Source organism: Oryzias latipes, chromosome 6 (assembly GCF_053564925.1).
Source record: "Oryzias latipes strain Hd-rR chromosome 6, Olatipes_Hd-rR_3.1".
NCBI lineage: Eukaryota > Metazoa > Chordata > Actinopteri > Beloniformes > Adrianichthyidae > Oryzias > Oryzias latipes.
This window is the reverse complement of record NC_136242.1, coordinates 5494129-5600327: the sequence shown is the minus strand read 5'-3', so window position 1 is coordinate 5600327 and position 106199 is coordinate 5494129. Positions and strand designations below refer to the sequence as shown.

Below are 106199 nucleotides of genomic sequence, written 5' to 3'. Positions count from 1 at the left end.
TTTGATCATATCAGCTTGGAAAAAATGTCAGCCCAAAGCTCAAGTAACTTTGAAAGAATTCGGTCTCTCTGGTCTCCTGTGGTTGACTCCATGACTTAGGGGGTGGGGGGCTTGGTCGTCGCTGCTCCTTGCCCCTCTGCTGTGGTTTGGGGTGGGGGTCGGGGCTTCCGGTGCCTGGCGGGGGGGGTGGGGGGCTCCGTTGGTCAGGGGGTCGGGTCCGGTGCCTGGGTGGGGCGGGCTGGGGCGCTGCGTGGTCCTCTGGGCTTGGGTGTGGGGGTGCGTGGTGGGGGGGTGGTCTGGCTTGGCTTGGGGGAGTGGTCCCTTTGCCTGTGCTGGGGGGGGTTGGCGGGGGGCCCTGCTCGGGGGGGGGGGGTGCAGATGGGCTGCCCATCTGCACCTGGGGCTGGGATCGGCCCTTCCCTGGCTCTGGGACGGGACGGGACAACCCTCTCGGGGCCCCCGGTCGCTCTGGGTGTCACCCGCTTCGGCTGCGGGGTCTGGGGTGGGGTGGGGGGCTTGTCGGCCCTGTCCTGTGGGGGGGCGTTCTGGGGGGGAGAGGGGTCCCATTATTGGTACGGGTCGGGGGGGCTAACGGGTCGAGGTCTCCGCTGAGGCAATCGGTGGTTGCCTCGGCCGGTTGGCCTCCTCGGTCCCGTCGAGGCCTGACCAGAGCTCCTCTAGGGCCAGCGTCAGGGGGTGGGGGCCTGGGCTTGCTCCGGGGGGGGGGGGGGGGGGGGGGGGGGGGGGGGGGGGGTGACGCTTTCTGGCTCCTCTCTCTCTGTGTGGGGTGGGTGGTGCCGGGCCTGGGGTGTCGGCGCCTCCGGGGGTGGGGCCCCTGGGCTGGGTGGCCCTGGCCCCTTTGCTGGGGGGGGGGGCTGGGGGACGGCTGTTTGACCACCACGGGACAGTCTACCAGCTGTCCCCAACTTACCCCCTTCCTCATATAACCTCATATTAGGCCCCCCCTCTTTCGGTTTTATTTGCACCTTAGACATGTAGGGTCCTTGGTAAGGGGGGTGCTTGGACATCACTGCAAGCAAGCAGCAGATGTCCTCCTGGCACCCTACCCGCCAATTTTAACCGCACCTTAGACATTTAGGGCCCCTTGGTGCGGAGGGTGAGGGGACATCACTGTGAGTAATCAGGATATGTCCCCTTAGTGCCCTACTCGCCAATTTTAACTGCACCCCCCTTAGTACACACACCCCTCCCCCTTCAATATATACACTCAAACATAAACACACACACATGCACACAAACACCCTCTCAAACACCCATACACGCACACACATTTTACAAGGAAGGTGGGACCTGGGTCCATCTGTCCCCTACCCCTTCCCTGGTGGGGGGTGGGGGCCCCTTGGCGATGGCGGCCGTGTCCCTTGGGTGCCGGCTCCCTGGGCCCGGCGGTGCTCTCTCGGCACGGTGGGGGGGTTCATATTACACCTGAGCCGGGGGTGTTCGTGTCCCTGGGGGGTGGGTCCTGGTCCTTGCCCCTGGGCGCTGGGCCCCGCCAAACTTCCAACATGGCCGAGCCTGGTCGGGCCATATTTATAACACCCCTTGTGGGCCACCCTTTTTTCCCCGGGGTTCCCCCCTCCTGGGCGGGGGCGGCGGGCCCCTGCCTTGCTCCTACCTGGACCAACCGTGGGCCGGGTGGGTGGCTGCCTGGGGTGCGGAGCGGGTCTCCCTTGGGGGGTCCTGGCTCGTACCTGGGGTCGGGGCGGGGGGATGCCCGGAACTCCTGGGTGGTGGTGGGGTGCTCGTCTGGGGCTGTGGGCGTCCCTCTCCGGTGGGGCCCTGCGCTGGGCTCTTCCGGCGCGGCGGGGGGGCTGCTTTCCTGGCTGGGCTGGGGCGGCGCTCTCTTTCCCTCCGCGCCTCCCTGCTCTCTGGCTCTGGGGGCCTCGCGGCGGTCCTGCTGGCCCTGGCCTGGGTGGCGGTCTTGGTCGCCGGGGGGCGGTTGTTCCCTGCCTGTTCCCGTGTGGCGTTGGGGGAATTCCGGCTGCCGCTGCTGCTGCGGCGGGGGTCTGGGTGTGGGGGTGGCTGGGCGCTCCTCCTCCTTCTTTTCACATTCCACCATCCATTTTAGAAGAACATAAACACTCACTTGAGCACAGGTGTTAGCTCACCTTTGCACTAATAGTTTGCATGATTGAATGAATGAAAGATCTCACACTAGTTGGTTTTAAGGCATAGGTATGCGTTCGTGAACACTATCTGTTTTGTGTGCATGTTGACATGTGGACATTTTTGCAGCTAGCAGGTGTGTTGATAATATTTGAGTGTGTGTGAACAGGCCCCGCCCTTTTTGTACTACATTTGAACCGTACCGTAATGATAAACAACCAGTAAACCTGTCTGCTCTATGCTGCTTCATGGTCTTACCCCCCTTCCCCTCCTATTATCACCCTCTTACCCCCCCCCCTCTCTCTAACGTCCCTCTCTCTTTCTCCCCTCTTTCCTTTTCCGTCCGGTCCAACACCAAAGATTTTCAAACATGATTGAAATTAATAAAGTTTGGCCTCAATTACAAAAGGGGTTTATTCAGACATACCTTTGGTTTGTCTGAAGATTAATAACCCCTCTTGTTAAAATAAAATATGTCCAACACAAGAGGCCCTCAGCTCTCATCTGTTTGCCTAGCTGTTGGACAGGACAAGTTTAAAAGAAAAAAAAATATATATATATATATAAGTAATATACTAAAAGAATAATAAAGAATTTGTGTAACTGAGAAAAATACATATGTACAGTACATAGCTACATAACTTTCTGGGTCTGAAACTATATTGCACATGGGAACTGTTTATATTGCACATTGACTTCAAATATTTAATGAGTTACAGATTTTTGTGGGATTCACATTTGTTTAGGAGGTTGACTCCTCTGGGGAAAAAACTGTGTTTAGTCTATTTGTGCGAGCCTTGTGGGATCTGTACCGCCGGCCTGATGGTAGCAGTTGGAACAGGTGGTGGTTGGGATGATGGGAGTCCTTGATGATTTGTTTGGCTCTGCTCGTTTATCGTAGCAATGTCCTCTAGGCTGGGCAGGGGGGAGCTGTTGATTTTCTGTGCAGAGTTGATCAACCTCTGCAGTGCTTTCCTGTCTGCCGAGCATCCTGCATACCAGGCTGTGATGCAGTACGTCAGGATGCTCTCTATGGTGACTCTGTAGAAGGTCAGCAGCAGCTTCTTCTCCAGGTTATTCCTCCTGAGTATTCTCAGAAAGCGGAGACGCTGCTGGGCCTTCCCTACTGCCGCAGTGGTGTTTGCAGTCCAGGAGAGGTCCTCAGCGCATCCAGGTAGCAGATAGAGTGGACCCTGTCCACGCTGACCCCATTTATATACAGTGGGGGCGGGTCCACTCTCCTCTTTCTGAAGTCCAGGATTATTTCTTTGGTTTTGGTGGTGTTCAGGTGGAGGTTGTTTCCTAAACACCACTTTTCCAATCTGCTGACCTCCTCCCTGTAGTGGCACTCATCTTGCCCTGAGATGAGCCCGACCACGGCGGTGTCATCAGCAAATTTGATGATGGTGTTACAGGGGTGGGTCGGCATGCAGTCCGATGTGTAGAGCGTGAAGAGGAGTGGGCTCAGTACACATCCTTGTGGTGATACGGTGTATGTTGCAGCACCTCATCTACACCACAAAGCATAAAGCATAAAGCTTGTAAAAAGAACTTTATAACATCAAAACAGACTAAACCTACACAAATATTTCTATAAAAGACTGGTCGGTCGGTAGCGTGTTAGCTTTAGCATGGCTCCTGGTTAACTTCGGTCCTCAAAAATTACTGGCTTGTGTAACTTTCCAGTGGACTTGGAAGCAATGCAACAGTGGTTGAATGCAGTTGGCATTGAATGCAGAGAATTGTCTCCTGATGATGGGATTTGCTATGAATGTTTCACTCAGGATAGATGCTAATACTTTATCCTTATTAGCTATGATGCTAGAGTCATCCAACACTGTTCCATATGTTTTTTGTTTTTAAATTTGTCTGAATTAAATTTTATTTCTTTTGCAGAAAGAGTTTTGTATGTTTAGTCTGTTTTAATGTTATAAAGTTCTTTTTACAAGCTTTGTGGTTGTTTGTGGTAAAAACCTTCCTCACTTCAGATGAGATGCTGCAAAACAATGAATAAACTGTTAACAAAGTTTATTAATACATTTGTTAAGCTTATAAGCAGTTTAGTAATATGGATTTTGAAGACAATGGTCTGACTTTAAATGTTAATGAATCTTATTAACACTTTCAGTTTCTATTAGAATGCTTATTAATGTGTTAAAAAAGCTTTTTAATATAAAGTGTTACCTGAAAATATAGACCAAATACTGGAAATAGGTATGCATCTGCTATTTTGTTTTTGAAGTTGGATAACATCCTTTTTGGAAAAAGTGGGTTCTGTTGCACATTTGTGCCAAAGTTAGTGCTTGTATCACCAAGTGAAATATTGTTTCAGCAAACTGGCCCACTGCATGCATTGTTTCAGGAAGACAGAAGGTTTACAACATCAGTTCAGTCCACACCAGAATTCCATCCCACTTATGATTGTTTTGTAGACTTCATTTATTAGGAAGGTCCCGAGAAAGAAGTTTTAACATTCATAAATAATAATTAATTAATTAATATGAATTTCTTTTTGGTCTTTCAAACATTGAGGTTTGCCCTTCCTGATCAAAGAGAGACAAGAGTTAGACAGGAAATAAAAATTGCCTGGGGGATATTATCTGCTTTATTGATATCAGAACATGTTCATACTGAGTTGATACAAATGACATTAGGTCTGCTTTTACTTGGTAGTGATTTAATAAAGTAATCCACAGAGAGATGCCTATTGCTGCTTCTCTATCCTATTGCTCAGATCTTGTCATTGCAGATGCACATCACTCACTTTGGGCTCAGCAATTCCTGTGATCAAGTTACCATTGGGAAGAAAGAAATACGTGGGAGAAAGAATCTAACATGTCAAACTCTTACTTTCTCCTGGAAAGAGGAATAATGCCTGACTGGGACACTGGCAAGCATCAATGAGCATTAATAGATGCTCTTTGAACTCCATCACGCTATTATGAATTGCACACTTATTATCTGAGCAGTTGAGCACCCCCCCCCATCCCCCCTCATGAAATTCACATCTGGCCCATAGCACAGTAAATGGAATCACAGACAAAACTAAGGAATTTCCTGTTTTTTGCAGCAGTGCTGACTTTTGAGCTCCTGTTTTTAAAAGTAGGTGAGTGAAAAGTTATTGGCAAAGCAGAGAAGAATCACATAATCAAGAGGAGGAGTACAGACTCCTGGAAGGCCCTCCTCTTTCACAGTCTCTCTGCCTCCCCATCACACATCAGGACAACAAAACCACCACCCTGCAGGGACTCTCCGTTGCAGCATCTTCATCATTGTCTTCATGGCTTGTCACCACCTTCTCCTGCTGTGGACCTGCAGCCTGCTGCCAGGTGAGTACTGAGCACCACAGCAGGTCCCAGTGTGGACACCAAACCCCTGCAAAGGAGACAACCTGCAGTCAGATAGTGGAAGGACAACAATGCGGATCTGCTGCAGACCTTCAGATGCAAATCCCACGTGCCAATTTGCCATTATTTCATGTTTTCTGATATTGGGTTATGCTTCTTCCGGCCGTTTTCTTTTTCAGAACAACATATGGTTTTATTTAAACTCCAGAGAAAAAAATTCAAACTGGAATCATAATTCAGATCAGATAGTTCTTTTCAAGAATATCCTGGCAGCAGAATAGATCAAAGTGCACACCTAGGCAGTTGACAAAGAATCAAAGACTGCTTTTATTTTAGATCCTGTTGGCTGACCTCCTTTGATTGAGTTTCTCTTGGTTCTTCAATTTTAAAACTCTTTTTTTCTTTGCTATGTTGATTACCTTCCAGATGTACCTGTATAAGGATTCTGGTTCTATAGAAGTATTTTTTGCTGTTCTCCAGCTCAGCTCATGCATGTCAATCAGTATGTTTTATGGAAGACTTACCTGCAGCGCAGCTGGTTTGTTAGGTTCTGTTCCATGAAAAGCGTGTTTTCTTGCTGGGAAGGCATTGGGGCCCCTGGGACTTCCTCAGTTCGATAAAACACTGAGTGTCTCTCAAACTGTTTTTATGACGCATTGATCACTTTTCAGTCCCTGAATGGTTCATCTGACTTCAGGAGTTGACTCACATTCTTTTTGTTGAGCTTCAAGTCTGTAATAACTTTTTGTCCTCCTAGGGGGGGGGGCAGGAGATGGTCTTAATTATTTCCCATTAATCTATACATTAATGTACACTCATCAGGATATTTATTGTGCGATAGCAGATTTGAGGCTCTCACTTTGAGTTGAAGGAATGTAGGTGTCAGGAAACTGATCTGACAAGACACAATTAAAACTAGACATTTAAAGAAACTAAGAATAACGGACTTAAATAGAGACAACTGGCTCCTGAACCTCAGCAGGAGTAAAGGAACTTGAAGCACTGAAGGACTTTTCCTTAACAGTTTAATCAAAAGGATTTGCCACTTAGATCCAACTGTCAGCATCCCTTTGAGCCAAAAGGAAGAATTCACGTGTTTCCAGTCAGCACTGTACTGGTTCTGAGCCAGAGGATCCAAGTGTCAGCCTGCTGGAGGACGTAACGCTCCTTACCTCATGAACGTTCCTCATTTAATCATTTCCATCTTTGACTTGGAGAAACTTCACTGAGTCGTCTGAAAAGCGAGAGCTCCTAAAAAAAACCCTAACTCTGTTTGTTTTAATCGAGTCAAGCGACTGCTTGTTATTCATCACACAGCAAATTCTTATGTGGAATAGACATCTAAGGCACACAACACCTCAGAGGAGGAACGTCTGGCTAATCTGAACTCTGTAGAGCTTGTCAAAACTGTGATTCCTTGAAGGACTGCGAGGATCTGGAGGTTCAAGGCTTCGTCTGTTTTTGCCAACTCTTCAGCTGAATCATGACTGCTGAACTCAAACAGAAGCCAATCCTCATAGAGGGAATCAGACATGCACCTCTAATGGCTGGGACATTTCTGCTCCTTTCCAACGTGGCTGCTGAGCTTTCCAGAAACACATTGTTGGAAGAGACAGCAGACGATAAACTCCAGATCATCACTCAGAGCTCCAGCGAGATCCTGGAGCGGTCCAAAAATCACAGCTTTGGAGAAAATTAGAACCTGCTTTAAGAAACATGTGGGGGTCATTAAAGCTGCCTTAGTGTTTATGACTTCAGTGCTGGTCTAAAATCAGAAGAGCTGACTTTTGTTGATGGAGGATACAGTTCAGAGGCATCGTGCAGACGAAATGAAGAGCTTACATCATGTTGCTGGAGGAGAAGTGAGATGAAATTCACATTTGAGTTTCCTAAAGTTCAGCCCACTGTTGTTTTTCCACATCCAAAAAATCCAAAGGGAACATTCTTAGAACATTCTAGACACTGGATGATCACATTACTTTGCTCAATTCAACGGAAAAAGCTGAAAGGAAAAGAAGAAGACTCGATTTGTTTAACAACTTGCCTCACACAGATCAGCCTGGTTGGGACTAGTAATCAATTGTCGACACACTTAACACAAGCACAACAATGATATGTTGCATTATCATGACATCCCTTAAAGGTGGCTGTACGAGTCTCAAGGGAACTGCAGGACACACTTGTGCCCCTCTTAAGATGTGGCCACACCTTTCTACGTACGGGTCAACCCCCGTACGGATACATGTGATGAGAGCATTGTCAAAGCCTGATATTAGCAATCAGTAGCCACGGTTCCATGTGCAAAGTATCTTGATTGGATCAAAGATCGGATTAGAATTCAACCGTCTACATGGGCCCAGAAAAGCTTTTTCCGATTATGAAAAATGTTTACATTTGCCCACACTTTAGGTCAGAACCCTCTAAAATACCAGAAGAGTAAAAGAGTTCCACTGTAAACAAGCCGAGCTGCCACATACATAAATATGTGGCAGCTTGGTAATATAGGAGAGGATCTTCTAAAAGTGCTTTTATTATTGTTCTGGTTATTATGAAGCGCCTGTTCACTCATCATTTTATTTTTAATCCGTGTGTTCAGTGCTTTTTTTTCCGGAAGAACGGAGCTTGAAGAAGCGTTAGGAGAAGGCTAACATGCGCTAACAACATTTAGCCTTTGATGAACATAAATCCATGCTGGAAATGCCACAATCTGCATCTTGGCTGAACCTAAATATGTGAAATAACATCAGCCTTTATTTTGTCAGGACACGACTGGAAACACAAATCCACGTTGATTGTTTGGTGTTTCTAAGGACTGAGCATTACTTTTTGCTTTGAAAAGCTAACACACTGCCCCAAAGCCGGTGTGTGAGTTGGCGGTCCGAGCTCTGCTCAGAGACACGGATCTAGTGGGAGACACGGTTCTACCGGGAGATACGGTTCTACTGGGAGACGCGGTTTTACTGGGTCTCAGATAAACGCATCTAGACATTAAAGAAAAACACAATTAGAAACAACAGACCACAACAAGAATGAAGTTTATTATGCACAATGGAGAAAAGCAAAGCACACTGGGAGACACAGTTCTACCGGAAGACACGGTTCTACCGGGAGACAGAGTTATACCGGGAGACGTGGTTCTACTGGGAGACACGGTTCTACCGGGAGACAGAGTTCAAATGGGAGACATGGTTCTACCGGGAGACACGGTTCTACCGGGAGACACGGTTCTACCGGGAGACGCGGTTCTACTGGGAGACACGGTTCTACCGGGAGACAGAGTTCTAATGGGAGACATGGTTCTACCGGGAGACACGGTTCTACCGGGAGACACGGTTCTACTGGGAGACACGGTTCTACCGGGAGACACGGTTCTACCGGGAGACAGAGTTCTACTGGGAGACATGGTTCTACCGGGAGACACGGTTCTACCGGGAGACACGGTTCTACTGGGAGACGCGGTTCTAATGGGAGACACGGTTCTACTGGGAGACACGGTGAAGCAGCAGAGACTTCCGGGTTAGCATGACGCTGTGACGCGGACCTGCTCGAGACCTGGTAGAAAATAAGATGATTTAATCCTGGGAAACTAAAACAACAAACAAGCCAGCGGAATATTTTTTTTTTCTTTTTCTTCTTTTTTGGGATAAATACACCGTCCCAGTGTCATTCCCCCCCCAAATTTTTTCCAAAGTAAACTCCGAACGTCCTGGAGAGCTGCAGGAGCGAAGAGGATCTGGACAGCCCGACAAGCTACATAAACGAGCAATACGAGCGTCTCGTCATGGGAAAAACCCCTCAGTCCGCCAAGCCAGCCGCCCCCACCAAGCGGAGCCGACCCGAAGAATCACCGGGGGCTTCTCCACCGAAGACGGAGTTTGAATCTAACGCGTGGGATATGCTTCTTAGCATTGATGCAAAACTATCCAGCTTCGACAGCCGTCTTTCCCTCCTGGAAGTTCTTCACCGGGAATTTCAAGAGATCAAGGATGCTCTAGAATTTTCCCAAAAACAAGTGGAAACCCTGACCGCGGAGAACTCAGCGCTGAGGGAGTCGGTAAAGTCCATCACTGATGGAATGAGCCAACTCTCTGAAGAAAATAAGAAGATCAAGGAGTCCATTCTGGATCTTCAATCAAGATCCATGAGAGATAACCTGGTGGTCATGGGAATACCAGAAACGCCAGAAGAAAACGCCAAGGAAAAAAATAAAAACTTTATTCAAACCCAGCTAAAGCTTCCAGAGGAAAAAGTTAAAACCATAAACTTTCACCGTGTACATCGCATGGGAGCAGCGAGACCTGGGAACTGCAGGCCTAGACCCATCGTGGCCAAGTTTGTCCTTCACAAGGAGAAGGAAGAGGTGAGGCGGCGTGGCAGGGAGCTCCGGGGAACCGACTTCAGGATGGATGACCAGTTCCCCAAAGAAATCTTGGAGCGTCAAAGGATCCTGTTCCTCATCAGGAAGAAATTTCTGAATGAAGGGGCCCGCGCTGTCATCTCTGTGGACAGACTCTATGTGAATGGACAGCTCCACCGCGACCCAAACGTCACTCCCTGGCTCTTCTAAACCAGATATGTATCCACACCCTTTACACTCTCTGCACAGGTGTTAGTTTATGCTTATATGTGACACACTGGGCATAACACACGGGGCATAAAGGTTTCCACTTTAGGTAAAATCACCACCAGTCTCCTCAGCAGCTTCAAGCCTGTTCATGATAGGTTTGTTCTGTTTCTACCCTTCCTGTTTCCTTATTTATCCCCCCCTCTGCACTCCTTTCCCTTTTTTCTTTTTTCACACACTATTCCCTCCCCCTCACCTAAGCTGCCACATAACTCAGCCACTCTACAATAGTACTGATCTGCACAACACACTCAGACACTCAGCATGTCCAGCATTACATCACATGCACTGTACATTACACATAAAGCCTCATAGCAACATCAAGCACACAATTATGTGTACATATATACTCATTTTTGCCTCCATCAATAACATACAGTTTCTAACATTCACCTCAACAGCAGCATGTCCACCCTAAGGTTAGTTACTTGGAATGTGCACGGAGCTGGAACCAGAGAGAAGAGACTGAAAATAATGAGCAAATTAAAAGATCTCAAAACTGATTTTGCGTTTCTTCAAGAAACTCATATGTCTAATTCCTCAGTGAATATTCTCGCCACAGCAGATTTTCCCAACGTATATTCAGCCTGTTATAATTCTAGACAGAGAGGAGTAACAATTATGATAAATAGGGAAATTAAATTCACAGAAACTAGTACAGTCATAGACCCAGAAGGATGATTTATAATAGTCACTCTTTCCACTCAAAATATGCAGCTGTGTTTAACTAATGTGTACGCCCCCAACGTAGATGACCCTAAATTCTTTCATTCCTTCTTCTCTGCGCTATCTGAACATACAGACAAATCGCTAATTATTGTGGGTGACCTCAACATGTGTTTAGATCCAGAGATGGATAGGCTAAATAACACAGGAAATCTTAGAATCTGGCAATCCACAAATACTGCTAAACAGTACATGGAGGATTTTGGTCTTGGTGATGTTTGGCGTTCATTCCACCCCACGAAAAGAGCTTATACCTTTTTTTCCACAGTTCATCAATCATACTCCAGGCTAGATTATTTCTTGGTTAACAGCTCCTTGTTGAGCATAGCTACGGAAGCACAGATCCACCCCATTACTATCAGCGACCACGCACCAGTTTCCCTGACTCTTAAAAACAAAACATCACCACCTTCATTAAGGAGCTGGAGGTTCAATACATTGTTGCTCAGAGACCCTAACTTTATAGATTTCTTTGCTAAAGAATGGTCCTCATATCTTCAAAATAATGACCACCCAGGTATTTCCTCGTGCCTTTTATGGGAGGCCGGGAAAGCAGTCATGAGAGGAAAAATAATCGCCTTCTCATCCCACAAAAAAAGAAAAGAAAACTCTAAACTAGTGGATTTAGAGCAAAAAATCAGACTGTTAGAGGAAACCTACAGCAACTCCCCGGATGATCAAACTCTACAACAAATAAGGAAAGTAAGAATTGAATTAAATGAAATAACTAATCAAAGAACACAGTTTTTATTACAGTAATAAATCTGGGAAATATTTGGCAAATCAACTCAAAATAAACAAAGAGAAGACAACTATTTCATCAGTCATAGACCTAACAGGAAATGCAACACATGATCCAGCTGCAATAAATTCAGTTTTTAAAAACTTTGATCAATCTCTCTACTCATCCCAAATTAATCCTTCTGACAATGATGGCAACAGTTTTCTCAATTGCATAGTTTTCGAAAGAGCCATACAATAATGTAGTGTCCCTTTCCCACACTGAGTCACGTAGACTTAACCTATTTTAAGGTTCTTTATTCTGGTTACTGTAGACCGCAACAAACGCTGTACAATTAATTCAGCTACTCCTAAGTCTCTCCCGCTGAGACGAGACAAGAGCGTTTCTACCAACTTTATATTCACCTGCTACCGCTCCAGCCCTCCCATTTCCCTCATTCGGCCCATAGCTGAACCCCATTGGTCCAAACTACCTAACAACAGGCTGAGCGACAAAACTGAGGGCCAATCAGATCTCTGCTTGATGCGTTTAATGAACTCCAGAACTTTTAACGCGACACAACAGCCACCCAGTCCAAGACATGCCGCAACAATTTGTTTAAAACTAAATATACAAATGAATGTGTGCATTTGATTTAATTTCAACATTTTTAAAGTACAATAAGTCTGTGGATTCTTTTTAATAACATTGTTATGCTGTTACTAATAAATGATGAGTATTTCTCGTGGTAGTTTTGCTGATGGTCTAGTCTGGTTGATACGTGGTGAGTTTCTGCTTCATGCAGGCGTTGAGACTTTAAACGTGATCTTAGGTTGCTCTGAATGTTCTTTAGATGTGAGACAGACTGATCACATGCAGACGGGGAGCCAAACACACACTCACACACTGCAGTGAGAGACGGGCAGCGGGTTTTACGTTTTTACAATCCCTGCACGATTCACCTGCTGCCTGTCCCCCCCCCTGCTTTCTTCCTCACACATCCCGTCCCCGCAACTGCGCGCTCTTTCTCAGAGACAGGAGCGCGCAGTTTTAGGCACGTCAATTCACAGGTTTCCGGCTGGTACAAACTCTGTGAAATAATAGATAATAGTAAACTGACCTCTGGCATCGCATCGCGCCCGAGAAGGACTGGTCTAATGAAAAAAAAGTATAATTAAAGATTTGTCTGCGAGCCACATGTGACCATCAAAAGAGCCATATATGGCTCGCGAGCCATAGGTTCCCGACCCCTGCTCTAGCTGCTGCTATTAGGCAAAGTCGATACATTGAAGGCATTCAAACCAAAAATTTAGAACACAAAATAAGTCTTTATGCAGATGATGTTTTACTATTTACTCCAAATTCACAATCTTCAATCTGCCAAATAATCTCCCTAATCAATAGATTTTCCTCAGTTTCAGAATACTCCATAAACTGGTCTAAAAGCACAATTCTACCAATTAATTGCAATTATCTAAATCCGTCATCTATTAAAATACAAACAGACAACATAAAGTACTTAGGTATAAATATCTCCTCTAGGCTTTCTGATCTACTCATGCTAAACCACACCCAACTACTTAAAACAACCGAGGCTGATCTCACTAGATGGAAAACTCTACCCATTTCTCTAATCGGGAGAGTTGCAACCATAAAAATGACGATTCTCCCAAAGATTAACTACCTGTTTTCAATTATTCCTTCCAAACCTCCAACTACTTGGTTCAAATCATTAGACTCATTCATTTCCCAATACCTCTGGGAAGGTAAACCCCCACGGATCAGTTTGAAAACTATTCAAAAACCTAAAGATAGAGGAGGACTAGGCCTTCCAGACTTCCAGGACTATTACTCTGCAAACAGATTGTTTAATGTACAAAAATGGCTGAATCCTGGTGTGCTAGATGAATCCTGGCTAGACATAGAACAAAATCTCTGTGATAACCTAGATATTTCTAATTTACCTTTCTTCAGTTCTAAAATTAAACAACACAAATGCTTCAGAAGTTTAAACATCGGCTCATCCTTAACAGCCTGGTGGGATTTTCTTAAAAAAAACAACCTCACATTATTTCCATGTAAACTTACCCCCATTTGGAATAACCCTGACATTTTGATTAACAAAAACATGATTAATTTTGCTTCATGGAAGAACAAAGGAATCCAGCAGTTCCAGCATATAATTCAGAATAGAAAATTTATGTCCTTCTCAACGTTATCCTCAACCTATGGAATTAATATAAACAGATTTCTAGAATATCAGCAGCTTAAATCAGCTATAAGCACTAAATACTGCCTGACCCAAATAGACCTAGACCCTCCCCTTACAGTAACACATTTCATGGACCTTAAAAATCCCAAACTCACCTCCAAAATGTATAAGATGTTATCAGACATAGATGAAACAATTTACTTACCCATGACAAAATGGGAGTCTGAGCTATCATTGAATTCTAGTGATCAATTTTGGCTACAGATCTGTTTGAATGCCTTTAATATGACCAAAAGCCCTAATCTGCAACTTATTCAATACAAGGTTCTCCACAGAACTCACTACACCGGACAGAGGTTATTTAAAATGGGTCTCAATCAGTCTGCTATATGCACACAGTGCATAGGTAACAACATAGATGACTATTTGCATGCCCTGTGGGTCTGTCCACCTGTCCAATCATTCTGGCGTAAGGTTTGTGAGGATTTATCAATCTGGTTTAATCATAAGATTCCTGCTTGCCCCAAATTCTGCTTATTAGGTGACCTGAATAACATCCACATGGAATCTAACAAGGCTTATATGGTTCTCACCGCTGTATGTATCGCAAAGAAAACGATCCTCCTAAACTGGAAATCTAAAAATAATCTTAGCATCAACCACTACAGAAACCTCATGTCAGAGCATATTAGTTCAGAGATAATGTCCTCCACAAAAAACCTGTCGGCTTCAGACTCTCCCTGGCTCCGGCTGGTTAGTCACATTACCTAGTAGGGGTGGGATGGTGATAGGTTGAACCGGGTCCTGGCTGGTTAGGTGAGCCGGGGTGGGTTTGGGGGGGTGGGCTCTGCCGGGCCTGTCGTTCTCCCGGCTCGGGGCTCTGGTTGCCTGGGTGGGGTGGTGGTGGGGGCGCACACTCTGCCGGCAACTTGGCAGGGGTTCCTGGGCGGGTGCCTTCTGGGCGCAGGGTAGGCAGTGCGGCTGACCGGGAACGGCGGCCAGGTGCCGTGCTGGGTGGCTGGTCGCCGTGGCGGGGGCTGGGGGGGGGGGGCTTGGGGCTCTGGGGCCTGGGGTCGTCTGCCCATGGCCGGTGTTTCGCCCGTGGCCGGTAGTTGGCGCGTGGCCTGGCCCCCCGGGGGTCGACGCCGCAGTCACAGCAGGGGTTAAGGGGTTCACTTGGGTGGGTTTGTTTCATTATTATTATTATTATTATTATTATTATTATTTATTTATTTATTTTATTATTATTATTATTATTATTATTATTTAATTTTTTATTTATTTTTTGGGGAGGGGGCCTGGGGGGGCGGTGTGCTAGTCCTTGGGGAGGCCAGGGTATGAATGGTGGGGCTGGACCCCCTGCCCCTCCGTTCTGGCACCGGGACCCTTCCTTGCTGGCTGTCTCTCGGCGCTACGAGGCTCTGGCCTCCAACTGTGGCTGGCTTGCCGTTTCTGGCTGCCTGGCCGCTCTGGGAGGGGGGGCGCCTACCGCGGCCGGCTGGGGGGCTGGTCGCTCGGGGGAGCCTTCTCCCCCGGTTGTGCCCATCCGCCTGCTCCTCCCCGCTCTCAACCAAACAAATATTGCTCACAGGCACATAGGGCTCCGGGAACTGGATGGGAGGGGTATGCTGGCGGGGCTCACTGGGGATGCCCCTCTCTGGGTTCTCATTGGCACCCGCCCTCCTCCCCGCTTTTTACTTGCATATTAGACACTCTGATTCAACTAGGGCCTTGTAAAGAGGGTCTGGTGGAGGGGGGCACGGTGAAACATCCGTGCTCACCTTTCGCTGGCCCCCCCCACAATTTTAACTTCCTCTGTAGACACACACACTGCATGCTAGCAGCACACACACAGCAGGGGGTAGGGAGGGTAACCAGATGGTTGTGAGTATGTGTGCGTGAGTGCATGGGTAGGACGGACCTGGGGGCTGGCTCACTGGGACCCTCTGGGGCTTTCCCTCCCCATCACAGAGAGGGGAGGGCACTAAGAGGGTTGGGGAGGGGGGCTCAGATATTATGGCGGGGGGGAGGGGTTGTAGTGTGTAGGGTTATAGCAGGGGTCGGGAACCTATGGCTCGCGAGCCATATATGGCTCTTTTGATGGTCACATGTGGCTCGCAGACAAATCTTTAATTATACTTTTTTTTCATTAGACCAGTCCTTCTCGGGCGCGATGCGATGCCAGAGGCGCGCAGTAGTAGCGGTGCTTGGAGAAAAAAATCTGCGCCAGCACTATCAGTTTACTATTATCTATTATTTCACAGAGTTTGTACCAGCCGGAAACCTGTGAATTGCCGTGCCTAAAACTGCGCGCTCCCGTCTCTGAGAAAGAGCGCGCAGATGCGGGGACGGGATGTGTGAGGGAGAAAGCAGAGGGTGGGGGTGAGGGGGACCAGCAGCAGGTGAATCGCGCAGGGATTGTAAAAACGTAAAACCCGCTATCCGTCACTCACTGCGGCGTGTGAGTGTGTGTTTGACTCCCCGTCTGCATGTGATCAGTCTGTCTCACATCTACAGAACATTCAGACCTACGATCACGTTTAAAGTCTCAACGCCTGCATGAAGCAGAAACTCACCACGTATCAACCAGACTAGACCATCAGCAAAACTACCACGAGAAATACTCATCATTTATTAGCAACAGCATAACGATGTTATTAAAAAGAATCCACAGACTTATTGTACTTTAAAAATGTTGAAATTAGATCAAATGCACACATTCACTTGTATATTTAGTTTTAACCATATTGTTGCGGACTGAGTTTAACTTGGCTGTTGGGCCGCCTTATCAGTTCTGGAGTTCATTGAACGCATCGATCAAGCAGAGATTTGATTGGCTCTCAGTTCTGTCGCTCAGCCTGTTGTAAGATAATTTGGACCAATGGGGTTCAGCTATGGGCCGAATGAGGGAAATGGGAGGGCTGGAGCGCGAGCAGGGGAATATAAAGTTGGGAGAAGCGCTCTCGTCTCAGCGGGAGAGACTTAGGAGTTGCTGAATTAATTGTACGGCTTTTGTTACAGCCTGCAGTAACCAGAATAAAGAACCTTAAAAGAGGTTAAGTCTCCGTGCCTCAGTGTGGTAAAGGGAAACTACATTACTGTATGGCTCTTTCGAAATTACATTTAAAAATATGTGGCGTTTATGGCTCTCTCGGCAAAAAAGGTTCCCGACCCCTGGGTTATAGGGTTATGGGGAGTGGCTGTGGGTGCGTGGCGATCCCTGGGTTGCTTAGGTCGCGTGCCTGGGCTGGCTTGCGGAGACGGGGCGCCGGTCGGGTAGTGGCCGGCTCATGGGTTCCAGGGGCCCTGGCTTCGTCCCTGGCCTTTGTCTCGGTGTCCGGCGCCCGGTGGCCCCCATGGCTGCTGCTTGGTACGGCTAAGCGCTCCTGTCTTGTGGCCTGGGGGCCGGACACTGGGGTCGCTTGTGCCTCTGGGCATTGGGGGGGCCCCTGTAGGGGGGCCCTCTCTGTGCCTGGCTGGTGGGGTGGGCGGTCCCCTCCTCCCGGGCTGCCTGGGTCCGGATGCTGGGGGGGGCTTCTGGCCTGGGGGGCTCTCCTCCCCTCTCCTGGTCTGGCTGGTCTGGCTGGGTAGGATCTGGCTCCCCTTATGAACACAAGGTTCACGTCGGCAGCATGCATGTATCTCCACCCCCACGTGCACGTGCACACTGCCACACTGCTCCCTGTCTGCTTCATCCCTCCTCTTTACCCACAGTGTATTGATGGACAGATTTTTTTCGCTCATCTTAGTGTCAGATTTTCACCTTTGATGTAACATTCGTCTTTCCAGCAGATCTGGTATAATTGTCACAGCTTAAAATAATAACTTATTCAAATCAGTGCTTGTATCCCCCACCTTTTCACCTTTCTTCCTTTTACTCTCTTCCACCCTCCCCTCACATTCTTCCCCTCTCCCTCCCCACACACATTAAATGTAACAAATAAATAAAAAATAATACGACAAAAAGGGGTTTATACAAATCTACACTCTAGTTTCTCGAAGCTATATAACCTCTTTTTGTGATAGTAAAACCTGTCCAACACAAAAAGCCTTCAGCTGTAATCTGTTTGCTCAGCTGTTGGACAGAACAAGTTTAAAAAAAAAAAAAAAAAAAAGACACGGTTTTACCAGGAGACACAGTTCTACTGGGAGACACGATTCTTCTATGAGACACAGTTATATTGGAAGACGCGGTTCTACTGGGAGACACGGTTCTGCTGGGAGACACAGTTCTACTGGGAGACACAGTTCTACCAGGAGACATGGTTTTACCGGAAGACACGGTTCTACTGGGAGACGCCATTCTACTGGGAGACGCAGTTCTAATAGGAGACACGGTTGTACTGGGAGACACAGTTCTACTATGAGAAACGGTTCTACTATGAGCACGGTGCTACCGGGAGACACAGTTCTACCGGGAGACACATTTCTATCGGGAGACACGGATCTACTGGGAGACGCTGTTCTACCGGGAGAAAGGGTTATACTGGGAGACACGGTTCTACTGGGTGACACAATTCCACCGGAAAACACGGTTCTACTGGGAGACACGGTTCTACTGGGAGACACAGTTCTACCAGGAGAGACAGTTCTACGGGAAGACACGGTTCTACCGGGAGACACAGTTCTACCAGGAGACACAGTTCTATCGGGAGACACGGTTCTACTGGGAGACGCTGTTCTACCAGGAGACAGGGTTATACTGGGAGACGCTGTTCTACTGGGAAACGCGGTTCTACTGGGAGACACGATTCTACTGGGAGTCACGGTTCTACTGGGAGACACAATTCTACCGGAAAACACGGTTCTATTGGGAGACACGGTTCTACTGGGAGACACAGTTCTACCAGGAGAGACAGTTCTACGGGAAGACACGGTTCTACCGGGAGACACAGTTCTACCAGGAGACACAGTTCTACTATGAGACACGGTTCTACTGGGAGACATGGTTCTACTGGGCGACACAGTTCTACCAGGAGACACGGTTTTACTGGGAGACGGGGTTCTACTGGGAGACGGGGTTCTACTGGGAGACGGGGTTCTACTGGGAGACGCGGTTATACTGGGAGACACGGTTCTACTGGGAGACACAGTTCTACCGGGAGACACGGTTCTACCAGGAGCTAGGACCACATTCAAAGCAGAGACTCTAGCCCAGGCGTCCCCATACATTCACATATGGTGGCGTAACTCGCGCTCCCTCTCAGTCTTCGTAAAAGTGTGTTCACCATCTGTCATCCATCACTCTCCGTTGCAGCTCGCAACTCAGAGTGATCACCCCTGTGTTAGTTTCACTTTACTGGCTCCCAGTTGATTCTAGAATCATGTTCAAATCCTCCTGCTAACCTATAAGGCCTTACATGCTATGGCCCCATCCTATATCAAAGACCTCATAGTCCCTTACCATCCAAACAGAACACTTCACTCTCAAAATGCAGGACTGCTTGTGGTTCCTAGAATTATTCAAAGTACAGTTGGAGGTAGAGTGTTTAGCCACCAAGCCCCTGTTTTATGGAGTAAGCTCCCTACATTCTACATTCAAAGTTAGACTGAAAACATTCCTCATTGGACAGGCTTGCTATCAGGCTAGCTAGTTATCAGAAATTATTTAACTTATTGCTCCCCCTACCTCATCCACTGTAATAAAGTCAGGGGGAATAATTACATTTCCATTACATCCATTATACATATTTCTCCACAGAGGGAAGACGGTTTTCTGAACCGGGCCAGGAGGGCCTATTCCCCCTGCTTAGATTAATACCATATTGCATTGATATTGAAAGCCTAAAAATATAGGTTTTCTATTATAAATACATAAGTACCACCTGCTATAAGTACCATAGTGCATGCCACTTACCATTAACATGTTTGAATTAAATGTAATAACAATAACAATTATTTGTCAATAGGCTGTTAGAAGTTTGAAGCTGGGGAAAGTATAGTGCATCCCGGTTCTGTCCTCTATTCTCGTTATTCCTCTATTCGTGCATTGTCCCCCTTTCCCACCCCCCTCCGGGGGAGTGTGAGTGATTCCTAATTCCAGTTGGCTCATCTGTGCTCCTGTACTGGGACGTGGACCTCATCCCTGGCTAGTCTCTGCTCCTGCTCCTACACCTGGTTGTGGATCCTGTCTCTGGCTCGTCCCCAGCTCGTCCCCAGCCGTCCCCCAGCCGTCCCCCAGCCGTCCCCCAACTCCATCTGGATGAAGCTCATCTGCTGGACTTTAAATATGTAGTTGTAGATTTAGATAAGCTAATTATTCTCTAAGAGTTCTGGTGCATCGCCTGTCCGTCCTGGGGGAGGATCCCTCCTTCATGTGGGTACCCCTGAGGTTTCTTCGTTTTTTCCCGCCAGAATTTTAGGAGTTTTTACTTACGGAGACGGAGGGTCTAAGGGCAGGGACTCCCAGTTTAGTTTAGTCTGTTTAGTGTAGTTTAGTTATTACCAATTACCAATTGTATTTTATGACTGATTTTATCTTTTTATACAATTACTGGTATGAAACCCATTGAGACAACTATTGTTTTAATATTGGGCTGTATAAAAAAATAAAACTGAATTGAATTGGCAACTTTGCATTCAGCCTGGTCAGATGGTCACCCAGATAAACAGTGGATCCCTTGAGCTTTTTCCTTCATTAAAGGAAGTTTGTGTTTTTGATTGTCAAACATGATGATGGTCGCTGGTTTTTCCGTCTCCTTTCTTGTGGGGAGCGAATGGCACATCAGGGGATCCATCCAGGGAAATCCCTTTAGACCTGAGAAAAACTTCAACCTGTTGCTCCACAGAGATGCTGTCCTTGTCATCAGAAGTGTTGTGACAATTAGCATTGTTAGCTTTAGCTCTGTTAGCCTTTGGCCGAATTTTGATCCAGAAAACTCAAGTTGTTCCTCTTGGAGTGTTGTTCCAAGCTGTCCACTCGTTTCTCCAGTATATCGATCCTGTTGTCTCCATGTTCTTTCTGGGCTCAAAGTCTCCTGATCTCTTTAGCTAGCTCCAGTAGCGGCGTTTAGCTCGTTCTGTATGGCTGTAATGCTCTCAGTCTAGTCTTCAATGGATTTTTTGATGTCTTCATGGTCACTTGTCACTTGATTGTTTTTTACGGGGCCATGGTCAGCTCTCTTTTTTGCAGTAATTTTGCATTAACTTTGTTTTCAAGACGTCTTTAAGGCCTATATACCATGCAAAATCAGTCTGTTGAGCTTTTAAGTGTATTATAATGTTAAATCCTCACAAAAAGCGGTATTTTGATCCTTTTACGCATTTCTGAGTATTCCTCTAAAAACCTGATCACCAGCCCCTCCCACTCCACTTTCTTACATTGTAACGTAGACCAGTAAGAACAGCCCCTTCCAGGAAGAGTCTGCTCTGCCAGCACCGACCCCCGGGCTAACAGACACACACTTTCTCTTTGGAGCTAGTTGGACGTTGTTTGTTTTGGTGGGAGAGATGCAGACACGCTGTCAGGATCCCGTTGCGGACACAAACGCAGGATGCAGGAATGCAGAATCAAAGTCTTTCATTCAGCACTGAACTGAATGAAAACCAAGGCTAGGTTTCTCATGAGACTCGAGAGGCAACACAAAAATCTTGTAATGAGTGGAGGAAACACACAGACCATATACACAGGTGAACTGATGACATTTGTGAACACAGGTGAAGCCAATAAGATGCCAGGTGGGAGAGAAAAGTAACTGTAATGAAAAAACCCAGGAGACAATGAGCTGGAAACAGAGGATAACAAACTGAAACATAATTACACACCCCACCCTAAATACCCCACACACGCTGCTGAAGCCGGCTTCAGGTTGATGTCATGAAATGGGCGGCACCCACAAGGAGAGGAAGGCGGAGCCTCAAAGATCGAGTTGTCTTACCTCCAGGTTGGAAAAGAACTCAGAAAAATAACTCCTATTTAATAAAAAAAAATTCTTTTGTGAGCCAAAAGTAATATGGAAATAGTTTCTTATAAAAGTCTTAAGAATAGCATGGTATAGGCCAGGGGTCGGGAACCTTTTTGGCCAAGAGAGCCATAAACGCCACATATTTTTAAATGTAATTTCGAAAGAGCCATACAATAATGTTGTGTCTCTTTCCCACACTGAGGCACGGAGACTTAACCTCTTTTAAGGTTCTTTATTCTGGTTACTGTAGACCACAACAAACGCCGTACAATTAATTCAGCAACTCCTGAATCTCTCCTGTCGACACGAGACGAGAGAGAGCGCTTCTCCCAACTTTATATTCACCTGCTCCCGCTCCAGTCCTCCCATTTCCCTTATTCGGCCCATAGCTGAACCCCATTGGTCCAAACTACCTAACAACAGGCTGAGCGACAGAACTGAGAGCCAATCAGATCTCTGCTTGACGCGTTCAATGAACTCCAGAACTTTTAACGCGGCCCAACAGCCATCCAACTCAGTCCGCGACAATTTGTTTAAAACTAAATATACAAATGAATGTGTGCATTTGACTTAATTTCAACATTTTTAAAGTACAATAAGTCTGTGGATTCTTTTTAATAACATTGTTATGCTGTTGCTAATAAATGATGAGTATTTCTCGTGGTAGTTTTGCTGATGGTCTAGTCTGGTTGATACGTGGTGAGTTTCTGCTTCATGCAGGCGTTGAGACTTTAAACGTGATCGTAGGTCTGAATGTTCTGTAGATGTGAGACAGACTGCTCACATGCAGACGGGGAGCCAAACACACACTCACACGCTGCAGTGAGTGACGGGCAGCGGGTTTTACGTTTTTACAATCCCTGCGCGATTCACCTGCTGCCGGTCCCCACAACACCTCAGCCCCCCCCACCCCACCCTCTGCTTTCTCCCTCACACATCCCGTCCCCGCATCTGCGCGCTCTTTCTCAGAGATGGGAGCGCACACTTTTAGGCACGGCAATTCACAGGTTTCCAGGTGGTACAAACTCTGTGAAATAATAGATAATAGTAACTGATAGCGCTGGCGCAGATCCTTCTCTCCAAGCACCGCTACTACTGCGCGCCTCTGGCATCGCATCGCGCCCGAGAAGGACTGGACTAATGATAAAAAAAAAGTATAATTAAAGATTTGTCTGCGAGCCACATGTGACCATCAAAAGAGCCATATATGGCTCGCGAGCCATAGGTTCCCGACCCCTGGTATAGGCCCTTAAAAACAATGGTAACTGCAGAGCGCGATGGCGTGCATCTGTTGTCGATGATCAGGATGTTTTGATTGGACTAATATTTAGTCTTCTGCCTGTTAACTGAATTCTCTCTTGAGTTATTTGGTTTCAGAAACATCTACAGATGTTGGACGCTTCATCACTGTTGTTTCCTGGAGTCACTCAAGGTTTCAGGTCTTCAGAGTCTGTAAAACAGTCTAAAACCTGAGCTGCTGTAACATTTGTCTCATTGTGAGATATCTCCTAACACACTCATCTGTTTCAGATCTTCAGCGCTGCTTCAACTTTAATGTGAAGAACTTTAAGATCTTCTCTGGTTCTAAAGAGGCTCAGTTTGGATATACAGTGCAGCAGCACGAGGCAGGAGGACGTGCATGGTAGGAGTTCAACACCCCATTAACGTTACATTCAAACACCTGTGTCTGCTGGTTTAAACAGCTTCAGCTGAACATGCAGGCTCCACAGTAGGCTCTGAATAGTGAGACACGTCTGATTGCGCCTTCAGGTTGCTGGTTGGAGCTCCTTTGGAATTCACTGAGGGGCAGCAGACTGGTGATGTTTATAGATGCCCCCTGGACCAACGAAATTCTGCCGACTGCAGCAGACTCAAACTAGGTGAGCAGAGGCCAACGTAAAAGAGGGCAGAGTTTCAGCCCCATCTGTTACTTTCCTCCAAAGATGTCTGGATAGGACGGACAGATGGAGTGCTGGGAAAAAAACAACCATACATCTGCATTCGGCACACATGGAACAGAATGTAAAGTGAAGGGAAAAAGAACCTCAGTATTACCAATAACATAGAAGTACAATAAAAAACAGTTGGGGGAAAATGCTCACTTTACATCTCTGTCTCCTGAGCTACAGTGGAAAAAGTGTTTGATCCCTTGATGATTTTATAGGCTGGGCCACTTAAAAAAAAATTGACAGACTGACATCCTAATGGTAGATTCATTTGAACAATGACAGAAAATAACAAAGAAAATGCAATTAAAAGATTAAAAGCCACATGGGCCGAGTCATAGACATGACCTGTTTAGTTCATGTGCTCGTCACCATACATCCTGACTTTATCCACAAACATCACAGAGTAAAACAGTGGATGTAGCTCTACTGACCAGCATGAACTGTTTATTTTGTCTGTGGTGATGCAGAAGAAAACAAGTTCCAGCCCCCGCTTGGTCAAAGTTCAACAGTTTGACGTTCAAGCAGTTGAAAGTTCAGCTGGTGGAACTTTCAGCATGCATTCAATGAACACCTGCTGTACGTAGAGCCCAAAAACAGACTTAAAAACAAACTAATAATTAGTCATTTTGAATTTTAACCAGGAAAGGTTTCTTTGGACAACGTGTCTGAGAGGAAAGAGCAGATGAGACTGGGACTGACACTGATCTCCAACCCAAAAGACGACAGCTTTGTGGTAAGTCAAAAAAACATAGAGTGGGTTAGCTTCCCTTAAAAAGTAATAAGAACACTCCAAACCTTAAAGTCACACTCCAATCATCTTTTGATAAAATGTCTTAAAGTCTTCTCAGTGGTCTTTTAGATATAATAATGCTGGTTTTAGCCACACACAAGAAAAAGACATAGTTTCTGCAGAGCAGCAGTAGTTCAATAGAAATTCCCCTCTGAGTTGCCAGTGGCTCTCTGTTCACGCAATTCTGCTAACTTACAGCCCCTCACTTCCTCAAACTAACATTAGCAGTGCAACCAGAATGGCAGCAACATCCAATCTATCCAGCTGTACAGTTCTGGTCCAGATTCCAGCTCAGACCAGGAAAACAAAGACGTCCATGGATCTGTGTGTCTGCCTGTGGATGATCAGAATGGAGCAGAGCAGGAAGCTGTCACCAGTGACACCTAAAGAACACACACTCTTAGATCGCCGTAACACTTTGACCATTTACACGTTCAGCGTGAATCAACTGATTGTGATGCAGACAAAAGCAACTTATTATGTAGGCTTTGCACTGATATACACTAGTTAAGTCGGTAAACACTTACATCAGTAAAGTGTTGCATTAAAGCGGAAAGCCACTTTTCTCTGCATCAGAATCAGCTGATTTACGCTGATTACATAAACACTTCACTACTTTACATGTAGCGCATCAGCTGATGGCTTCTTTTTTCCATTTCACCACTTGCTGGAATTACATTACTTGCATAAATGGTTGAAGAGTTACGCTTGTCGAAAGAGTAATTAGTGAAGCAATATAGTTTAAGAAGTATTTTTATGTTTGAATCATGCAGTGTAAAAACAAATGGAGATGTCCATCTGGTTTTGAAACTAACCTTTAAATGGTCTGCATAAAAATATTAAATAAGTTAATACTGCTAAAAAATGTAGGTTTCTTATAAAATTTCAAATAATTGGTCGATAGTAGTGAAATTTAATTTGGTATTAGTAAATATGTATATTTGCACGAGTTTATATATAAATGTGCACGTGGGTTTGAGTAGGTGTGCGCGCGCATGTGTGTATATGTACAGATAGTATGTATTTGGCTAAGTATTTTGATTCTATGTTTGTAGCATATTTGTCAACTTGATGTAAAGTTTTGTTTCTGTAAAAATCGAATCTTAGGTAGGCTTTGAAAGGCACAATGCCTAGTCCCTTATGTTAAATGTTGATGATTGTGTAAAAGTATTAAAAACTGTTATATTTGAAGAAGCAAATAAACTTGAAACTTCAATGTTAACACTAGGGCTACAGCTCAGGGGTTTAAAGGGTTGACAATAGAAGAACAGAACAATGATGCCTCAAAGGGATTTACAAGTTCTTTCATACTTAGAGCTTTGTGTCAATTTATCCTCAGACCTGTGGTCCTCTCTGGTCTCATGAATGTGGAAGTTCTCTCTACAGCACCGGATTGTGCACCAGAGCCAACCGCAATTTCAAAGCCACCCATACCTTCGCACCTGCCCTCCAAAGTACTCATCCATCTATTCATTCATCCACTCTTTCATCCATCCATCCATCCATATATCCATCCTCATTTGTTTAGTTATAACTTTGTCTGTCTTTCCCACAGGATGTGAAACATTCATGGACATTGTCATTGTTTTGGATGGTTCAAACTCCATCTACCCGTGGTACGAAGTCCAGGACTTTATCACAAACGTCTTGCACAAGTTTCACATCGGCCCAGATCAGACACAGGTCTGTCTTTCTTTATGTTAAAGCTACCTATCTCTCCTTAAAAGCTTTGGTGACCTTGAGCCTTTAAGTCACCTGAGTAAAAATGTTGTCCCCTGCAGTTTTGTAGAGTTTTGTTGTTGCAACAAAATGCACATTGACAAGAGGCACAGTTTTTCATCAGTAAATTGTTTGGGCTTTGTCTTTTGCTGAATTTCCTTTGGCATGGCCATTTAGAAAAAGAAAGTGTCTATTTGACAGATGGAGCTTGTTTTATCAGTGAAAACTGTCTGAGCCTGAGAGAGAAAACCAGCCTTCCAGGGCTACTCTCCCACAGTTGTTGCAGAGGTGCTGTGAAAAAGGGGATTGGATTGGAATTTTTTTTTTTTTTATTCTGATTTGGATTGCACTGTTTCGGTTCCAGGTTGGGGTTGTTCAGTATGGCTCCACAGTGGTCCACGAGTTCAGTTTGGGTGAATACCAGACAGTAGACACTGTAGTGGAGGCTGTCAGGAACATTGACCAGCGTGGAGGATATGAGACAAGGACTGCGCTAGCTATCAACGTGGCTCGGTACGTCATGAACACAATGTGGTCAACTCTGGAACTCTGTAAAAGACAGTTTTCGGGATCAGCCAAAAATCTGCCTACATGATTGCTCTGCCCTTGGACTGGGCTGTTGAGCCAACACTGGCCATGAAACGTTTCACTGAGAATAGAAACATAGTTTTTGGAAACATGTCATTTTGACCTTTTAGGTGATCTCTTAGTAACAGCACAATTTGTAAGAAATGATCAGTGGTAAACTACAATTGACTGTATTTGTGTAAATGACTAAGAGATGTGATTGCGATTTTCCTTTTGATTGACAAAACCGCCCCGATCCACATGATCAACAGAGAGTACAGCTAGGATAACCAGAAAACAAGCAGATCAGCTGCTCCTGATTTCTAGCTTTGCTGCAGTTTTAAATGTTTTAAAATGTTTATATCTGCTGTGGTCTGAGCGATCCAGGATTAGTAGAGCTCTGAACAGAAGTCAAACGAAGTTGTGGGACCACAACAGAGGGATTTGACACAAAGCAAACATCTGAATCACAGAGCGTCTTGTGTTTTCTCATGCAGGTCAGAAGCATTCCAGCGAGGCGGCAGGCCGGGAGCACAGAAGGTGATGATTGTGATAACAGATGGTGAATCCCACGACAGTATAGAACTTGTTGATGCTGTCAATAACAGCAAAAACGATAACATCACCATGTATGCCATCGCTGTGAGTAGTACCTTATTTTTAAACTCCAAATGGAGTGTGACCTGTGCCACATTCGCAAGCTGTGACTCTCACCTTGTTCTCCATGTGGCATTTTCAGGTACTTGGCTACTACAACCGCAGAGGAATTGACCCTAAAGCATTTCTGGAGGAAATCAAGTTTATTGCCAGTGACCCTGATGAGAAACACCTCTTTAAGGTCACTGAGGAGTCTGCACTAAAGGAGATTGTGGATGCCCTGGGAGAAAGGATCTTCTCTCTTGAAGGTGTACCTTGATAACATTTTTATGCATTAGTGGTTAAAGAATCTCAGCAGGTAGCATGATAGTAAAAGAAAAAAGGGTGTTAACAACATGCAGCAAGGCAGGAAAAAGATTATACAAAGAAGGAGCTTATTAACTACTTTGGGAATCAAAAGTTTGACCGTTTTATTTTTGTGTTTAAAGAAGCCAAAGAAAGCTGGAATGTTTTAAAAAGGCAACAGATTACAGATAAAACATTCTTGTAATATGTAAAAAAAAAGGCTTTATTTCCATCATTTACCATTTCAAAATAACAGAAATTAAAATAAAAGGGTGTGTAAAAGTTTGGGCTACCTGCAGATTTAGTACCTGGTACTGCCCCCCTTTGGGAAGTACTGCAGCTTGTAAAGGCTTTTAGTAGCCAGCTAAGAGTCAATTCTTGTTTGAGGTATCTTCATCCCTTCTTCTTTCCAAAAGTCTTCCAGTTCTTTGGGCTTCTGGAACGTCTGTTACACACTGCTCTTTTCAGGTCTATCCATAGATTTTCAATCACGTTGAGGTCGTGTGATTGGGAAGGCCATGGCAAAACCTTCCGTTTCTGCATCTTAATGTGTGCCAGCGTGGATTTGAGGAGTGTTCAGGATCATTAGTCATTTCTAGAAGCCATTTTCTCTTCATCTTCAGCTTTTTCACAGATGCCATCAAGTTAACATCCAAACTTTGCTGAAATGTTGTTGAACCCATTCTTCTTCCTACTTACCTGTGCCGCAGGCTCCAATCCAACCCCAAAGCATGATTGCTCCTACCCCATGCTTAGCAGTTGGACAGAGGTTCTTATTTTGAAACTCTGAGCCCTTTCTTCTCCAAATTCCATTTTTGCTCAGAAAGTTCCATTTTAACTCTGTCTGTCCACAGAACTTGTTTCCAAAATGCATCAGGCTTGTTTCTATGTTCATTTGTGAACTTCAAACATTGCATTTTGTGGTGAGGACGTAGAAGAGGTTTTCTTTTGATGACTTCTCCATGAAGACCATACAAGGACATCGTCACAGTAGAACACTGATCCAGAGTCTACCAGGTCTTTCTGGAGGGATCCTGCACTCAAACGTGGCTTTGAATTTTTTTTTCACTATCCTGTGAGCTGCTCTGAGATTTTTCTTGCTCTTCCAGATCTTGCTTTAACTTCCACTGTTCCTGTTCCCTGTCGTTTCTTAATTACATTCCAAACAGAGGTTACTGGCATCAGAAAGACTTTGCTATCTTCTTACATCCTTCTCCTGCTTGGTGAGCATCAACTATTTCCAGTTTGAGGGTTCTTTGGATCCTCTCAGTAAATCCCTGAGAAGACCACATAAACAATGACATGGAATGGAAATAAAAACTGAAGTGACCGATGAATTAAAAACACTAATAAACTAGCTAAGCGCTAATACCATGATGTGCCAATATTTTCAAACATGTGCTGGTTATTATCAGCCACAACTCTAACAGTATGTCAAGACAGAAAAGTTCCTTTAAAGAATTTCTTGGAACCAAATTAGTTTAGACCAAAAAGAATGACAAAAAAGAAACCTTTCATCATTGAGTAAAATTAACCAAAAGAAGACTTAAACCATGCTATTCCTAAGCCTTGTATAGTAAACAATATCCATGTATATAATAATATACTACCTGTGGCAAACTAAAGAAGAACATTTTTTATTAAATATGAGTTATTTTAATGGGCTTGTTTCCAACCCAGAAGTAAGACGACTGGATCTCTGAGGCTCCGCCTTTCTCTCCTTGTGGGCGTCACCTATTTCATAACGTCAATCTAGAGTCAGCCTCAGCAGCGTGTCTGTGTTTCACTAACGAAGTCAAACAACATCTCAACAAAGATGGATCCGCAGAGTTTAGCCGAATACCGTTAGCTCCTTGGAGAAAGTGTGTGTCTGTTAGCCTGGGGGCGGGGCTGACAGCATAGACACTTCCTGGAAGGGGCGGGCCCCTCACTGGTCTACGTCAGTGTTTTTCAACTGGTGTGCCGCGGCGCACACTAGTGTGCCGTGAGAAATGTCCCATTCACTGATCTAAAAACATTCATCATCTCCAGGATATCAGCTCTGTGTTCATCCAAACAGGCCCTGATAAAACACTGAGTAGTTAGAAATATGAAAGATCATAAAATACTTTTTTCTTTGTTTATTTGATTCTATTAAAGACATTTTGATAAGAATGACGTTACTGCGATTTAGCTACAGCTAGAACTGTTTTCTGAAAAGTCCCGCCCCTTTAACTGTCTCCACCAATCATTCTTGGAGGCTTAATCACACGTCATCAGTCTGACCAATCAGAAGTGGTTAAAGTCTTCACTTCCTTGTTCTGATTGACACAGGTTTTTTTTTATTCATAAATGCCAAAGAGATTTAGTGTACTAAAAAATGTACTAAAGCTGGTTTCTGCTTGATTTCAGGGACCAGCACTAAAGGTCAAGGGTTTGGTCTGCAGATGGCTCAAGCTGGTTTCTCCTCACATTTAGTCAAAGTAAGTGGGATAGAATGACAAAGTTTTCAATTCATTTTACTCACAGAGTCCCAGTTCATGTGGTAATACACAAAAAAACAACGAACAAAAAACGAAACTTTTCATTGCTATAATCCAGTGGTCCCCAACCTTTTTAACACCGCAGACCGATTTGACGTCAGATCCCGTTTTTACACAACGGTCTTTCTGATGTGGCGGACGATTATTGTAGCAACGCTACGCTGAAGGAGGAACAGAGATGTGATAAGATGAACTCTGAGCTTTTATTTTGACGTGCATGTCATGGTACATGGCACAGATGTCATCCTCCTCTCCCTTCCTACACCCATGGAGCAAAAATGAAGTACTGTCTATTAAATGTAGCTTTATTTTTTGGGAAGTCAAAGGCTCCTCTTCTGTTTCCTGGAGGGGCGTTTTCCTCTTGGCAAAGAAACTTTCCAAAGAAGGTTTGTTTTTTACTCATTTTGCTAGCTCCTGGGATTTATTTAGCGCTAACATAATCACGTGACCGAGAAGAGCGCCATAGACATAGATGGATGCAACAGAGAATCTGGCAATTTTTCAAAATAAAACATCTTTCAGATTCCAAAATAAAATGGAAGTCGTGTCCGTTTTTTATTCTGTCTGTGCGGCCTGGTACCAAATGACCCACGGACCGGTACCAGCCGTGGCTTGGGGGTTGGGGACCACTGCTATAATCCATTTGATTCCAGATCATTGTAATCCAATTCAGTCTAGTCAATTTCAGTGAGGCCAATTTGTCTCAATTGTATTTTAATAGAAGACAAACGGATGACATCAATTGATTTTTGGTGTTATTCTGCTACTGAGGGGTCCGTGAGAAAACTTCCATGGAGACAAAAATGAGAAGAGCATCTTCAGCAGAACCAGACTTGGCATGGGTGGCCATCTCCTGTTACCAGTTGGTGTCTGAAAGGACAGCGAAGACAAACACAAAGAAAACTGAAACCTCTGTCATAAGATGAACCGGTAGTTAGGAAGTGTTGAAACCATTCAGCTTGAATTTGTCATTCTGGCCTGAATTTAGTCAGAATGTCCTGTAATGAGCCCAAGGCAAGCTGCAGGATGCCCTGGGGAGCACACCTTGGGGAGGAGTGGTGAATGATACACACCGATGTTTTCATTTTTCTTACTGAATGACTTTTTACATTGGTTTTACTCTTTCCAATTCACAAAGTGGCTCACCTGTAGGTGGACTCACCTATCACCGTGTTTTACTGCACAGTAAATAGACTTTATTGCTATTTTCTCTAAAAGTAGCTTTTTGAATGTTAGTTAGTGTTCATCATGTTATGGGTCTTGTAAAATGGCCCAACCGTGTACACAAAGGTGGGTAGAGTATTCAGACATTTCAATCAAGTAAAGGTAGTGTTACTTTAGCATGATGGTACTCAAGTAAGTAGGCATCTAATTAATTACTTGATTAAAAGTAATATACCTTTTGGATTGAAATCTACTCAAATGTTGAAAAGTGACCTCCCCTTTCTGTCATTACATAAGAATCAACACATTCAGAAACAAGGAAATAATATAACTTTTCATAAAGCTGGAAATAAATTCATCTTTGCAAAACAAAACAATAAATCGTTTGTAATTCCCCTTCTATTTTATTACAAAATATTGTTCATCCACACCAGAGGGGGCGTGTCTGTAAACTATTATGGGATGGAAAGTTCTTCTAAAAAAACAATGAGAAGTGAATCAAAGCCTCATCATGCAGAACCTCTTCAGGCCGACTGTCCACCAGTGGTTGTGTTTTTGGGAGCAGGTCAGAACCAGGAGCGGGTTCTGACCCACTCCCTGGAGTGGGTCAGAACCAGGTGAGCTGCTGATCCCTGGAGCGGGTCTGGAACCAGCCGAGCTGCTGGTCATGAAGCGGGTCAGAACCAGCCGAGCTGCTGATCCCTGGAGCGGGTCTGGAACCAGGCGAGCTGCTGGTCCCTGGAGCGGGTCAGAACCAGGCGAGCTGCTGGTCATGAAGCGGGTCAGAACCAGGCGAGCTGCTGGTCATGGAGCGGGTCAGAACCAAGCGAGCTGCTGGTCATGAAGCGGGTCAGAACCAGCCGAGCTGCTGATCCCTGGAGCGGGTCTGGAACCAGGCGAGCTGCTGGTCCCTGGAGCGGGTCAGAACCAGGCGAGCTGCTGGTCATAAAGCGGGTCAGAACCAGGCGAGCTGCTGGTCATGAAGCGGGTCAGAACCAGGCGAGCTGCTGGTCATGGAGCGGGTCAGAACCAGGCGAGCTGCTGGTCATGGAGCGGCTCCCCTCTGCTGACGACTACAGTCAGCAGTAAACAGTGTAACACTCTACAGTTCATTTAGAGTCTTAAGATTATTGTCGTGGATTGACTATGGAACACAAATGAACAAATGAACTGTATTCATCATCATAATTTCATTGAACCCAGTCACACTCCATGAATCGCGCTCCCGATTACATTATAGGTCCGTGCACGCGTTTACGATGATTCCCTATTGTCCGTCTAGCGACTCCCACCTGTGTGCGTGTAAATTCCTCCCAAAGTCAAAAGAAACAGAAAAAATGGAATGATCTCAACCCCGTCCTTCGGGTTAACGTCAGGGAGTCTCATTTTTCTCTTGGTCACTTTCCAGCCACGTCCTTCCCCAAAAGAAATTAATAATAATCCCCGTGGCAGAATTTGGAAAGGTCCGCGTCAGATGGTAAATGGTAAATGGCGTATACTTATATAGCGCCTTTCTTCCTACAAGGACAAAGCGCTTTACAGTCACAGACCCATTCACCCAGTCACACGCCCATTCACACACACATTCACACACTGGTGGCGGCTCCGCTGCCAAACACAGGCGCCCGCCTACCCCCAGAGGCAAGGTGGGGTTCAGTGTCTTGCCCAAGGACACTTCGACTCATGGGCGTGCAAGGCGGGAATCGAACCTGCAATCTTACGATCATGGGTCGACCGCCCTACCGCTGCACCACGGCCGCCTCCTCTGTGACTCCCGATGGTCGGTTTCCGGGGTATTCCGTGCGTGCTTGCTGTTGGAAGGGCCCTCTTAATCTCCCTTTCCGTCTTGTCAGAGTTTGAACTCTCCTTAGGCTTCCAGCCCACCTTGTCTGTTCCTTTTTAACCCGGAAACCATTCCGTGTGTTAACGCACCCCAGCTGATCGCATCAGCTGTGAGGAGTGACGTCAGCGGCATCCCCGGTACACAAAAACCCAAAATACACACATTCACTAAAATAAAAGGAAAACATAGGACCTCTTCACCTCATGGGGTGTAAAATACAGAAAACATGATACATTTATGTGGCTTTGTCACAACAGGAAAGATTCATATCAATAATTTGAATAAACAGATTAAAACCTAACGGGCTGAGAATTAAGATTAAATCAAATCTAAATGTAGACATTTTCTAAGTAAAGTTCTGTGTGATCATCGACCTGCCTCACCGCCACGACTCCAGCCGGCGTGTAATCCCAACAATGTTCTGACCCAGGTAGGACTAGGATGGAGAACTTTAAGAAAATGGACGTTCCTGAAGAAAACAGTACATTTAATGACACCTGAACAGATTTGTTTGCTTTCAACGACTTTACCAGAAGGATTCATATGTAACCAGGAATTAACAAACAACAAAGTCTCAAATGTGGCGAGACATCCCAGAATAAACACGCCGTTTTTCCAAAAACCTCCTGATCCAGATGAGAAAAACAGTTGAAGCTGATTAACTGCTGGTTCATTACAACATAATTGCTGGTTTTGTGGCCTCTAATGAAATAGTTCTCATCTGAACCCAATAAATGACAGAGGATCAAAAAAAAGACCATCTACTCTAGAACTTTAAAAACCAGTGATGCCGTTGACAAAGACTGTTGCTGCTCCGTCTTTTCATTTCTGTGGGAAACTGATCCAAATGGCTCTTTGAGAGGGAAAGGCTGCAGACCCCTGGTCTATACCAAGACATTCTTGTTAAAGGGCAACACAACAGGACAGTTGTGTTATATAATTAATATATTATTATTATTATTATTATTATTATTATATAATTTTTATATATGTTATATATAGAATCAATATTTATATAATTATATAATTCTTATATATAAACCTTTTTTTTTTTTAAATCATGGCTGCCTAAGGTTTGCTTATCAAAGGTCGTAGACCACCTCAGCGTCTCTCATACATTTTCTCCAGCTCTATCAGCTGTTCTTTCAAGGTGGCGTTTTGTTTCTGCAGAGGCTGGAACAAATCAGATTCTTCCCTGTATTTCTGATCCAGCTCATCTGCAGAAACACCAAAGTTTTGGCGGATGTGTGCCCTTTCCTTGTGTAGCTTGACTTTTACAGTTGATAACTCAGAGGTGAGGACTCTGTTTTGTTCGGAGACAGTTTGCTGTTCAGCATTTGTTGCAGCAAATATTTCCTTCAAATCTTTGATATTTTTGAGGTTCTCCTGTCTTTAATTTCTTTGGTGAAATATCCATTTTGTTGTTCCACAGTGTGAGTGTGACATTTGGCTTGATGGTATTCTTGTTCCAGTTGGTAGAGTTGTTTTTCAGTTGACTGTCCAATTTCTTCAGGAGTTCAGCATTGTTGTGTCTCAGTCCTTAAGATTGGTGGTAATGTCCTGGTACTGTTGAACCCAAGGTTTCATCGTCTGGTACTGCACAGTCAGTTTGAGAATTTCAGAGTCAAGGCTGGAGTTCTCGTCCTCCAGAGACTTGGTTTGTGTGAGGATGGAGGCATGTTGTTGTTCTGCTGCTGCCTCCTCTCCTCACAATGTCTTTGGAGGTCTATTAGCTGGTTCTGGAGGACGGTGTTTCTATCACACAGGGTTTGAAGGCGATCCTTCTCGTCTTTGAGCTGAAGTTCCAGATGTTCAAGGGCCACGATGGTGGTTTGGACCCTGTCAACCTCTTTCTGTAGATCAGTGTTCTCCTGATTGAGAGCTATGGCCATGAGCTTGACTTTGATGAACTCGATAGATAACTCTTCAGGATCCCGAACTCTCATCTGGAGTTCCTGAAGAGTGTCCTTGAGGGTGGTGTTGGTCTCTGTCAGGAGATGGACTTTTTGCTGTTGGTTCTCGCAGCGGTCCTCCAGAGGTTTTTGTTCTTGGATTTTCTTGCTGACACGTTACAAGTCCTTTCCCAGCTTCTTGGTGAGTTTGGTGGCAGATTTCTTTGTCTGGGAGAGTCCAGCGAAGGTTTCTCTCAGATTCTTCTTGCCTTCCAGCTCAGCGGCGAGGGTTTGTAGCTGGCTGGTCAGCGAGACGTTTTCCTGGACTCTCTTCTGGAGTCTGGAAATATTCTGTGTGAAGCAGTGTGCGGTGAGGTTGATGACTGGTGAGGCACCGACTCCTCTGGAGTCAGATTTACAATGAAAGAACTAAATATTTCACCATTCATCCAACAGCAGCTAACAGCATACATGATACACAAGAAAATATTTGTCCTACAGAGAATATTTATTTTATAGACATGGATAGAACACTCTTCTTGTGTATAAATTAAAGTATACAGATGTGTTCAGCACACATTTGACCCTCAGTAACTATTTCTGGTATTTTTCCAACTTCTAATTCTGGAGCTTTAATCAGTTATCATATGTTGTCTGTGAAAATGATCATAAAAATAAAAGAAATGATTTTACTCACATTTTTTTCCACTTACTCCCATGTTATTTTCAAAAAATGAACATTGAAAACATGTTTGGCCTTACTTTTTGAGTCATTGCGCCGATATTTTCCTTTAGTTTATATGAGTTTCTCCCTCTCAATGGAGAAAGACGTCTTTAGTCTGTTCTGTTTCTACGGCAGCAGTGTAGCTACAAAACAGCTGTCAGCTCACGTCTGCCCCCTGCTGGTGAGGCATGCCTCACCTGAAGCCTTTCCTGCGGGTCTATAGCAGGCCTTCCACCGCACGTCTCTGTTAACATTGAGTCCTGCAGTCAGACATAAGGCACATCGCTTCAGAGCCTCACCTGGAGTTTTAGCTCCGTCTGTGATCACAACACTCAAATTCTGTGATTTTAACCTCAGAAACTGTGGAAAACTTGTTGAGTTGACTGAAAATGTATATTTAACACAAATCAGTGGAAAATAATATTTACTTGATTTACCTTTTTCTATTCTATCACGATTATGACAGGAGAGGCTGTGCCTCACTTGCCTCACCTGACCGCACGTCACTGCTGTGAGGTAGCTCTCTTCAACCCCAGAATCTCCGAAATGGTGGAAGAAGGCTGACTCCACTCCCAACCTAGATTTAAAAACTGCAAATAAAGGGGTGGGGCTGGGGAGACGGGCTCAGCGAGGGAAATGTGGTCTTGATCTGTGATTGACAGTGACAGTGAGGTTAGCTTGAGGTAGCTAGATGAATTTTTTATTATTGTCTCGATGAAAATCTGAATATTTCTATTTGGATCCCAGTTTTAATGAAAAACACCTATACCAGTCAATGCTCCTGGAGCTTCCATTTACTATATGCTGTTGTATCAGAATTTCTTCAGTCCAAGCTTACTCAGAATGTCTTTTTAGGATGGTGTTCTGCTTGGTGCTGTTGGTGCCTACGACTGGAATGGTGCTGTGTTGAAGGAAACCAAACTCGGTAAAGTTATTCCACCTAAATCTTCCTACCAAGAAGAGTTTCCAGAGGCTCTGAAAAACCATGCAGCCTACCTGGGTAAGTGCAAGATGTTATTTTATCCGTCTTCCTTTGTACTTTACTACACAAAGACAGTTTTTCTATTGTTTTTGAACTTTTTTTTTCATAAATCTGAGTGAGACAATGTAATAGTAACCTCTTTAAGATTTTCAATTCAATTCAAATTTATTTATATAGCCTAAAATCACAACAACAGTCGTCTCAATGGGCTTCGTAGCGCTAATTGTAAAGTGAACATAAAATCAAAAGGATCATGAATACTTAGAATTCAATAGGAAAATACTAAATAGAACCAACTAAACAGACTAAGCCAAACTGGCATCCCTGCCCTTAGACCAGGGGTCGGGAACCTTTTTGGCCGAGAGAGCCATAAACGCCACATATTTTTAAAAGTAATTTCGAAAGAGCCATACAATATTGAAGCGTACCTTTCCCACACTGAAGCACGGAGACTTAACTTATTTTAAGGTTCTTCATTCTGGTTACTGCAGACCGCAACAAACGCCGTACAATTAATTCAGCAACTCCTCAATCTCTCCCGCCGAGACGAGAGAGAGCGCTTCTCCCAACTTTATATTCCCCCTCTCCCGCTCCCATTTCCCTTATTTGGCCCATAGCTGAACCCCATTGGTCCAAATTACCTAACAACAGGCTGAGCGACAGAACTGAGAGCCAATCAGATCTCTGCTTGATGCGTTCATTGAACTGCAGAATCTTTAACACGGCCCAACAGCCACCCAGTCCAAGTCAGTAAGCAACGATATGTTTAAAACTAAACATACAAGTGAATGTGTGCATTTGATGTAATTTCAACATTTTTAAAGTACAATAAGTCTGTGGATTCTTTTTTAATAACATTGTTATGCTGTTGCCAATAAATGGTGAGTATTTCTCGTGGTAGTTTTGCTGATGATTTAGTAGTCAAGTTGATCCGTGGTGAGTTTCTGCTTCATGCAGGCGTTGAGACTTTAAACGTGATCGTTGGTTGGGATGAATGTTCTGTAGATGTGAGAAAGACGGGGAGCCAAACACACACTCACACGCTGCAGTGAGAGACGGACAGCGGGTTTTACGTTTTTACAATCCCTCCGCGATTCACCTGCGGCCTGTCCCCACAACACCTCAGCCCCACCCTCTGCTTTCTCCCTCACACATCCCGTCCCCGCAACTGCGCGCTCTTTCTCAGAGACGGGAGCGCGCAGTTTTAGGCACGGCAATTCACAGGTTTCCGGCTGGTACAAACTCTGTGAAATAATAGATAATAGTAAACTGATAGTGCCTGCGCAGATTTTTTTCTCCAAGCACCGCTACTACTGCGCGCCTCTGGCATCGCATCGCGCCCGAGAAGGACTGGACTAATGAAAAAAAAATTATAATTAAAGATTTGTCTGCGAGCCACATGCGACCATCAAAAGAGCCATATATGGCTCGCGAGCCATAGGTTCCCGACCCCTGCCTTAGACCCTCCTTCCTGGTAAGGAAAAACTAAAAAAAAAACGGAATTCGGAAAAAATGAAGAAACCTCAGGGGTGTCCACATGAAGGAGGGATCCTCCCCCAGGACCGACAGGCGATTTACCAGAACTCATAGAGAAGAATTAACTTATCTAACTACAACTACATGTTTAAATAGTCCAGTAGATGAGCTTCATCCAGATGGAGTGGGGGCTGGCTGGGGGCGCCAGACGAGCCAGAGACAGGATCCACAGCCAGGTGTAGAAGCAGTAGTAGAGGCGAGCCAGAGACAAGGTACAAGAGCAGAGATGAGCCAACTGGAATCTGGAAGCACTCCCCCTACCCCAGAGTGGAGAGGGAAAGAGGGACAATACATGAATCGCACTGCACCAAACAGAGGCATGGAGAACTAAATGATGAATAATGATCAAGAATAAATGAGGGTAGAAGTAGATGAGAAAAGAGGACAGAACCCCAGTGCATCAAAGTTACTCCAGCTTCAACTTCTAGCAGCCTACTGACAACTAATTGTAATTAAATGTAATTTAAACATATTGACAGTAAGTTAAATATTCTCTGAATACTAGCTGGTCTGGCAGTAAGCCTGTCCAAAAAGGAATAATTTAAGTCTAACTTTGAATGTAGAAACTGAGTCGGCCTCTCTTATATGAGCTGGGAGTTTATTCCATAAGACAGGGGCTTGGTGGCTAAACGCTCTACCTCCAACCGTACTTTTACTAATTCTAGGAACCACAAGCAGTCCTGCATTTTCTAAGCGAAGTGTTCTGTTTGGGTGGTAAGGGACTATGAGGTCTTTGATAAAGGATGGGGGCATACCGTGTACGGCCTTATAGGTTAACAGGAGGATCTTGAACTCAATTGTAGAATTCTAGGTTTGACAGGATTCACCATCAATGCAGCTGTGAAAACATGACCTACTCCATGTTACAAGCACGCTCACAGTGATGCAACAATTTCTAACATGGAAATGTCTTTAAAACCTGTAGACCACTTTGGGTGGAGAGAGAAGGGACAACTGTATCTGCAAATAATGAATGACCTCTCCCCTCCTTCAATTATTATTATTATTTTTTTGGTTTCAGGTTACTCTGTGAGTTCACTGGTTTCCTCCCGTGGCTCTCAGTTCTATGTAGCTGGAGCTCCAAGGTTCAACCACACCGGCAAGGTGATCATCTTCACCTTGAAGAACAGTGGAAACCTGACCATTCTCCGAGCACTGCTGGGGGAGCAGGTCTGACATCACAATAAATGTGTTCACTGTTTATTCTGAGTGCTGGCTCTGACCATTTCTCAACACAGGCTAAAACTTTGCCCTAAACTTTTACAAACATATTTTTAAAATTCATGTTTGCTTTTGGTTGCATAAAGTCACACTGATGTAGAACTCATCTTAAATTGGCAGCAGTCTGAGAGCAGACAGAGATTACTGTGGGAATCAACCCTTCCAGTGGGCTTTTAGGGGTGAGATCCACCTCCAACTGCATCACCCCAGATTTCTTCCTGGGAAATGACCAAGGTTCAGTTTTACTTGTGTTAGCAATTTTTCAAATCACAGAGCAGATAAACATTTCCAACCCGGATCAGTGGAAAGATTTGATTCTTGTTTTATTTCCCTTTATCAAAATGTTTAATAAAAATGTTGCACTTTTGTTAAAAAAAAAACAGCTCTTGAACATCTGTTGAGACAGATGAGACCTACGAGACTGAAGGAGTTAGTGATTATGAATGAGACTGAAGAAATTGTTATGCCTCAGCAATTCATAACATGGGGGACCTTTAGACTCGGTACCCTGGTCTTTGACTCTGTCTTTTGCTGGACTTACTAGCTTTCTGATGACCTCCCTGAGGTTTTGTGGGGGTACCATATTTGTGGGCCCGGTTTGTCTCTAGGTTCAGTGGTAGGTGATGCTCAAAAGTCCCAAGAGGGCTGGTGGGCCTTTTGGGTAGGTGGTTTGCCCTGGTCCCCGGCCATGATTGGGGACTTAGTATGGTGTTTCAACTCTGCCATAAAGTGAAAGGGCGTAAAGACAACTGAGCGGGCGTATTTAGAAACTGAGTGAGGAACCTTACAACATCGCAGACGCAATTCTAACCGAGCGACCCCGCATTTTACAACTGCACGGCTGCATTTCTAACTGAGCCGTGATCCAGCGCGGTCAGTACCTCTTTGCGTCCTCACCAGGATTTACGCTCAGTGTTAAGGGGGCGTTTTTTTCACTTGGGGGCGGTAACCTTTCTGGTTGATCTGATTGGCTGAAATTTGCATGTCAAGTCCGGCAAAGCAGCGGGGCGAAACTTTCATTTTTCAGAGCAGGGGGGGCTAACAAGCGGCTCTTGAGCTGCTTGCAGCTCTCTGCCTTTTAGCGTAGTTTCTGAAAACAGTACTTTCACAACCATAAGGTGAAAGTCTTACATTTTCTCCAAAATGTACAGAGCTGCCCTAATGTGTTGTGTGACTTTGGTAAAGAGGACCTAGGAAAGAACAGCATGAGAACGGTACAGAGAGAGGTGAGGACGTGAAAGAAGACACCCCCCCCCCCCCCCCACCAGTACAGAGGTGCGAATATGTGCATAATGCAAAACAAAATTGTTTTGGAAACCATGGAAATGCAAAGAGACACGATTATGAAGCACAGTTTAAACTGCAAGCTATCAGCTACGCGGAGGAACACGGGAATAGAGCAGCTGCAGTTCGGTTAAATTAGGTCTTCACAGATTCGGATTTCATGCTTCAATAACTCTTCTGATAAACGTTCAAATGTGTCAACAAGTATCTCAATCCTTTTGTATTAACACAGAGAGTGAACTATAAAAGCATTTTTAAAGAAAAAATATCGTTTTTATTGCCTTTTAATCAGAATTGTTCGCTCTAAGCAGTGAATGCAGACATGCAGCGAGGCGACTGCCAAGGGACCGTCAACAAAGTGCGTACCCTGTGAAACACCATTCTGTAAAAATCAGTTAATTTTAAAAAGTGAATACATGTCTATATTTATATGAACTGGTAATGAAGACTCGTGAGCATAGTCATGCTAAATCATTATTATTATTATGCTAAATTTAGTGAGAAAGTCAATCTCTATTGTATTTTATTGCATATAGTTTTTGAAATTGAATAGAGATATGAATCATACCATAAATAATAACTCTGAAGATACTAAAGCTTCTGTCACCAAACCTCCTGTACTGACTAATCAGGACCTTATTGTCCAACTGCAATAAAGATTATGTCATAATTCACGTTGTTATTGTTGGGAGTTTTTCATATTAAAAAATTGATCAGATTTGGTGAAAAATCCTTAATAGCTTTGAAGATGCTGTAGTTACTGACACAGAACTTACTGTACTGACTAATCATGTTCTTATTTTCCTACTACAACAAAGATTATGTAAAAAAAATCTTCAGAGCTATTGAGGATTTTTGACCAAATCTGATCCATTTGTAAATATGAAAAATTCCTAAAAAAAACAAGTGAAATATTGACATATTTTTTATTTTAGTATGACAATAAGGTCATGACTAATCTGTACAGAAGGTTTGGTAACAGTAGCTTCAGTATCTTCATAACTACTGATAACTTTATTCTTGATTCAAATCTATTAAAATTTGAAAAAGTAAATGCAACAAGACAAAATAAAGATGGACTTTACTACAAAATATTTATTGTAACACGAATATGCTGACGAGTTTTCATTACCAGTTCATAAAAAATATAGACATTTATTCTTTTTTGTGAGATTATTGATTTTTACAGAATGGTGTTTCACAGAGTTTACACTTTGTTAACGGTCCCTTGGCAGCCGGCTCGCTGCTCTTTCTGCATTCACAGCTTGAAGCGAACAATTCTGATTAAAAGGCAAAAAAACAATCTTTTTTCTTTCGTAATGCATTTGCAGTTCACTCTTTGTGTTAATACAAAAGGATTGAGATACTTGCTGACATAATTGAACATTTATCAGAAGAGTTATTGAGTCTGAATCTGTGAAGATCTTTTTAACTTTATCTTCAGCTGCCAGAGAATTTAAAATAATGAATCCATGGTTCGCAAGTGAAGACGCTGGAAAATCAACTCAGACAAGACAAGACAAGACGACGCAGCAGCAGCTGAGTTTCCGCGGAAAAGGAAGTTGCCTGTGTTGGAAGATCGACTCGAGGCTGAGTGCAGCAACTTCCAGTAGGTGACAGTGAAAAGCTGTCCATCCTCCACTCCCTTTAGTGGGACGCAGCGCCGGCGAGTTACACCAAACTTTGGGACTGCAGGACTTAAGCTGGGGCTGACGCGTCTGCTTTCACTGTTCTTTGGAGCCGCATAGCAAAAAGACGGACTCTGATGATGAGGAAAGGGAAGCTGGCAGGTTTGATGGAAATGTAGCCCAGCTGTTTCAGATGCAGAAGATGAGGACTTTGATGGATTTTAAATGCTGATTGATGACTGAAAAAATAAACCACAACCAACTCAGTTTTGTGCTCACTACCTTTTAAAACACACACCAGCATGCACGTTTCACCGGTATGTGTGTTTACATTAAATACAGAAAAAACACTCAAAACTGAAACGGCCCCGTTTAATCCAGTGCTGTTGTATTGCAAGGAGAGGAGGGGGTTATGAGAAATAACATGGCCTTAATTGCATGTGTTTGTGTGAGTATGTGGTGTGGCTCTTTGACTATCACAGTTTGAAATTTCGGCTCTTTGTGTCAAACTTGTTAGTGTCAGAGGCTTTAATAGCATAAAAAACGTTGGATGTAATGTGGATTCAAATGTAAACCAACGACCCAAGACCAAGCTAAGAAAGTGCAGTGGGTTTTTTTGTGCTGTAAGCTTTTATCATCTGAAAATCACTGCATTTTTTACCCTTTTAATCAACGTTACAGCCACCGTTTCTTTTCTATTAAAGCCCCAAAAAGAAATTCCCGCCCCGCTGCCTCGCTGCACTTGACATGCAAGTTTCGGCCAATCAGATCAACCAGAACGGTTACCTCCCCCAAGTGACAAACACACCCCTGAATACCGCCCCCCTGGTGACAAAAACGCCCCCTTAACACTGAGCGTAAATCCTGGTGAGGGCGCAAAAGAGAATTGACCGCGCGGGATCACCGCTCAGTTAGTATTGCAGGCGTGCAGTTGTAAAATGGGGGGTCGCTCGGTTATGATTGCGATTGCGGGGTTGTAAGGTTCACTCACTCAGTTCCTGAATACGCCTGCTCAGTTGTCTTTACGCCCTTTCACTTTAGGGCAGAGATGAAACGCCATGACTTACCTCTTCAAGGGCTGATCACTAAGCCCTCTTCCCCTCTGTTGTTGAACTACCTCATTATGGAAGTCCTTTAGTCAGCTGCTAGTGTGTGTGTGTGTGTGTGTGCGCGTGTGCGTGTGTGCGTGTGGGAGGGGTGGGGGTAATGATGGGGGCTAACACTTTATTGTCTGCTGTGGGAGTAATCATCACGGGAGATTGGAATAGATTTGCACACAAAAAACCTAGAGGTAAATATACTACCAATGCCCACTTTAAAGCAACCAATTCCCATTGTCACCGGCTGGCCTTTGAGCAGTGGGAGTGTACGAAGTTCTCAGAGGTCAGGTTAAATTAGTAAAGATATTTATGTGTCCAACACATTCACAAACGCAAGAGACTCGCCACTAAAATTACAGGTGGTTTAAATACTAATTAAGCATACCATCTCCTCCTTCCTGGAGGGAGGTTTACCTTTACTGAAATCTACAATTCATATAAAAACGGCTAAATTCTTTATTCTAAATTCCTTAAACAAATTCTAAAATCCAATTCATTTTTATTACTCTAATTTAAAACATCAAGTAGAAACATTAAAACAACAAATATCTCCCAAATACAATGACTCCCCCCTCAGGCCTCTGAATAGATTCTCCCGGAACCTTAAATATAGCTCTGTTCCTAGGGGAAGGGTTTTGCTGGAGCACACTGGAAAAGACAAACACGAGTGAGTCCATCTTACAGTCACATCTTAACCTAATTATAATTAAACTAACATTCCTTTCTTCCAGGTAGCTGCCAATTCATCTACACACCACACAGGAAAATAAAATCATGCAAACCCCAATAAACCCTTATTCAAACCTATAAAATGTGACATTTATTTCTGTTTTAAATGTTGTTTTTTAAAATGTTGTGTGCCCACGTACCATACCTATAACTTTAATAAAGTAACGAAGGAGATCTTTGTTACACCCATCAATAAAAATCAACCCTTTGATAAACATTTTCAAGTTCTTTCCCTTAAAAAGATGAGAAACGTGTAAATGTCATCATAGGTAAACCTCAACTATGAGACACAAAATGAGAAAAGAAATCTAGAAAATCACATTGTCTGGGTTTTAAAGAATTTATTTGTAAATTAAGGTGGAAAATAAGTATATGGTCAATAACAAAAGTTCTACTCAATACTCAATATTGTACTCAATACAGCAGTCAAACATTTTCTGTAAGTCTTCACAAGGTTTTCCTTTCCTACTGTCGCTGGTATTTTGGCCCATTCTTCCATGCAGATCTCCTCTAGAGCAGTGATGTTTTGGCCCATTCTTATATGCAGATCTCCTCTAGAGCAGTGATGTTTTGGCCCATTCTTATATGCAGATCTCCTCTAGAGCAGTGATGTTTTGGTCCATTCTTATATGCAGATCTCCTCTAGAGCAGTGAAGTTTTGGTCCATTGTTCCATGCAGATCTCCTCTAGAGCAGTGATGTTTTGGTCCATTCCTCCATGCAGATCTCCTCTAGAGCAGTGATGTTTTAAGGCCCATTCTTATATGCAGATCTCCTCTAGAGCAGTGAAGTTTTGGTCCATTGTTCCATGCAGATCTCCTCTAGAGCAGTGATGTTTTGGTCCATTGTTCCATGCAGATCTCCTCTAGAGCAGTGATGTTTTGGTCCATTCCTCCATGCAGATCTCCTCTAGAGCAGTGATGTTTTAAGGCCGTCTCTGGGCAACACAAACTTTCAACTCCCTCCAAAGATTTAGCTAGGCCACTCCAGGACCTTGAAATGCTTCTTATGGACCCACCCCTTCGTTACCTGGGCAACGTGTTTAGGATGGTTGTCATGCTAATGGTAGGGGAATCTAAAGAGTTTAACTTGTCAGTTTCTTATCATGGAGCCACAATGCTAACCACTGCACCACATGCTATCGCTGATCAGGTTCAAACTGAATTCTCCCTTAAAGATGTGTACATTGGCCCCTCCTGGATGACTTCCCCATTCAAGGGTGCATTTCTGAAAGCCTGTTTTGTCAAATGTTTTAACAGAAAGCTAGTGATTTCATTGACATCAACTTTTGGACCCCAAAACTGGTAACTTAGGGCAAAGAAAGTTTTGTTTAGTCTTTGGGGACCTTGAGAAGAAGATAATTCTGTGATAGGGATCTATGCTGATGCAGAATTTTCTTTTCCTGTTTGATTTCTCAAGATTGGGTCATACTTCGGCAGTGAACTGTTATCCATGGACATAGACAACAATGGATACACTGACTACCTGCTGATAGCAGCACCAATGTTTTACAAAGGCGGCTGGGAGAGAGGCAGGGTCTACGTTTACTCAATCAGCCCTCAGGTAAGCTCTGATTTTTAAGCTGCTTTGAACGGTCTGTTTGAGTGTGCTTTCAACCCTTGTGCTATCTTAGATTACCCCAACCTTACATTGATGTGTTCTCCCTACCATGACAAAGGTGGATAAAGGTGGAAAGATTTCATGTAATCCATGGACACCAGTGAAGATCACAAATCATTGAAGAACAAAGGTTCAGAGCACTGTCTAGTGGGTCTAGATGACCCAATTCCCAACATTAAAGTGCCTAGGATAGCACAAGGGCTACAGTACTGGACCTGTATTTTTCTTGCGTGACATATTTCACAAAAGGCATAGTCCTTTTCTCTTATTGCCATAAGTCTGGAAAAGTTTTTTAAAAATGTTATAGGAAGCAAACTCCTTTTTCTTCTGCAGACGTCCTTCATTCTTCAGGAGGTTCTGGAGGTTTCTGATCGTTCTCAAAATTCTCGTCTGGGTTCATCCCTGGCTCAGATAGCTGATATGAATGGAGATGGCTGCAGTGAACTTGTGGTTGGAGCCCCACTGGAGGATGACCACCAGGGGGCAGTCTACCTGTTTTACAGCCTGAACAAAAGCATCCAGCCAAACTATAAACAGGTAAGCAGTTTGGGAAACTGTTTTGTTTTACTTACTTTTGGAAATTCAAAAACAGTTGTTTCCTCGCTACTGTTTGTAGGACGTAATCCCATATTTGTAATATCACTGAATTCCAATGAGTTTCTGGCATTCTGTATTACCCATAACTTACTTCTTCTCAATACATGTTGAAGTGGAACATAGCAAATGTTCTTCAAAGCAGAACAAGTATAGATAAGGGACAATGGCTTGCAATAATAGCTCCTCCCAATATGTGCATTTGTGCTAGAATGGAGGGAAAATGCCGGCGGAAGAAAACGTGAACACCAAACTTACAAACAACCCAGGTCTGTTTAAAGGTCTGGAAGATGCCAAGGGATTAGCTGGTGTTATCTGTGGACACCTTGGATCTGTTAATATTCAGGCCCATTTTTCTAATTTACTGTTGCCATTAATTCTTTCTCTCAAATTCAAGATGATGAAAACAAACATCCTTATGGAACAGAGAAGCGTTTGTGCTTTCAGGAACTTTGAAAAATGAGAAAATGACAGCAAACCTGAAGCCCTCGAGCCTCAAGAACACTTTAACAATAAGTCAGACTTAACACTGGATGGTTGAATTGCAGATAGTAGAGAAACATACTAAAAAGTCAGCTGTGGATCCAGCGCTCAGCCTCAACCTTAAACCATCTTTCTCATCCTGTTGATCATTTCTGTGACGTTTCTGGTTCCAAAAACTTACGTTTTCATTCAGTCACTCCACTTCTGGGGTCAGCTTAGTTCCCTCAACATCCACTTTTAACGGTTCTTCTGGCAAAAAGCTTGGAGAAACATTAAGAAATACATGTTTTTTTTACTGCTGAAAGTGTCTCCAAGACAGCAGTAAGTATTCAACCATTTTGTGTTTTTTCTTCCTTAATAGCAGTCAGAAAGTGTGGAAGCAGAAATGGTCCTGTCAGTGATGACTTTGAAAACTCTTCATCTGTTTCCCTAGCGTATCTCTGCAGTAGGCTTCGCTGCAGGGCTGCAGTATTTTGGACAAAGTCTTCATGGAGTCCTTGACATCAATTCAGATGGACTTGTAGATCTTGCAGTGGGAGCTTTGGGAGCTGCTGTCACAATCATGTAAGCCCACGGCATGTTTAGGATATTTCTGAAGGAGATTATCAGGAAAGAGGGAAGCCTGCAGTTCCTGGTCTTCTTTTCAGTGAAGCCAGTCTTACAAATCTATAAATGTAGGTTCTAAATCTAACCATGACCTTAAAGATCACTTGTGTTGGAAAAGATTCTGAGGGAGTTCATCTCTCAGAGAAGATGACTGTAAAAACAAACGAGTGTAAAATGTGTGGTGGCAGAAGCCATGTTTGTCGGCGTGAATCCCGTCTGGTTTCAGGAATAGTTTGAATTGGTTGCCGTCAATAGCCATCGGCCTGTGTTCAGGTCTCGTGGCGTGGTGCGGATTGAAGCCAATCTGACCTTTCAGCCTGAGAAGGTCAACGTCTTCAACAAGGACTGCCGACGAGGAGGGAAGGATGTCACCTGCATGAACGTGACCGTGTGTCTGAGTCTGGACAGGAGGGTTAAAACTAAACCACAGACCAGAGCAACAGTGGGTAGGTGGAAGCTGACCTGCAGTTTCAGTTGCACTTTCATCTCTTCATTTCCTCAATATTTTTTAACTCCGGCAAATTCTATGTAACACTAAATTAGGCTCGTCTTGGTTGATAGTTGCCAAACAAAACGTTCCGCTCAATCAAAGCTGTCGGACAGATGAAGCTCCTAAAAGATCTTTAATGCATTGATAAACACGACCATCCCTCTCGAGTACGGACGTTTTCTCTTTGTTTTAAAGGAGACAACACGACTCTCTCCAATGAAAATGGTGTTCTTGGTGTTTTTAATGTGTTGAAGCCTTTTTTCATGATGGAGGACATATTTAAAGACAAATAAGAATAAAATTGCATTTCTGAGTATTTCTTTATTCATATCATCCTTGGGTAATCCGGAGCAGACAAAAAAAAGCTTTTTGAAAAAACTTATTGCAGTGATGTAGGAGCTACCGTCGGCAAGCCATAAGTTCCCTGCTGTGCTCCATTCTGATCATCCACTGTCAGACCAACAGATCCATGGACGTCTGTGTTTTCCTGGTCTGAGCTGGAATCTGGATCAGAACTGGACGGAGGGATAGATCATGCCATTCTTGTTGGATACTAATGTTAGCTTGGCGTTGAGAGGGGCTGTAAGCTAGCAGGGGAGAGTGTAAACAAAGGGATGATGGGAAATAAAGGGAGGCTCACTCCACGCAAACTGCCCCTCCCAAAAACAGAGGTTAGGTTCTACAGAACTTCTTCCGCTCTACAGAAACTATGCCTTGGAAAATGACAGGTTTTTTTTCTTTGATTGAAAATGTCAAATTCATGATTAAAAGAACACTGGGAACACTTTTACATATCAGAAGATGATCAGAGAGGAACTACAACCAAACTTCAGATGGTGTCTGAAAGAAGCAGCTTCTAAGGTTGTCAAAGCTCACTGAACGTAGGTCCAATAAGAACACAAACTGTTTTAGTTATGATTTCATTAGTTAACTAGAACTGCCCTGATACTATAACTTTGACTTAACTATGGAAAACTGATATTTCATGGTGTATTCTAAATGCCTTCAGATGCAGAAAATAGGTTAAAACTGAGACCTTTACAGCAAATTTTGACTGGTAGTTTATGCATCGACACTCGAAATGCTATAAAATCACTAAACAATACATTTGATCAAGTTTTCGCAAATGTCTTCATCCTATTCTTTTCCAATGCATCCACAGATTCAGTCATCTTCAACATTTAGATTCTCAGAATAAATAACAGTTCACTCATTTATTTATTTTTCCCAAAAGAACACAAAATAGGAAATCCTCAAAATGATTAGAAAGAGTCCAAGGTGCAAATATGAATGTGTTTTGTTGATGAACCTTTTTGTGTAAAACTGTGTGCATTTAAAACTGCCATTAAATCACCACACAATGAAGTTTGATCAACAACTGTCACTCCTCCCAAAGCGTCAATCATTATATATCAGTAAAAAAGGTAAGAAAAGGTGAACACATTTGGCCTTATTAGTGTTAAATGAAGAAAATGCTACACAATGGATTTCAAAACAGCAGTTGATGTTTTTCACTTTATTATATGATGAATAATAAAAACCAAGGATTCCCTCTGAACTTGATTCCATTTTTAACATTTCTGTCATTTCACTGATTTCCACATTTCTATTTAATAGCTAAGCTTAACAAAGCGACCTGCAAATGAGTTGCACTACAAGCAAAGTGACCAATGAGGACATTTGCCACACAAATTGTGAAAACCTTAATGTTAGCGTCAATATACAGTCCAGCTCTTCCCTTGCCAAGGTGTTTTCTACAGCCTGGTGTTTGATGAGAGGCGACCTTCTCCGCGGGCGCTCATGGATGACCCACAGCAGCTCCTCGCCATTCCCCTACAGACTGGAGGTCAGATGTGTGATCGTCTGAGCTTCACCGTCCAGGTCAGACTGACTGCACTGGAGCAGCGCACGTTTGGAGTGATATTTTCAGAACCCAAAACTTTCTTATGTACACAGGAAACTGCAGACTATTGGCGCCCCATCGTGGTTGTCATGGAAACCAGGTTACAGAATCAGGATGATGGACCGGTGTTGGACCCAGACTGGCCAAGCAGCTGGAGAACCGAGGTGAGTCAGATTGAGAGGCAAGGAATTTAAAATAAATGACAGACATTTATTTCGACAGAATTTTGTAAATTAAGCTCATTAGTAACTTAGAGAAAACCCCCATGGTGCTTTACATAAGTGCATACATCCTGGAAGGAAATGCCAAAGGTCGGCTGAACAAATCCAGAATACTTAGCGGGGGCCAGTGGCAAATTATTGTACCTCTCTGGAGACCAAAGACAAAGGTTTAAGTTGTATTAATTTATGTGGCGCCTTAAAATGACCTCAGTCAAACAAGCTACCGTACATTAAAAGCTCAAAGGATTTTGATAAAATGATCAACCTGTTACGATTTTACCTCAGACCACACCTGAACAGTGATCGCCTTCATCGATTGTCTTTTACTTATAAAATGAAGTCTTTTGACTCAGATATGCATGTGCACATAAATATGGAGTCTAAGCAATTTCAGGCATGTTTCTCAGATAAAACGCATGTGTTACTCCAGCTCCATTTCTGGAATGGCTGTGAGCAGGAGGAGAACTGCACTCCGGACCTCATCCTTAACAGTCGCACCGACCTGAAGAACGCTCAGTGAGTCTTTTGTTTTTGTAAACACGTTTCCTCCCACATTTGACCCATAATCAACAGTTTCGGACAAACATTCCCATATGGCCATTACTTTTTAAACTGGAGTTTTAGCAGAGGAACTATAGCATGTGACTATATCATATGGATATATGTCATATACATCATGACCTCACTCAAAAAGGTTTGTTCTCTTGCAAATGCTTAAAGTCCCAGTCCAACTATATGCTTTTTCTATTGTCAAAGTGTTCTTTTAATTATAATGATGCAGTTTTTAGTCAAAATCTGGGTCATTTTTTAAGACCTATTTTCTGCAGAATAGCAGGAGCTCACTAGAAATTCATCTGTAGGTTGTGGGTGGGACTGTTGGCGTGGAAGTAACCCTCCACTGATATTCCATCATCCCTTTGTTTACACTATCTCCTACTAGCTTACAACCCCTCACAACATCAACCTAACATTGGCAGTGCAACGAAAACGGCACGCAATATTGGAGCAATCCAGCAATACAGTTCTGATCCAGATTCCACTCAGACGAGGAAAACTAAAAGGTTCATGGATCTATTTGTCTGACAGTGGATGCATCAGAATGGAGTGGATCAGGAAGACTGTGACCCGCCCATGGCAAACCGTGCATATTCACATGCTCCTGATCTAACACGATTTGAATAAAGAAATACTCTGAAATGCAGTTTTAAGACAGCGACTCTGGAGGAATATAGACTCCTGGAGGAAAATTTCGGGGTAGAAGGAGACAAAGCAACTATGTGAAGACTAATTGGAATAATGCCACATATGTTTGGGGTCAATGAATCAAACTTTGAAAATGTAAAGGTTAAGGTGCACCCAGGTGGGTAAAATGTTCCGTCCTGGGGGAGTTACTGATGGTTACAAGAGTATAAGCCAACATTCTCAACTCAACGTTTACAACTAAAACGGTACGTATGAAACCGTGCAAAATCCACATTTTCTGTGTCGGTCAGACAAATGTGACACAAGCCCAGTGTTTTAACAGCCCACATACTATGGTAAACATCATTCAACAGCTAAACCATATAGTGCAATTTCATTTCTGTCTCAAAGATCCAGCTTCAGTTGCTGAGGTGCAGTCATCTATTCCAAAATGTTAATGTTTGACTTTTTTCCCCATTCCATGACAAGACCTCCTCAATCTCTTCTCAGCTTCAGCAGCTTTAAAGACCTTTTTTCTTAGTGCTGTTCAAGTGATAAGTGTGCACTCCTTGCACATCTCTTGCGTGCAGCGTGACTGCTACAAGTGAGGAAATTAGCTACAAATGAGGAAATTAGACAATCGGGGCATTATTTGTGTGGGGGCCCTACGGGCATTTCTGTAACATGCGCAGCATTTGTGTGCGGTAAGGAGCCAGTACTCACACCTTACTAACAACTAGAGAGCTGCATAAAGGGCACAGCACCTTATGTGCACCTGTAAGTGTGTGTAACTTACATTAGCCTTACAAATACTTCACAGTACACTTACCACACACGTAAGACTGGTATGCTCCATTTTCTTGCGTTCCCTGAGGTGGCTGCACAAGCCTTCAGGGAACTGCAAGACACCTGCGCTTCCCTTAAGACGCAGCCGCTCCGCTCCAGGACCTTTTTACGGGCCTTTTTATGACCTGCAGTGCTCAACCCCCTAACAGGCTAATGTGACTTACGCTTTACTCCCCACCAATTCAGAGTTAAATTCCCTTTTAGGAACTAATATATCATGACATCTCGCCATAAAACTGTCAGGTCAAATGATCTTACAGATGTTTTTGATCCTCCAGATGGATGTGGCAGTTTTTGAGATATGACTTTTTTGGAAGTCTTGATTTTTCTTTCAGTCATTTTAATTTTTTCTAAATCATATTCCAATTAAAGCATTTCACAAAAACTGTCGCCCAACCCTGTTTGTCACAAAATCCTGAACTCCTGAAAAACCTTTCAGCCTTTCTAACAAAAATGTGGGCTGGATTCACGACATGTTACCATGCAGAAAGTTCAGCTGAGTCAGAAGAGCTCCCAAGGGTGCTCCATCATCTGGTGATGTGCTGAGTCAACAGATTGGACTGATTTCCTTTGAAGGCAATTCTGCAGCTGGAGGGGACAGACGGCATACTCCTTCTGTGAGCAGGATGACCCGCTGTTCGTGGTGGAATCGGGCCGGAGGAGGATGGTGGTGTTTGCTCGACTGGAGAACCAGGGAGAGAACGCCTACCGAGCTGCCATCCACATCTCCACCTCCCCCAACCTTCTGTTCTCCAGCCTCTTAGTTAAGGTGCCCATATTTTCTGTTCCAGCTCTGGTTACTGGGAGTCTGTGATAGATTTACAAACACTAAGATCTCCACACAGGGTCAGTCAGACATCCAGATTGAGTGCTCCACCACAAACATTACAGCCGCTTGGAGGAGCTGCAACATCAGTAACCCCTTCATGAAGTCACTGTCGCAGGTGGGTTCAAACTATCAGCATAACTACGTATTAGCTGCTTTATCTTCACAATGTAACTACAACCCAGTTGAACATTAGATTTCTTTCTTTGGTTTGTTTTAGCTGCCTGAGCGTGTGTGTGCACGTGCACATTTGCACATATCTGCACAAATGTGACACAGCTTTAGCCAGGAAACATGTCAAAGAACAAACATGATTTACATTTAGGGTTAGACGTATCACAAACAGGAAAGCATGGAAACTGGTTCCACCTGTCTAATGCATGAGTGACACATACGGGTGCTGCAGGTTTTGCGGTTGTCCGGGTCCGTGGAGGGTCGCAAAGTGGAGTGGCTGCTTATTTAAGGGAGCACATGTGTGTTTTGCAGATTTCCTTGAGGCTCATATACAGCCACTCCATAAAAGTGGAATGTACCATTGTTGTGTGTGTGGTAAATGCATCTATCACAGTTAGGCAAGCAGAACCACAAACACATCGGAGCAAAGTCCAGTGATTTACTGTAAAAACCAGTGTACAATAAACTAGACAAAAGGCAGAGCGGGTTGACAGTAAAAGCTCCAGCAGAGTTCTTTAAACACACTGATACTAATTACTGAAGACAAGACAGAAGACAAAGATGGTCAGGAGGGTCCCAATGACAGCGAGTGATCAGGTTCCGGTCAAAATGTGGTTCTCTGGCACCCACTGGTGATCTGCTGGACTTTAATCCTACCAATTGACAAGATATTACCGGTAGGTACCCTGCAACCCTCCTGGGGGCAAGTAGTTCCCTGATGGTGTTGGCTGGACCACCATCCATGAGACGAGGTGCAGGAGGGGATGGTGGAGCAGGCTGAAGATGTGAGTCTCTTGCAGGTTTTAGCTACTGACGTGTAAGACTGGATGGAAGGGATATCCAGCCTAACTGCTACAGGGTTGATGACCTTGGTGATGGGGAATGGACCAATGTAAAGAGATCAGTTTCTTTGAACCCCTTTTAGTGGCATATCAATAGAAGAAAGCCACACTCTTATCTCCTACCCTGTACTTTGGGCTACAACCTCATGATTTTTTCCAGGCCGCTTGATCTACTGACGTATTTGGTTCTCTGTTCAGAGCCCTGTGTGTGAAACCAAACCAAACCCGATGAAGGGTGTAAGGCACTCCTGCACAGTTGAACTTTGGACTAGTGTAAAGTTGGCCTTAGTCACAATAAGTTTTCCTTTTCCTGTTCTGTAGTTTGACTTTAACTGACTGATCAAACTGATGTTTAGTAAACCTAAACCCTCACTTTATCTAAGCTTTTGGCTTTGTTTTTTTCAGTTGTTAGATTTTTTGACTTTTCATATTTTAGTTTTGTCCTCTTTAGAAGTAGCTTTTTCATTCTGCAATTTCTTATGTTTTACTTTAATTCATAAGGTTTTCTTTGCATTTTTAACTTTATTAGTTGCTTTATCATCATCTTTTGATACATTTTCAGAGTGTTTCTAGTGGTCTTTTAATTATGATTATGTCATTTAAGAAGACACTGTACAACGATTCATTTCAAAAATGTTTCGATTCATATCATAACTTTTGGTTGCAGATACGATTCCTAGTCGATTTTGGATCACTCAGAATGATCCAATTCTCTGACCTAAAGTGGATCCAGATCCTCTTCATCCAAACTTCCAGCAGTGAGACTCAGACAGAAATTCCTGCTACTGAACAGTGAAGTTTTCCAGATTCTTGGATTTCTTCCAGATCATCATGTGTAAATGAAGTTTTTTTTCCTAAAGTTCACCACTGTTGTTTTTCCACATCCAAAGAATCCAAAGGGAACATTCTTAGAACATTCTAGACACTGGATGGTCACATGACTTTATTCAAAGGCTGTCCACACATTGGACTGGAATGATGGTTGATCTGTTCTTGATGACTTCACATGTGTTGGCTGCTGATGCACTCAGTCGTTTTTACCTTATAGTCAAATACACCTACAGTGATTCAATCCAAATGGTATTTTCCAATCTTGATTGCCCTTACTTCCCATCATCCATCTGTTTACATGCGCTCTCGCTAGCTTACTGCCCCTCACAACCCCAACCTGACCTTGGCGGTGCAACCAGAATGGCAGCAATATCAGAGCTATCCAGTGGACAGTTCAGTACCAGATTCTAGCTCAGACGAGGAAAACAAAGACAAACGTGGGCCTATTTGTCTGACAGTGGATGCACCAGTATTGACTGGAGCAGGAAGCTTGTGACCTAGTGATTGTAGATTTTACATAACTACAAGCTTTTTCCAACTGCATTTTTTCATCTGCTCCTGAATCACAATGATTTGAATTAAGAAATACTCAGAAACATATTTTTAATCGTAAATAATTTCATACATGTCCTCCATCTTAAGAAAATTGTTATAAGAACATATTAAAAACACAATTTTCATTGTAGCAACCACAATAAACAGTTCTGGCTTTTTTTGTGCAGGTATCTTTTCATCTGGAGTTTGAGTTCAGTCGTTCTATTCTTCTGGATCACGCACACGTTGTCATGGAAGCCTCTAGGTAAGAAAAGGCATCAGATGTTATTTGTTACTGATGAAGTCTGTCATAATTCAGGGTTCAGTGTTGTGCAAAAAATATTAGCAGCAAGAGTTATTCCAACAATCCAGAAAAAATAACTTTACACTTTCTTTTTCTTATTCATTCAAACTGCAGAGATTTCTTTTGGTTAATGCTTTCCCTTGTAAACCCACAAATTGATCAAGATCTGATTTCTTCAGTTACATTTGACTATATTTGCCTTAATACTTTAGTTTCTGAACTAATATTTTTAAAAAAACCAAGACAGCTTCATTGCTGCCAGGAAAACCAGGAGAATTTTCTATATTGTCCCCAATATTTGAAAATACCAGCATTTGCATATTTGTTCTCATTTTGTGTCAGTTTGATTTAAAAGTTTGGGCTCAAACTCGGACAAATGTTCAAACTGTCACTCAGAGTAGTTTGTTACGTCAGTCACTTCATCAGGCGGTCTAGTTTGTGAATAAGTATTTGTCTCCACTCATGTTGGGATCACTTTTGCAATTTTCATTTGGTTTGTAAAGATAAGTTACATAAATGGAGTCTTAGAGATACTATTAATCATCTTTTTATTACCACAATCAAACCTATATCCTCACAATCTGCTATATTGTAACTTTTGAATTAGTTAAAAATTGATACCAGCTCAATTCTATTTACATCAGAGACAGGAATTGAGTTTGGGATCTCTGTGATTGGTGGATTATTTCCTTTCTTGTTTTTCTCTTTGGAATTTCATCTGACAAATCTGGACACACATTTACAAAATAGTAATTGAAGCTGTTTTCTGCTTCATTCAGATCATAGTTTTGACCTTTAGATGTTCTGCTTATGTAGCCCACGCCACTATCCCATTCATAATGACATTGTCTAAAATGTAGGCTGCACGCTGGTGTAGTGGTTGGTTCTCTTGCCTACCTTCTTCAGGTCTGGATTAAGGGTGGTTGCTTTGAAGCAGATGGGGACAACCGTCTGGCTCAGTGATGTGTTGAAGATGTTGTTGAAGGCCTCTGTGAGTTCCTCACAGTCTCTCAGGACACAAACGTTTTCAGGATCTGTAGCTTTCCAAGCTCATATCCCTCTGTGGGAACGTCTCACTCTATCCTGGCGAAGGAGTAGAACCTGGTTTCTGGGGGGAAGTAAAGTATTTTCTGCTGGTGACTTGTTGTCTGCCTCATAGCAGGTGAAGAATTCATTCAATCATTCATTCATCTTCTACCGTTTTATCCCTTTCGGGGTCACGGGGCTGCTGGAGCCTATCCCGGCCACTTGTGGGCGAAGGCAGGGGACACCCTGGACAGTTCGCCAGTCTGTTGCAGGGTGAAGAAGTCATTCAGCTGATTTATCAATGCAATAGAGCTGTCACAGGCCTATGGAGGTGACTTGTGGTCTGTGATAGACTGAATCCTGGAGTCTCTGCTGTCACTGGGGTGGTCTGTAATCCTCCTGGAGTTCTGTCTCTTGGCCAGTCTGCTGTCTTGGGACAGGTTGGCCCTGGCTGTCCTAAGGCTGACCTTATCCCCAAGTCCAAGCTTTTGACACCGTTGACCATGCTGGCCTAAAACAGCAGATTAGTCAGCCTTGGATTGTCATAGAATGCAGTTGAGTGGTTCAAAAATTACCTGAATAACAGGACCCAATGCATTAAACATGAAGGTCTCTGTTCTAAGTTTGTTACTGTCCACAGGGGGTACCACATGGCTCAGTTCTGGGCCCACTTCTATTTATTTTGTACATTAATGACTTGGGTGAAAATGTCTCTGACGCTAATCTACATTTTTATGATGATGACACAGTTATTTACTGCTATGGATCATCTCTTGTTCAGACCTTGCAGAAAGCTTTTGTTGCAGTACAGCCTTCACTTATTCAGTTAAAATTGGTTCTCAATGCTGACAAGACAAAACGAATGTTGTTTTCAAACTCAAAGAAGGTCCCTGAAACAATTCCAATGGTGTCTGCCTTGGATGCAAATGTCATAGAGGTGGTTCATGAGTACAAGTACCTTGGTGTCTGGATTGATGTATCCGTCACATTTAAACCTCATATAGGAAAACTTGTAAAAAAAAACTCAAACTTGAACTTGGCTTTTTCTTCCGTAACAAGTTGTGTTTTTCTTTTGAAGTAAAAAAGCGTCTTGTCGCTGCAACTTTTTTATCTGTGCTGGATTATCGGTGATATTCTGTATATTAATGCCTCATCTTCATGTCTCCAAAAGGTTGACAGCATGTTTCATGCTTCCCTGAGGTTCATTACCAACAGTAGATCCATGATGCTTCATTGTGACTTGTATTCCAGAGTACAATAGTCTTCTCTGGCCACTAGGAGGCAGGGACATTGGTACACTTTGATTTACAAGGCCTTGCTTGGATTACTGCCTCCCTACAAGGAGACGTGTGGAATCTTTCTCCTTAAGATCTAAAGTCCAGCTGTGGCTTTCTGTTCCATTTTCTGCACAAATCGGGAAAAGCCTTTGTCCACTCTGCTCCTTTTGCTTGGAAAATGCTGCAGAAAGACTGGAAACTAACTGAACTGGTATTTTTAAATGTTTTTAAGAACAAGTTCAAAGCATCAGAGACTGAAACAATAACGTGCAATCGCTTTTCCTGATGTATGTGGTTTTAATGATGTTTGTTTTTTTTCCAACTTTTTTTATTGAATTTAAAAGCGTTAAAATACTGAACATATTTTCAAAAGGTAAGAATGATCGAAAGACAATACAGCTCTGTGTTTCCCATATCCAGGTCATGCGTATACGCACTCTTTCACACACACGCACACATTCACACAGGACATAATAGAGATCCAGTCTCTGCTTATGTGCACACATACAAGCACACACACATACAAGCACACACACACACACACACACAAAAAGGGGGGGTTATTTGTATGATTATTAAATTGAAATGCTTATATTTGAAGGGAGAACAAAACAAAAAGATAAGATAAGATAATGATGAAATGATGTTTGTTTTTAAGTATTTTTTGTATTGAAATATGCTGCCTCTTGGCCAGGACTCCCTTAGAAAAGAAGTTTTTAATCTCAATGGGACTTTCCTCGTTAAATAAAGGTTAAATAAAATAAAATAAAAAGTCCTGAGGGTAGCATTCAGTATGAAGGAAGGAAAAACAAGAATCCAGATGTAGAGAGAAATTGGCTTTTGACTCGGTATGCACCAAGTAATATTTAATACCAAAACCAAAAACACCACAAGGTGGGATTAAGAAAACCCAAAACTCCTCACGACAGGGAGAAACTGCAGAGCCTTGAACAACAAGCAGAGGCAGAGCATGAACAAAATCATAAGCCAAGCAGACCTCAGTATCAGAGAAGCAGGAAGTTAAGGGAGCGTGAGAGACACGACACTAATGACTGAGAGACTGAAGCTTAAATAGAACTGACGATTAACCCTTGTGCTATCTTAGATGACCCCCCCCCTAACATTGACGTGTTCTCCCTACCATGACAAAGGTGGATAAAGGTGGAAAGATTTCATGTAATCCATGGACACCAGTGAAGATCACAAATCATTGAAGAAAAAAGGTTCAGAGCACTGTCTAGGGGGTCTAGATGACCCAACTCCCAATGTTAAAGTGGCGAGGATAGCACAAAGGTTAAACAAGATCATCAGGAGGCTCGCTCTGTCAACAAACCCCTGGAGAGACACCGTGGAGAAATATGTAACAGTAACGAAAAAGAAAGGCAGAGAGAAACATTTCTGTTGAAAGTCATCATTCCAAAGGTGGAATGATGATCTTAGATCCAATGTCAGTAAGGAGGTCTTGAACGAGGACCTCTTTGTCCGCCATGACATCGTCTCCTGGCTCCAGCAAAGGAACTTGGCTTCTAAGTCATGGATGTATCCAAAGCCTCATCCAGAGGACCTGTGAAGATAAAGAAATTAAAAGTCAGTCTTAACATATTTTTGCTACCTTTCAACACAACACAGTAATCATGTTTTGAAAAGTATGTTAAGTATTTAATTACAAATACATTTCATTTATTTTTGTTGATGACAAAAACTCAAAATTAATTAAATACGTGTAATTAAAATAGGGGAGAGCGTGAACAGCTTTTATTATGAATATTAATTTGTTCAAGTAGAAATGCATTTATCCAATAACGGTACACATAGTTGACTAACGTTAACCAAACACATCATGAACAACCTTACCTGCAGGTGGGTGTGTCACGTAGTCGTGATCCATTTACTGCCTTAGCTTAGCCACCATGTTGCTATCTTCACAGCATAACTGCATACCCAAATGTTTGAGGTTCTGTCATATACTGACTCCCTTCTCAAAGGAGCAGTAAAGTTTTTCCAAGGGAAAACACTCGGGACGACACCACTCTTCAGGCGACGAACAGCGCAGCCGCACCACATCCGGAGCAAAGTGCTGGCAGCAGAGGGTGCTACCTGTGTTTACATTAAAACTATGCCCTTCCTCTCTTCGGATCACCTGTATCCATTTGGGTTTCAGGTTTGGATCTACAGGAAAATAATGAAATGAAAGGCCGGGCTGTTTTTGGTTGGAAGACGAACAGCCTGGAACACAACAGAAACTGCAACTCTTCGACTCTGCCATTCTTCATATGTGCCGCTATGCTAACAGGAAGTTGTTTTACACGTCATTGACGTATTTCCGGTCAAAAAATGCGGAAGTGTGAAAAAGGTCTATTTGAGAAGGACTGCTGAGGTCAAGTTGTTTACAGTTTAGAACTCTTTTGAAAATCTCGGTCACAGTTGACTTTTGAAGATGTTGCTTTGAGTTTTGATGTCATTGTTTTCAGAGTTTAGCTTCTCACCCCAAAAGTTCAGTGAAGATAACAGTTGCTGTAGCAAGTTATTGAACTTAACTTTTATTCTTGTATCTTTTACCACATTCAGACCCATTTACTCAGGCTACTGTGACCAAGAACTCCTCCAACTTTTCCATATTTCTGACCATCAAGACCTTGGCCTGCGATGGTGTTCCATTTACTTTGATGAATATTTTACAGATTTCTACCCAAATGTTCTTAACTTTCTTCTGTATCTTCAGTGGTCTTGCTTTTCTGATTCCTATAGTCATTCGTCCTATGGTCATTCATGTAAACGTTAGTTTCTTTCAGGTTCCATCCTTCCTACATACAGTAAAGCTAGTTTGTGTTTTTGATTCACAGAGTTTATGGTGGTTGCTGGTAAATCATACTCCCTTCTTCTGGGGAGGGGGTAGCTGGCCTTAAAACTGTTGAGATTCAGGAAAATCCCTGCATGCTTGAGAGCTCCAGAGATGTCACCAGCAATACCTAAATAACAGAAGCCCTTTGACATACTGTAAATCTTTAACCAATTATGCGATCAGTGTGAATCAGCTCATTCTGATCTGGAGCGCTTTTCATATCGGCTGTGCACTGATGTGCAACACATTAGTAGTGTAACGGTGCATAACAGCTTAAAAAATCAGATTTTGTCCACAACAAAATCAGTGGATTTACATGGATTAAGAAATACTTCGATATTGTAAAGTGTTAAATATCAGCGCAAGTCTGTTTTCCTCCGTTCAGAATCCACTGGGATCCCGTGAATCCCGTAAAGGATTGAGGAGTTCCAATTCAATTCAATTTTATTTGTATAGCCCAAAATCACAACAACAGTCGTCTCGATGGGCTTCGAAGTAAAACATGAAATCAAAAGGATCACGAATACAAAGAGTTCAATAGGAAAATACTAAAATGAACTAACAAACTGACTAAGCTATACTGGCATCCCTGCCCTTAGACCCCCCTTCGCGGTAAGGAAAAACTCCCAAAAAACCGGATTCCGGAAAAAACGAAGAAACCTCAGGGGTGCCCACATGAAGGAGGGATCCTCCCCCAGGACGGACAGGCGATTTACCAGAATTCTTAGAGAAGAATTAACTTATCTAAATCTACAACTACCTACTAACTAGGAGCAGGAAGAGAGGCGAGGTACGCGGTCAGGTACAGAGCAGAGACGAGCCAGAGACGAGCCAGAGGCAGGATCCACAGCCAGGTGTAGGAGCAGGAGCAAAGGCGAGGTAAACGGTCAGGAACTGGAGCACGGATGAGCCAACTGGAATCTGGAAGCACTCCCACTCCCCAGGAGGGGAGAGGAAAAGAGGGACAATACATGAATCGCACTGTACCAGACAGAGGCATGGAGAACTAAATGATAAATTATGATCAAGAATAGAGGAGAGGAAGGGTAGAAGTAAAAAAGGAAAGAGGACAGAACCCCAGTGCACCATAGTTACCCCGGCTTCACCTTCTAGCAGCCTTTTAAAAGAAATAGTTATTATTAAGTTTAATTTAAACAAATTAACATTAAGTTAAATAATCTCTGAATACTAACTAGTCTGACAATAAGCCTGTCCAAAGAGGAATGTTTTCAGTCTAGCTTTGAATGTAGAAACTGAGTCGGCCTCTCTTACATGAGCTGGGAGTTTATTCCATAAGACAGGGGCTTAGTGGCTAAACGCTCTACCTCCAACCATACTTTTACTAATTCTAGGAACCACAAGCAGTCCTGCATTTTGCGAGCGAAGTGTTCTCATTGGATGGTAAGGGACTATGAGGTCCTTAATATAGGACGGGGCCATTCCATGTAAGGCCTTATAGGTTAACAGGAGGATCTTGTACTTGATTCTGGAATCAACTGGGATCCAGTGAAGTGAAACCAACACAGGAGTGATGTGATCTCTTCTGCTGGTTCCAGCTAACAATCTAGCTGCTGCGTTCTGAACAAGCTGGAGACTTCTTAAGGAACTCTTAGGACACGCTGCTAACAAGGAGTTACAGTAATCCAGCCTCGACGTAACAAATGCATGGATGAGTTTTTCAGCATCACTCTTAGAAAGGATATTTCTGATCTTAGCAATATTCCGCAGGGGAAAAAAGGCAGTTCTACATGCCTGAGATATGTGAGCCTTAAATGATAAATCCTGGTCAAGTAAAACCCCAAGGTTTCTAACTGTGGAATTGGGGGCTATACTTATGCCATCCAGGGAGACTATCTGAGCAGACAGAGTATCTCTGAGGTTTTTAGGACCTAGTATAATGACCTCAGTTTTTTCTTGGTTCAAGAGGAGGTAATTAATTGTCATCCAGGTCTTGATGTCACTGATGCAGGCGTTCACTTTCTCTATCTGGTCATTCTGGTCAGGCTTCATGGATAAATACAACTGCGTATCGTCGGCATAACAATGAAAATTAATGCTGTGTTTCCTGATTATGTTTCCTAGGGGTAGCATATAAAGCGTAAACAGGATCGGTCCCAAGACTGAGCCCTGTGGGACTCCATAGTTGACTCGAGTGCACTGAGGGGAATGGCCATTTACATTAACGAACTGATACCTATCGGACAGATAGGATTTAAACCACTGGAGAGCAGATCCTCTGATCCCTATGTCCTGCTCTAATCTATGGAGTAAAATACTGTGGTCGATAGTGTCAAAGGCTGCACTGAGGTCCAACAGGACCAGAATAGAAAGTAGTCCCTTTTCTGAGGCCAATAACAAGTCATTAGAGACTCTAACTAGTGCAGTTTCCGTACTGTGGTGAGGTCTAAACCCCGACTGAAAGTCTTCAAAGTGGCTGTTGTCCTGTAGGTGGCAGTAAAGCTGCTTAACTACAACTCTTTCTAGGATTTTAGAAATAAAGGGGAGGTTTGATATCGGTCTATAGTTGGCCAAGATGCTAGGATCCAAACTGGGCTTTTTCAGAAGAGGTTTAACAACTGCATATTTAAAAGACTGTGGCACGTAACCCGTTTCCAGAGAGGCATTTATCATTGTTAATATGGGATCATTAATTAGGGGAAAAGTTTCTTTAAAAAGTCTAGTGAGAATTGGGTCTAACAGACACGTTGAGGATTTGGAGGACGTAATAATTGATGTTATTTCCGCTTGATCCACAATAGTCAAGCAGTCTAATGTTACAGAGGTTTCTATGGATGCCTCCATTTCTACCGCTTCAGCCTGTTCTGGGCTGATAGTAGGAATAACTTGATTCAACTTATGTCTAATATTTGAAATTTTACTATCTAAAAATGTAAGAAAATCATCAGAGCTGAGAGAAACAGGAACATGTGGTTCTACTGAGCTCTGACTGCAAGTTAATTTAGCAATAGTGCTAAAAAGAAATCTTGGGTTGTTTCCATTCTCTGATATTAAGGTTGAATAGTACTGGCTTCTAGCTCTACGCAGAGCTTTTTTATAATTTAATAGGCTATGTTTCCAGGTATTCAGAAACTGCTCTGACCCGGAGCGGCGCCATTCTCTTTCCAACTTACGGGTTTCTTGTTTAAGAGAACGAGTTTCAGCGTTAAACCACGGTGCTACTCGGTTTTGTCTGACGAACTTAGGTTTCAAGGGGGCAACAACATCGAGTGTACTCCTGAGGGCTTGTAAGGCATCATTAACAAAGTGGTCATTTATATTAGGACTGATACTATGGGAGCTGGTGTCAGAGTATTTTCTCAGAATATCACTAAGTACTGGCTGAACTGTGTGTTTAAACTCAGACACAGAACGGTCAGTTAAGGTTCTTCTAAGCTGTTTCTTATTCACTGGGGCAGAAGGATGTTCCAGTGTAAGCTGGAAGGTAATCAGAAAGTGATCAGAAATGATGGGGTTAAGAGGAAGGACACTCAGCTGGCTGATCTCTATACCATGGGTTAGAACAAGGTCCAGGGTGTGCTTATGAGAGTGAGTGGGTTCATTCACACTTTGGGTGAAACCAACATCATCTAATAAAGCTGCAAAAGCCTTTCCTAGGCAGTCACTGGGGTCATCAACATGAATATTAAAATCCCCTAATATTATAGTTTGATCAGAATCTAAGACAATAGTCGATAGGAAGTCAGAAAACTCAGTTAAAAATTCTGAATATGGGCCGGGGGGGCGATAAATAATTATGAGTAAAACAGGTTTTGGAGTTTTCCTGTTCGGGTGACTTAAAGACAATATGATGCTTTCAAATGAATTATAAGCATTTTTAACTTTAGGGCTGAGAAGTAAGCTAGACTGTGATATTACTGCCAAACCACCTCCTTTCCCTGAAATCCTGGATTTCTGATAGTTAGCATAAGTGGGGGGGGTTGCTTCATTCAATCTAACATAGTCATCCTGATGGAGCCAAGTTTCTGTTAAGGCTAAAAGACTAAGGTTGTTATCAATGATCAACTCATTGACTAATAGGGACTTGGAGGAAATGGATCGAATGTTTAATAAACCACATTTAATTACATCATAATTCTGCTTGTGATAACTGCTGTCTGTCACTTTAAGGTTTCTAAGACGCGCTCCTTTCATTTGTCTTTCAGCACATAAGCTAAAGCTAGGACCTGCTTGACTTTCCCTGCATGGGTTTTGCACCGGCACTAACCCTAAGGGAGGCTCAGAGGAGCGTTTTACACTGCTGCTCTGCGCCCGGGTCTCGTCTCTGGATTGTCAGGTTAACAGACTAAGGCTAGCAGAAATGTTTCTAGTTGTTGTATGAATGTCAACATGGGAGCTAAAGCTCTGGTGTTAAAGGGTTAACATCCAGGCGAAAACCCCTTTAGACTTGAGAGAACCCCAGTGCACCTCACCAGTTCTTCCCTGTTGTTGGTGGTCACCGCTTGCACATCCGACCCGTGTTAGATCTTTAGTCCAGTGATTACCAGGTCGTTGATTCTGGAGTGTTGCCTTTAGTCGTTCTCTGTGTTTTGTTTCGTGAGCCCTTCCTCTTAAAAACATGTTTTTTGTCCCTCGTAAATATGTTCAGAGGCTAAAGAGGCTTTTTTTCCTGTTTCATCTTCCTTTGTCCTGGAATCCATCACTGCTGAAGCAACAAAACTCAACAGTAATTAGGAATCACTGGAAAATAACGACGGAGCAATTTCATATTTGCTTTGCTGAGCATCTGAAAAACAACAGATTCAGATTAAAATGGTTCGATTTCTTTTTTACACATTCATTATTGTAGCTGTCAGCAAACTCAAAACCTTTCTGTATTTGGACCTTGAGGTAAAGTGTTCCTTTCTCTTCTTTTTTTTGTTAAACAGTGATGGAGTTGAGAGAAATCCCAGCGACAACATCAACAGCATCTTCCTCCCTCTGAGGTTTGAAGCGGACCTCCTCTTCACCAGGTGGGGGGGTGCCCTCATTCACAGGAGGGTCGATGTTTGGCCAGAAGAATTTATTAGACAGTTGTATCTGACAAATAAATGTTGGCCAAACCTCCAGATTATAGCTTTTCATTAGAAAATGTAATTAGAGATTTTTTTTAATCAGTCTGGAATATTGTAATTGCTTTCCATTTCTGACAGAGACCCATACCCTCCTCATTTTGGAATACGAGCTGACTCCTCCTCCTCGTCTTGGGACCAATCAGACACTTCAGATTCCACCTTCAACCTAACGTTTAATGCAAGTGAAAGTCATTCATGTTTATTTGTTGTCTGTATGAATCTCTGTAAAGTGAATTACAGCTACAGTGCATGTCAAAAAGGAGGCAATGTTTCCTAAATGTTTCCACTCTTGATGCTCCAGTGTTGCCCCCCTGGATGTTTTACATTTTCACAGTGGGCAAGTTTACATGGAATTAAGGGATGATTCTTTTCCGGATTTGGAGTAACTGGGGGATTAGGGAATCATGGTTTCCTTAAGTTTTTCCTTAAGAGCACATAATTCCTTTAATTTTGACTTAATTAGGGGGGAGGGGAGCTCTCTGATTAACTTGTGAATGTCAAAGTAATGAGCTGTTGATTGGTTTTTACCTGGGAGTGCTTCAACTAGAACTAGCGTCTCTGGACTGGGTCATGTGATTTCCTGTCAAGAAGGCGACGACCAATGAGTCATATTGCTCGAGGAGACACGCCCGCTTGAGAAGCCGTGTCTCGCGGAGCGCGACGCCGTCTTGGTGGGGTCTTCGGCTCCCATGTGACAACGCTTTCTATTGCCCTTTAGTGGCATCTAAGTAGCTTTTATATAATATATACTGTATATTTATATTTATTTATTTATTTATTTATTTATTTATTTATTTATTTATTTATTTATTTACTTATTTTTAACTTGTTCTGTCCAACAGCTAGGCAGACAGATGAGAGCTGAGGGCCTCTTGTGTTGGACATATTTTACTTTAACAAGAGGGGTTATTAATCTTCAGACAAACCAAAGGTATGTCTGAATAAACCCCTTTTGTAATTGAGCCCAAACTTTATTAATTTCAATCATGTTTGAAAATCTTTGGTGTTGGACCGGACGGAAAAGGAAAGAGGGGAAGAAGAGAGAGGGACGTTAGAGAGAGGGGGGGGTAGGAGGGTGATAATAGGAGGGGAAGGGGGGTAAGACCATGAAGCAGCATAAAGCAACAAGTTTACTGGTTGTTAATCATTATGGTAAGGTTCAAATGTAGTACAAAAAGGGCGGGGCCTATCCACACACACACTCAAATGTTATCAACACACCTGCTAGCTGCAAAAATGTCCACCTGTCGACATGTACACAAAACAGATAGTGTTCACACGCATACTTATGCCTTACAACCAACTAGTGTGAAATATTTCAGTCATTCAATCATGCAAACTGTTAGTGCAAAGGTGAGCTAACACCTGTGCTCAGGTGAGTGTTTATGTTCTTCTAAAATGGATGGTGGAACGTGACAAGAAGGAGGGAGAATGCCCAGCCATCCCCACCCCCACCGCAGCAGCAGCGACAGTCGAAATCCCCCCAACGCCACACGGGAACCGGCAGGGAACAACCGCCGTCCGGGCGACCAAGCCCGCCAACCAGGCCAGGGCCAGCAGGACCGCCGCAAGGCCCCCAGAGCCAGAGAGCAGGGAGGCACGGAGGGAAAGAGAGCGCCGCCCCAGCCCAACCAGGAGAGCAGCCCCCCCCCCCCCCCCAAGGCGCATCGCAGACTAGACCCCCCACCCCCTCACCCTAATATGAGGTTATATGAGGAAGGGGGTAAGTTGGGGACAGCTGTTAGACTGTCCCCCGGTGGTCAAACAGCTGTCCCCCAGCCCCCCCCCCCCCCCCCCCCCCCCCCCCAGCAAAGGGGCCAGGGCCACCCAGCCCAGGGGCCCCACCCCCGGAGGCGCCGACACCCCAGGCCCAGCACCACCCACCCCACACAGAGAGAGAGGAGCGAGAAAGCGTCGCCCCCCCCGGAGCAAGCCCAGGCCCCCACCCCCAAACGCCGGCTCTAGAAGAGCTCTGGCACAGGCAAAGGGACCACCCCCCCAAGCCAAGCCAGACCACCACCCCACCCCCCCACCACGCACCCCCACACCCAAGCCCAGAGGACAACGCAGCACCCCAGCCCGCCCCACCCAGGCGCCGGACCCGACCCCCCGACCAACGGAGCCCCCACCACCCCCCGCCAGGCACCGGAGGCCCCGACCCCCACCCCGGCCCACGGCAGAAGGGCAAGGAGCAACGACGACCAGGCCCCCCCCACCCCCTAAGTCATGGAGTTAGCTATGGGAGACCAGGGAGACCGAATTCTTTCAAAGTTACTTGAACCTTGGGCTGACATTTTTTCCAAGCTGATATGATCAAGCAGCAGATTTCTGTGTTGACTTATATTTATATTTTTCTTGCTTTTCCAATTTATTAAAATACTTTTTTTTAGCAATGCAAAGAGTTATGAAAATGATAGAGCCTAATCCTCCTTCTACATCGATGGCACTCATGTCACCAAGCACACAAAGTGACGGTGAAGCTGTGATTGAAACCTTAAGCCAGACTGATAGATCGGCACATACCTGCTGCCAGAGAGCCTGGACAGGCGTGCAGAACCATAGTGCATGCATGTAATTGTCGGGCAGATTACCGTTACAGTGCTGACAAATGTCTGAGTTGCTGAGACCCATCTTGAACATCCTCTGTCCAGTGTAGTAAATTCTGTGTAGAGTTTTTAAATGGATTAGCTGCAGATTTGGACTTTTTGTCAGTTTAAAGGTGTTTAGACAAAGTTCTGACCAAAAGCTTTCATCGGTGCTGATGCTCAAATCCGCATCCCATTTTGTTGTGGGAAGTGAAATATTATTATCTAAATTACATAAAAGTTTGTATATTTTGGAGAGAGTTTTATTCATTGAGAAATTGATCAGAGTGGTAACTACATCTGGTAGCTTAAAATCGTTGTCTCTGTATTTAAACTTTTTAGTAATAATTGATTTAAGTTGCTGATATTCCAAGAAGTTATTTATTCCATGTTTGTCTTGAAGTTCCTGGGGAGTTCTGAATCTTCTATCAATAATTATGTGCTCTAGTTGTTTTATGCCCCCTGCTTGCCAAGCTGGGAAGTGGATAATTTTTTTGTTTATGAGGATGTCTGGGTTGTTCCAGATGGGTGTCATTTTGCACGGTTGGATTGATGATTTTGATATTTTGAGAAATTCCCACCAGGCTGTTAAAGTGGCATTTATATTAATTCTTTTGAAACAATCCTGTTTTTTAACTGTTTGGCTAATAAATGGAAGATCTGATAGGTTGATCTTTCCACATAACGCCTCTTCCAAGTCTAACCATGAGTTGGTTTCTGGATTATTTTTTAACCATTTTAAGATGTATTGTAATCTATTTGCAAGAACGTAATTGTGGAAGTTAGGTAATTCTAATCCTCCACAGCTTTTTGCAGATTTTAAAGTTTTTAGACCAATTCTTGCAGGTTTATTGTTCCATAAAAAGCTTGATATGGATGAGTCTAATGTTTTGAACCATTTTAATGGCGGTTGTGTGGGAATCATTGAGAAGAGATAATTAACTTTGGGTACGATTTTCATTTTTACTGTGGCTACCTTGCCCATAAGGTACAGAGGCAGGTTGGTCCAGCGTGTTAGATCGTCCTGTATGTTTTTCAGTAATGGGGTGTAGTTTAGCTGCACCAGTTCTGATAGTTTGGGGGAAAAATTGATACCTAGATATTTGATATTTCCTGATTTAACTGGTATTGTGAGTCTTTGCTCCGCATTATTGTTCAGTGGTAATAAAACAGACTTATTCCAATTAATGGAATAGTCTGATATAGAGGAGAATTCATTAATGATTGTTGCCGTTTCATTTACAGAATGTAAATTACTTAAAAACAGTAATATGTCATCTGCATAGAGACTAATTTTATGATGGCTGTGTTTGGTTTTAATTCCTTTAATGCTCTCATTATGTCTTATTGCTGCAGCTAAAGGCTCAATGAATATAGCAAAAAGAGAAGGAGAGAGTGGGCAGCCCTGTCTGGTTCCTCTTCCAAGAAAAAACCTGTTGGAAGTCTGTTTATTAGTTCTAACTGATGCATTGGGGTTGTGGTATAATACTTTGATCCAATTGATGAATGATTCTCCAAACCCAAACTTATGGAGGGCAGCAATAAGGAACTTCCAATTTACTCTATCAAAGGCTTTTTCAGCATCCAGTGATAGTATAGTCATTTCCTGTTTTTTGATGGTGGCAAAGTCTATTATGTTAACGAGTCTGCGGACATTGTCATCCGAGTGTCTGCCTTTGATGAATCCAGTTTGATCAAAGTCAATTATGTGAGGAGTGACTTTTTCTATTCTCTGTGCTAGTGCTTTGCAGATAATTTTTACATCTGCATTAATTAAAGAAATGGGGCGATAGCTTGAAGGACTAGTGGGGTCTTTGTCTGGTTTTAGAAGAAGGATAATGTTGGCGGAGTTCATGTTAGGTGGTAGAGATTGGCTTTCATTGATAAATTTGACCGTTTTATAAAATGTTGGTGCCAGTTGTTCCCAGAATTCCTTATAAAACTCTGCAGGAAAGCTGTCAGGCCCTGGTGCTTTACCATTAGGCATAAGTAACAGAGCTTCATGAAGCTCAGACAACGAGAGCGGAGAGTCTAAATTTGTGATTTGATCTTCGTTTAACTTGGGCAGGTTTACATTGTTGAGAAATGAGTTGATGCTTTGTTCTGATGGATTGATCTGTGGAGTGTATAAGTTTTGATAAAAGTCTTTAAACGCATTATTAATTTTTACTGGGTCATGGGTGACATTCCCTGTTTGGTCCATAATAGAAGCGATTGTTGATTTTTCTTTATTAATTTTAAGCTGATTAGCTAGAAATTTGCCAGATTTATTTGAGTTTTCATATCTTTCCAGTCGAAGCCTTTGTATCTGGAATTGTGTTTGTTTATTGATGATGTCATTTAACTGCAGTTTTAAATTTTTCAGGTCGCCCAGTATGTGTTCCTGTGCAGAAGCAGCATAAGCAGTCTCCAGGGTTTTGATTTTATTTTCTAGTTCTAATAAATCTGCTTTCTTTTTGCGTTTTTTATGCGTTGAATAAGAGATGATTTTCCCTCTCATGACTGCTTTTGCTTTTTATATAATATAAGTATATTATATATTATTTATATAATATATACTGTATATAGATGTATCATTTGTTGTTGTTAAATAAGAGAAACAGTCAGCCTTAAGCTCAAACTTGAATGAAACATGCATTGTTGGAGGACTTCTTACAAATAAAAAATAAAAAAATTATTACAAAGAATTTTTAAAGTTAATTTCTAAACATTTAAAAGTTTTAGACCTCTTTGACATGTAATTTAAATTATTTAGAAAAGCCCAATAACTCAATAATAATAATAGATAATAATAAACAATAGTTAGTCAATACAAATAATAAATAATAACAATAAATAAATAACAAGTCAAGAAATAATAAGTCAACAAAAAGCCCAAAAGTCAACAATAGATTTACCCTAAAAAAAATTAAGAAAAACAATAGATTTACTGATTCATGATCAATTTGTGTAACACAGATGGTATGGTGTCAGGTTTCAAGCTAACAGTCTGTCCAGTCTTATCAAAACGCGTTTCCACTACATGTTTTGAACAAAGCCAGACTGTATTACTAGTTGGTACCACTGTGATCCATCTGGGTTAGATCTTTTTATTGCTAAGGCCCACTTTTTCCAAGAGGAAGTCTGAATCCATTGGAAACCTGCAAGACAAGTTCAGTCTCTGAGTCAGAAATGTATAAATCTATATTACTATATTAGCCTAGTCCTAGTATACTGTTTATAGGTTTAACAAAATAAAGTTTACATTTATGTCGACAGCAAATTATACGTACATCATGCAGCATGTTGATAATAGCCCTGCAGCATCATGCATGTCAACATGTGTACTATTAATGAAGCCCCCTGCGGCGTTAAAAGAAAAAAAAATTATATAAAAATTTACCTGTGAATTGTTATGCCTTCCTCCTTCCTGGACTCATTTTTCCGATTTTGGCAGTTGAAACCCGCACAATGAACTGGCATATTGCAAAAAATATGGGTATTGTTTTCTTTTACAGTACAGTACTTACAGTGTACTTAAGTTTCTCTTTAAATTTGCAACTTGTTAAGAGAATATGTATTTTATGCCAGAATATGTTTTTACAATGCAGTTACTTCACCTTTACCAACAAGTTAGCATTGTCTAATTTGGTAAGGTCAGAAGACCAAGTGTGTATGTACACTGTACAGGAAGGTTCTTACATGTGGTAAGTACCACAAAAGACACCTTTGCACAACATGTAAATACCCAGTAAGTATATTATAAATACCCAGAATGTACTACATAAGAATGAACCAAATAGTACCAAATAAATACAGAGCAAGTACCATGTAAGTACCGAGTAGACACATAAAAGTACCATGTAATTACCATAAAAAGTACCATGAAAATGCCACTTAAGTACACTGTAAGTACTCTACTGTAAAAGAAAGCATTACCAAAAAATGTGGTTACATGCATGCACAGCAGCGGTGACTTGACCTCACCAAGATGGCGGTGCTCTCCTCCCATGAGGAATCACGTGATGTCTCTCTCCTCTAGCGATAGAACTCATTGGCGACAACCACAAAGCTGAACGACTTTCTTCTAATGAGCTGATGCAAACCCACAGGTCCAGTCCACTCAACCTTCAGACAGGAACAGTCCAGGACTGACATTCCAGGTTTCTGAGCATTTGTAATCTGATTACAGTAAGATTTTCACTATGAATACTTTTTACTTGGTGTATAGATTCAGAACCTGGGCATCTTCTCAGTGACGGAGCTGCACTTCAGGGCCAACATCTGGGCTGTGACCATGAAGATGAACCAGCTGGTGGACATTATAGACTACACTATTGAAGAGGTACCCTGGATGTGTGCAAATGTAATGAGTAGTTGTTTCTTTCAAAGAGACATCAGTTAGTTATTGCCTCTGTTGTGGCCCGTACGACTTTCGCAGATTCGGATGGTTCAGGACACCAAAAGTGTCATGTGTGGAGTTGGGAGATGAAAAAATTCAAACCTTTTGCATGAAATCACAACCATCTCCTTTGTTCTCCGCTCTCTCATTCTCCAAAGGAGAAAGGCTTTTTCTAACTGTTCAGCTATGGAAGCAATTTTGTAGCATAATCAAAAATAAAAGTCAATACCAGAAATGCTTTTTCATTTTCAAAAGTCACATGATGGTGCAGTTTCTCAGATCGTAGCAGCACTTCCTCATTCGGCGATCTGGAGCTTCGGATGGCGGGGCTTCGCGCTCCGCTATGCGAAGGCGGCTGCCGGGCCGAAGACAAAGCTTGTCCGGAGGAGGGAGTTTCGACGAACCGCGGTGCGTCCGAAGGAGGACCGCAGAAGGCGCAAATGCTGCTACGTAGTCCTGAGAAGCTGTGTACAATCATCAGGAGTTCACAACCATCACAAAGCCCTCTCCTCTGCCGCTAACACAAAGCTACACTGCTACTAGCATACGTCTGTTAGCAGCCGGACACACGGAGATAGAAATGAGGTCATCGCCCCGCCTCCCCTCTGGAAATGCTAAGTGGAATTGAATTATGCGACAGTTTTTGCAGGGTGGATGTTAAAATGAAAATGCAATCCCCTCTTTGCATTTTCGTTTTAATTATGACACAAAATAAGCGGTTTTTAAGTAGAAATGAAAAAAGTACAGTAATCCCCCCGTATTCGCGGGGGTTACGGTCCTCACCCCCCCCGCGCGAATAACGAAAATCTGCGAATAATTGACGCTGTTTTAAAACTCCCAGAGCCAGAGCCTCTGCAGAGTCAGAACCTTTTTCTGCCGTTTGGGTTCATTTCCAGAAGCTGGAGATGATGCAGGGCATTTGGATGGCATCTTAAACGCGTAAACTATACTTTACAGTAAAGTACAGAGTAAATCGTTTTTCAAAATTCGCGGAATGAGCGCTGTTCTGCGCCTCACGCTTGTGATGTCACGTCATCAGCGGCAACCTGCGAATGGGCGGGGAATTACTGCATTGCTTTTTCATTTTAATTTAGAGTCATTTGATACAGCATCATTTAGAAAATGAAAAAGCATTTCTGTTAATGCATTTTAATGGTAAAATTGGACATTTCTAAATTAATTTTGCTACACATTTAACAGAGAACGTTTTGAAAGTGAAATGTCAAACACCATTTTCTTTGTCATTTTAATTAAGTGACAGAATAAGCTGTGTTGAAGTAGAAAATGAAAAAGCATTTTGGTGGAATGCTTTTTCATTTTATTTTTGAGTCAAAAAATGCAGCTTCATTTGGAAAATGAAAAAGCAATTCTGGTTTTGACTTTTATTTTTAATTATGCTACAGAATCGCTTCCATATGCTGAGTGGTTTTTAGAATGGTTAATAGTTCTGCTTTCAATGAGTTTCAGTCCTCTAAATATCAGATGAACGGGGCGCCGTCACAACCCTCCGTTTTCTCAGCAGGCGGCCGACTCCAACTGTTCAATTCCCCACGCTGAAGCAAGGCGTGCTGCTGCCCCTGAGGACCTGTCGCACCTGTCACAACTGGTAATGGCGTTCTTCCTGCGCCGACCACAGCCTGCAGATGTTTGAAGGAAATAAGGCAGCTGTGCTTGTTTGTGTAGAACCGCAGTAACAGTGTGAGCATCGTGGTCCTCTGTAGGCTGAGCGTCCCGGCATCGGCACAGGTAACGGTGACGCTCATGGGAAGACTGCAGCTCTCTGTTCTACACGCTGTGAGTCCTGCAAACCTTCGATTTTGTTTGGCTGAACAGACTTTTTTCTGACTGGCACTAAGAAACACATCTGGTTGTTCTCATTTGTCTAACTTTCAGGTCAGCTTTAAGTCTTTGGAGCTGACGGGCGCCGCCTCTGTCTATCTGGAGGCATCCAGTCCCATGGTCCTGCAGGAGGACAAACCTGTCAGACAGGTACCACTGTGTGCTTCTCCTGACTCACAGCAACAACAGCTCGACATCAAATGAAACGAGTCATCTGGGTTTTCTGTCACACAGATTCTCTTTTTTTGGGAGCAGTTAGAGATGAATCAATACATATTTATTTCATTATCTTTCTGGGCTGTGCTTTGTGCGCTGAAGCCCCTTTTTCTTGTTCTCCATTGACTCCAGTCTTAAAGCTGTTTTCCAGGAGGCGTGAGCGAATGTCTGTCCCACAGATGTGTCTGTGAAACAAGGAAAAGGCAAAGTGACAAGTTTCCACAGCACAGCCGTGGTGCAGACTCCTGCAGGAGCTCTGAAGGAGCAGGAGGTCAAAGTACTGAATCTGTGTCAGCATTGATGAACAGTTCAGATTGATGTCAAATTTACAGTTAAATCTCCCTTTATTCAAGAATATACAGTATATCCAAAAGGTTGATAGATTTGTTGGTCAAGATATATTTTATTTTGTAATTGCTCCAGACTGAAAGTGAAAGCTTTGATTAACAGAATGTCTAAATAATACTCATGATAACAAGAACGTGACAACAAAAGGCTGTTTTTGCTAGAGAGAATAAAGCAAGGTCTTTTAGGAAAGACGGATAATACATTTTCAAGAAATAAATTCAGTTTTTTTTCCAGTTCAGATTTCTAAAAACCATCCCGAGCCACTGATGCATTCAGGGACACCTGCAGCTGTGCCGTCAAAACAGATGTGTCCTATGGGCAGAAAGCTTCATTTCAGCAGGAATCAATGAAACTTTTGTATGGAATAATCGGCTGATTCCAACCCGATCGTGCGGTTTTATTCTTTGTTTATTATCCCATTACTGTTTCTTTCCATTTTGTCACTGTTTGATAGGAAGACGTGAAGACAAACTGTTTTGTCACAGCCACACTTAAAGGCTGCTTTAAAGGTGTAAGCGGTCATTCTAATGCACAGTACTAGAGTTGTGTTGGTTCTGAAGGCTGAAAAACTGGAATGTGGAACACAATGTTTGACCTGCTCTCCACCTCCTCGTCATGGAAACTCAGATCAGTTTCAAACAACTTGAATGCGTTTCCATCGGATGACGGGATGGTGATTGTTGCAGGTACTGCTGCACCTGAGGAAGGAGGAGGAGAACTCTGTTCCCATCTGGATCATTCTTGGCAGCTCGCTGGCCGGCCTGCTGCTGCTCGGCCTGCTGGTTCTGGGCCTGTGGAAGGTAAAGTCACACGGTCCCCCTCCAGTCCAGCAGAGCTTCTATCTGTGTTTTTAAACTGATGCAAAGTTGTATCCCTGAGCACATACATCGTTGGATATCTTTTAATGGTAAAAATGTCCCAAAATGTCTGCTGCAAACCTGTAAATATAGTTATTTATGTTGTGAAGCTTTCCGCTGAAGTAAAATGGGTGTGTTTGTGTAACAAGCCGCCCGGTGGTTTCCCGATGAATGGATCCAATCATTAATGAGGTAGAAGTCCCTCAAACATGGTGGGGCGCGGTCATGTTCTAATCTTCACCTCCAAGCAGTGTGCACACTACCTTTTGGGAGGTTTTGGGGACGAACACAGAGGCAAAACCGTCAAACCGACCCAATTCAGGTGGAGTCATGTGACCACACTCTTTGTGCATCACTGCTACATCAGTTAGGGACCGAGCAGTTATCTATCAGCTTGCAGTGAAATCAGACTTGAATCATTCTGCTGTTGCCTCTGGACCTCCGTCAGTCAGTAATTATGAATTAAAGATTTCTTTTTCTGTGTGATTTAAACCGTTTCTTTCTACTCCCAAAGCTCCTTTAATGTGAGGTTTGTCAGTCTTTTTGGAGTTGAGCGGGTGCACAGATGGTTAAGATGTGAATATGTTGCCTTCGCAGCTGGGTTTCTTCAAGAGACAAAGAAGACAAGAGGAAGAGGAGCAGCCTGCAGCCAGCTGGAAGTCAGCCCCGCAGCTATAGATGGGGAGACATCGCCATTGTTGGGATGCTCTGCGGCCAAATGTAGACTTGAATGCATCAGAAGTCTGAACAGCTCAACTGCAGGACTGAAGTGGACACATCTGCCTGCAGACTGATGACGAAGGGTTCTTCTGACCCAGGAAGCCATTCAGCTCTGGATTATGAAACAAACTCATGAAACCAGTGAAATGCAGCTTATTTAAGAGGGTCTTGGATCTGTGTTTGGAAACAGAAATGCTACTCTACAATGAAACTCCTTTTTGTGTATTTGATTTTCTGCTCTCCGTTTGCTCAAACACAAGCTCCAGACTTTCTGCAGTGACGAGCCGAAGTCTTTTGAATCGACTCTAACTCAAACAGGTCATGACTTACCGTGTTAAACAGGTTTCTGTAGAAAGATGCAACATTGAGTCCATTTAGTCAATTTACTGAAGCTGATCCAACAATTACTGCCTAAGAAATGCTTACTCAGCTGTTTCAATGTGAACTTTAAATGTATCAACAATTCTTTTCACTGACAACATTTTGACTGTGTTCTGGAGGCAAATGTGGCTTTTGAAATGAATTGGCTGTAGGACTCTTCAAAAATGAGATGTTGGGGACCACACAAGACCAGACGCAGCCTTGACTAAGGCCGGCGTGTATTTACGGCTGATCTGCACTACTGTTGGTTCATTTACATTTCTACTTGAGCTGCGTGTGAAGGAAGCTAAAGTAATGTCAATATTCAGAACAGAGAGGGAAGTGAACCTCTGTCTCCTCTCTCTACCTGCAGCATCTGCCGATTTTTGTCAAAAAGAGTCAAATGGGGAGAGAAAATGGACTCACTGGATTTGTGTGTGCGTAATATTTCATTTGTAACTCTTAAAATATATATTTTGTGCCTAACTGTGTGGACTTGCAATTGTGTTTTCACATGTACACGTGAATATCAAAAACATACAATTTCAAAATACAATGTACAGATGCACAACTTGAAATGACAACAACCTACGACTAACTATGAATTCAAAATGGCTCTTATGCCTACAAATCCTTAAATATTACACACCAATCATCTGAAACACACACAAAACCACATTTACGCACAGATCAGGGGGGTATTCCAGGAAGCATGTTTAAACTAGCCTGACTTTAACCCTGAACTCTGTCTGAAATCCGCCTGAACTTGTTTACTCTGGGTATGTCAGTTCCAAAAAGACCGGATATGAGTTGGCGTAATTACGCTCGACTTGGTAACCCTGGGTTAATGCACGTGCACAGGAGGTACATAAAGACATTCTCAATGGATCGCAGATTTCTGGAGTCACCATGGAAACGTGTCGAGAGAAAAAAAAATAGAGCGTTATACTTTAGTGAGACGGAGTCTGAGATTTTAATGACAGCGTATGAAGATTACAGGTCTATCAAACAAGTAACACGGCTGCATCATCAAAAGAAAGAGTTTCTGCGTGTAGAAAATGAGCAGACAAAGTAAACGCACAAGTTTCTGATCTTGTTTCCATTTTCCTTGTGACGCATCTATATATATATAACGTATCCAATTTTGCCAGCTTAAATGAATTACTTCTGTTGGTAACAAAACATTGAGTTACATTTATTCAACGTAATTTCTTACGTCTATAAAACTCAATAATTGTTTATACAACTCAAATTTACAAATTTATCTAACTAAATGTCATATTACTCCAATTCAATTAATCTTTTTTCCATCTTAATTAATTATATTTCTTGAACTCTCAAATGTCTAAGTTTGAGCTGGCAGATATTCTCATTGTTATAACAATAAAAAAGACTGGGGGAAAAATGCACGGCGTGCAAAAACTCATTGCGGATTTTACCGTCATTGTCATTACAGCATTGGCAGGTAGGTGTGCTATATAAACTCATCATCTTCTCCTTCATTCTCATTCATGGTGCAGAGACGTAAGCTCAGTAGGGCAAAATGACTCGGCGAAACATGGCAAAACACAGTAAAACAGCTAAACAACTAAATACATTAGGTCAAAAACCCACACTTAAACCCAAATCCGTCCAGACAGGCAAAGGGAATGATATCCCAGAATCCTTTGCGGTGCTGATCTGACAGCTGCACCAAAGTTACACCTACTTAATTGAATTAATTTCAATCAAAGTAAAATAACTGTCTGAAAACTACGTGTAATTTTAAACCGACTTACAAAAAAAATGATTTATTTTAACTGAAACAAATAATTAAGTTAGATCAAAGTAAAAAAAATATTTTTCCAACATCCAAATGTGGTCTTGTCATCCTCTCACTGTGAAAAAAGTATTATCTGAGCTTCTTCATCCACTAAATCATCTTCAAATGAACACTCCATGCTGCCTCACCTCTCTGAAAACAAACTAACCTTCAACTAAACCTGCTCCAGACCAGGTTATGTTCAGAGCATGAGTTGCCATGGCAACTTGACCTACCCTGAAGCATACCTCCATTTCTGGAACAGAAAACTGAGGTTATCAACTTCCTTAGCCTCAAACTTACCGTGAGAGCTAGCATAACCTGCTTTCTGGAATACCCCCCAGAGATGCAGGTACATGAGGCGTTGTGAGACTCCCCTCACATCTCCAGACTCGTGTGTAGATTTAAACACTGCTAGAATGCTGGAGCCACTTTGAATATAAATAATATCAAATAAAACGTGACATTTTTCTCATTTTCTTAAACTGACATATCCCATCAAAATAAAAAAAAATCTAAAAGTGCAATTTGAAAACACTCGTAATTTTTTAGTCTTCCAGAGCAAATTGCTCTAAGAGCATCACAATCCACTGATAACAACAATGTTTGACATGCTCCAGGGGGGTATTCCAGAAAGCAGGTTATGCTAGCTCCCACGATAAGTTTGAGGCTAAGGAAGTTGATAACATCAGTTTTCGGTTCCAGAAATGGAGGTATGTTTCAAGGTAGGTCAAGTTGCCATAGCAACTCATGCTCTGAACATAACCTGGTCCGGAGCAGGTTTAGTTGAAGCTTAGTTTGTTTACAGAGAGGTGAAGCAGCATGACGTGTCCATTTGAAGATGATTTAGTGGATAAAGAAGCTCAGATAATACTTTTTCCACCATGAGAGGGTGATAAGACCACATATGGATGTTGGAAAGATAAACTTTTTTACTTTGATCTAACTTAATTATTTGCTTCAGTTAAGATAAATCTTTTTTTTGTTAGGTCACCTTAAAAATAACACGTAGTTTTCAGATAATTATTTTCCTTTTGTTCAAATTAATTCAATTAAGTAGGTGGACCTTGGTGCTGCTGTTAGATCGGCACCGCAAGGGATTCTGGGATATCATTCCCTTTGCCTGTCTGGACGGATTTGGGTTTAAGTGTGGGTTTTTGACCAAATGTGTTTAGTTATTTAGCTGTTTTACTGTGTTTCACCGTGTTTTGCCGAGCTATTTTGTCCTACTGTGCTTACGTCTTTGCACCATGAGTGAGAGTAAAGGAGAGGATGATGAGTTTATATAGCACCCCACCACTCATAACTGTTATGACAGTGACAGAAAATCTTTTAATGAATTTTTGCACTCCGTGCATATTTTCTGTTCTTTTTATTGTTATAAAAATGAGCATATCTGCCGGCTCAAACTTGGACATGAGAGTTCAAGAAATATAAGTAATTAAGATTGAAAAAAGATTAATGGAGTAATGTGATATTTAGTTAGATATATACGTTAATTTGAGTTGTATAAACAATTATTGAGTTTGAATAAATTTAACTAAATCATTTAAATTATTTTTCAGACGTGTTACTTTTTTGATGGACTTATAATTTTTATCCGCCGTCATTTAAATCTCAGACTCCGTCTCACTTCTGTCTCAAGTGTCGCGCTTTCTTTTTTTTTCTCCACGCGTTTCCATGGTGACTCCAGAAATCGGCGATCTATTGAGAATGTCTTTATGTACCGTGCGTTAACCCAGGGTTACCAAGTCGAGCGTAATTACGCTAACTCATATCCGGTCTTTTGGAACTGACATACCCAGAGTAAGCAAGTTCAGGCGGATTTCAGCCAGAGTTCAGGCTTAAAGTCAGGCTAGTTTAAACATGCTTCCTGGAATACCCCCCAGAAGGTTCTCTAAACTTCACTTTTCAGTAAAAAAGAAAACATAGTCGCTTAAACACTGCCCCCTGCTGGACAACAGCAGCAGTGACAAAGGTTTGACAACATTTTTTTACAGATGAATTTGGATATATCAGTTGAAATGTTTGACTTTTTCATTTTTATTTAGGATTAGTTTATTTCTGTGGTTGAATCGGAATTTAATGTATTTTATATTTTAATGCATGCAAAATTCTTTAAACGCAGCTCAGCTGCTGCTTTGGAAACAGGAAAGTCTGGCTCCAAAACCCAGCAGGGCCTGTTACCCAATACAAGTCACTCAAATGCAGCTCAGAAGATAGTTGGAGTATTTTTTTTGTGGACCAGTCCAAAAAAACATGAGCAAAAGAAAAAAACAAGTTCCATTTGATTGTTTTAATGCTGAAACTAACAGGCTTTTGTTCTGATAAGATGATTGTTGTGAGTTATCGCACGTGTTAGTCATTATAATGTTTTGTTTCATATTTTTTCTTCTAATCCATATTTTTACTGTTCTAGTTATTTATCCTGTTAGAACTTCAACAAATAAAAGCATTTTTAAAAACAGCAGTGAATTAAAGTTCTAGTTTTATGCTCCTTTGTCCCCAAAGGTTTAGTGTCTTTTAATTATGTTTTGTGTTTTGTTATAAGTGGACAAAGCAGGTGAAAACAGAAACCAGGCAAAAAACAGCCAAAGGGGAAAGGGGATGGCCATGACAGCTGCCCTCAGGAGAGCGGAGCACATTCACCCACCGCACAGGAAGAGCTACCCAAAAGTGTTGACATCAACAGTAATAGAGTTGTAAGACAATAATAAAGATGGTGTCATTGCTGTGACTTATTGTGTCATGGTGCCTCTGGCAGTTCTCCTCCCCCTCCCCTCTCTGCTGTGCTTCCTGACTCGAACCAGCTGTGACCACTCACCTCATCAACCTCCGGACCTTCATAAGGAGATCCAGTTCCAGGATTCATCGGCAGTTCGTTGCCCCTGATGGTGCTTAGTCTGGTCACTGTGTTTTTGCTCCTTGCTAATACTTGTTTACGCCTTGCCTACAGGACCATAAAACCACCAGTATTCTCCTGAGTCTCATTACTTCCACCAAGCCACGCCTACACCTCCAGCCATGCCACAATTAAGCGTCCAGTCCTGCCACAACTCCTTAACACAACAAGACCCCCAGCCTCGCCACGACTTCAAGCCACGCCAGAAAAAAAACACTATTACTTACCTCCTTACTCAAATGTGTTTTCCTTCTGTGTTCCAGCGCCTGGGTCTGTCCCGCCTAGCAAGTAATGAAGTAATAAAGCACACTTTAACCCAAATGGCTTCCGCTCAACAGGACCTTTTCCGACGTCTTGATGGTATGACACAAACCCTAATGGAACTAAATGGCCAGTTCTCTAATCCTGCAGTTGGATAAGGATAATCTGTCTGTGACGCAGCTCCTGTCATGTCTCCATGACATTAAGGACTGGCTGGCCCTAAGTTTCTTGAGTTTTAATGAAAAGAAAACAGTAGTTGTAATTTTTGGACTGAATGATTTTAGTGGACCGTCCCCAATTGATCTGGGCTCTCTGACGGGCTTCTTAAAATCAACTGTTTCTAACTTGGGTGTTCAATTGGACAGTAATTTTAAGATGGACCAACAGATAAGCTCATTGGTGAAGTTAAGCTTTTTAAGCCTTCGTCAACTTGCTAAGGTAAAACCTTTTTTAATACCTGCACACTTTGAAACAGTAATCCATGCTTTCATCACGTCCCGGCTGGATTACTGCAACTCTGTTTATCTAGGACTGAGCCATTCGTTTCTCTTGCGTCTCCAACGTGTTCAAAATGCAGCTGCTCGTCCTCTGGTTGGAGCACGCAAGAGAGACCACATCACGCCGATCCTAGCATCGCTTCACTGGCTGCCTATGCATTTTAGAATTCATTTTAAGATTTTTCTACTTGTTTTTAAATCTTTACACCGTCTTGCCCAGCTGTACCTCTCTGAGCTTCTCCCTCCCTATTCGCCAACACGGTGCCTCGGATCAGCTGATCAGATGCTTCTGGAGGTACCGAGGTCCAGACGGAAGCTCAGAGGGGACAGAGCTTTTGCTGTAGCCGCTCCAAAGCTGTGGAATACTTTGCCGCTGGCCATTAGAGAAGCCCCTTCACTGTCCATTTTTAAAACCCGTTTAAAAACCCATTTTTATGCTCTGGTTTTTAACCCAACATGAGACCACTGTCTTTTCTAACTGTTTACTGTTTTCTATAGTTTTATCTCCCTCTGTGTTTTTTTTAAACATGTTTTAATGTTTGTCTCTCACTATTGTGTTCACTACTGTTGTATGAAAGAGCTATATAAATAAAGTTGAGTTGAGTTGAGTTGAGTTGAGAGTTGCTGCTATGCTTCCACCTTCCAGCAACATGCCCACTTCAGTTTCCGGTTCAGCCACCACACCGGAAAACTTCCGCCTCCAACCTGAACCTTCCTTTGGAGACGTCGAAGCCTGCAGAGGTTTTCTCTTACAATGTCAATTAATCTTCCAGCAAGCACCCAGGTATTATCACAGTAAAATCATGTTAATCATTGATTCCCTCAGAAACAAAGATCTGCAATGGGCCCAAGCGTTCCTAAAAGCCAAAACAGTCAGTATATGCGCACTTTTAGCACTTTTGAAGAGAAAATTATTTTTGAGCACAAAATGCACTCAAAAGGCACATTTCTCATTTTTAGTTCAAAAAGTTTTATTTTTTGTCCCATTCAAAGTTGAAAAGTCAGAATTTCAGAAATAATGCTTTTATTCACAGTTTTGGCACTTTGACTGGATATCTGGTGGATATCTGGTACTCAGCTGGGATTTCCTGTGACGTCATTCAGCCTGGAGATGTCGTCTGTTCCGACGGGCTATGTTTCCATTGTCCATCTCCACGATGTAAGATCTCGGCTCCTTAGACTTGCTGATGACCTTAGCAGGAGTTGTCCATCCTTTCTCCCCATCAAGCTTCACTCTAACATCCTGACCTGGGTGAAGTTCTGAAAGTGGATGGGCTGAGTGTCTGCGGTTGTAGAAGAATTAATAGGAATCTTTGGCTGTTATGTCCTTCTGACGGACATGATTTGGATTTATTGGACTTGGCATTAAAGTCTTTTCCAACACCGGAACGGTGGTTCGGATTTGTCTACCAGTCATGAGCTGTGCTGGACTGGCACCAGTCGCTGCGATTGGAGTAGACCGTTAACTCATGAGTGCTAAGCAAGGATCTAGCTGTTTTAAAATGTACTTCGCAGTTTGAGCAGCTCCATTGGACTGTGGGTAATGGGGGCTTGAGGTGATGTGAGTGAACCCATACCTCTGTTGAAGTCTTGGAACTAAGCGGACGTAAACTGCGTCCCATTGTCACTTACTAGTTCTAATGGAATCCCCCATCTCACAAACATGTGCTTGAGCTTGTTGATTACTTGCTTACTGGTGATAGATGTGAGAGAACTAATCTCAATGTCTCTGGAAAAATAATCAACTGCAACCAGATACATTTTACCTTCTAGCTCAAACAGGTCGACTGCAATCCTCTGCCATGGACCACTGGGGAGGGGAGTAGTAATCAGTGGTTCATGTCTCTGTGTGGGCTTGTGTTCTCTGCAAAAGCTGCATGACTTTACTTTGCTGGTGATTTGTGCTCCGATGTTAGGCCACCACACTGTTAGTTTGGCTCGCTCTCGACATTTAGTAAGGCCCTGATAACCTTCGTGTAGCTGGTCCAACACACCGGATCTGAGTGCTGAGGGAATCACTATGCGATCTTCATACAGCACTAAACCATGTGCAGCAGGTACAGACACAATTCATCTGCATAAACATTCAACGTCTGACCCCTAGTGGTCAGTCCTCCACAGGTATGGTAAGTGCAGGGGATCAAATCTCAAACACTTAGAAACTAGCATGGCCACCACTCCTTCCACCTTTCCCCCTCTCTCCTGCCTCATGTGCCATATGTTTAGTGAGGATCCTGCCTCCTTTAGTGAAGATAGCGGTAGGTGTGTTCAGTGTAGTCTTGTGTTAGACTATGAGGCAGTGGCGGTTCTACACTGACTTACTCCCTGGGCGAGTAACCCCACCAGCGCCCCCCCGCACACATACAAAATTTGACAACAACATCCTGTTTTGTTCCTTATATTCTATTTAGCCATTTTACAAAAAAAATGCATGACTTTTCTTGACTCATATTACAGCGGGGGTCAAACTCAGTCACTCAGGGGGCCTAAGTTAAAAACACGCTTAAGGTTTTGGGCCGAAGAAGATAAACATTTACTGAACACACTAAAGCTAAACTTTTAAACCTTTTAAACTGAACTTTTTGAACATAAATATGAATAAAAACAGGAACACAAGTTAAACCTTAAATAACTTGTAATATTTTGCTCTCCATAGAAATATATTCTGTCAAAATTATACAAATATGAACATGCTTCTGAACAAAACAAAGAAAGCTGGAAATATTAATAAGAAATTACAAATCAAATAATTCCGTTTTTTTTTTGCTCTTTTATCATTTTTTAGAGCATTTTTTTATAGCCGGACTCCTGCTTCATTTTTAGCAATAATTTCTTAATGTGTGACGTCCTGTGTGTGTCTTTGTGAAACATATCAGAGGGATTAGATCTAAAAAAAAAACTTATTGTGATTAATATGTTTAGGTCTTATAAAACATTAAAGACTAAATCATAGAACTCATCAGTGGGATTATTCAAAAAATATTTGGCATTTCCCTAATTTTGTGCAACACCAACAGCAGAAATCCTCCAAAAAACCTCAATCCATAAAAAATGGTCTGCGCCCACCACCCCTCCCCCTCCCCTTCCCTCTGACACACGCGGCTCCGTCTCTATGACGGGAGGCGCAGCTGCGGCCCAGAGTTGATTGTCAGATAGAAAAAGACTCCCAATCACCTGTTAGTGTGATTCAGCCAGCCACCGGAGAGTTGCGCCCCCCTCTTGAGTTTTTTGACTTATGTTCCAAAGACTGCCGCAAACAGGTGTGGCCGCAAATGTCTTGCAGCAGAAGGCGGTGGTCACGTGCGTGTCGGGTGTGCCGTGTCAGAGCAAGGAATTGTGGGAAATAATCCCCATTGCCTGCTTTTGTCGAAATTTGGTTGAGCATGGGTGTTTGTTCTGCCTAATTCCTTTTCATGTGCCTGTTTTACGTTGTTTCACTCTGAGTTATTTCATCTTTTTTTTTTTTTGCACCATAAGTGTGAAGAGCAAATAGGATGAAGACATTCTTAAGAGTCTGATGTATCAAAATAAAAGTGTCGAGTGTCGGCAGATGAAGCAATTTCAAATTAAAAGCTGCAAGCTTCCTCTTTGAATATCGTTGACATCTATCGTAGCACAGCACTATATGTGCGTAACGCACGCATCGGGCACGGCAAATGCCGCCCCCCACGAAGTGCTGCCCTGGGCGACCGCCCACATCGCCCATATCAAAAACCGCCACTGCTATGAGGCCAGGCCAGAGCAGTTAGAGGCGCGGCTCCGCACAGTGGAAGCTAAGCCGGCTAGCCAGGTCGTTACTCTTAGCGCGGGCCGGGCTGCCAGTTAGCATCCCAGCGCTTTCCCAGCAGCCAGGAAATTCCCAGGGGTTTACACCGGATCGGAGGAAACATAGTGCTAAACGCAAAGACTTAGAGCACCTGAGACTCCACGTTAGTAATAGGTTCTCCCCCCTCAGCGACACACCCGCTGAACCCTCAACTCTGGTTATTGGCTCTTCTGAAGTTAGAAACGTGGAGCTCCCAGCGGCTACAGTCAGGTGTTATCCGGGGGCCAGAGTTGGTGACATCGAGGGGAACCTTAGGATGTTAGCTCAGAATAAGTCGAGTTTAATTGTAATAAAATGTAACTTGCAGCTGCAAGGTCAGAGCTCAGACGTGTTTTTTTTTTTCTGCAGACATTTTGAACATACTGGTTGCTGCACTGAATCAGTTTTCCTGACATGAAAGAGGCCTGTTAATGCACCTGGCTGATTTGTCTTTTCTTTTGTTTTTTTTTCTTGCTGCTTGCCCAGATTTATCTTATTTTTGAGCTGACTGTCCATATCCGTTGTTACCTCCACAAACGTACAAGTCTAAGGCTGGAGTTTACATAACATAAACACACACAATTTAAGATTTTTAAGGATTTTTATTGAACGAGGAGGAGGGGAGTTAGGGACTAAGGTTTGGCCAAAGGAATGAAATAAATAGAACAAAACCCGACTGGCTATCACAGCTCTAAAACTAAAACAAGAAAACAAATGTCTCACTGACTTATCTATAAAGAGGTGATAAAACATACAAGGGGTGGCACCAACCAACTTACCCAGTGTGTCTAACAGAAAGCTACATGAGGTGTCTTACCTGTCCACAAACCTCCCACAATCTCTAACATAAAGAGCTGTTCGCATTCATCTGGGTTGCGACCCAGAAAGAGCTCCCCTTTCTAGTGATCCACAGGAGCTTATATGCACTGTAATTCCCTCGCAGTCTGTCCAGACACAAGTGGTTTTCTTAAATGAGTGTCTTTATTAAGGTATTACACACACCATGAAAACTATAGAAAGCACAAACAAAACAATTAATGCTTATTAAAGTAAGTACAAATTTTGAAAATAAACATACACTCACGACAAAAATACCAACATAAAATAAACATACCTCGTTGGCTGTATGCTACCAAAAAGGGAAGTAGAACCTTTTTTCTTTCTTAAGTTTCTTTTCTTGGTTGACGCTGATCTTACTTATGGATCTTATTTCGTGCTCTCTTTTCTACGTATCTGATTTTCTAACTTAATTCAACCGCTTGTAAAACTAAACATTTGAAATAACTTTATAACCCTTCCAAAAAGACATACTAAATTCAAAAGAAAATGTGGCAGCTACAATCTGAATTTAGGATTCATGCATTCATCTTGTAGTTCACTCAAGTTCTGGCCCTTCATTTTGAAAGCTGTGACTCAAAAACACATTCTTGTCAAATATGTGAAAACATTCACTGTTGGAGGCTATCACTAGGGCTCAGAACATCATTAAGGACAGTTCACACCCCAGCTCAGACCTGTTTGACCTGCTGCCCTCTGGGAGGTGCTGCAGAGGCATCAGAAGCAAAACGAACAGACTAAAAAACAGCTTCTTTCCCAAGGCAATAACCTTCCTCACTTCCAAAATGCACAGATAAAATCCATACTACTGTCCACTTACTCTGTCCACGACGTCAACACTCTACCTCATTACTACCCCTTGCACATCTGACATGTTTACACACAATTCTTTTGTATGCAATTTTGCACACAAATTTCGGACATTCTTTATTACAGTTTATATTTGTACATTTGTGTATACTGATCTATTCATCAATATTATATCTTGTTATTACTTGCTATTCTCATTCCCACTGTATCACTGTAATGGTGATGCTTCAATCTCATTGTGCAACGGACAATGACAATAAAGCAAATCTACTTACCTACCAACTGAATCACCCACCCACTCACCCACTCACCCACCTTCCTACCGACCGACCGACCGACCAACCAACCTACCTAACTAACACATAATGGGTTCATACATTCATACAAAGGAGTTACCACAATCAAAAGAGGCAACAACACAAGGAAAATACGACCTGTTGAGGATGCTTAACATATAAAGTCAAGTTTCTGTCCAGCCATCCATTTTCTTCACCAGTTTGATCCTTTTTGGGATCACAGAGCTGCAACAGCCTGGCTACTATTGGGCTAAGGCTCCACTCTGGACATCACTTGCATCACATGCATCTCAGATCAGCCTCACAGGAAAAGAAGGGTGGGTCAGTCGGTAGTGGCTGCTCAGAAAGTGGGGTCAGTTCAAATGGGGGTGGTGAGACCGGCGGTGGTGCCTACACCAGACCAGCAGGGGAGGGTGGGGTGTAGAGGCAGGGAGCGAGGGCTTTGGGATTACATGTCTGCCATAAAGTGAAAGGGCGTAAAGACAACTGAGTGAGTGAACCTTACAACCGCGCTGACGCAATTCTAACCGAGCGACCCCGTATTTTACAACTGCACGGCTGCAATCCTAACTGAGCAGTGATGCTGCTCGGTCAGATCCTTTTTGCGCGCTCACCTGGATTTACGCTCAGTGTTAAGGGGGCGTTTTTGTCACTTGTGAGGCGCTGTTCAGGGGTGTGTTTGTCACTTGGGGGCAGGAACCTTTCTGGTTGAGCTGATTGTCCGAAATTTGCATGTCCTATCGGTGAGGCAGAGGGGCGGGACTTTCATTTTTCGGGGGGGGGCTAACACGGCGGCTCTTGAGCTGTCTTTTTTCTCTTGAGCGGGCGCCTGTGTTTGGCAGCGGAGTGGCCACCAGTGAGTGAATGTGTGAGTGAATGTGTGTGTGACTGGGTGAAGGGGTCTGTGACTGTAAAGCGCTTTGTCCTTGTAGGAAGAAAGGCGCTATATAAGTATACGCCATTTACCATTTTATCATATTTTCTATATACAGTACTTTCACAACCATAAGGTGAAAGTCTTACATTTTCTCCAAAATGTACAGAGCGGCCCTAATGTGTTGTTGTGTAACTTTGGTAAAGAGGATCTAGGAGAGAACAGCATCAGAACGATACGGAGAGAGGTGAGGACGTGAAAGAAGACACCCCCCAGTACAAAGGTGCAGACATGAACATAATGCAGAACAACTTTGTTTTGGAAACCCTGGTAATGCAAAGAGACACGATTATGAGGCATAGTTTAAACTGCTATGCGGAGGAACACGGGAATCAAGCAGCTGCAGTTCGGTTAAATTAGATCTTCACAGATTCGGATTTCCTGCTTCAATAACTCTTCTGATAAACTTTCAAATGTGTTAGCAACTACCTCAATCCTTTTGTATTAACACAGAGAGTGAACTACAAAAGCATTTTTAAAGAAAAAAGATCGTTTTTATTGACTTTTAATCAGAATTGTTCGTAATAAGAATTATAAGAAAAGAAGAAAAAAGTGACATTCCTGGTGCCGATTGAGACTCCTGACTCTGAGCCTACAAAACCATCAACCAGCACCCAAGACAACACCCCAGTAAGAAAACCAAAAAGAAAGAAACAGGAAGACAAAGAGGAAGAAGAAATAGTAGAGCCAAAGAAAGTGAAAACTCCTCTGAGAGGTAAATAAACTAACACGGACCCCAAACAACACAGAATAGGTCTAATTCTAATTTATTTTTAAAGGACAGGTCACTAATAATTTGACAGTACAGTGCTACAAAAAGAAATTCAAAGTCAGAAAATTAAAAAAATAAAACTAACGTGACAAATTAAAAACTACCAGATCGTCACAATCCTCTCAAAAGTTGAGTTGCTGGTATTTTTAAGTCTGCTTTGTAAGACGTAGGAGTAAGTTTGTGGGCCTCAAAGCTCATGACAGCAGTCGACTGTCAAACGAAACACTGAAGTCCTAAATTTGTTTCTAAAATGGCTCTGAAGCTGAGTGCAAACACTCCACCCAAATAAATGTCTCTATTATGATGGAGTTTTATCAACATTATGCATTTCCTGAGCTATAATACTGGTTTACAATCATTCAAACCTTTGAGGTACATTTGAAAACAGTACATATGTAATAAAATCACATTATTTTGATTTTTTGTATACTGAAGTGTCTTTAAGAATGTGTCAATTTAAACATAAACACTAAAAAGAAGCCAAAGTCACATGCTGTGTAACTTAGCAACAGTTCATGACATCAGTGAGATCAGACAGCCCTGATTTCAAAGCTGCTTAGCAACACTCTTTGACAAAAAGAGAAAAGTAAGTACATTAAAACTAAGGAAACATTTTTTGTTACTCAAGTTTTTGTGTAATAAACAACGAATGATCATGAACAAAGGTTCTGCCAAGGACAAACCAAAATATAGTGGTAAATGAGAGTCCCGGCAAAACCTTGAGTTACACATTTGCTTCGTAACGATGACAAACTTTTGTTTTTGTGTTTTTGTGACGACATCTCAACTCATTTAGCTTTTAAAATAAAAGCCTCCAGCACATTGATGTACTTGATGTGAACTCGAGCAGGAAACTGTGAAGATATAAATTTTCTTTTCTTTACTCATTAAGCTGTTTTGTTGTTGATCTTCAGATGATGGACAAACCAAAAACGCTGAGAGGAAGTCTTTCCCTAGAAAGAAGAAACAGAAGAAAAAACAGAGCCGAAGAAGAGTAAAACGACTCTAAAAGGTAAAGAAGACACACAGACCCCATGGTTTTCTCGAGGGACAAGAAAAAAAAACTAAGGACTAGAAAAGAATCACACTCCTCTCAGACTATCTCAAAACGTAAAAACCAGTTGCCTTTGTTTTAAAGTCTGCTTTAATTGCAAACACTGCAACCAAATGAATGTCTCTATTTTACATCAACATATTTACATTTCCTAAGCACTAACAATAATTTAAAAAATGTTTTAATTGTTACAATCAAAGCAACCGTCTGTGGTTCAACTTTTCTAAGGTTGCTTCTTAAAATTCACAGCCCGTTTTTAAAAAAATGCATATTTAAAATACACCTAAATACAGTTTTGCCTCTAAGTTTTTAGCACAAAGGGGTTGTAGAGGTCTAAAAAAGAAAAGCTCTGCAATGAGAAAAACCCTTTTCTTGTCATTTTCAGATTCCAGTGACGCTGAACAAACTGCAACATCCTCAGAGAAAACTGAGAGGGACAACTTGATTACAGATAAAGGTCTGATGATTGTATTACATTTTCCTTTTGATTATAATGTTACTTTATGTTTAATAATATAATTTTCAATCATAAATGAACTAATATTGTGTTTCTGTTTTTTTGTGTTCAGATAAATTTAAAGCCAAATATGTGGAAAAATATCAATTTGCTGAAGGAGGTTATGGATCCATATATGGTGGCTTTCGCAAATCTGACAACCTACCAGTAAGTGTTTCGCATGCAGCTACAGTAAATGAGCTACAGACTTTTTATAAAACCATGAGAAAAGTACTTGGATACATTCATTTATAATCAGACCGTTGATGTTTGTGGTTTACATGGTCTGAATGAAAATAGATTTTGATGGAGGGGAAATCTAAATCAGTTTGTCTCCTGTCAGTCGTCTCACAGTCAGAAATGCTCTTGTTTGTGTCTTGCAGGTAGCCATCAAGCACATTCTTAAATGCTTCATCAGAAATAAACAGCTGGTAAGTTGCTTGCTTTCTTTGTTTGGATTCTTCAGGATGATGGCAGTGGAAAAATGGTTCCTAATGGAAGTGGCCATAATGTTAAAGTTACAAGATGAATCCATTCATTCAGATGGAAAAGCAGCGCCAGTAGCCCTGTTGGACTGGTATGACATCGGCAGAGAAATCCTCCTGGTCATGGAGAGACCAATCCCTTGTGAGGACCTTCTTCATTACATTGGTAGCAAAGGAGGCACACTGCAAGAAGAAGAAGCCAAGGTAGGTCCGTGTGCAGTCTGTGTTGGTTTGAGATGTTCTGTCTGTTTCTGCAGAAACTTCCTGAAGCTGAAATGTTTATTCAATGCAACCTTGTTTCATAAAGTAGTTAAGTGTTCGATGCAGAAGCAAAAGTAGCTTTCAGCAGGTTAAGAACATTAGAAAGAAGAGTACTTCTAAAGCTACATTTACACTGGGCGTGTGATGCGTGGTCAGGAACGTGCTACACGCGGCTTCTTGAACACGCATTTAGCCCATGGCGTTCACACTGGACAAGCAGGGGCGGCCTTCTTCGCCTTTATCTACTATTTCCCAGCCCATGTCTGCCACCTACAGTCGGAAGAGGCTTGGTGCCAAACGCTGAAGCACTGCAAAACTCTCGATTTGGGCACAAAATGTAAACTTTTGTGAATTGGGGGAAATGTCATCAATACTTCACAACTAAACCCGAGTCCCCGAATGGCCAAAATTCAACCTGGTTTGACTTGCAACACATGTTCAATGGGCGTGCATTTTGTACATGCAGCTTGAAAACGGCCATAAAAACATGCGTAGCAAGAGTTCTAAAGTTGAAGGCCCAAAATGCACATTTACGTACATAGATTTTTCATTGGAAGTGAACCTGAACGCATCTTGACGTGAACGCTGTTTTATAAGGAGGCTTGTGCTTTGCTGCCTCAGCTTATTACTTTTTTTTTATCTCTTTCAGATCATAATGAAGCAGCTGATTCGCACAGCCATAGACCTCGAGGACAGAAATATCTTCCACCAGGACATCAAAACGGATAACATCCTCATTCAAAGCCACTCAAATACACCACAGGCTCGTCTGATAGACTTTGGAGTGAGCTGCATGGCAGAAAAAGATTCCATCCTTAGAGGATTTTCAGGTAGAAGATCTGCATCAACAAATAAAAACGTGTCAAATGAGCAGGAATACGACTAATGTTTATTTTTTTTCCAGGAACTCCCATAAATGCCCCCCCCCAGGAGCATTGAAAGGCTTTTGTAGCCCTGGAATAACCACAGTGTGGCAGCTTGTGGTGGTTCTGTATGAAACCCTCCATAACCGCGGCGATTTCTCAACATTAGATTTTCTCGAAGGGGATCTGATGATTGACAGTGAACTGTCAGAAGGTAAGAAATAATTTTTCTCTGCATGGATGCTTGGGCTCTGACCTTATCTGACCTTCATCTTTACTTTACTTTACTTTACTTTACTTTACTTTTACCAAGCATGTTTGAATACTTCTGAAGAACAGCGCCCCTACCTCCAAGATCTCCTCCGCCATCCATGGCTCTGATAAAAGAATAAGAAAACACTCAGACACACACACACACACACACACACCTACACACACACACACCTACACACACACACACACACACACACACACACACACACACACAGGGACGGAGAACTCAAAAAGTTTAGAAATTTTAGCAAAAATCATAAACCTAAATTGACCTTAGAATAAATATGTAAAGGAAAATGATAAATACTAAAGTTTAGCTGCAAGTACGGGCAGACGATAGCAATATTATAAAATGAAAAATAATGAGGATTCAAATGAGGATTCAAATTGCTAAGCAAAGAAAAACGCATTAGGAAGGGGCGACAAAACCCAAACTGAATACAGGGGAAAAGAAACTTAGGGACAAGCAATATTTTCTGTAGTTAAAACAAAAACACAGATCTCGTTCTGTTACACGTGTGTGGGTTTTATCCGGGCCTTTTGACCTTCTCCCACATCTTAAAGACGTGTCTCAACGTTTATTTTTTTTATTTCCTATTTTGTAGCAAAAACCAAATTAGCATACCGAAACGTAGCTTTTCTTGATAGATTGGGATATATAATTCTTGAAAAGAATCGGTAAAAATAGGACCGTCCAAACCTCAAGCAGCTTTCTACATGACCTTTTGCAACTCTGACATAGCAAGAAACAAAATGAGGAGCCTGCACTAAACCCTACTAGGTCTTCTAAAGCAGAAACAGTCAATTAAAAAGTACTTGCACGTCCCCTCACTGGTTTTTCAAATTTGGCATTACGATTGATGAAATAAAGGAAGTAAAATTGGAAGATTTGTCATGTTTTTGTTATTGTTTTTTTTTGTTGGTCAAACATGGAAACTAAAAATCAAGGTCTAATAATCTTTCAACAATAAACGGGCTGCATGGTAGCGCAGTGGTTAGCGCTCTTGCCTCCCAGCAAGAAGGCCCCTGGTTCAAGTCCCGGCTGGGGGACCTGAACCAGAACATCAATGGGGGACCTTTCTGTGTGGAGTTTGCATGTTCTCCCCGTGCATGCTTGGGTTTTCTCCGGGATCTCCGGCTTCCTCCCACCATCCAAAAACATACTTCATAGGTTGATTGGCAACTCTAAATTGTCCATAGGTGTGAGAGTGAATGGATGTGTGATTGAGGATATTCCACCCTGCGACAGACTGGCGACCAGTCCAGGGCATCCCTTGCCTACGCCCAAGTGGCCGGGATAGGCTCCGGCAACCCGGTGACCCCGAAAGGGAATAAACGGTAAAGAAGATGAATGAATGAATGAAATGAAAAAGTTATGTTTTTTTTTTTTTTACAAACGAAGGTAACAGTATTTTAAAGCTTCTTTAACCATTTCTTAAATTACCAGCAATTGTGTTTGAAATAAACTTGAATGAGTTTATTAGTTGTGACAAATGGCAGTAAGAATAAATATTACAGTTTGTGTTTTAAAAAGAAAATTCTAAGATTCTACACAGTGAAGAAAGGCCTAGTGGTGTGACCACATACTGATTGGAAACTGAACAAAATGAAGCTTAGAGTTTGATAACTGTCTATACATCCACCCACCTGCTAAGAAAAACAAAAAAATAACTTAATCCTGTGAGTTTGAGATTTGAAAACACAAAATCAAATTAGGAAGTACCACAGTAATCGCCAGTTTTTGATGTTGTCCAATATTTTGTAAAAACAATTGCATTATCTCTTCTATTAACTTTTTAAATAATTTCTTTAGCAGTAACTAACTAGAGCAAAAATTGAACTTCAAACTTATGGAGAACATTGCTGCAATGCAATGCAAGACAGTCAATATGCTGGAAGAATATTCCTGCAAGTTTTAGCATTTGGGAAGGTTGTTGAAAATAATGACGACTATTAGGTTTTTCACCACAGACAAGTGAAATGCAGGTTTGACGAGATCAGGTTATGCATAAAAACTAGTTTTGCATAAAAAAAGAGTCTGTCACTAGGGTTGGAACTGGACTCTACTTTTTTTGGGTTTTTCTTTGGTCAAGAGTGGACAAAAACTTTCTAGATGAAGAGCATGTTGAGCTGCTGACAGTATAAATGACATAATAATTATGTTTTGAGACATTTGAAAAAATTAATCTTGATTTGGTCCCAAGCTTCCTTTGAACTGAAGTCCAACATGAAGTAGGTTAAAAGTCTTCAACCACAAAAATCCTCCTGCTTCAAACTGAAATTAGGCCAAGCTCTTAAATAAAAAAGGAGGGGAATGACCTCCAAATGTATGTTTCACTGGAAATAAAAGCGCCTTTCCTAAAAGACAAGTCAAGTTTAAATGTGCCGAGAAAGGAGGAGACGTGGAACCGAACGGAGGAGACGTGGAACCCAATGGGGGAGACGTGGAACCCAATGGAGGAGACGTGGAACCCAATGGAGGAGACGTGGAACCCAATGGAGGAGACGTGGAACCGAACGCAGGAGACATGGAACCGAACGGAGGAGACGTGGTACCCAATGGAGGAGACGTGGAACCGAATGGAGGAGACGTGGAACCGAATGGAGGAGACGTGGAACCCAATGGAGGAGACGTGGAACCGAACGGAGGAGACGTGGAACCCAATGGAGGAGACGTGGAACCGAATGGAGGAGACGTGGAACCGAATGGAGGAGACGTGGAACCGAACGGAGGAGACGTGGAACCGAACGGAGGAGACGTGGAACCGAACGGAGGAGACGTGGAACCGAACGAACGGAGGAGACTTGGAACCGAACGGAGGAGACGTGGAACTGAACATTCATTGAACGTTGGTGAAATAACCGTCCTCCAGCATTGGATCCAGGTCATCTCAGCCAGGGGGGCCCATCACCCAAAGCGCCGACCCCCCAGGGTCAACACCCCCCACCACACTGAAAGAGAGATGAGCAAAGAAAGCGCCACCGCCCGGAGCAACACCAGGCCCCCGCCCCCAAGCGCTGCCCCTGGTAGAACTGTGGTCAGGCCTCCAACAGACCGTGGCAGCCAACCAGCCGGGGCAACTCATGATTGCCTCAGTGGATACCCCAACCCGCCAAACCCCCAAGGTCCCGTACGGAGTGAATCTTTTCTTGTATCAACAAAATTGTTGCATCTGCATCCAAGTTTACTGCCTTGATCTTTGTGGAGAGAAAAGCTCTTTTTCCTAACAATCCTTGGTTCTAAAACAGCAACTTTTAGCATGCCAGCTGAGGCACATCGAGTCTGAGATGCAGATCTTATAAAAGATTCTGAACAGGCATTTTAAATTAGACAACCATTGACTTTGTCTTTCCTAATATTCTGGAACCCGATTTAAAAATAGCAGAAACGAGTCAAACTTCAGCTTTAATGGAATCAGATAGTGATCCATGAAACCACAGTAAATGTTAAATAGCTTCTGGTTATTGAATACATTCTACTTCAAGGGGTTTTACATTAATATTTACATGACAACACTTGTGTATAACGTTTGTTGTTATTTTAATCTATTCTACGTTAAAGAAAACAATCAGTGAAGTATTCACTTGCTTTTTTAAAAAAAATCATACTATTCTTTAAAGACACACTTTGTGTTTTTAACATGTTCTTGTGGCCTTTTTCTAATGACGAATGACATATACAAAGAAAATTAAACCTAAATTTGTATTTCTGAGTATTTCTTTATCTAAATTGCTGTGAATCAAGAGCAGATGATAAAAGGTTTTTTGAACAACGTAGAAAATCTGCTGGACAGGCCACGAGCTCCCCGCTTCACTCTGCTCTGCAACAGGAAGCGGAATGGAAGTGGGCTTGCTCCATACCAGCAGTCCCCCCCATAACTCACATTTCTAATGATCTAATGCAGCTCTGCAGAAACTATGACCTGGGGGATGAATTGGGTTTTTGGCTAAAAATGGCACATTCGTAATGAAAAGACCACTGGGAATGCTCTGACAATAGATCAAAAGATGATGGGGTGGGTCTTTAAAATCTGCAACCGTGGTGTTTTAGTGAAAGACAGTATATTTTTATATCACAACACCAGCCCTCACCTGTATTCCTGAGGTGGCTCCCCCAGTCTCGTTGCTCTGGTGACTGGACTGACTGGACTCCGGGGACACAGATCCTGGGTCCCCTAAACTCCCCGTCACCCCGCTAGAACTCCGTGAGGACGTACCTCCCATCAATCCGTTCTGCTCCATCCCTGGGTGTTCAACTGCCTCTGCAGAGTGACCCTGTGGCCCTGATTTGGTCCCCTCTACCTCTCCGCCCTGCCCTTCGTCATCATTGCAGCCCTCATCCTCCTCTGCAGATTCCAGAGCCACAGGTCCAAGAAGGAGGATTTCCCTCCTCCTCTGCTCAGCCCGTTTCTGCTGGGCTGTGGGGCTGAGCGGCAGATGCTGTTTGCTGGATTTTTCTGTGAGAGTTCTGTCAGAACTGAGCTGGAATCCAGATTCAGGGCTGTTCTTTGTGTGGCTCCAATGCTGCCGGGACGTCCAGCTGACTGGTGCTTTGTCTACACTTTGATTGATGAAAAGCCTGCGAGCCAGTTCTGTGCAGTCCTCCCTCTCACACTTTGGTGCTTTGCTTTGGTCTTCTTTCCTGTCCATTGTTGAGGACCTGGAGAGCCCGGTGTATTGTGGGGGTCGACAGCGATGCAGGGTGGGGGTGTCAGGTGCTCGTAGCTCAGCTTGGGAAAGCCTTGGGTCCCTGATGGGTGAGCTGATGTTGGTGGGAGGGTGAGATGGACGGAAGACTTGAGACGGCCGGACGAGGGAACTGTGGTCATAATGCTGGAGAGTGTGACGGCTGTCCTTCTGAGGCCTGTCATGTTGAGTGTGGGGGCTTTCTTCAGGATGCTGAGGGTCTTTCAACTCATTTGCTGGCACATGATGGTCATTTAAAGGGATGTTCATTTTAACAGTTTGCTGAAACTCTTGTGCATTTGGAGCAGGTTCTCCAGAGTTTGAGCTGCTTATATGCTCGTCTAAAGCATCGTGCGATGAGTAGTTGCTCATTTTTGTTGAAGCAGAAGATACTTTTAAAGCTTCATCTGCTAACTTCTGGATGGTTTCTGAGCTGTAAGCCATACTGGAGGATTTGCTCTCACTTAACTGATTCAAACCCTCGACTTCATTATTGCCAAGTTGAGGGATTCCTTCCTGTGGCGAAGGGCCTCTCTGAATGGCCTTTTGGTATCTGGACTTCCTGCCATATATGGCAGGAAGTCCAGAGCAAAAAGGTATACCTTTTTGCTCTTTCAACCAGTGAAAGGGGCTGTTAGACTCGGGACAGGACCAAAGTCTCGACCGAGAAGACACCCAGGATGGAGTCGACAGCTGCTCTGATGCTGGGGCCTGATTTAATCCGTAAATGTTCTGGTTCCTACCCGTAGTCTGGTCTTTGGAGGTAAGGCTAGAGTTCTGAGACTGAACAGGAGATCCAGACCAGGACTGACAGCGTGGCTGCTGGTTGTACCTGGAGGATGAGGTGTGCTCAAGGGCATGGGCCAGTTTGATCCTCAGTAAGGGGGAACCAAACTACTCCACAGCCCTTTGAGTAGCTGCCCTGCCGATTGCATCACAATGTGGCCAACAAAAGCTGGGGGGGGGGCCTCTGCAGGTACTTTCTGGAGACTTGAAGGTCAGCTTTGGGCTGGAGCTGCACGTAGAATCCGAACTTCCAAATCCCACCGGATCACTGAAGCGTTTTCGAAAATGGGAAGGGGTGGACTCTTCCTCTGTGGCTCGTCTTCTGCACACGGAGCTCTGTGGACTGTCCGTCCACTGACTGCGTGTCAGGTGTTCGAGGACCACCACCCCTTCCATATGTGGGTGAACTCCACTTCTGGGTGACTCCTGGAGAGCTGCTGGTTTGTGGAAGTTGAAAGTTAACACTGTTTCTTGAGGATGTGCGGTTCTGAAGCAGGTCATGAGCCGCTGAGGTCCTGCTGATGGTGGTCTGGCCTGCTAGCTGAAAGCTGAGCTTTGTGGGGCTGCTGTGTTCTGAGTGGCTGTGCCCTGGTCACAGTCTCCAGTCTGATCTGGGGCATATCTTGCTTCTACGTAAAGATGAAGGACTTTTTCAGGCTGGGACATGACCTCCTCTCAGAACTCAAAGAGGAGAGAGAAACAGATAAATGTAGGGTTTTTTTCTTCTTGTCTGGCGGAAATTCGTTAAGAATTAAGAATTTATCTGAGGCTGGAGAACACCAGCTTGCTGCCAGAAGCCCCTGTTTGAACTGCTGTATGGCGGCAGAAGGAGACACAGAGAGCTAGAAATTGATGTCAACAGAACAAAGAACATGTAAACAGTCGACATAGATTGGCACATTTTTTATTTAACCTTTAAAAAAGAAAATGCAGGGGAAGTTCTGGTTCAAAGGAGTCTGTTGTTGGCATGGAGATGGCAGTGATTTTAATGTCCTTTTTATAAATGACAGCGGTACCCCCACCACGGCCATCCGTCCGGGCATTTTCAATGTAAGTGTATCCTGAAGGAGTGGCTTGGTTGAGGCAGAAGTAATCCAGAGGTTTATGCCAGTTTTCAGTTAAACAGAGAAAATCAAGTTTTTTGTCTGTGATAAGTTCATTTAAGATGAGAGCCTTTTTGTTGAGGGAGCGGGTGTTGAGAAGACAGAGTTTAACAGAACGCTGCTTTGTGATTGGCTGAGAGTGACGAGGGAGGGGACGCAGATTGGCAAGATTCCTCTGCCTTTTGTTGTGATGAAGTAGAGGGGAAATCTGTGGACGGCGACATGACCAGAGAGATGGGATACTATTCTGGGATGCCAGACTGTAGGAAAATGAACATCCAGACCCGCGGTGTTGAAGAAGGCGATGTGGAACAGTTTCATGAGAAGGCGGGCGGCAGTTGTTCCAAAGAGAGCAGAGGTGGAGTATTGCTGCAGAAACATGCTCTTCTGGCAGACCGGAGCTAGCACTGGGCTAACGCTAGCGGGTGTATTTACAAGTCCGTGTAAAATCCAGATAGTCTGTGGAGAAGTTGTCCAGATGAAGAGCAGTGAGACAGCAGGTAAAATCCCCGGCATATAATGCATAGCAGCCGTAAAGTCCAAGAGGATCCGCAGAGAGATGGCGAGGACGCCGCACCGGTGAAGTTAACTCACTGAAGTTAGAAGCTGGCTAACTGGCCAGGCACGGATGTATTGCCCTGGGCTGTGAAACACTGGAATGGATAAATCCCAGGAAAACACAATCCACACGGGTTGAGACGTGCTGATTGTTTCAGTGAGGGAGTGTCCCGATGACGAGGGAGAAAACAGCAGGAGGACGCCAGGTGAGCCGAGCTGAGATGCAGATGGATGTTCCGAGTTTGACTAAAGCTTGACTAAAGCTTGACTCATGCACAGTGCAGTTGGAGGCAAACGTCAGTGTTTGCAACATCTGAGGCCACTAACTCTTATCTCAGGGTGGTAAGGCTCTGAACATCCTACCTAGGGTTCTATTAAACCTTTCGGTTTGGCCATTACCCATGGGATGATATGGTATGGTCCTTGATTTCTTGACTCCAGCTACCTGCAACAACTCCTGAATCAACTCACTCTTGAAGCTAGCACCCTGGTTCGAATGGATTCTTTGTGGGAAACCTCAGACAAAGAAATATTTTTCCCACAACAGGAGGGCCACCTGCTTTGCTGACTGGTTGGAACACTGAAATGCATGTACCATTTTGGTAAAATGATCAGTTACCACTAATATGTCTACACTCCAACCCTTTGGGTCTTTCGCAGACCAGAAGTCAAGACACACCAGTTCTAAAGGGCTTGTGGTCTTTATGCTTTCAAGGGGAGCTCACCCCTCAAGCTCAGGAGTCTTGCTCAACACACAACGCTTGCAGCATTTTTCACACTTGCGCACACCTTGATCCACGCCGAGCCAAAAGAATCGTTGCCTAGCTAAGTGTAATATTTGACTTTGGCCTTGATGTCCTGCTTTGTCATGCACACCTTGAAGCACTTGACTAACCAGAGACACAGGTGTTAAGTACTGGTGTCGTTTTTTGCCATCGAATGCCATCGAGTATTTTAAGTTTTTCCCACTGATTTCAGGGCTCTAGGAGATAAACTGAACTTTTCTCTCCAAGATGGACGTCTACCTCGTATGATAAACGTGACAATAGCAGCTATTGTGGTGTCATTTTGCTGCACACCCTTAAGGTCTATGAGGAAAAACACAGGTAAGGGAAGTTGAACACTTGGCACAAGTTGCTTCAGGTCTTGAACCAGCCAGGTGAGTACTCTTTGGTCAGGACCATGTTCCCAATCTACATGCATTGACATGACAGCAGATAGATCCTCTTCACTCATTGACAACTTCTCTGAATGTTGGGAAGACTGGAGGTACTCGACCTCTTGATGGTTGGTGCTGGCCCTAAAGAGCTCCTGAACCATGTCATCTTGTACTTGCCGAGATTCCTCCAACAGAACTTCATAGGGCTCCATTGTCAGCCTGTGAGAGACTGTCTTTGATGAAGGGCTGCTGGCTTAAAGCGTCAGCAACTACATTCTAACTGCCTGGTATGTACTTGATGTTGAAGCTGTAAGGTGACAACTTTGCTACTCATCTTTGTTCACAGGCATCAAGTTTGGGTTTGGTGAGGATATATGTTAGGGGGTTATTATCTGTCAATACTGTAAATTGATTCCCTTTCACCCAATGACTAAATTTGTCACACACTGACCACTTAAGTGCCAAAAACTCTAAACGTTGGGCCAGGTATTTTACTGGCCAAAGCCACTGGCCGTACTCTTGTCTCATCTTCTTGAACTTGTGACAGCACCGCGCCCAGACCATCAGTTGAAGCATCCGTTGAAAGAACGAATGGGTGATTGAAGTCAGGATGAGGAAGGATGACAGATTCCAGAATTGCTGACTTAAGATGCTCAAACAAGTCACTGTGTTCTTTTTTCCAGTCGTTGTCATGTACATTTCTGAAAGCAGTGCAAAAAAGGGTCTGGCTATGCTGGAACAGTCTTGAATGAACTGCTTATAATACATGAACATCCCTAAGAATGACTTGAGTTTCTTTTGGGAAGGTGTTATTCCATCCTCCATCATGAGGTCAGTCACAATCATCGACGTTACTGCTTTGACCTTGTCGGGGTCTCCCTTATCATCAAGAACATGGCTGAGAAATTTAACTCTCCTTCTTAGCAGCTGACATTTTGTTGTTATAAATGCCAACTTTGTATTGCACCGGAAGGTGACTGCTTTGCTGTACATGTACATGTTTAGGGACTCGCTTGCACTCAGCGCCTGACCCCCCTACTTGTTCTTCACACGGTAGCGCGGGGCACCGGAGCTCTGCTTTCCTCTTTCCTACAAGCGCTAGCGAAGAGACAGCTTAAGCATACACACAAACACTGTGTGTTTGAAAAATGCGCAGGGAGCAAATCTAAGTTAGTTTCGATTGATTTTTTCAGTCATAAAACAGCATCTAAAAATCCATCAATCCACGTAGCTGATAGCTTGCAGTTTAAACAGGGCTTCAGCCATTTTGTAAACAATGTTGTGGGGACCTGGGGCTTGGCTCCGCCCATGGCCACACCATGAGTTAGGGAGCTTTGAAGAGAAGTGAGACTCATGTTGTTACAGTTTTTGAGTGTGATCAAATAAAATGGGCTGTAATGTAAACCAAACTTGTAATGTCTTGACCAAAGTACTCCTCTGCTCACACCCCCTTACCGAACTTGTTTGGGGTTGTGACATGTGCGGGCCACATAACTTTCTATTGCAGTCAGTAAAATGGCAGCTTCACCCCCACCACCCCGCTAAGAGTGATGTTCCGGCTGGCCCATACTTCTCTCTCTCTTTCTCACGCTGTCTTCTTCTACGCCCCACAACTTCGGCACACCCCCTTATAGGGTGCCCCCTACAGTTTGGAGAAAATTTAAGACTTTTAAGTGCGCCTTATTGTCGTGAAAATACGGTAGTTTCCCTGATATGGAGGAGTATTGCTCGACTGGTACGTTGGAGGCTTGGGGCAGTCTTTTCTTTGGTGCCCAACTTCTAAGCAGCCCAAGCACCTTTTTCTCCCTCATACAGTGAGTACGTGTTGAATGTGAGCTGTGTTCACAGACTCGGCAGGGGGCATCACGGGTAAATGGGGCAGGTTGCGGCCAAGCAGCAAGAGGGGTGGGCTGACCTGTCCAATCCAGAACTCTTTCCAACATGCCAACATTCATAATTCAGAATTTCAGAATTGACAAAGCCTTTTGGATTAAAGGTGAAACGTCTTCTAACTTTAAAAACTAAGTCCAGATGACAGCCCCTGAACCTGCTACTATGATGGAATCAACCTGGATGAATGAGAGTCTTCATCGACAATGATTGTTATGTTTTAATATTAACATTAAGTTGTTATTTAACATAATTTTAGTTTTGTCCCTGAGTAACCCACAACAATTTCACCCCTTATATAAAAAATTATGATCCATGGTTGCATACACACCAGGAAGTGACAACAGTGGAGTCTTTTGGACCCTGGAGCCTCCAGAGGAAGCAGGGAAGTTTCAGCTTTTTTTTTGTATTTTTTGTCATTTATTTGGTCAAGTTGATATGGTCAAGCGCAGCGACCCTGTAACATGAAAACTTATAGAAAACGACTACTTGCTGAAAAGGTTTTCTGTTGTTTAAATAAATAATTTCATTCTGAATTTTATGGATGTTATGTACCCTCTTCTTAGCGCTTAATATATGAAACAGTGACCATTTTGCTCAAAATTCTCAACCCCATAACATGTTTTAATGTTACGGGGTTGAGATTTTAGTATTTGTGTTGTTAGACATATAATACAAAACATAAACTCAGAAGGCAAAAACAGTGCCTTGCGAAAGTATTCGGCCCCCTTTAACTTTCCAACCTTTTGCAACTTTTAGACTACAAATATAAAGAGATAAAACTGTAATTCTTTGTGAAGAATCAACAAGTGGAACACAATCATGAAGTGGAACAAAATTTATTGGATATTTCAAACTTTTTTAACAAATAAAAAACTGAAATAGCTGAAATGTAGCTGAACTACAAGATAGACTTGAAAAAAAAGGAAATTTAAAGAAAAATACAAAAAAGATGCCAACATTCAATGTACTCTGATTCACCCTGTTCAAAAGTAAAAAGGCTAACTTCAAATAGTGTCATCAATTCCCAAACAAAAAAGCCTTACTTTACCATGAGTCACTCATTCAAGAAATTAGAAATAAATACAAAAAAGCTACCACAAAGAAAAGCAGCTGATTGCTAAAGTCATAACAGGAAAAATAAAAAAATAAAAATACAGGTTTCATAAATTTGGAAGTGACTCACTTGGATTTTCAGACAATAAAAATTAAAAATCATGACAGTCTTCTTTTTAAAAGGAAGAGATCCAGTAAGTTTTCTGAATAGGGAAAAGAAAAACCAAGGGATGCTATCTTAGAGATGATGAAAGTAGAATGACAACAGGAACCAAACAAAGACTAACGAGGAAAATATTAAAAATGCAGAAGAGGTACTTCCTTATGTTCATATCCTGTTGTAGTTGTTCTCAATTATTATTTTTATAAACTCCATTAAACTACAATTTACATCTAATGTTGCCATGGTTATGAAATGAAAATGCTCCTAGAAACTCCTAGCATTGAATTTTAGAGTATGGAATAACAAGTATATCTCCATTTCCCCCTTCAACCCCATCACCATGTTCAACCCCGTTATGCCTGTTACAACCCTGTAACACAACAATTGTCAGATCATATTTATTAATAAAAATAATAATAATACATTATTGTTTGTTGACTTTTGTCTATAATTATGAGAACTATCTTAAAGTCTGTATTTTGGATTGCAAATCTTCCAATAAAATGCTTATTTCATTAAAATGACCACAGTGAATTTTGCCTGTTAGTTACATTTTAAGAAGAACCTTTTTTTAAGAGAAAATTTCAGTTTTAAACGATTGAATTAGAACAGGGGACATGCAAATAGTTTAGAAATATTGAAATTTTAATAAACAATTTTTATCATAATATTCATGAAGATTCTACAGTGTATATATCGGGTTGAAAATTGACTTCAACCACAACTAGAAATAAAGAAAACTTATAAAATCAAAATTATGCCTGAGATGGAAAAAAAATATTTTGTGAAAGTTAAACACATTTCCCAATAGAACATATTAAAAAAGGAAACATTTTGTTAAAAAATGAGAAAGAGCCAATAGCATCAAATTTGAACATATTTAAGAAGCTAATCCCAATTTTGCAACAACTAACTTAGAAATTGGGATACCGCAGAAGACACACCTCACCAGCACAGACTCCTTATTCCAACTAAAAAGGGAGGGGCAGTTGCTGCATCGAGGGAGGGTGTGGCTCACTAACTACCTTCCCTGCGCAACAGGTAACAATGTGGAACTAATTTATTAAATAAAAGAATTGGACAATTAACATAATACATCATTGTATAATATGTTAACTCAACATAAAATCATTTCAAAATTAAATCATCACTGTGAAGTTTTGAGAATGTTCATACATAAAAATCAAGTCACTACATCAGCAGCCTGGTTAGTATCTTGC

General features: G+C 42.8%; 1 protein-coding gene across 2 annotated transcripts; it reads left to right on the top strand.

The window, feature by feature from the left end:
* The first annotated feature begins 5287 nt into the window (after positions 1-5287).
* On the top strand, positions 5288-77717 carry LOC101169424 (integrin alpha-11). 2 transcript variants are annotated; one of them, XM_023955519.2, is made up of 30 exons: positions 5288-5456; positions 23192-23303; positions 23432-23541; positions 24252-24343; positions 25740-25854; positions 25956-26083; positions 26484-26632; positions 27184-27328; positions 27426-27591; positions 30020-30090; positions 36629-36773; positions 39313-39461; positions 45672-45815; positions 46206-46409; positions 47383-47513; positions 47829-48001; positions 49793-49926; positions 50002-50112; positions 50600-50685; positions 52774-52966; positions 53043-53141; positions 55593-55669; positions 65740-65823; positions 66004-66103; positions 72721-72834; positions 74414-74497; positions 74575-74685; positions 74785-74880; positions 75981-76094; positions 76749-77717. In XM_023955519.2, exons 1-30 carry the CDS (start codon positions 5408-5410, stop codon positions 76827-76829), a joined length of 3567 nt encoding a protein of 1188 aa, XP_023811287.1. In that variant the 5' UTR covers positions 5288-5407; the 3' UTR covers positions 76830-77717. The 2 variants fall into 2 exon arrangements, with proteins under 2 accessions (XP_023811287.1, XP_023811286.1); XM_023955518.2 differs by having other exon boundaries at positions 74411-74497.
* Positions 77718-106199: the final 28482 nt, after the last annotated feature.

What these genes read in the sequence shown, in the direction of transcription:
- LOC101169424 (XM_023955518.2), top strand. Translation starts at nt 5,408, where the DNA reads ATGGCTTGTCACCACCTTCTCCTGCTGTGGACCTGCAGCCTGCTGCCA. An exon ending in AGGACAAACCTGTCAGACAG is followed by an intron (nt 74,881 to 75,980) that starts GTACCACTGTGT and finishes TGATTGTTGCAG; the next exon opens with GTACTGCTGCACCTGAGGAA. An exon ending in TGGTTCTGGGCCTGTGGAAG is followed by an intron (nt 76,095 to 76,748) that starts GTAAAGTCACAC and finishes TTGCCTTCGCAG; the next exon opens with CTGGGTTTCTTCAAGAGACA.